Source organism: Lithobates pipiens, unplaced genomic scaffold (assembly GCF_037356315.1).
Source record: "Lithobates pipiens isolate NorthernLeopardFrog02 unplaced genomic scaffold, aLitPip1_a1.2 Scaffold_3, whole genome shotgun sequence".
Taxonomy (NCBI): domain Eukaryota; kingdom Metazoa; phylum Chordata; class Amphibia; order Anura; family Ranidae; genus Lithobates; species Lithobates pipiens.
Window position 1 is genome coordinate 59315424 of NW_027507790.1, and position 127722 is coordinate 59443145.

A 127722-nucleotide genomic window follows, 5' to 3' on the forward strand; every position below is an offset into this window, starting at 1 on the left:
TTATAGCTCCCCACACAATTCTAAGGGGTGACTTCAATATGGCGGCCCACCCTGCCCTGGATAGACGTAGAATAGTCCCTTCCTCTAATGCCATGTACACACGGCCGGTTTTCCCCGTCAGAATAAACGCTGAAAGTTTTTCCAACGGTATTCCGCTGAAACTGTCTTGCATACAAAACGATCACACCAAAGTCCGACAGTCAAGAACGCGGTGACGTACAACATGTACGACGGGACTAGAAAAAGGATGTTCAATAGCTAGTAGCCAATAGCTTTCATCTCGTACTTGCTTCATAGCATGCGTCATTTTTTGGTCCGTCGGAACAGCATACAGACGAGCGGTTTTCCCGATAGGAATTGGTTCAGTTGCAAAGATTTAGAACATGTTCTATTTCTAGTTCCGTCAGAATTTGACATAAAAAGTCAGATGGGGCACACACACAATCGGAATATACACAACAAAAAGCTCTCAGACTTTTTCTGTCAGACATTCTGCTCGTGTTACACAGAAGACCTTCTCTAAATCTATGAACCGGACTCTCAGCAAGATTCAATTGATAGATTTCTGGAGAGCCCATAAGATAGGTATTAAAGCTACCCACTATTCCCACCCACACAATTGCTATGCTCAGTTAGATTATATTTTTTTGTACACCAATTTTGCTTGCTAACTCAACCATGCCCATGGTCAGATCACAACATTGTCTCCTTTGACACATCCCATATAGGTCTGCCTCCAACTCCATTCAACTGGCGCTTAAACGATTCCCTTCTAAACAGATTATTCCAAAAAAAATCTACTCCTAGAAAATTATTTCACTGAAAATTCAATAGAAGATATACCTTCCACCTCACTTTGGTCAGCACACAAAGCTGTTTTGAGAGATCTAATCAGTATTGCAGCAGCCAAGAACAAGGGCAGGCTCACTGACATGAAATGCCTTACCAGAGACCTACACCGCCTATACAAAACAAACTGAATTACTCACCCTCACAAGAACCGAATCACCAGATACAAGCTAAATGTCAAGCTTTAGACGCAATTTCATCTACCAACACTGAAAAAAGCTCTCAGATTCTTTAAAGCTACATTTTTGCTACATGGAAACTCTACATCTACCATGTTTGCAAAAAAGCTCAAATCAAGAACAGAAACCACCCACTTATATAAATCACATGAAAAAACAATATTAAAAAGTTCCAAATAAATGTCCTCTTAAAATATCGTAGCAGCGCTTTCTGTCCACATTAAAGTGCAAACACAGAATCTCATATATGTAGCGCTGGCTCCTGAAGAGCAGACGCTATGGTTTTTTGAAAAGTTAATTTGCCTGAAACCACAGTTGGGTTTCAGGACTATTTCTCTAAATTTCTGGTTTCAGTACCAGTCCTGCTGGGTTGCACTGGGTTCTCCTTGACCGCAAGTGTCGCTGTCACCGGCAGCAAGAGTAGAAACGCAGTCTAGCTGGGTGCATTGAATGCCATTATTCTCTCGGAGCCAGCCCAGTGGGAGTGTCTTCCTGCTGTGCATTCTGGGAGGTGGTATTTAGTGTACCGATGCCACGTGGTTGGGGAACTTGTTATTTTTCTGTCTGTTCGGTTCTGATGGTCCTCCTGACCCTGCCCCATGGCCCTCCTGGCCTGGAGTGCACAACCATGCATCCCGAGTCTCGGGGCCGGCTGGCCCGAGGAGACGTAAATGCAGGGACAGGCCTGACTGGATTTCAGGGCCTACTGATCCAAGGGTGGTCCGGTGCCATTTCATCTGAAGGGAGAGGCCCAGTAACTGAAGAACACCAGGGGAGGACTCTTCAGAAGGCCGTGCGCAAGGCTGGCTTCTCTGAAGTAGCCTGGGAGGCTCAGTTGAAGGAGGCTACCTGGATCAACACACATACGGTATCGCCGGATCGGCTGAGAGAACCTGGTACCGTATGGGGGCTCTTTAAATTGATCTACATCCCTCAGTAATGCTCAAGTGTACATCACAAGTCTGTGGCAGAGACTTTGTCGAGCACCCTACCGGCTGCTAGGCCTAGTGAGAGGCGGTCTATCCAGGGGTTGTTAAATCCAGCTGTGAAACGATCTTTATTCTCTGGATTTTCTCTAAGGACTTCCGTTATGTTTGCAATCTAAGTACCTGAACTCATTCCTAACCCTCTACCCTTTATCGAAAGACTGTTTCTGTTCTAAATAAAATAACCCAAAAGAAGATTCAGTGTCAGTTTCCACATTCTTTGGGCCATCTACCACGGGAATCCCTAGACGGAGAAGCAAACAAGAAGGTAACGGTAAGCCCAAACAAAACCAGCAGCTCCTTCGGGGGTCAATGCTACATACATACACACATATATATTTTATATATATATATATATATATATATATATATATATATATATATATATATATATATATAAAATGTGTGGCAGGGGAGCTGTATATAAAAAGTCTTTGCTGTGATCTGTAGAAAGCTTCCACCAAAAATTCCCCTAGTGTGGAAAAAAAACTCCCCTATGGGGATGCACTCACCAGAAAACCAGCGATATTTTGCCTTTAGATATAACAAACTTCCCCACTGTACCACTTTTGCCATCCACTAGAGGTCAGTGTCATATACCGAGGGCTCCAGTATAATATGTGAAGGAAATGTAATGACCACATAGTGTAATCCTGTTTCACATATTTATTAATCTAAAAAGAAAAACCCAAGTACAAGTTATGCTTATTTCAGTCATTTGGTACGCATAAAATGCACTGTGCCTTACTGATGGTTCTGGCCGCCGGAAAAGATCAGAGCTTCCGCGGTGTACAGCAGCGGATAGCTTCCTGATTGTTCGGCTGGTGGAACGCAATCCTTGAGGCGCATACGTCACTTCCGGTAGGTTACGAATCCGACGCGTTTCATCATATCCTGGCTTAGTCTGAGAGCGCCACGATGTCACATGTCAGGGTCGTGACCTACCAGAAGTGACGTATGCGCCTCAAGGATTGCGTTCCACCAGCCAAACAATCAGGAAGCTATCCGCTCCTGTACACAGCGGATGCACTGATCTTTTCCAGCACCCGGAACTATCAATAAGGCACAGTGCATTTTACTTTATGCTTATTTCAATCATTTGGTACGCATAAATTGTACTTTTTTTTTAGATTAAAAAATACGTGAAACAGGATTACACTATGTGGTCATTACATTTCCTTCACATGCTATACTGGAGCCCTCGTTATATGACACTGACATGTAGTGGATGGTAAAAGTGGAGAAGTTTGTTATATCTAAAAGGCACAATATTGCTGGTTTTCTGGTGAGTGCATCCCCATAGGGGAGTTTTTTCCGCACAAGGTGACGTTTTGGTGGAAGCTTTCTACAGATTACAGCAAAGACTTTTTATATACTTCTCCCCTGGCAATTTTTTTCATTTATTGACTTTATACGAGATTCCGTGTTTGCACTTTAATGTGGACAGAAAGCGCTGCTACAATATTTTAAAAAAGAGGACATTTGGAACTTTTTAATATTGTTTTTTCATGTTGATTTTTTTTAAAAAGTGGCTGCTTGAAGGTATATCATTACCATTATATTTATAACCATAGGTGATAGTCCAAGTGGCGTGGAGTGGTGTTCAAGTGGTTGTAAACCCCTACAAACCACTTTGACCTACAGGTAAGCCTAGATTAAGGCTTACCTGTAGGTCCAAGAAATATCTCCTAAACCTATATGGTTTAGGAGATATTTGCCCGAAAACAGGCACCGCTGTTACATGACCAAAAGTGTAATCTGGATACGTACCCGCAAGAAGTCCTAGAAATATTCATATCCTTTTACAAAAACCTCCCCTCAGACCAAGAACCTCAAAATCAAACCTCATATTTTAATTGGTTAAATAACCTCCAACTTCCAAACCTTACCAATGAACAAATCAACTCCCTAAACGATCCCTGCACCGACATAGAAATAATAAACATAATCCAAAAAAATAAAAAATGTGCACCCCTTTTAGCACCCAAACTTACCAAATTATTCAGCCACATCCTACAAGGTAACCACTTTCCTGAAGAAATCCTTCTAGCCAACCTATCATTAATCCCAAAACCACTCAAAGACCACACCCTTCCACAAAACTTTCGACCCATCTCAGTACTAAATAACCTCAAAATCTTTGGCAGGATGTTGGCCGACAAACTCGTTGCACTGATTATTAATCTCAATCACACAGATCAAACTGGCTTCATCCCAGGCAAATAGTTAATATCAGACTAGTCTCAAACATCATTCAAGATGCCAACCTCCACTTGTGACCAGTTTCTCTTCTCAGCTTAGACATTCACAAGGCATTTGATAGCATCAGCAGGTCTAACCTCAATCATCTACCCCCTCAAATATGGTATTTCCGATAAATTCCTACATGGCTTTAATGCCCTTTACCATTCCCCACAAACTAGAGCTAAAATCCCAGGTATCAACTCAAAATGTTTCCCCTTGAGCAGGGGAAATAGGCAAGGCTGTCACCTATCCCCGCTTTTATTTGCCCCAGCAATTGAACCCCTGGCACTTGCATTGAGAAATAATAATATAAAAAGGTTACACTAAAGGCCCGATGAATTTAAATTAAGCTTTTATGCTGATGATGCTCTACTATTCTTATCTGACCCACACCCAACCTTCTCACTGAATTTAAAACTTTCCACAACCTCTCAGGCCTGGGTATTAATATTAACCACTTGCCAACCAGCCGCCGCAGTTTTACTACAGCAGAATGGCACCGCTGGGCGAATCTCTGAAGGAAAGGAAAAAGAAACACATACAAATCAATAGTATGGCAATGGTAATAAAGCTATCAGCAAGCGAGATAAGACAGAGGAGTTATAGACCGGAGGGGGGGGGGGGTCACAAAACTGTATTATAGTAGGTGAGGAAACCAAAATTTTAGGCCATTGTTTTTTGTATCAAAAAGTAGTATCATTCTTAGCGCAAATGTTTTCCTTTCCTCGATAGTTCTGAAATTCCCTTTAAAACTTAAAACATTGCAGTCTTCTAAAGTGTGGTCCGGTTGTGAGAAATGATGTCCCATGGGTGTGCAGAAACTGTCTTCCTTATGTTCCTTGATGGTATGTGTGTGCAAATTCATCCTCACTTGTAACTTCTGTCCTGTTTCACCAACATAAGATCCTTTGCTACACCTGTTGCATTGGATGAGGTACACCACATTACTGGAGGTGCAGATGTATGATCCCGTGATATTGAAGGCTCCATTTGTGTGTGTGACAGTTTTGGATGGATTGATCTGGTTGCACAGTTTGCTTCCATTATTTGTGACTTTATAATCAGCAAAGTTTCCTGCTGATTAGATTATGTCTGAGGCTGGGTGGTTGTCTGAAAGCCAATAATGGGGGTTGTTGGAATATTTTTTTTTCAGTTTCATCCTCTGTTATAATGGGTTTTTAAATCTTTGTATGCGTTTTTCTTTTTTCCTTTCCTTCAGAGATTTTTTTTTGTTTTGTTTTAACATTTTACCTTCTGCTAAAACTTTTGCGAATCAGTACTGCTTGGACCTTGAAGAAGGGGACACACCCCGAAAGCTCGTCCATGAAAAATGATATGTTAGTGCAAATAAAAATAAAAAAGTATCACGGACAGTACTCAATTTTCTCTGTCACAATTACACTAATACGGCTATAAGCATCTCCTGGTACAATACACACTGGACTGATTTTTCAACAGATAGCAATACCGATACTTCCAAATCTCAAGAGGTGATAATTCTCATGGTTTTTTTTTTTAATTGTATTTTTTATTAAATTTCAAAGCAAGTACAAAATAATCAAGCAATGAAATGATCAGTAAGCAGAAATAAACAGATTATAACGTAAACGTTAACCATAGAAGTCAGATAATTAATGTCCATAGATGCAGGCACAAAAGTGAACTGCATACCTGTTTCAGTTAAAATAAATAACATACAGTTTATGAAAAACAAAAGTCGGTGCGACAATAGGCCGGAGGCCATAGGTAGATAAAGCAACAAAACAACCATAAGAACATCATGACAATCCTCAGGGGAAGGAGAGAAAGATACCCGGACTGATACATATAGAAAGTTAATGGGAGGGGGAAAGGTGGGCGCGAAGGCCGAAAAGAAGGCACTACCATCGGCGACTGGAGCCGTTAAGGGTGTACAGACCAGGGGGACCCAAATTCCGACCGATCCCAGGGTTCCCAGACTTTATCAAACTGGGAAACCAAATCATGTACTGAGGTGGTCAGGTACTCCATTCTCCTTATTTCAATTCTCATGGTTTAAATAATCTCTGGATTGATTTACTTTCCTATATACGTTATTAAATCCTTTACCAACAACCTTATATGATTAATATTCTTCTACTGTATAATCCATACCACACTGTATTGTCCTATGAAACTTTTTATTGTATTGAAAATGTCTGTTCAAACTTTCAAATAAAAACCTTTTGTAAATGGAACTACCTCCAGAGTACTTCTGCCAACTGAGGATCAGAAAAGAAGGCAAGACATTGTCTCAATTCAAAAGAAAACTAGACATCATTCTAGGCAACAAAAATGGATTAGGACGCAACATCACCTTATGATGCGAGACCAAGAACAGCTCCTTGCATGAAAGAGCCGCCAACTCTGACACTCCACTTAATGAAGTGATAGCCACCAAAGAAGCCACTTTCCGAGGTAAAGGACCAACAGAATTTCCCGATTGGTTCACAAAGTGGCCTCTGCAAGGACAGTCAAGATCAAATTCAAGTCTGAAGGACAAGAATGTCCTGACAGGCGAGACTGTCTATTCATACTTCATACAGCATGTAACAAAGAAGTGAGAAACAGCCCCTGAAGAAAAAAAAAAATGTATAGGGACAAACCCTGACCCTTAATGGTATTTAAGGCCAATCTCCTTTATCCTACCAATTGAAGAAAGAAAAAAGAAAATCTCCCACTCACATTTCTGTGGGTGCCACTTCCTGGCTTCACTCCAGGCAAAAAAATATATTTCAAAACCCTGTAATTGAAGTTCACCTAAGCTGGCTTCCAGGGGCTCAACAGTGCTCAGATTCAAGACCATTAGGTCCTTCTGGATTGGAAGTGTCCCAGGAGCGACCCCCAAAAGACTCCCTATGTCAGTGTAACAAGCCCTTCTGGGCTAATCTGGCTAACCTCATCAGTGTTACCCCCTTCCGGATTCTTCACTAAAGATGTGGCAGAAGTCGACAGAGGGAAAAGCATCAAATAAGGGAGAACTGGTCCCTAAGGCATTACCATTGGGACCCTCGTCCCGGACACAACCTGTACCATACTTTTGGTAGAACTTTGAATCTAGGAGATTCACCTGCTGTCAGGAAAGGTTCCCTCCGCTGGTAATATCAATCATTTGGCATGCAGTACTGCGATCCAACAGCAGGTGTCTCCTGCTGGAATTATGTCATCTTTGGTCCGCAGTACTGGTGTCCACCAGCGGAGGGATCCTGGCAGTATGGAGCAGGTATTGCCCTCTGCAGTCAGGCGTCACATGACTGACAGCAGCCATTATAAATACCCGGCAGTTCATATACACTTCGCCTTGGTATTGTCCTTGAGCCCTGACCTGCAGCCTGTTTGATACCTGTTACCTGATCCCCGATCCCTGTTTCCTGTATCCTGCCTCTTGTACCTGTTCCCTCTCTCCTTGTCCCCCTATTCTGCTTACCTTCTATTTATGACCCCGGCCTGGCTTGACTACGATTCTGGTTCTCCCTTTTGTTACATTATACTGGTTTACTTGCTTATCTGCACTGTTTGGTTGTTAGTTTGTTCACTTAGTTTGTATTGGTGGTGTGTTCACATTTATATGCGTTTGCTTAATAAATTTACCTTCACTTATTTGTGTCTGGTTCACTTGTCGCAGTCACACAGTTCTGGTCACATCTGGTTCATGACAGAATACCAAGGCCATTCCTGACCAGAAGTGGCTGCACAGGGGAACCATTTGTTTCAGTTTGGTTGCAAACATGAATGCTGATGAGATCATTTATTTTTCTCTGCTGGCATCTGAGAGTGGTGATTATTGCCGCCAGGCTTTGAAAGGATGGTCTAGTGACCAGTTGTTTGCAGCTATGCGTTTGGCTCACTCCCTGGTCGATCAGGGTTATACATTGTTTGAGGAGGTGCAGCCTTTGATAAAGATCTGTACTGAGCTAGCCCTGCCCTGTATCCCAGATGGCCGTGATGATTTCACTCCTTTTGATATGAAACAGGTTGTATCTTTAGTATGGCTTTTTGAAGATGATCCTTCTGATTTTTGTGAACACTACTCAGCTTGTTCCCCACAGGTGATTGCTGAGTGCATTGTATCTGCTCAGTCTTTGGTTAGACAGGGAGGCTTAAAACTTCAGTTTGTACAACCCATACTTTCAGCATGGTCTGACATGGTGCAATCAGCCCCAGCCAAACAATCCACCTCTGCCATCAGGTATTAGCCTACCCAAAAGTATGTTTCCCCACCAGCCATGTCAGCCTCAGTTGCAGCCCAGTACACGCTGCTCCCAACCAAATACTCCTATCCAGTCTCTACTCCCTGTACTTATCCTGCATTCAACCCATCTGCTTCCTCTCCGCTGTCTACAAACCCACAAGTTCTTTCCCCAGCTACTGGTACCTCTTCTCTGCCATATCACAATCCTCCTTTCCAGTCTGCTGCACCCCTTATTTACAGTCCTGTAGTCACCTACAGAGCTTCAGTGGCTAAGCCAAAGAAAAAACGAAAGTTTTTCCCAACCAAAATGGTCTTACCATTAACCCAACCTGCCTCCACACCTACCAATCTGTCCCAGCCCGGAGTGCCAGAGCCAGAGCTCCAGCCCGGAGTGCCAGAGCCAGAGCTCCAGCCCGGAGTGCCAGAGCCAGAGCTCCAACCCGGAGTGCCAGAGCCAGAGCTCCAACCCGGAGTGCCAGAGCCAGAGCTCCAGCCCGGAGTGCCAGAGCCAGAGCTCCAGCCCGGAGTGCCAGAGCCAGAGTTCCAGCCTGACGCCTTCCAGCCTGATGTCCCAGCCTTCCAGCCTGACGCCTTCCAGCCTGATGTCCCGGCCTTCCAGCCTGATGTCCCGGCCTTCCAGCCTGACGCCTTCCAGCCTGATGTCCCGGCCTTCCAGCCTGACGCCTTCCAGCCTGATGTCCCGGCCTTCCAGCCTGACGCCTTCCAGCCTGATGTCCCGGCCTTCCAGCCTGACGCCTTCCAGCCTTATGTCCCGGCCTTGCAGCCAGACGCCTTCCAGCCTGATGTCCCGGCCTTGCAGCCAGACGCCTTCCAGCCTGATGTCCCGGCCTTGCAGCCAGACGCCTTCCAGCCTGATGTCCCGGCCTTCCAGCCTGATGTCCCGGCCTTCCAGCCAGACGCCTTCCAGCCAGACGCCTTCCAGCCTGATGTCCCGGCCTTCCAGCCAGACGCCTTCCAGCCTGATGTCCCGGCCTTCCAGCCAGACGCCTTCCAGCCTGATGTCCCGGCCTTCCAGCCAGACGCCTTCCAGCCTGATGTCCCGGCCTTCCAGCCAGACGCCTTCCAGCCTGATGTCCCGGCCTTCCAGCCAGACGCCTTCCAGCCTGATGTCCCGGCCTTCCAGCCAGACGCCTTCCAGCCTGACATCTTTCAGTCTGATGTCCCGGCCTTCCAGTCTGGCGTCTTGCAGTCCGATGTCCCGGCCTTCCAGTCTGACGTCTTGCAGTCTGATGTCTCGGCCTTCCAGTCTGACGTCTTGCAGTCTGATGTCTCGGCCTTCCAGTCTGACGTCTTGCAGTCCGATGTCTCGGCCTTCCAGTCTGATATCTTGCAGTCTGATGTCCCGGCCTTCCAGTCTGATGTCTTGCAGTCTGATGTCCCGGCCTTCCAGTCTGATGTCTTGCAGTCTGATGTCTTGCAGTCCGATGTCCCGGCCTTCCAGTCTGATGTCTTGCAGTCCGATGTCCCGGCCTTCCAGTCTGATGTCTTGCAGTCTGATGTCCCGGCCTTCCAGTCTGATGTCTTGCAGTCTGATGCCCCGGCCTTCCAGTCCGATGCCTTCCAGTCTGATGCCCCGGCCTTCCAGTCTGATGCCCCGGCCTTCCAGTCTGATGCCCCGGCCTTCCAGTCTGATGCCTTCCAGTCTGATGCCCCGGCCTTCCAGTCTGATGTCCCGGCCTTGCAGTCTGATGCCTTCCAGTCTGATGCCCCGGCCTTGCAGTCTGATGCCCCGGCCTTCCAGTCTGATGCCCCGGCCTTCCAGTCTGATGCCTTTGTCTGATGCCCCGGCCTTCCAGTCTGATGTCCCGGCCTTGCAGTCTGATGCCTTCCAGTCTGATGCCCCGGCCTTGCAGTCTGATGCCTTCCAGTCTGATGTTCCGGCCTTGCAGTCTGATGCCTTCCAGTCTGATGTTCCGGCCTCGCAGTCCGACGCCTTCCAGTCTGATGTCCCGGCCTCGCAGTCCGACGCCTTCCAGTCTGATGTCCCGGCCTCGCAGTCCGACGCCTTCCAGTCTGATGTCCCGGCCTTGCAGTCCGACGCCTTCCAGTCTGATGTCCCGGCCTTGCAGTCCGACGCCTTCCAGTCTGATGTCCCGGCCTTGCAGTCCAATGCCTTCCAGTCTGATGTGCCTGCCTTCCAGCCTGACGTGCCGCTGCCCGCCTTCCAGCCTGACGTGCCGCTTCCCGCCTTCCAGCCTGACGTGCCAGCTTCCCGGCCCGATGTGGTTCTGTCTGCTGCCCTGCTTGAAGTGTCTGTTACCCAACCTAATGTGACTTTGCCCATAGCCCAGCTTGACGCAGTGGACTTTCCCCAGCAACTGCTAGTTGGAGCGTCCGGAGGTCGCTCCTTTGAGGGGGGGTACTGTCAGGAAAGGTTCCCTCCGCTGGTAATATCAATCATTTGGCATGCAGTACTGCGATCCACCAGCAGGTGTCTCCTGCTGGAATTATGTCATCTTTGGTCCGCAGTACTGGTGTCCACCAGCGGAGGGATCCTGGCAGTATGGAGCAGGTATTGCCCTCTGCAGTCAGGCGTCACATGACTGACAGCAGCCATTATAAATACCCGGCAAGTTCATATACACTTCGCCTTGGTATTGTCCTTGAGCCCTGACCTGCAGCCTGTTTGATACCTGTTACCTGATCCCCGATCCCTGTTTCCTGTATCCTGCCTTCTGTACCTGTTCCCTCTCTCCTTGTCCCCCTATTCTGCTTACCTCCTATTTATGACCCCGGCCTGGCTTGACTACGATTCTGGTTCTCCCTTTTGTTACATTATACTGGTTTACTTGCTTATCTGCACTGTTTGGTTGTTAGTTTGTTCACTTAGTTTGTATTGGTGGTGTGTTCACATTTATATGCGTTTGCTTAATAAATTTACCTTCACTTATTTGGGTCTGGTTCACTTGTCGCAGTCACGCAGTTCTGGTCACATCTGGTTCATGACACCTGCAGAGTTCCCTCTGCCACTATTCTATACCTGGAATATGCATGGATGATAGAGACAGTCCTTGTGCTGTCCCAGACAGAATGTGGTTCACCTTCCTGAGCCGCATGACTCCTGGTGCCGCCCCGGTGGTTGATATATATATATGCCCCTGCAGAGGCTTTTCCAGATGGAACCTACAACTGGTTTGTACCATACTCCAGAGCAAGGCATACTGGCCAAAAGCTCCAAGATATTTATAGGCAGTATACTCTCCTGTGGAGACCAAGTCCACTGAACTGTAGCCACCCTCAAACCAAAACAGAGAAACTGGCATCAGTGGTTCTTATCTTCCAATACCTGAAAGGAAGAATTCAACCTTTATAGATTCTGATCCATCAAACACCAATCTTTAGCTGTCCAACCCCCCAGGGAACAGAGCCATTCGACAATCCAATGCCTGTATCTTCAATTTCCAGACAGAGAATGCTCCGCTACCAAGACCTAGAGTAGGACTGTAATTCAACATAGATACAGCTTCCTATTGCAAAATTTATCGAAGGAAAATCTGGACCAACTGTTTCCGGAGCAAAGGTTATTGAGGTATACTGAGATTGACAATCCCTGAATCTTTAGGAAGTCCAACACAAGCGCTAGAAGCTTTGTGAACCTCAGAAGCTGTGGCCAGCCTGAAAGATGGTCACAAAAAAGAAAACAGACGACCTTCCACTGCAATTACAGAAATCTTTGATGAGGCTGGAAACAAATCAGCACATGAAGCTGTGTGTTTCCTGATGATTATGGGCCCCGCAATCTACCTCTTTCAGAGAGGTCATCACTGAACAGACCGAGCCTATCTGAAACAGAAGGATGCCCTGTGGATTGAGATCTTACGATAGACCTCATGTCCCTATTCAATTTTATAGCCGCTACCATTTGTTTTACAATAATGAGCCCATAACTATTTTGTTTCAAGACCCAACACAAGGCCAAGACTGACCCGACTAAGGAAGGAGTGAACCCCCTCAGAGGCTGCTCTAAGATCTTATGGTCTGAGATACTCTCAAACACAGCAACTTCAGATGCCTCCCTCACTTAGGAAGAAACCTGGGCAGTCTCCCATTCAAGTACTAACCAGGCTTGATCTGAGATCAGGCACCACAGTGGCTCAGATCACCCTGGTGCCACTGATCCAACAGGAGACATGAACATTGCCAGACCACTGACTGAGGACAGTGTACCTGCCTCGTCCTTCTAATGCCCCGTACACACGATCGAATTGTCCGGCGGAAATTGGTCCGGCAAACAATCCGCCAGTCTTTATAACGAATGGACTTGGCCACACACGGACGCTCCGAAAGTCCGGCGATTTCTAACGTGATGATGTACAGCACGTACGACGGGACTAGAAAAAGGAAGTTCAATAGCCAGTAGCCAATAGCTTCCTTCTCGTACTTGCTTCAGAGCATGCGTCATTCTTAGTCTGCCAGACTAGCACACTGACAAACGGATTGTCTGCTGAAAGCGAAGTCCAGCGGACAAATTTTGAGTCAAATCTACTTTCTAAGTCCGCTGGACTTTACAATGAAAAAAAGTCAGCTGGAGCCCACACACGATCGAAATGTCCAGCGTACTGTGGTCCGGTCGGACCTAGTCTGCCGGACAATTCGATCGCATAAGTCATTTAGCTAGTCTAACAGATGCATAATAAAATGACTGTATTAGACAAACTGATATGTAGTTCCACAAGGATGCAGGCCTAGACAATATTGGTCTATCGCTATACAACCCCATAGGTATGCAAGTATGCAGGTGCACAGGTATGCAAACATGCAGGTATACAAGTATTCTTGACATTCATGCATCTAAGTATGCAGCTCAAGGCAATAAGCACATATGTATATATTCCTAGGCAAAAAGCGCATATGTGTACAATTTAATGTAAACACATTATATATATCTATACACACACACAGTTTAATGCAACTAAGCACATATGTATACAGTTTAATGCAACTAAGGGCATTTGTACTGTATACAGTTCAAACTAAGCATATATGTATGCAGTACAAATCAAAACATGCCAGCATGCATTTTACCAATATGCATTTCTGGAAGCATGTAGGTATGTGCTTAAGCAAATATGCGTTTAGGCAAAACATGAAAGCGCATGTCCATGAATGGAGACATGTATTTACGGAATAAGCAAGCATGCCTTAAGGAAACATGTTTATGCAACAATAACGTTAGGAAACACGAGTTAGAGTCAGGATTAACCAAGTACATCCAATGCAGCCTCTATGCTGCTTCAACAGCGTAAAGCCTAGTTAGTACACACGGTACTATTGTTGGCCAACCAAGCGTCTGATATTTGTCTTAAGGGCGTGTGCCAGGATCTTGTCTTGCATACTAATGGTACACAATTGTTGCGCAACAAACACGAACATAGTGACGTACTACAAGGAAGTTCAGCTCTTGAGGGCCACCCTTTGGGTCCCTTCTGCTAATTTCGTGTTTGGTGAGCATCGATTCTGAGCATGCGTGTTTGTACATTTTCGATTTGTGTACTGGCCATACAAAAATCTGACGTCAAACCGTTGCCTGCCAAAAATGTACGAGCCTGTCATCCAACATTTGTTGGCCAAAAGATGGACAACAATTGTCAACAGGAGCATACTAATGGTAAGATTTTAGGACAAGAGTCTGTCAACAGACAATTCCCTGCCAACAATTGTTACCATGTGTACAAGGCTTAAGGCTTCTTCCACACCTGTATGACCCATCCTGCCACTTGGGACTGCAACCTGACATGATTTCCAATGCGTTTCCTTCACATCCGTGCGTCTCCAAGGTGCAGTGACCTCAAAGCAGCCTCTGTACCACTCGGGCTCGCCTTGTTGTGACCTGAGGTCCATAGACCTCAAGATTACAAAGGCACTGCTTAACATCGCTGCAAAATCGCATCAAAGTTGCAGCCAAAATGCATGACTTTCAAGTTGCACAAGTGTGAAAAGGAAGCCCAAAACGAAGCTCCTGCAACCCCAATGCATGCTATTCTCGAGACACAAGTCCTTCAAGTGCACCGATGCCAATGTTTGCCAAGTATGCACCTGTTTAACTGCACCAAGCCCCATACTATTTTTGTGCCAAATGCACAGTTTTCTGGAGACCCAGCACTTTAAAGTGCACTGCTAGGGGTGTATCGACTTAGTTGTGCAGAATCCCTGGATTAAGCAATAGGTAAACAGTATATAATCATGACTTGGCTGGCCACACATTTCTCCCATAGTAAGTACTCACACTTCACTAGTATCCATGGGCTGGTGTTATGTCTCAAGAAGCCCTGCTGAAGCGGTCGACCGCATGGCAACATGGCTGCCCTTCCACTTCATGCCTATAAAAATGGGCTACACTGAGTGAGCCTGTGCCCTCTAGTGGCTGGAAGAGAAACAGCAGCCCACACTACTAAGTACACAGCATGATTAAACAGCACACTGCCCCAGTCAGATTTTTTTTTTACGAGAAACTGCAGGCTTACCATTCCTTCTGCAGGACTCTGAACAGAACAGTCCAATCTTCACCCATCACGGCGAGCTTTGTCATAAAAGACCTTCAGGGACTGGGTCTCCCTTTGTGGGGTCCACTCCCCTGGACCTGTATAGCTCCCTGCAGGAAAGCACCTTGTTCAGAACATACACTGCACAGGGTTCTATTACGCAGTGTCCATTGTCATAAGGCTGCATTACAGGCAAAACCTCAAGGAATCTTCTCTCCTTCCAATGAGGCTCGGGTACCATCCATTTTGGCTGATAGCTTTTTCAAGTGGATCCAAATGAAGTTCATGATTCTAAATAAAACCATTCAGACCTCCAAGTATGCTCCAAAAGCACATGTATCACATCAGTGACCATTCCACCTGGGGAAAAAACGGAGGTCCTTCCTTAGTAGTAGGAGAGGTTAAATAGGGGAGGACTACCTATTTAACCCTCCTGAGATGTGTGCAAACCTGATCAACTACAAGAAACATCTTACCTCTGTGCTTACCAACAAGGGTTTCTCAATAAACACTAAATCATGTTTTGCTTAGGGATGGAATACTTATTTTACTCACGGAACTGCAACTTCATTTATAGCATTTGTTTTAGGTGTTATTTTTTTTTCGGTTGATATTCTGTCTCTATAATTTAGAACACACCTATGATAATTACAGACCCTTCATTTCTTTGTAAGTTGGCAAACGTACAAAATCTACCAAATAATTTTCTCCACTGTATGTAACGTGATTTTTTTTTTTTTTAAGAAATTTGCAGAGATTTCAAACCTCTTTCACGTTGTCATTATAGGGTATTGTTTGTAGAATTTGAGGAAAATAATAAATTTAATCAATTTTGGAATAAGGCTGTACTGTAACATAAAATGTGGAAAAAGTAAAGCGATGTGAATACTTTCTGAATGAACTGTAGTTGACTTGTTTACCAATTGGAGAAAAGCATAAGCCCATAGCTATATTAGGTTAGGAGTAAGATTGTTGTAACTTTAAACAACTTTCCAGAAAATAATAAAAAACGTTTTTGTTTTTTTTAATGCAGCTTAGAAAAACAAAAGCATCCTACTTTACAAACATAGAATGATCTTTCACATGTATAATTTTCAAAAGTATACTTAACAGAATTAAACTGAAAAAAAAGTATCCATACCTTTGATACAAAACAAACAAAATTAAAAAGATCACAAAACTGAAAAAATATACAGATGTGTATCACCTAATGCCCTATATAAACAAGGCATGTCATGAACAATAAAACTGACAGATATAAACATGTGAGTATGTTTAACGCTTTATATAATCAAAGCATGCGGTTAACGAGTTTACAATAGTTTTGCAATTTACTTTGACCAGTTTTCAGATTCCAAGGACTTAATTATGTTCAAAGAAACTGACCAAACTACTCTATAAAAAGGCATAAGTAGCATGCATTCACCTTCCTTTGGGTCCCCTGCCGGCCTTCCCAAGATTCTTGTGCAATATTTAATTTGCTGAGAAAGCAACAGAGCTTGAGCCTACCAACTGGTCACTCAACTACCAGAGGATGCATTGTGGGAAGGCTGGGTAACAGTCACGTGTTTCCCTATACCTGAAGTACCAGGTATTTCTCAGGGGAGCCAGATGCAGACAGGACAGTCAGGGGAGAGTAGAAGGTATACATATGCAAGTTGTGCTCCACGGAGTAGAGTGAACCCGTAACTTTGCCTAGTGTGGGTTTACTATGAATGTCATGCATATTATGTAATAAAACATATTTGTTGAATATTTGTGAGTATACCTATCATACGGCAACATGATGCAGAATTATTTAAGAATGAATGCTCCTAATGAAGCACCTCAATCTCCTCATCTGACTCTGAGGACAGGTCAGGCCATACACCTTCTGCAATCCAAATCACTGGACTGCTCCCACCCACATCCACATCAGAAGATGGAGAGGGCATGTTCAGCATCTGCTCAAGGAGTTCTTCCAGCTGATTCATGTGTTCAACATTTTCACTGGCACTCGCAGTATCAGGATCTTTCACAATTTCCCAACTAGGGCCATTTTTAATTTTCCTTAGTTTAACCTTTTCTACTTCAAGAACTGAGGGAACCTTTGGGCAAGTCTGTATCTTCCCAGATTTGTCTGCAGTGCTACTAGGGAGACATTTCATGGTAGCTTCAGAATTACTAAAGCCAGCATGCCTCAATTCCACTCCTGCAATATTATCCTTGTGTACGTCTATCAGATCTGAATCTGCCCTGCTTAAATCTTCCAAATCTGAACATGTACGAGAATAACTTAAAGTAGAATCTGATATACCAACATATTCATCTTTATTGGCATCTTTGCTGTCCATCCCTATAAAGAAAACTGATCCCTCAGACTCTTCAGTTTCTTGTCCATTTTGAACTTTCTTATTCAACGGACTCCTTTTTAAATGCTTTGCAGATTGAGAATCATTGATATTTATTTGTATGCCCTTATCCATATGAGAGGCATCACATTGAACATTTGGCAATTCTGAGTTATTTAAACCGTCCTTTACCATAAATAGGCCTGTATTTGCACATGTGCGCTTTCCTGTATTCCCTGTATTTGATATATTAATCAAGTTGTCATTTAGCTTTCCACTGTGAGACATGGACACCGCACTTTCAGGTAAAACACCAAGTTTTTCTCCTCTGTTTAATTTTCTTCTTTTTGGATTCACATTTCCTGGTATTTCATGTATTTCTTGCTTTTCCTCCCCATACTCTTTGACCGGGTCTATAAAAATCTTAGGACTGCTTTTATTTTGTTCTGACACTGTGCTAAGATTGTTTTGGTTAGACAAAACATCAGGTGAATTATACAGCCTTTTCAGTCTGACTTTAATATGTGGTTCATCCTTTCCCAAACTGTCCTGCAAATTCTGCTTACTTGGTATGGTTTGTTCCAAACTCTGTCTGGAAGCTATGTTATCTGGTATATCAGGGCTAGGTGATTCATGGTTTACACTGCCCTGCACAAATGGTTTATCATCTTCATGTATACAAACTTCATCATTTATTAACCTTATTCCATTATGTTGCAAATCATTCTCAACCTGGTGAGTTTGTTTTCTGCTACTAAGGCAACCCCTATTTAGTTTTCTACCAGTCTCAGGTCTTACAATTCTACCCCCCTCCAACTTCAAGTTCTCCAGCACCGGTATCCTTAATTTTTGTGCTATTTTGAGAACGTCATAGGCATCGGCTGGAGCAACTTCCAATTCAGAAGTATACATGTAGCGTACAAGGGGAAGCAGGTAGTTGTTGGGGATTCCACTGAGATTTAGAATACGCCTATTGCATAATACTCGTCCCTCAGAATCAGCTATTGCAGCTGACATATCAACAGGACATCGGAGAAGTTTGGCTAGATATGGACTGCAGGCTGCAATTACACAAGAGTGGACAGGAAGACCGTCACCTACAGAAAACAAAAACAAAAAAACATTTTTTATTAAAACTCTTAAGAAAACACATCAATTTCATACAAATCAATCCTATTAAAATTACATTAAATTGTACATAAATCGAATAACTTTGTGATAATGCCCACATATACATAAAGCCCATGCAAAACCTGGTTTAGGAAAGAAAAAACCTCCATGGAGCCCAGCGGAGGTCTGAACACTTGGAACTCCTAGTCAAACTCCTATCCTTCCACTACTTGGACATCTTTTGCCTGACCAACCTGACTCACAAAGCAAATTTAATAGATCCAAGATTACTGGCGCATGAAAAAAAAAAAAAACGTGGATTTCCTTAAGCATCACCCATTCTTTAGAAAACTACTGGTGTCCAGCATACAGTGTCAAATTAGGCCCAGAGTAGAAAACCCATTTCATACTGTAGGTTTTCACAGAAGGGAAAACCGCTCCAAGTATCAGTATCTTGTCCAGCCTTTGGTCTAAAATAATTGATTGGTATGAGTGTCTTGCGTGGAGCTCCAGCTAATCAGCAGTGGGAGTTCTGAATAGACATAAAATTTAAAAGCAAAGAGGTTTTCTATCTCTTAAACATGTTATTTTAACTCTCAGAGGTTTCTGTAGCACTTGGTTCATCATATTTTCAACTTGGTACAGACATGGCTAATAATATCGAGTTAGCCCAAGACGTTCAACATTTTGGAAAGGATCACTTCATCTTTTGGAGCCTTAAAAAGAGCATCACCACCTCTTTAGATGCAGAAGCTCCAGAGATTGTTAGACAGCGAGTCTCGCATCTATCACATGATCTGGCTTACTTCCTTCAAGGTTGCATATCTCCCGTTGCTTCCATGGTGGTTAAAGTAGGCCACAGGAGGGACATTGTCTGACTGCACCCCGATTGAGTTTCCTTGCAGAAGGCGATTACAGTGTTGCAGAGCCATCTTTAATACTATGAGCTCCAGCATTTAAATGTTGTGCTTGGCTTCTGCCGATGACCAATGTGAGGTACTGGAACACTCATCCCCAGTTTAAAAGACTCATCTGGTATGAGTAACAATTTTGAATAGAATTCTTTGAACCTGTTTTGTGGCAGTACTGGCACAATTAATCCCTGGTACATAAGGTCCTTAACCAGTTGCCACCCGTCCACGATCAAATGACGGCGGGATGGGGCGACTCTTGTTCTGGATGACGGCGTCCCAGAACGGCCTCTCTTGCGAGCCCGCTAGGACACGGCGCCACCCCGATCTCTGTAAAGAACCATGCCGCGGCTGTTTAACTGTGTGATTGACTGTGTCCAGTCACAGCCAGTCACATGTAAACACGGAGATGCCAGTGATTGGTGCTCCTCGCCTCACACTGACAGAGTATGAGGTAAGGAGAGGCGATCAGCAGCATCTCCACGCAGGGGGATATCTAGGCATGTAATCAGGGCACTGATCAGTGCCCTGATTACTATATAATGTCAACAGTGTCACCAATCAGTGCGCATTAGTGATGCCAGTCAGTACTGGCTATCAGTGCTGCCCATAAATGCCCTTCACTGCTGTCCATCAATGCCCAGTGCGACCCATCAGTGCCACCTATCCATGCCCACCAGTGACGTCTATTAGTGCCCATTAGTGCAACCCAACAGTGCTATATCAGTGTCACCCATCAGTGTGGCATATTAGTGCCACCTAATCAGTGCCCATAAGTGCTACCTCATCAATGCCCACCTCATCGGCACACATCAGTGAAGGAGAAAAATTACTTTGTTTCGTTAAGTAAATTTTGTAACCAAGTAGAAAAAAAAAAAAAAATCTCAAAATGTATTTATTTTTTCAGCCCAGCAATGATTAACCGGTTCCGGATCAGCCACTGCCTGCACTGTGGCAGGTTGGTCCGGCTGAGCGAAATCACGTTACTATATGTGATGCACGCAGCTGGCTGGGAGGTGTGCGCGTGCCCCCCCCGCCGATCGGATTCAATCAGGAGCTGGGATGTGGCCTGGACCTGGTGATGGCTCCTGACGAATGATATCCTTCTCCTGTCATGTAACTGTAAAAAACACTGACAGGGAAAGTGAAGTCATCTCTCCTCGTTCAGTCTTTTCATTCCAGACCGAGAGGAGAGAGCATCAAACAGTGAGTTGCACCAAAACTATACTGACACTAGGTCACGTAGGCACACAATTCACCCTACCCCCAGTTAACCCCTTCACCGCCTGTAACTGTCACCCAGTACAGCAATCATATTTTTTTTTGATAGCTGTACTAGTGTCATTAGTGACAAAAATCTGTGTTAAGGTAATTAGTCTTAGGCCCAGATAGGTCTAAGGACCCCCCCAATAAAGGGTTAACCCCTTGATTATCCCGTCACCTGTGATCACAGTATAAGTGTCCTGGGTGACGCAGTTTAGCTAGCTTATTTTTTATAGTGTCAGGGCACCTGTCATATTTTACTCAATAAAGGTTTAACCCCCTGATCACCTGACCGGTGATATCAGTTAGGTTTTAGCACCAGATAGGGTCTGCGTTGCCCCAGGCAGCGTCAATTAGTGCCAGTACCGCTAACAGCCACGCACGCACCATATGCCCCCCTTAGTAGTATAGCGTCTGAACGAATCAATATCTGATCAGATCTATACTAGTGTCCCCATCAGTTTAGGGTTCCCAAAAATGCAGTCTTAGCAGGATCAGCCCAGATACCTGCTAGCACCTGTGTTTAGCCCCTCTGCCCAGCCCAGTCCACCCAAGTGCAGTATCATTCGATCAATGTCACTTACAAAACACATACAAACTGCAGAGTCCGGCCTGATCCCTGCAAACACTAACAGTTTTTTGGTAACGTTTGAAACAGTCACTAACAGTCAGGAGCTTTTTTTTTTTTTTACCTGTGAGTCTCACTAGTGTACCAGTAAAATTAGAGACCAAAATGTCAAATCGAAGGTGCACTAGTAAAGAGGCCTACACGTTTCTGAGCATGACAGATAGTGAAGAAGTCACTCGTCTGTCAGATTCAGGCTCAGAATACGATCCTGTAGATGACAGCGGCACCCTGACAGATAGCTCTGACGATGGAGTTGTGGTCCCTGTCAAGGTCAGGCGTACCAGATCCCGATCTTCTTCTGCTGTCGAGGTGCAAGAACCGCAAGTCCCTCATATGGAGCAGAGAACCAGTACTAGCGCAGTTATTCCTTCTGGTGACCTGGCAAGCACCAGCGGCCTAGTACATCCTGGTCCAGTGGCGGCTGGTGCTCCAAATTTTTGGGAGGGCGCAAACAAACAAAAAACAAAACAAAAAACGCATCCACTGTGCCATCAAACACTGCCAGGTGTCCACTGGTGACCAGGTCAGGGACTGTTTACTGTGACGTGCTGTGTATATAGTGGGGGAGGGGGTCTCTTAGCATGCAGTCAGCGTCCTCCCATGTCTCCGTGTAGCACACACAGGCAGACATGTACATCCCCCCCCCTCCTAAGGACTTGTTCACGGCCCCCTCACAGCCAGGTATGAATCTTCCAGCACAGACACACATTCCAAGCAGGGAGGTTGGGGGAGTGGAGAAAGTAAGACAGTAACACAGACACAGTGCACTTGTTCCCCGATCCCTTACTCTCAGAGTCTGGGGCTGGCCATTACACACTTACTGTGATCCATGACATCCGCTGCTGCTGGCCGTTCCATACACTCACTGTGATCGTGAGTGACATCCACTGCTGCTGGCTGCTCTAGGGGAATTCAGTCCCATGTTGTGAAGAGTCACCGATCCCCAGGGAGGTGAATAAGCTCTAGTCCGATTCTGCAAGATACCGACAACAGGCCCCCTTACTGTCTACAGCACACTAGCGCAGTGAGCGGGGAAACCGAAAGTGGTGAATCAAAAAGCACTGCCCACCATCCTCCATCCCTGCCAATAGGAATAATGCACTAGAGGACAGAGACAAATCACTGTAGAGTGGGGAGTGTTTAGGGTGCATCGAGTGCGCCCCACACACGCCCTGCACACGAGCAAATCGCCTTCCCAGCTTGCAATCAGCTGATTGCAGGCTGGGAAGCTTCCCATAGACCGTCGCATGTCCGGCGCCTGGTCACTCTTAAAGGGACTTTTTTATTTTTTTAACAGCTTGGGGGGGGGGGGGGGGGTGGCCACTGTCCTGGTCATACATCCAGCACTGTAGTAACACTTGGTGACGTGGCGAGTCCCATAAGTGCAGTTCAAGGAAGTGGCAAGCATGAGTAGTGTCCCGCTGCCACCAAGAAGAAAACACAGGCCCCTCAAGCTCATAGTGCCCTTCCTGCTGCATTCGCCAATCCTAATTGGGAACCCACCACTTATGCAGCACCCGTACTTGCTCCAGTCACTGGCCAACCCGGAATTCAGGTGAAAACAGTTGATTTTACGTCACTTGATTTTTATTCACTGTTTTTCAATGAAGATCTCTATAGATCTATTGTGGACCAAACCAATTTGTATGCTGGTCAATTCATCACCGCTAATCCCCAGTTGACCCTTGCCAGAGATTGGAGACTTTACGGTTTCCAAATTTAAGACCTTTCTGGGCCTATCCCTCCTCATGGGCATAACCAAGGATTGAGTTGTGGTCATATTGACTGACCCAATTCACCATACGCCCGTGTTCTCTGCCACCATGACCAGGACAGGATACGAGCAGATCTTACAGTTCATGCACTTCAGCAACAATGAATTCTGTCGTCCTCAGGGTGACCCTGGATTTGATCAGATGCTCTACAAAATTCGGCCCCTCGTAAACCACATCAACCAACGTTTTGCAGCCTTGTTTACTTCAGATCAAGTTGGCTGCATTGATGAGTCCCTGATTACATTTTCTGGCCGCTTGCCTATCAAACAGCATCTTCCCAGCAACGGTGCCAGATACGGGGTCAAGATATATAAGCTCTGTGACAGGGCCACAGGCTATACATATAGTTTTATGGTTTTACGAGGGAAGAGTCACGTAGAGCTGGAGAACTGCCCCGATTACATAGGGAGGGCTGGTAAGATAGTGTGGGACTTGGTGTCACCCTTATTCGGAAAGTGGTACCACTTGTATATGGACAATTATTACACGAGCGTGCCAGCTGTTTGATTATGGAATTGGCTCATGTGGCACCATGCGATCTAAGGGCTTCGCCCAAAGGCTTGTAGAATCCAGACTTAGACGGGGGGGGGGGGGGGAGAGAGAGCCTGCTTGAAGTGTAATAATTTGTTAGCAGTGAAGTGCAGGGATTCCTGAAATGTTTTTGTTCTGTCCTCGCTTTACGCAGACACAGCAGTCCAAATTCCTACGGCGACTGGTGTTGTGGAGAAACCCCTCTGTGTCCACAAATACAACCTTAAAATAGGAGGGGTGGACCTCAACGACCAGTTTTTGGCACTGTACCTAACTGCCCGTAAGGCAAGACGATTGGTACAAAAAAGTGTCTGTTAACTCGATTGGCTTCCTCAAATTCCAGGAAGAGATCATCAGAGCCCTTCTGTTTCCAGATGGTGCCTTGCCCAACTTCCCAATCCAAATGCAGTGAGCTGGCTCCATGAGAGGAATTTTCCTTTCGTCCTCCCTGATACCCCTACCCAAAGAAACACCCAAAAAAGATGTCGTGTCTGCAGCAAACGCGGATTTAGGCGTGACACGCGCTTTTATTGTCCCTCCTGTCTTGACCAACCTGATCTCTGCATTGGGGAATGTTTCAAATGCTACCACACACAGTGGAGTTTTAGAGTAGGGTACAGCACCACACAGTTCTAGGTACACTAACACAGGGTCTCGAAAGATGTGATGGCCATCACATTTTGAGAGACCCTAATCTGCAACGTTCAGCTTACAGTTTTTATAAAAAGTGAAACTTTTTTATATTATAATTATATATATATATATTAAAATAAAAATCCAAAAATAGTTGTGGTTGTATTTTTCTCCTCCTCTCGCCCTATCTCTTATGTTCGCTCACTATTGTTCTATATCTATCGTTCTCTATTTTTACTATGTTTTATTGTATTTGCTTTGCAGGTATGGTATGTTATACTGTAATGTTTGTTTTATTGTTAACCATCATTTGCTTAGCAGATACGCCATTCAGCTGCAACACGCTCAAATCTGCAAAATGCTCAACATGACTCTCAGCAGATAGCTTGGGGTGTCTACTTTCCAAAATCGGGTATTTTGTGGGGAGTTTTGTGCTAACTGGGCATTTCATGGCCTCCGAAACTGTGATAGGCAGTGAGGAGTGAAATCAAAAATGTACACCCTTAAAAGTCTGAAGGTGGTGATTGGTTTTCTGGGTCCTGTACTCGGTTAGACTGCCAAAATATTCCACACATGGTATCCCCGTAAGCAGAAGAAGCAGAATGTATTTTGGGGTGTAATTCCACTCATTTCATGGCCTCCGAAACTGTGATAGGTAGTGAGGAAGTGAAATCACCATTTTACGCTCTTAAAAAGCCTGAAGGCGGTGATTGGTTTCTGGGGTCCTGTACACGGCTAGTCTCCCAAAAAGTCTCATACATGTGGTATCCCTGTACTCAGGAGAAGCAGCAGAATGTATTTGCGGTGGAATTTCACATCTGCCCATGGCATGTTTGAGCAATAGATCATTTAGTGACAACTTTGTGCAAAAAAAAAACCAAAAAAAAAAACCAAATTTTAATATTCCCGCAACTTGTGACAAAATATAAAATATTCCATGGACTCACCATGCCTCTCATCAAATAGCTTGGGGTGTATACTTTCCAAAATGGGGTCATTTGGGGGGGCTTGTGCCATCTCTGCATTTTATGGCCTTCAAAACTGATCGGTAGTAAAGAGTGAAATCAGACATTTACACCCTTACAAATCCTGAAGGCAGTGATTGTTTTTTGGGGTCCTGTATGCAGCTAGGCTCCCAAAAAGTCTCACACGACGTATCCCCATACTCAGGAGAAGCAGAAGAATGTATTTTGGGGTGTAATGCCACATATGCCATGTGTGAGCAATATATCATTTAATGACAACTTTTTTTTTTTTCAATAAAATATTCAATGGGCTCAACATATCTCTCAGCAATTTTCTTGGGTGTCTACTTTCCAAAATTGGGTCCTTTTGTAGGGGGGGGGGGGTTGTACTGCCTTGGCATTTTAGCACCCAATTTGTAGACGCTATAACTTTTGCACAAACCAATAAAATATACGCCTATTGACTTTTTTACCAAAAATATGTGTTTGAATACATTTTGGCCTAAATGTATGACTAAAATTGAGGGTTTTTTTTTTACAAAAAGTAGAAAATATTTTTTATTTTTTTTCCATTTATGCCAAAAAAAAAAAATCTAAATCGCAGAGGCAATCAAATGCCATCAAAAGAAAGCTCTATTTGTGGGGAAAAAAGGACGCAAGTTTTGTTTGAGTATAACATTGCATGACCACGCAATTACCAGTTAAGTGGTTAACAACCAGCCCATAGCTGAATGCCGGCTACAGGGCGGTTGCTTAACTCAGGGAGGACGTACATTGACGTCCTCCCATAATTCCACTCTCACGTGCCCCCTGGGGCACGCACTCGAGAACATCGTGGCCGTTTACCATGTGATCGCTCCGTCAAATTGCCGGAACGATCACTTGTAAACAAACCGGCGTCATGTCATGACGCTGGTTCCTCCCTCCCCGATCGGTACAGTGGAGGGGAGAGATCGGTGTCAGCAGCACTGTGGGCTGGATCTGTAGTGCCCACAGCGCTGCTCACCGACAATTAACAGTGCAATGCCCAGCCAATACGCTGCAATACCCAGCCATACCCGGTGATACCCTGCAATATCCAGCCATACCCGGTGATACCCAGCAATACCCGGCCATGCTCAGCCATACCCTGCAATACCCAGCCATACTCGGCCTCTGTATGTGGCCAGGCTGTGGAAGTCTCACACATGAAGTATCGCCATACTCAGGAGTAGGAGAATCTATTTTGTTATGTACATGCTATGTGTTAGAAATATTGTATAAATGGACAACTTTTTTTTTTTTTTTAAACACAATCGCATTTTAACCACTTCCCGCCCGCTGGCCGTCATAGGACATCCTTGAGTTCGTGGGGGGATATCTGAATGATTCCTGCAGCTACAGGCATCATTCAGATATCAGCCGGTGATTCCCTACACAATAAGAAAGATCATAGCGGCTGTTCCGCTGCTTGATCGTTCTTACGGGAGGCAAGAGGGGACATCCCCCCCCCCCCCCCACTCCGGTGCTTCTACTGACTCACCGCTATGATCGAAGCCAGAAACTTTTTTTTTATTTATTTTTTTATTTCAGGCTTCCCAGTCTAGAGGTGAGATGTGGGGTCTTATTGATCCCATATCTCACTGTAAAGAGGACCAGGACCTGTCATGCCATATTCCTATTACAAGGGATGTTTACATTCCTTGTAATAGGAATAAAAGTGATCAAAAAATTTTTTTTTGGGGGAAAAAAAGTGTCAAACTAAAATAAAGTAAAATGAACAATAGAAAATAAATATATTTTTTTAATGCACCCCTGTTCCCGTGTGCTCGCATGCAGAAGCGAACACATACTTAAGTCCCGCTCACATATGAAAACGGTGTTCAAAGCATACACGTGAGGTATCGCTGCGAACATTAGAACAAGAGCAATAATTTTTGCCCTAGACCTGACCTCCTCTCTAACTCAAAACATGTAACCAGTAAAAAAATTTAAAGCGTTGCCTATGGGGATTTTAAGTAGCGAAGTTTGGCGCCTTTCCACGAGCGTGTGCAATTTTGAAGGGTGACATGTTATGGATCTATTTACTTGGCGTAACTTCATCTTTCACATTATGCAAAAACATTGGGCTAACGTTAACGTTTTGTTTTTTTAAAGCACAAATTATTATTTATTTTTTTAAACACGTTCGAAAAATTTCTGTACAAATACTGTGCGAGATAAAAAGTTGCAATGACCGCCATTGTATTCTCTAGGGTCTTTGCTAAATAAAACACACATATAATGTTTTGGGGTTCCATGTAATTTTCTAGCAAATAAATAATGATTTTTACATGTAGGAGAGAAATGCCAGAATTGGCCTGGGTGCTCCAGAACACCTGATGGCGCTCCCTGCATGTTGGGTCTCTCTGTATGTGGCCATGCTGTGTAAAAATCTCACACATGTGGTATCGCCATACTCGGGAGTAAGAGCAGAATGTGTTTTGAGGTGCAATTTGTGGTATGCATATGCTGTGTGTGAGAAATAACCTGATATGACAATTTTGTGGAAAAAAAAATAAATCTTGATTTTTCAAAGAATTGTGGGAAAAAAAATTACAACTTCTAAAAACTCACCATGTCTCTTACTAAATACCTTGGAATGTCTTCTTTTCAAAAAGGGGTCATTTGGGGGGTATTTGTACTTTTCTGGCATGTTAGGGTCTCAAGAAATGAGATAGGCTGTTAGTACTTCAGGTGTGATCAGTTTTCAGATATTGGCACCATAGCTTGTGGGCTCTATAACTTTCACAAAGACCAAATAATATACACCAATTTGTACTAATTTTTTACCAAAGATATGTAGTAGCATAAATTTTGCCCAAAATTTATGAAGGAAAAAAAATAGGATTTTTAAAACAGCTTACCTGTAAAATCCTTTTCTTGGAGTACATCATAGGACACAGAGTCTCAAGTAATTACTTGGTGGGTTATAGGCCTACCTTCAGGTGTTGACACTGGTATAACCAATACAGGAAGTTGACTCCCCTATATAACCCCTCCTCCTTCCAGGAGTTCCTCAGTTTTTGTAGCCAAGCAATATAAGCAATATACTCTCACTCCATAATACAGAGGGGTGGGAGCTCTGTGTCCTATGATGTACTCCAAGAAAAGGATTTTACAGGTAAGCAGTTTTAAAAATCCTATTTTCTTTATCATACATTATAGGACACAGAGTATCAAGTAATTACTTGGTGGGATGTCCCATAGCAATGCTACTTGAGGGGAGGGAGACACAACCCGTAGGGTAACCCCCAGACCTGAGGACTTATGCTGCTGTCTGCAGCACACTGCGCCCGAAGACGATATCCTCTTTCCATCTTACATCTACTTGATAACATTTTGCAAATGTATGTACTGAAGACCAAGTTGCGGCCTTGCAGATCTGAGACATGGAGGCCTGGTGACACACACTGCCCAAGAAGCACCAACCGCTCTGGTGGAGTGCGCCTTAACTTGAAAAGGGGGAATCTTTCCCTTTAAACCATAAGTTTGCATTATAACTTGCCGAATCCACTTGGAGATAGTGGATTTCGACGCTGCATGTCCCTTCTTAGTACCCTAGGCAGGACAATATCTTTATTCAGATGAAAGCCTGAAACTACCTTTGGCAAAAAGCCTGGACGAGGGCGTAACACCACTCTGTCCTCATGAATAACCAAATATGGCTCTTTACAAGAAAGAGCAGCCAATTCTGACACCCTCCTTGCTGACGATATAGCAACTAAAAATACCAGCTTCCTTGGACTAAAGGAATATGCTGTAATGGTTCAAATGGCTGTTTTTGTAACACCGACAAAACTAGATTAAAATCCCAAGAGCTTAAAAGGAGATCTAACGGGCGGATTTATCCGCAGCACTCCTTGCATAAAACCCCAGACTAAAGAATGCATAGCAAGCGGTCTTTGAAACAAAATTTATAACGCTGAGACTTGACCCTTAATAGTACTCGGGCCAGCTTCATCTCTACGCCTAACTGTAGAAAGGCAAGAATTCTGCCTATAATATATCTCCGAGGGTGCCAACCCTTGGATTCACACCAGGAAACATAAGATTTCCAGACTCTATAATATATAGCTCTAGAAGCTGGCTTCCTAGCATTAATCAAAGTAGAGATAATTGACCTGGAAATCCCACGTTTCTTCAGAATGTGGGTCTCAATAGCCAAGCCATTAAATTTAGCTTTTGTAAAGTAGGATGGAATATAGGCCCCTGCGATAGCAGGTCTGGCCTTAGTGGAAGGGGCCAAGGGCCCTCCACTGTCATCTTTTTACGATCTCTGCGAACCATGACCTTCAGGGCCATGCTGGTGCTATCAGAATTACCGACTTTCTTTCCAGCTTGACCCTGGAAAGAAGCCGAGGCAGCAACCAGTTCAGGGAAAAGCATAGATCAGTGAGAACTGATCCCAGGGGGTCACCAACGCATCTGTTCTGTACGCGAGTGGGTCCCTTTTCTTGGACACAAAGTTGATTAGCTTTGTGTTGAATCTGGACGCTAGAAGGTCTACGTCCGGAGTCCTCCAATTTTGGCAAACAGCTCGAAACACTTTGGGATGAAGAGACCATTCCCCCGGGAATAGCTGCTGGCGACTTAGATAGTCCGCCTGCCAATTTTCTACTCCTGGAATGAAAACTGCAGATGGGCGGAAGAGAATGTCCCCTGCCCAAGTTAGAATCTGGTTCACCTCTCTCTGAGCTGAGAGACTTTTGGTGCCCCCTTGGTGATTGATATATGCCACGGCCGCGGCATTGTCGGATTGAATCCTGACAGGAAAATCCTTTAACCTGGAGGTCCAGGTCTTTAGGGCCAGATATACTGCCCGAATCTCTAGGATGTTGATGGCTAAGGTACCTTCGGTTCCTGACCATAGTCCCTGGACAGTGGTTTTCTCAAGTACTGCTCCCCAACCTGAAAGGCTTGCATCTGTTGTCACTACCTTCCAGATAATTTGGTCTGAAGGTTTTTACCTTCAGCAAGTTCCGGGATAGTAACCACCAACTGAGGCTCTGGGACACTCTTGGGGACAGCCGCATTGGCAAATCCAAAGTTTGATTCGTCTTGTTCCAAGCAGACAGGATACTGCTTTGAAACAGTCTCGAATGGAATTGGGCATAGAGAACTGCTTCGAATGAAGCTACCATCTTCCCTAACAATCTCATGCAAAGACGAATTGAAGGATTTTTTTCTTGACCTGATCATCCTCACTAGCTCCTGTATGGAGCTGATCTTTGCCGGAGGGCAAGAACACCCTCTTCTGGGCTGTATCTATGATCATGCCTAGATACTCCAGCCTCTTTAGTGGCTTCAAGGACTTTTTTAGGTTGAGAATCCAACCCAAACTTTCCAGGTAACTGCTTGAAACGGCTACACCCCGTCTTAGGTGAGCCACTTACCGGTCCTATTAACAATAGATTGTCTAAGTAAGCCAGGACAGTTATGCCCTGTGCCCTTAACCTGGCTAGAGGTGGGGCAAGTACCTTTGTGAATACCCAAGGTGCTGTAGCAAGGCCGAAGGGCAAGGCTACAAACTGAAAATGCTTCTTTTCTACCCCGAAACGCAGAAACCTCTGGTAAGGAGGGAATATAAGGACATGCAGATATGCATCTCTGTTGTCGATGGATGCCAGAAGTTCCCCTCCTTGTAGGATAGATACGACTGACTTGATTGACTCCATGCGAAAGGAGCGGATCCTCAGGAACCGATTTAGATTCCGTAGATCTAGAATTGGTCTGATATCTCCATTAGGCTTTGGCACCGTAAATAGGTTTGAGTAAAAACCCAAACCCTGCTCTTTGGGAATCTGCATGATCACCCCTTGAGCCAATAATCGGTCCAACGCTTGCAACAGGGATTGCTTTTTGGCTGGATCCCTCGGAATGTTTCATCTGAGAAAACGGGCCGATGGAAACGCTTGAAATTCTAGCTTGTATCCTAGAGATACAGTGGAGAGGGTCCATCTGTCCTGAATTTCCCTCTGCCAGACTTCTGAGAACTTCAGAAGTCTTCCCCCCACCTTGGTGAGGGGGGGTGCCTCTTCATGATGAGGCCTTGGTATTCCGCTTTGCAGACTTGCGGCCCCAGGTCCTCCTCTGTGCCTGGGTCTGACCCCGAGATCTTCCCGTGGGCTCCGATGGCAAAGGCCGTCGCCCCTGCCTAGAGGAGGATGCCCTTGGCGCTGGGGAAAGTCTGTTTAAACGAAGGACGTTTATATTTTCTTTTGACTGGTAAAAGAGTACTCTTTCCGCTGGAAATAGTCTGAATGTATTTATCCAAGCCCATCTCCAAAAAGGCGTTCTCCCTTAAAGGGGAACCCAGTTAGAAGATTTTTACAAGGCGTTTCAGCTGACCAACCCTTTAACCAAAGGGTCCTTCGCATGCGTACAAGTACAAGCGCCAGACATGGTGAATAGAGTCTTTTATAGCATCTATGGCAAAGCATAATGTTTTAGGTAGCTCAGCCAACTCCTGAGTTTGTTGTACAGGGAGCTCTTTGAGGGCATCTGTAAACTGGTCCTTTAAAAGGACTGACAGATGCCTATGGCTGCTATTGCAGGCTGAGTTACGGTCCCTGCTAAGGAAAAATAGTTTTTTTTTTAAATCTGTTGGATCATTAACCACTTCAGCCCCGGACCAATAAACACCCTAAGGACCAGAGGTCTTTTTACAATTTCGCACTGCACTGTTTTAACTGGTAATTGCGCGGTCATGCAATGTTGTACCCAAACGAAATTTGCGTCCTTTTCTTCCCACAAATAGAGCTTTCTTTTGATGGTATTTGATTGCCTCTGCGATTTTTATTTTTTGCGATATAAATGGAAAAAGACCGAAAATTTTGAGAAAAAAATGATATTTTCTACTTTTTGTTATAAGAAAAATCGAATAAACTCAATTTTAGTCAAACATTTAGGGCAAAATTTATTCAGCCACATGTCTTTAGTAAAAAAAATGTCAATAAGTGTATATTTATTGGTTTGCGCAAAAGTTATAGCGTCTACAAACTAGAGTACATTTTCTGGAATTTACACAGCTTTTAATTTACGACTGCCTATCTCATTACTTGAGGTGCTAAAATAGCAGGGCAGTACAAACCCCCCCCCCCCCCAAATGACCCCATTTTGGAAAGTAGACACCCCAAGGAAGTTGTGGAGAGGCATGTTGAGCCCATTGAATATTTTTTTTTTGTCCCAAGTGATTGAATAATGACACAAAAAAAAAAAAAAAGTTTACAAAAAGTTGTCACTAAATGATATATTGCTCACACATGCCATAGTTATATGTGGAATTGCATCCCAAAATATATTCTGCTGCTTCTTCTGAGTACGGGGATACCACATATGTGGGACTTTTTGGGAGTCTAGCTGCGTACGACACCCCGAAAACCAATCACTGCCTTCAGAGTTTCTAAGGGTGCAAATTTTTGATTTCACTCCTCACTACCTATCACAGTTTCGAAGGCCATAAAATGCCAAAATAACACATACACCCCCCCCCCCCCCCATGACCCCATTTTGGAAAGTAGACACCCCAAGCTATTTACTGAGAGGCATGTTGAGTCCATGAAATATTTTATATTTTGCCACAAGTTGCAGGAATTTAAAAAAAAAAATATTTTTTTTTGCACAAAGTTGTCACTAAATGATATATTGCTCACACATGCTATGGGCATAAGTCAAATTACACCCCAAAATAAATTCTGCTGCTTCTCCCGAGTACGGGGATACCACATGTGGGGGACTTTTTGGGAGCCTAGCCACGTACGGGACCCCGAAAACCAAGCACTGCCTTCCGGATTTAAATATAAAATGCTACCAAAAAAACTTCTAGTGATTGCAGGGATCAGGCCTGACTCTGCGATCGCTGCAGTTATGTGTTTAGTGTTTTGTAAATGACAGTGATCGATCGATACTGCACTTGGGTGGGCTGGGCAGAGGGGAAAAACGCAGGTGCTAGCAGGTATCTGGGCTGATCCCGCTAACAATGCGTTTTTTTGGAACCCTAAACTGCTGGGGACGCTAGTATAGATCTGATCAGATCAGATATTGATCTGTTCAGATTCTATACCACTACGGGAGGTTTATGCTTTGCGTGTGGGTGTTAGCGGTACTGGCACTAACCTAGCGATGCCTGGGGCGACGCAGACCCTGACCCTAAAACCTAATTGATATCACCCGCCGGGTGATCAGGGGGTTAAACCTTTATTGGGTAATAAATGGTGGGTGCCCTGATGCTATAAAAAGCAAACTAACCAGAGTCACCCGTAACACTTATATGGTGATCACTGGTGAAAGGGTTAACTAGGGGCAATCAGGGGGTTCAAATTTTTATTAGGTAGTATATGGGGGTCCCTGGCGCTATATAAAAACCTGACTGGGAACCTAAATAACTAACTGGCTAACCAGCGTCACCAGTGACACTTATACTGTGATCGCTGGTGAAAGGGTTAACTAGGGGCAATCAGGGGGTTAAAACCATTATTGGGTAGTATATGGGGGTACCTAACGCTATAAAAACCTGGCGGTGAACCTAAAAAAATAACTAGCTACCTAACGACACTAGTGACACTAATGCAGCGATCAGAAAAACGATTGCTTAGTGACACTGGCAAAAGGGGGTGAAAGGGTTAACTAGGGGCAATCAGGGGGTTAAAACCATTATTGGGTAGTATATCGGGGTACCTAGCGCTATAAAAACCTGGCGGTGAACCTAAAAAAATAACTAGCTACCTAGCGACATCAGTGACACTAATGCAGCGATCAGAAAAATGATCGCTTAGTGACACTGGCAAAAGGGGGTGAAAGGGTTAACACTAGGGGCAATCAGGGGGTTAAACCTTTATTGGGGGGTGATAGGGGGCTACCCTGGACCTAACACTAACTGCCCTGACAGTTTTTACTTTTACAACCGACACTGAATGTAGTGATCAGTAAATAAATGATCACTGCCATCAGTGACACTGTGACTGGGGGGGGGGGGGGGGGTTGTGCGCCTGTGTGTACCTACATGTCAGTGTAGTGTTGGTGCACACTTACCTTTTGTCTTCTCCTCGTAGTCCGGTCAAAAAGACCGCCCCGAGGAGAATGACATCACTTCCTCCTTCCTGTGTATACAATACACAGTGGGAGGAAGCTTCTCATTGGCCAGGAGCGATCGAGAGGGGGTGGCCAGAAACCAACGGCCATCCCCTCATTACGGATCGCTCCTGCAGCGAACCGGACCGCCGTATCCAGCGGGAGGGGGTCCGATCGGACCCCCCCACCCGCTGGAAGGCAGGCACGTACATGTACGTGCTTGTGCCTGCCTGTGCCATTGCGATGACGTACAATGGCAATACGGCGGTCCTTAAGTGGTTAAGCATATGTGCATTGTCCACTGGACAAGTGAAATTTTTATTCACATTGGAAATCGCAGCGTCTACTGCTGGAATCTTCCACCTTTTAGTGAATTTTTGCTCCATAGGACAGAGATTAGAGAATCTTTTAGGAGGGGAGAAATGCTTATCCAGATGATCCCATTCGGAATAAATAAGCTTTTCAAGTATTGTGTGTACTGGAAATGCATGTAAAGGCTGAAAAGGTTTTAAGGATCCTAAAGAGTATACCGGACCTTCAGCTGCCTCCATTAGGGGTAACATGAAAGTAGAGCGAACCATCTCTGTAAGGCTCTGTACTTCAATTAGTGAAGGTGAATTTCCAAGTACTGTTTCCTCTGCAGAGGAATAACTGGCTTGTTTTTTTTCCCGATCATCTGTGAGAAAGACCTCGTTGTGTCCCCATAGTTCTTTAGGACCCTCCACTGACTGTAAACAGTCTAAGGTGGGGGAGGGGGATCTAGGATGCTTCCTATCCACCTGGATGGATGATGCAATAAAAGTCACTAATCTTCCTTCTAAGCCCTACAGGGCAGAGGAAAGTGCTTCTTCAGTCACATAACCAGGGGCTGAAGTGTGTGAAGCAGTTGCACCACCACTAGCGTCCAACGACTCACCCTGGCTTGCCATGTATGATCTCTCTGAAGAGGAAGACAGTATAGAGGCATGACTGGGGTTCCCAGCGCCTGAGGGTGACACCTTAGGTACCTTTACAGTAGGTCTGGAAGACATAATGCCAAGTATAAAAGCAGAGGTACACACAATATTATCTGCTAAAAAATTCTAGCCAAACAATGCATGCTAACAGTTCTTTTCCTGTACTGGAAATGCCTGCTTTACACCCTTACGTGCCCCATGCTAAATGTCTCTTAGTATAACAGACTCCTCTTAGTGAGCTCTGGCTGCGAAGGCTGAGTTTTCTTGTAGCAGAGAGTGCTTTAATGTGTGAGCCTCAGGTGGACCGATTGGCGTCCACACCACTTCCCCCTCAGTAATCAACGCTGTATGGATAGACACAGTGTCTCATACCTAGCGTCATGCGACCTATGGTCACGCCCCTCTGCATCCACCGGCAACCCCCCATTCAGCTTAAATATGCTTAGCTCGTGCGATATATACGGGTCTGTATTATGCAGACCTGAAGGGAGAGGGAACCCACGCTGCTTTGAAAACAACTGCCGGTTTATGCCGCTCCACAGCAGGCTAGGGTACCTACCATAACTGAGTAATATTAAAAAAAAAAAGGACGCCAAACAACTCCTAAAGGAGGAGAGGGGGAGGTAAGGGGGGGGGGGTTCTGTCAGCATGCTGCTAAACTCTGCAGAGTTTTAATGATTATGGGAACTTTTCCCCTTAGCTGCTAAGCAGCTGATAACCATTCAGCCTGCCAATTCCCTTAGGAAAGTAAGAGCCCCCTCTGCTGGACAACACATATACTGAGACAGCGCTGTTCTATGGCATTAAGGCATATAAAGGTTTTCTCTCTCTTTTTTTTTTTCCTTTAAAAAAATAAAAAAAATCAAAAAAAAAATCGCATAACTTTTTTTTTTTACCGTATCCTCGGTGCAGGATACTGCTGAAACAACAGATCCAAACTTCACCCATCACGGAGGGCTGCGTTAACATGCGCTCAAAGACTGGGGCCCTTTTAAAAGGGGTTCTGCTCCTTTGGGCCTTGTATAGCACCCCTCAAGACAGCTTTAGGAAATGTAGCAAGACCAAAAAGCGTCCTGGTTCCTAGGATCCAACTCTCAAAGAGAAGCATTACAGGCAAAACATAGTTCTTGCATCGAGGTACAGGTACCATCCTATGGCCTCAGTGGCGAGGATGGATCCGATTGTGGAGGTTTCTTTAAATCCAGCATGGATCCCTCCTGGAAGAAGGAGGGGTTATATAGGGGAGTCATATTCCTGTATTGGTTATACCAGTGTCAACACCTGAAGGTAAGCCTATAACCCACCAAGTAATTACTTAAGACTCTGTGTCCTATGATGTACGATAAAGAAATACTAATTTGCTAAATAAAGGCGATATCCTCATTCCTTCTTACACCCACTTGGTAAAGTTTTGTGAATGTATGGACCGAAGACCAAGTTGCGGCCTTGCAGATCTGAGCAAAGGAGGCCTGGTGACGCACTGCCCAAGAAGCACTAACCGCTCTGGTAGAGAGCACCTTAACTTCAGTAGGCAGAATCTTACCCCTTAAATCATAAGTTTAAATTATAAACTTGCCAAATCCACTTAGCAACAGTGTATTTTGACGCTGCCTGTCCTTTTTTAGGACCCTCTGGCAGAATAAATAAGACATCAGTCTTACGAATCTCCACAGTTTTCTTGAAATAGATTTTCACTGCTCTCACTACATCAAGACAATGTAGTGACTTTTCTTCCCTGGAACATGGTTTTGGGAAAAACAAAGAATTATCCCAAAGAATGACAAAGCAGTGGTAGTTGGAACAATCATTAATTCACGACTGGACTACGCAAACTCGCTTTACATAGGATTACCACAATATCAACTTGCACGATTACAACTGATCCAAAACACGGCGGCAAGGCTGATAACAGGAAAAAAACCCTGGGAATCCATTTCTCCTTCACTGAGGAGCTTACATTGGCTAACCGTAAAAAATCGGATCACGTTCAAGACCCTTTGCCTCACCCACAAATGCCTGCATAGAGAAGCTCCGCAATACCTAATGGAGAAAATAAATCATTACACACCAAACCGCAGTCTTCGATCAGCCAACAAAAACCTCCTCCTCGTGCCCAAAGCCCGGTATAAATCCAAGGGTGATCGGAGATTCGCTGTCCAAGGGCCTCGGCTATGGAATGCTCTACCAATCAACATCCGCCTGGAAGAAAATCACCTGGCTTTTAGGAAAAAACTCAAGACCTTCCTCTTTTAGCAGATGATCAAAGCTCGCCACAGCGCCTAGAGGCGATTCAGTTCGCATTGTGCGCTATACAAGTATTTCATTCATTCATTCAATGGCAGGACAATATCTTCATTCAGATGAAAGCCCTAAACCACTTTTGGCAAAAAGCCTGGATGAGGGCGTAACACCACTCTGTCCTCATGAATAATCAAATATGGCTCTTTACAAGAAAGAGCAGCCAATTCTGAAACCCTTCTTGCTGAGGATATAGCAACCAAAAATATCAGCTTCCTAAACAGAAGGACTAAGGGTACATGCTGTAATGGTTCAAATGGCATTTTTTTTTTTAACACTGACAAAACTAAAGTCCCAAGGGGTTAAAGGTGATTTAACTGGCGGATTAATCCGCATCACCCCTTGCATAAAACCCTGGACTAAATAATGTGTAGCAAGTGGTCTTTGAAATAAAACCAATAAGGCTGAGACTTGGCCCTTATTAGTACTTAGGGCCAACTTCATCTCTACGACTAATTGTAGAAAGGCAAGGATTCTGCCTATAATATTTCTCTGAGGGTGCCAACTCTTGGATTCACACCAGGAAACATCAGTTTCCAGAGCTGTATATTATAGAGTTTGGAAAGCTCGTTTCCTTGCATTGATTAAAGTTGAGATAACAGATCTGGAAAGCCCCCACTTCTTCAGAATGTGGGTTTCAATAGCCAAGCCGTTAAATTTAGCGTTCATAAAGTAGGATGGCATATCGGCCCCTGTGATAGCAGACCTGGCCTTAGTGGGAGAGGCCAAGGACCCTCCACTGCCATCTTTATGATCTCTGCGTACCATGACTTTCTGGGCCATGCTGGTGCTACCAGAAATACTGGCTCTCTTTCCAGCTTGAGCCTGCAAAGAAGTCGAGGCAGCAACTGAATCCGAGGGAAAAGCGTAGATCACTGAAAACTGATCCCACGGGGTTACCAGCGCATCTGTCCGTATGCGAGTGGATCCCTTGTTCTGGACACAAAGTTGACTAACTTCGTGTTGAATTTGGACGCTAGAAGATCTATGTCCGGAGTCCCCCATCTTTGATAAACAGCCCGAAACACTTCGGGGTGAAGAGACCATTTCCCTGGGAATAACTGCTGGTGACTTAGATCTTAGTCCGCCTGACAAATTTTCTACTCCCGGAATGAAAACTGCTGATAGGGATGGGACATTCCTTTCTTCCCAAGTTAGGATATGGTTCACCTCTCTCTGAGCTGAAAGACTCTTGGTGCCCCCTCGGTGATTGATATAGGCCACAGCTGTGGCATTGTCGGATTCAATCTGGACTGGACAATTCTTTAACCTGGAGGTCCAGGTTTTCATAGCCAGATACACTGCCCGAATCTCTAGGATGTTGATGGGTGCCCTGCGCCCTGTGGTTTGACCACTGTCCCTGGACAGTCATCTGCTCTAGTACTGCTCGCCAGCCTGAGGGGCTGGCATCTGTCATTACTACTTTCCAGATTATTGGTCTGAAGGATTTCCCCTTCAACAAATTCTGGCTTCGTAACCACCAACTAAGGCTTTGAGACACTCTTGGGGACAACCACATTGGCAAGTCCAAAGCTTGGATCATCTTGTTCCAAGCAGAGAGGATTCTGTTTTGCAACAGTCTTGAATGGAACTGGGCATAGGGGACTGCTTTGAATGAAGCTACCATCTTTCCTAACAACCTCATGCAAATGCGAATTGAAGGATTTGCTTTTAACCTGCCCATCCGTACTAGCTCTTGTATGGAGCTGATCTTTGCTGGAGGCAAGAACACCTTTTTCTGGGCTGTATCTATGATCAGGCCTAATACAGCCTTTTACTGGTTTTAAGGAAGACTTCTCTAGGTTTAGGATTCAACCGAGACTTTCCAGATAACTGGTTGTAATGCATACGCTTTCCCTTAAGTGAGTCACTGACTGGTCTATTAACAATAGATCTAGGTAAGCCAACACAGTTATGCCCTGTGCATTCAACCTGGCTAGAGGCGGGGCCAGTATTTCTGTGAATACCCGTGGTGCTGTGGCTAGCCCGAAGGGTCAGGCCGCAAACTGAAAGTGCAGTTCGATTTGCAGAAACCTTTGGTGAGCAGGAAATATAGGGACATGCAGATATGCATCCCTGATGTTGGACGCCAGAAGTTTTCCGCCTTGTAGGATGGAGACCACTGACCTGATCGACTCCATTCGAAATGAGCAAATTTCTAGGAACCGATTTAGATTTTTTTTAAGATCCAGATTGGGCCTGACATCTCCATTCGGTTTTGGTACCGTAAACAGGTTTGAATAGAAACCTAAACCTTGTTTTTCTGTGGGGATCTGTATGATTACCCCTTGACTCAATAATCAGTCTAATGCTTGAAACAGCGATGGTCTTTTCCCTGAATCCTTGGAAACATTTGATCTCAGAAAGTGAGATGGTGGAAACTCCCAAAACTCTAGTTTTTATCCTAGAGTCACTGTGGAGAGAGCCCATCTGTCCCGGGTTTCCCTCTGCCAGACTTCTGCGAAATGCAGAGGTCTTCCCCCCACCTTGGTGAGGGGAGATGCCTCTTCATGAAGAGGTCTTCATATTCTGCTTTGTAGTCTTGCAGCTCCAGGTCTTTCTTTGAGCCTGGGCCTGAACCTGCGATTTTCCTCTGGAATCTGACGGTGGAAAGCCGTCACCACTGCCTAGAGGCGGATGCGCTGGGCGCAAGAGAGAAAGTCTGTTTAAATGAAGGACGTTTATACTTTTTTTTTGGACTGTCAAAAGAGTACTCTTCCCACTGGAAATTGTTTTGATGTATTTATCCAAATCATTGCCAAATAGTTGCTCCCCATGAAAGGGAAACTAGACAGAAGGTTTTTGCAGGGTGCTTTGGCAGACCAACCCTTTAGCCAAAGGGTCCTACGCATGTGTACTAGCACAAGTGCAAGGCGAGACACCTGGTGAATGGAATCCTTCATAGCATCTATGGAAAAACATAATGCTTTTGATAAAATCGGCCAACTCACTGGCCTGTTGTGCAGGGAGCTCATCAAGGACCTCTGTGAACTGGTCTTTTAAGGACTGACAGATGCTTATAGCTGCATTTTCAGGCTGAGCAACAGTACCTGCTAAAGAAAAAGAGGATTTTAACAGGAATTCCAACTTTATATCTGTTGGTTTAGCATGTGTGCATTGTCCATTGGACAAGTTAAACTTTTATTCACACTGGAAATCACAGCATCTACTGCTTGAACTTTCAAATTTTGGTGAATTTTTCCTCCATGGGATAAAGAACTGAGAATCTATTTGGAGGGAGAAAATGCTTATCCGGATGATCTCATTCGGTATAAATAAGCTTCTAAGAATGTGTGGACTGGAAACGTATGCACTGGTTGTGAAGGTTTCAAGGAACGCAAAGAAGAAACCAGACTTTCAGCTGATTCCGTTAGGGGTAGCATGACAGTGGAGCGAACCACGTCTAAGAATTTGTACCTCAGATTGTGAAGCTGAAGCTGAAACTTCAACTGTTGTTTCCTCTGCAGAGGAGTAATCGGTTTGTTTTTCCTGATCGTTTGAGGGTAATACCTCATCCTGTCCCCACTGTTCCCCTGGAAAGGGGTTTGGAGTGGGAGAGAGGGATCTAGCACGCTTCATATCCCCTTTAATGAAGGATGCCACTAATCTTCCATCTAAGCCCTGCAGGGCAGAGGAAAATACATCTTCAGTCACATATACAGGGGCTGAAGTGTGAGAAGTAGTTGCACCACCAACTGCTTCCAATCACTCACCCTGGCTTGCCATGTCAGGTATCTCCGGAGAGGGTGACAATGTGGAGGCATGTCTGGAATTCCCAGCGCCTGGGGGTGGTTTTGGTGCCTTAGTAGTAAGCCTTGAAGCCATAGTGCAAAGCGCAAAAAGGTATTCTAAAAACTGTTCTATTTATTTCAATAGCAGGAAAAACAGTGGTAGCATAGAATGATCTAATGCTAAACAATAGAATTTTTTTGTACTCACCGTAAAATCCTTTTCTCTGTAATTCACCGTCCGACACAGCTCCTCTCTGTAACTACATGGGTTGTATAGCCTGCCATTAGGAGAAACTAGGCAAAATTGTTACACAATACACAGAACTTTAATCGCGCCCCATGCTATCAACCCTTTTCACTGCTCCTAGCAGCTTCAGTACATCAACAAGCAGTATGACGTAGAAAAAAGGAGGGGTGGGTGCTGTGTCGGTCGGTGAATTACAGAGAAAAGGATTTTACATTGGAGTACAAAAAAAATCCTATTTTCTCTTATATTCACCGACCTACACAGCTCCTCTCTGTAACTACATAGGATGTCCCCAAGCAGTGCCAAACGAGAGGTGGGAAAAACAGCATAAAAAAAAAAATAAAAAAAAAAATAAAAAAAACTTCATCCACCATGGCAAGTGGGAACTAGTGAAACTAAACCCACAAAAAAACAGCAGTGTGTGGAAAAACACCACCACATAACCGGGCATCCTCAACAGGAGTGATCCCCAAGACCGTAACATTGCGGAAGTAATGCAACAGTGCATTAACCAAAACAGTACTGTGTTTTTATCGAAAAACCAGGAAAAAATTTAATTGCAACTACACGGCCAACTGAAAAACTTTGCGGCCAAAACAGGCATCAGCCGACGCACTGACGTCTACCTTGTAGAACTTGGTAAACGTATGGACAGACGACCAGGTGGCCGCCTTACACACCTGAGCGACATACGCTTGGTGTCGGAAGGCCCAAGACGTTCCGATTGCTCTTGTAGAGTGGGCCGTGACTGGAAAGGGAGGCACCTGCCCCTTCAAGGCGTAGGCTTGGACTACAATCTGTCTGATCCACCTGGAAATGGTGGCCAACGAGACCGCCATGCCCTTCTTAGGACCAGCCACCGAAACAAACAGTGAGTCTGACTTCCGAAAGGAAGCTGTGGCAGACAAGTACACCTTCAGAGCCCTAACCACATCTAGAGCATGAAGGGCCACCTCCTCGGGGTGCTTTGGCTTAGGACACAATTATGGCAATACAATGTCCTCATTTATATGAAAGGCCGAGTCCACCTTAGGTAGAAAGAACGGTTGCGGACGCAACACCACCTTATCCCTGTGGATGACCAGAAAAGCTGTCAGTTCCAAAACCCTCCTGGCCGATGTGATGGCCACTAGAAAGATTACCTTCTGTGAAAGGATCAGCAGATAATTCTCCCTGATATTCTCAAACGGCGGGTTCTGAAGCGCCAACACCAGGTTGAAATGCCATGGAGGCAACGGAGGACGCACTGGAGGGACTACATTTCGCACCCCCTGCACAAAGATACTCACTAATGAGTGAGATGCCAGGGTTCTTTTAAAAAAATAAATAAAAAAAAAATAAAAAAAAGAGAGCCAGAGCTGAAATCTGCCCCTTGATGGTGCTCAACGCCAACCTTTGGTCTACACCTTGCTGAAGAAACAGCAGGATCCTGGATATAGAGAAGGAGCGCGGATGCCACCCTTTCTCCTCACACATGGAGATGTAGGCCTTCCAAGTACGATGGTATATCTTCCTGGAAGAAGATTTCCACGCCCTCAACATAGTTGGAATCACCAAGTCCGACAGACCCCGGTTCCTCCATACCTGGCTTTCAATAGCCAGGCCATTAAAGCCAGTGATGCTAAAGCAGGGTGAAGGATTGGACCTTGAGATAGGAGGTCCTCTCTCAACTGCAGTCGCCAGGGAGCGTCTGCCACCAGGTGCACATACCAGGCCCGCTGAGGCCATCAGGAGTACTGGAATCCCCTTGGCTTCCACTCTGCGAAGCAGACCTGGCAACAGTTTCAGCGGAAGAAATGCATAGATCAGCTGGTACTGATCCCACGGAGCCACCAGAGCATCTGACGCGTCTACCCACGGATCTCTTGTCCTGGACACGAATCTAAGCACCTTCTGATTGAGCCGGGAGGCCAATAGATCCACATCTGGTGTGCCCCATCTCAGGCACAGCAGCCTGAATATCTCCGGATGCAATGCCCATTCTCCTGGGTCCAGCATATGTCCACTCAGTCTGCCTGACAATTTTCCACCCCCGGGATGTAAATGGCCGACAGGGCCGGAACGTGTCGCTCTGCCCACCGAAGTATGTGAGCGACCTCCCGAGCAGCGGCGGAACTTCTTGTTCACCTTTGTGATTTATGTATGCCACAGCCGTGGCATTGTCGGACTGTATCCTGGTCGGATGCCCTTGAAGACACGTCGACCATGTGTGGAGGCACAGCCTGATCGCTCTCAATTCGAGCAGATTGATCGGCAACTTGGATTCTTCCGTCGACCAGAGGCCCTGAGCCAACTGAATCCCCATCACTCCACCCCAGCCGGACAGACTGGCGTCCATAGTGACCACCATCCATTTCAGAGGAAGGAACCATTTTCCGGACTGAATCACCGGGGACCTCGACCACCAGATCATGGAGTCCTTGACTGGCTGGCTCACCTGGATCTGCCGATCCAGGGACAACGGAGATTTGTCCCATTTTGTCAAGATCTCCTTCTGCAGGACTCTGGTGTGGAACTGGGAATAAGGTACTGCCTTGAAGAAGGCTACCATGAGCCCCAGCACCCGCATGCAAAAGCGGAGTGATGACCACTTGCGGTTCATCAGCAGTTTGACCGCAGATCTGAGAGTCAGCAATTTGTCTGAGGGGAGAAAAACCCTAGCTTCCCTGGAGTCCAATAGTAACCCCAGGTACTCCAGACGCTGAGTCGGTACAACTACCGACTTCTTTAGGTTCAACAGCCACCCAAATGCTTGCAGGGACTGCAAGGTGATTGCCACATCCTCCTTTAATTCTGAGGGGGAAGAAGCTCTCAGGAGGAGATCGTCTAGGTAACCCACGATCGCGATCCCGTGTTGTCTCAATAGCAGAGCCACAAACTGGTAGTGGGCTTCCCCGACTGCCAAACGCAGAAACTTTTGATGCCGAAGGCATATGGGCATGTGCAGGTAGGCATCCTGAACGTCCAAGGACGCCAGTAAGTCCCCTTGATGGAGTGCAGTGACTACTGAGCGAACTGATTCCATTCTGAACCTCTGCACTTTTACAAAGTGATTGAGGGCTTTTAGGTCCAATATTGGACATACCCCATCCTTCTTGGGAACCACAAACAGATTGGAGTAGAACGCCGGAAGCGTTCCGATTCCGGAACTGGTACAATCACCCCCTGATTCAGCAAGTCCCTCACCGCCCCTAACAGGGCCTCCCCGCGAACCGGGGACACGGGTATGCTGGAGGGAAAGAACCTGTTTGGCGGCCAAGAGAAAAACTATCTTGTAACCTGTGGAAATCAGAGCGCAGACCCATTGGTCTGATAACCGGGAGGTCCAACGGGCTGCAAACTCCCGAAGACGACCCCTTACCCGAGACATGGGTGGGGGCAAACCTTCATGAGGTAGCCCTTTTGTTCGCAGGCTTGTTAGGCTTGCGGTTCCAGGGACGCTTCTGAACGTCCTTGGGCCTCCTGTCGGGCTGGGGTCGCTTTGCCGAAGCACCGAAAAAGCCGCTTGTGAGCGGAAAGGAGGGCCCTTGCCTGCGGCGTGGCTCCTTAGCCTTCCTGGCCTGTGGCAGTAATGTACTCTTACCACCCGTGGCATTTTTAATAATGTCATCCAACGAGGCTCCAAAGAGCCGTTCGCCAACGAAGGGAAGATCCGTCAGGGCTTTCTTGGATGCCTGGTTAGCAGACCAGCATTTCAGCCAAATGAGGCGCCTCAGCACCCCGGCTGACACTGAGGCCCTGGATAGCAGAGGGAGACTATCCAGGGCCGTGTCACAAACGTACTTAAGGCCATGCACTAGTTGGTCTGCTAGTTCCACACAGACAGGGGAGGCATTCTGCTCTTTCAATTCACAGTGCAAAAGTTTTGCCCACTCAGTCAGTGTCTGCGACACCAGTGCGGACGTCAGTACAGGTCGCACGGCTGACCCCACAACCGTAAACAAGGAACGAGCCACTGCTTCGGCCTTCCTGTCCGTGGGATCCTTGAATGCAGGAATCCCCTCAACCGGGATCGTGGTTACCTTGTTTAACCTGGATACTGGGGGGGGGTCCACAACCGGAGGAGCCGACCATTTTTTAAGGTGGCTCTCCTCAAAGGGGTAGCACACCGCCATTCTTTTCGGTACCAAGAAGGTCCGTTGCAGGCTTCCCCATTTCTTGTATATGAACTTATCAAAATAAGTCAGATACGGAAAAACCTTTGGTGTACCGGCTGGCTTACGGGACCCAAAAAGGGCCGCTACTTCAGTAGAAGAAACTGCTTTATCCTGAATTTTCAGGGTGTCACGCACAGCTGTGATAAGCGCTCCAACTAGCAATTTGTCCTGCGCGGACCCGGACAGGGAATCCTCCTCACTGTCCGATTGTGGTCCTGGTCAGCATCATCTGAAACAGAGTAGGGGCCGCGGGTCTCTGCGGGGCCTGAGTCTGCATCAGAGCTCTCCACGGAGGACGGGGGGCCCACTTTTTACCACCTTTGCTCTACCAATTCGCAGTGCAAAAGTTTTGCCCACTCAGTGTCTGCTACCCCACAACCGCAAACAAGGAAGGAGCCACTGCTTCGGCCTTCCTGTCCGTGGGATCCTTGAATGCAGGAGTCCCCTCAACCAGGATCGTGGTTACTTTATTTAACCTAGAAACTGGGGGGGTCCACGATCGGAGGAGTCGACCACTTTTTGAGAAGGCTTTCCTCAAAGGGGTAACGCACCGCAAAATTTTTGGGGACCAAAAAGGTCTGTTGCGGGCGACCCCATTCCCTGTAGATGAATTTGTCAAAATAAGTCAAATACGGGAACACCTTAGGTGAACGTGCTGGCTTGCGGGACCCAAAAGGGACCGGTAGATCAGCAGAGGAATCCGCTGGTTCCTGAATCTTCAGCTGTGATAAGTGCTCCAACAAGAGTTGTCGCGCCTGGACGGGGAATCATCCTCACTATCCGAACAGTCCTGGTCAGCCACGTCTGATAGGTCAGAGCAGGGGTCTCCAGCCACAGCAGGACCAGAGTCTGCATCAGAGCTCTCCCCAGAGGACGGGGGGGGGGGGGCCTCTTATGTGCACCTTTCCTGCCACGTGCCGCCTCTATCTTAGCAACATAGGAGTCAAGGACCGCTGTCAGGGTGTCCAAGCACACCGCGCTAACTGCAGGTGACCCGGTTGCTATAGCCTGGATTTCGGGGGAAGAAACACCAGTTTCTGAAGCCATGCGGACCCTAGCCTGTCTGCCATCTGCAAGGGGACTTAAGACAGTGAAGGTCCCACCCTCCTGCTAGGTTGCTATGATTGCAGCACCGCCCCCAATAGTAACATTATACATGGCGCCATTCCGGAAGCGATGCGACTACGGACATTTAATATCATTTCTGTGGTGAAGAACAAATTCTTGGATTGAATTGATATATTCATTTATATTAACAATGGCCTGATTTCACTTACTTCTATAATAAATTACTAATTTGACACATGTTGTATTGGTAACACACCAGAAAGGAAATACAGGTGGAACGCAGTATCATTGCACAGATTAGAGGCGTGGAATGCACGCCAAGTGGCCATCTTTTACAAACCGGAAGTGAACACCTGAGACACAGAGGGGTGGATTCCGATTGATTTTGATTGTTTTATGGTATGCATCTTATATAAGGTAGTACAGCAGTAGTGGTAGTACACCCCAGATGATGTCCTAGCGGACGTAACGCGTCAGGAAGACTCCACTTATTTTTTATTGACATGCGTTTGAATGACTACTTAAACGTGAGTTCATTACTTTATTTTTATTAAACTTTTATTTTAAACGGTATTATGCTATTTTGGCTTTATCCTTCCATTTCATGCTAAATTTGGTTGCGGTCGGAGATGTCTCTTCAAGTTACATAGTTAGCCAGGTTGAAAAAAGACACAAGTCCATCCAGTTCAACCTTAAAAACAAATAAATAAAATAAAAAATAATCGTACAATCCAGATACCCAATTTTATGCCCACAATTGATCCAGAGGAAGGCGAAAAAAAAACCCAGCAGAGCATGCTCCAATTTACTACAGCAGGGGAAAAAAAAATTCCTTCCTGATCCCCCAATAGGCGATCGGATTTTCCCTGGATCAACTTTACCTATGTTAGTACCTAGTTATATTATGTACCATCAGGAAAGTATCCAAGCCTTTCTTAAAGCAATCTACTGAACTGGCCAGAACCACCTCTGGTGGGAGTCTATTCCACATTTTCACTGCTCTAACTGTGAAGAAACCTTTCCGTACTTGAAGCTGAAATCTCTTTTCCTCTAGACGTAAAGAGTGCCCCCGTGTCCTCTGGGTTGACCGTACAGAGAACAACTCAACACCAAGTTCACTATATGGACCCCTAATATATTTGAACATGTTAATCATATCCCCCCTTAATCTCCTCTTCTCAAGAGTGAATAAATTTAGTTCCTCTAATCTCTCCTCATAGCTGAGTTCCTCCATGCCTCTTATCAGTTTGGTTGCCCTTCTCTGCACTTTCTCCAGTTCCCCGATATCCTTTTTGAGAACTGGTGCCCAAAACTGAACGGCATATTCCAGGTGAGGTCTTACTAATGATTTGAACAGGGGCAAAATGATATCTCTTTCTCTGGAGTCCATACCTCTCTTAATACAAGAAAGGACTTTGCTCGCTTTGCAAACAGCAGCTTGGCATTGCATGTTGTTATTGAGCTTATGGTCTACCAAAACCCCCAGATCCTTCTCCACTATGGATTCCCCCAGTTGTACTCCCCCTAGCATGTATGATGCATGCATATTCTTAGGCCCCAAGTGCATAACTTTACATTTATCAACATTAAACCTCATCTGCCACATAGTCGCCCAATTAGACAGTGTATTGAGGTCGGCTTGTAAATTGGAGACATCCTGTAAAGACGTTATTCCACTGCATATCTTGGTGTCATCTGCAAAGACAGAAATATTACTTTTTATGCCAGACCCAATGTCATTTATAAAGATGTTAAAAAGTAAGGGTCCCAACACTGAACCTTGGGGTACACCACTGATAACCTTAGACCATTCAGAGTAAGAGTCATTAACCACGACTCTTTGAATTCTGTCTTCTAGCCAATTTTCTATCCATTTACAAACTGATATTTCCAAACCTGTAGACTTTACCTTACACATGAGCCGTGTGTGCGGAACTGTATCGAATGCTTTTGCAAAATCCAAGTATACCACGTCCACCACCACCCCTCTATCCAAGGTTTTACTTACCTCCTCATAAAAAGAAATCAGATTTGTCTGACAACTTCTGTCTTTCATGAATCCATGCTGTCTGTTGCTTAAAGTGTTATTGTTCAGCAAGAACTCGTCAATGTGGTCTTTTATTAAACGCTCCAGTATCTTCCCAGCTATAGAAGTTAAGCTAACAGGTCTATTAGTTACTTGGTAAAGACTTTGATCCCTTTTTAAATATAGGCACCACGTTCGCCCTGCGCCAATCCAGTGGGACTATTCCCGTCATTAATGAGTCCCTAAAAATTAGATACAATGGCTCTGAAATTACAGAGCTCAATTCTTTTAGGATCCGTGGGTGGATGCCATCAGGTCCAGGTGCTTTATCAACCTTTATTCTGTCTAAGTATTTCTGGACCATATCCCTTTTGAGCCATTGTGGATCATTTGGGGCTGTGTCACTACCACCCCCATTATGGACATGAGCTCCCCCATGCTCTTTTGTGTACACAGAGCTGAAGAAAGTGTTTAATAAATTAGCCTTCTCTTTGTCCCCAGTCACCAACTCTAGATTAACAATAAATAATAAATAAATTGCGGCGCTCACCATAAAAGAATAACTAATCAATAGTAAACTGAAAAATATATATAGAAAGTGCAATGAGTGTGAATCACCTCACAAAGTGCAAATAGTGCAATTAAATAAATGCAATTAAATAAATACAATTCAGGTAATTGCTGCAATAATCAATGTGCTCATATAATATATATATGCCCAAAAAGAAAAATGCAAAATCAGAGGGCATAAACAATGTGCAAAAAACAATATTAAAAGACACAGTGAATCTGTAAATCATAAATGTTCATAAATTCCCGTTCGTGCAGATGCTTTGTGAGCTATAAACAAAGTCCATGCATAAAAGTGCCTTCCGCAGTGTATACTAATCCAGTGATTCAATTCAGTGCCAAGCCAGTGCACCACCTGTTTCCCCAGCCTCTCACCTCCAATACTTGATACAGAAGCACAATTTAAAAGCCAGAGCTATTTCCTCCACAATCATCCAGTGGTTAGTATCCAGCTGACTTTTTCTTTCCCTGGTTCTCCACCTCTCACATAAGTAAAGAACAGAAGGACAAGGGGGCTCTCATGTGTAGTATCCAAATAAAGCGATTTTAATAACAAACAATAGTAACTTACAGTTCAGTAAATGACAACGAGTAGATATAGCAACAATCCGAACTTCCGGTCTCGGCCGCGACCGGAAGTAACAAGTGCAATACCACAGCTCCTTCCCTGACGCGTTGCGTCACGATCACATGACTTTTTCAAAGTCATTAAAAAGTCATGTGATCGTGACGCAACGCGTCAGGGAAGGAGCTGTGGTATTGCACTTGTTACTTCCGGTCGCGGCCGAGACCGGAAGTTCGGATTGTTGCTATATCTACTCGTTGTCATTTACTGAACTGTAAGTTACTATTGTTTGTTATTAAAATCGCTTTATTTGGATACTACACATGAGAGCCCCCTTGTCCTTCTGTTCTTTACTTATGTGAGAGGTGGAGAACCAGGGAAAGAAAAAGTCAGCTGGATACTAACCACTGGATGATTGTGGAGGAAATAGCTCTGGCTTTTAAATTGTGCTTCTGTATCAAGTATTGGAGGTGAGAGGCTGGGGAAACAGGTGGTGCACTGGCTTGGCACTGAATTGAATCACTGGATTAGTATACACTGCGGAAGGCACTTTTATGCATGGACTTTGTTTATAGCTCACAAAGCATCTGCACGAACGGGAATTTATGAACATTTATGATTTACAGATTCACTGTGTCTTTTAATATTGTGTTTTGCACATTGTTTATGCCCTCTGATTTTGCATTTTTCTTTTTGGGCATATATATATTATATGAGCACATTGATTATTGCAGCAATTACCTGAATTGTATTTATTTAATTGCATTTATTTAATTGCACTATTTGCACTTTGTGAGGTGATTCACACTCATTGCACTTTCTATATATATTTTTCAGTTTACTATTGATTAGTTATTCTTTTATGGTGAGCGCCGCAATTTATTTATTATTTATTGTTTCACTAGTAGTGTGGAGATCACTATTCTTGCAGGCTGCTTCCACACTTTAATATGATTTAAAATTTTTTTTTCTTTTTGGTTTGTTACACTTAGATTAGTAAGGTGAAGCGCACTAGTACCCTCTAATTATATACCAACTCTAGATTGTTTTGTAAAGGGCCTACATGCTCAGACTTGTAGTATTATGACCATACATGTCCAAGAATTGGAGAAGGGCTATCCCCATAGTGTGATTCAGTAGACCAGTGATTGCAAAGCCAGTGCCCCAGAATTGGAGCAATAAGCGTTTTGGGACCCCTCGAACATATGTTTAATTGGGTCATTATTATCTGGTAAGCTTACATCTTTTACGGTGATGGTATCAGCACAGTGATGAATCCTTTGGATAAATCTCTTTTGGATGTTCTTCAGATCACTCATTTCTTTTGGGATTTCACTCCACACACAATGGACTTGTGATATGGACTTTATTTAACCACTTTATTTTTTTTACATAAAGAATAGAGGGCAGCAGGGAGGGTTGTTAGCACAGGGTCCGCCCCCAGGGCGGGACTAAAGTTCTGTTACAATTTTTGCCTAGTTCTCCTAATGGCAGGCTAACAAACCCATTTAGTTACAGAGAGGAGCTGTGTCGGTCGGTGAATATAAGAGAAACAATTAATTCCCCTCTGGCTGATCTATGTACATTGCAAGGACTATAACCACCTTTGTGGCAGATTCCTACCTTTTGTTATTCTGAAGAAATTCATGCATGTTTTTGCCTTTGGGCTGAGTGGGGTCTAACGGGAGTGGTTTCATAATTATCAGTCAGCTATTGCAGCTGCAGGGCACTGAGGAAATCTGCTGGGCCTGCATCCCTTTAAACATGTTTCTATTGGAAATGTCTCACAAAAAATGACAATTCTTGTTGCAGGGGATGCCTGAAATCTATTTGTATCTTAGGCAGACTTCTGGGAAAATTGGTAAAACAAACGCACAAGCAGAAATTATGTTTCTGGGGAGTGGTCGGTACACAGTTTGTGTACAGAACACCTCCATGTAGCCATATTGCTTTGCATTGATAAAAAATTACAGCGGCTGCAGATTGAAAAGGAAAGGTCACTTTTAATAACATTCAGTTACAATATGACTTTTATTGCAATTGTACACACTATATTATTTTTTCCTTATTTGCCATTTTTTCCACCACGAAAGTGGGGTTACCATTTGATCATATAATACGGGACACAGTATTCATTAACTGTGGGATATCCAAAAGCAGTCCCAACTGAGTAAGCGCCACAACCAAACACCAATGGGCTCAAGAAGAGCATCAAAGGCTCAGAGAGCAACTAGAAACCCTCATTCCTGGACAGGTAGAGCGTTGATGTGACAGCTGGGAGTGAAAAGCAGTTTATCCCACATCTAGACAAGGAAGGGAATCTCTACAGGATGTACTGGAGCAAAATAGAAAAATATAAAAGTAAAGCAAAGTACTGTTAAAAAGGTGATTGAAATAATATCCTAGGAAGAAAAGGGAGGTCCTGACCTCAAAACAACCTTGTCCATAATGAGAAAGTACATTACAGTGAAGGTGACCAACTCCAAAAATTTGCCACACAGAAGCAAGGATAATGAGAAAGTAACCATGCGTGTAAGGTCAATACATTGACCATTCTGAGAAAAGTCAAGCCCACAGAGTCACTGGAAACAGCCAAGGGAAGAGGGTAAAACGTACCCAAAGGGAACTGTTGCGTCAGAGACTAGACCCGAGAAGATCCCCAAGGCCCACTGCAGATTCAGACTAGGCTGCAGAGAACAGTATACACACGCACCAATATACATAGTATATTTTTTATACCACGTGAGCAACTATTATGTTAAAAGCTATTAAAGGAGGCAGGCCACTCAAATTAAGCGTTTGTAGAAAAAAAAAAAAAAAAAAAACGCAAGTTGGTGAGTGGTCTGCCTCCTCTAAAGCTTTCCATTGAAAATGAAATCCCCATAATTGGCGAGATATGCAAGTGCAAAACAAGTGGAGTATGCTGATCCCTGCTAAAGAACCATTACATGAAAAGAAGGTAAAGGAGTGTGTATATAGAGCCATTTTAATTGAAGATTTTAAAGCTGCAAGTTGACCTTCAAAAGAGCCAAGATTATTTGAAAGTGTTAGTTCTTATGTGGAAGAACCCTGAGGTGTATAACTACACTACAATTGACCCATTTTGATCTATACGCCATAACTGACGATGAGAGTATACTGTGGAAGGTGGGTGTGCATGGATGGTTCACCTATACACTTGTTCACATGAGATAGATACACACACACACACACACACACACACACACACACACACACACGGTTATTTACTAAAGGCAAATCCACTTTGCACTGAAAGTGCTGTAGATCTGAGGGGGACATGCAAGGGAAAAAAAAAAAAAACAGCAGCATTTTAGCTTGCACATGATTGGATGGTAAAATCAGCAGAGCTTCCCCTCATTTCAGATCTTCCCCTCAGATCTACAGCGACTGCACTTCCAAGTTCACTTGTAGTGCAAAGTGGATTTGCCTTTAGTAAATAAACCCCACAGTATCTCACAAAAGCGAGTACACCCCTCACATTTTTGTAAATATTTTATTATATAGCTTTTCATGCGACAACACTAAATAAATTACACTTTGCTACAGTGTAGTAGTGAGTGTACAGCTTGTATAACAGTGTCAATCTGCTGTCCCCTCAAAATAATGCCACATTAATGTCTAAACCGCTAACAAAAGTGGGTACACCCCTAAGTGAAAATGTCCAAATTGGGCCCAAATTGTCAATATTTTGTGTGGCCACCATTATTGTCCAGCACTGTCTTAACCCTTTTGGGCATGGAGTTCATCAGAGCTTCACAGGTTGCCACCGGAGTCCTCTACCACTCCTTGGAGACATGCTTGGCCAGTCCATCACCTTTACCCTCAGCTTCTTTAGCAAAGCAGTGGTCGTCTTGGAGGTGTGTTTGGGATCGTTATGTTGGAATACTGCCCTGCAGCCCAGTCTCAGAAGAGAGGTTAATCATGCTCTGCTTCAGTAAGTCATAGTACATGTTGGCATTCATGGTTCCCTCAATGAACTGTAGCTCCCCCCAGTGCATGCAGACCCAGACCATGACACTCCCACCACCATGCTTGACTTTTATGCAAGACACACTTGTCTTTGTACTCCTCACCTGGTTGCTGTCACACACGCTTGACACCATTTGAACCAAATACGTTTATCTTGGTCTCATCAGACCACAGGACATGGTTCCAGTAATCCATGTCCTTAGTTTGCTTGTCAAACTGTTTGTGGGCTTTGTGCAACATTAGAAGAGGCTTCCTTCTAGGACAACAGCCATGCAGACCAATTTAATGTGTCGTATGGTCTGAGCATCGACAGGCTAACCCCCTCACCCCTTCAACCTCTGCAGCAATGCAAGCAGCACTCATACACCTATTTCCGAAAGACAATCTCTGGATATGACGCTGAGCACGTGCACTCACATTCTTTGGTCAACCATGGCAAGGCCTGTTCTGAGTGGAACTTGTCCTGTTAAATCGCTGTATGGTCTTGGCCACTATGCTGCAGCTCAGTTTCAGGGTCTTCTTATAGCCTAGGCCATCTTTATGTAGAGCAACAATTTTTTTTTTCAGATCCTCAGAGTTCTTTGCCATGAGGTGCCATGTTGAACTTCCAGTCACCAGCATGAGAGAGTGAGATTGATAACACCAAATTTAACACACCTGCTCCCATTCACACCTGAGACCTTGTAACACTCACGAGTCACATAACACCAGGGAGGGAAAATGGCTAATTGGGCCCAATTTGGAGTGTCAAGTTATTTTGAGGGGACAGCAAATTGACACTTAATGTGAATAGATTATCCTCGCGCTACAATATTTATAAACCAAAGGAAAGTACAGCAATTTACAATAAGTGAAACAATTAATATCAAACAAATAAAAAAAAGAAAATTGCGGCTGCAGCAAAACACCGACAGGGGTTCAAACCCTCCCCAGAATATGTGAACTCTAAATGTATAAAATGGTGTTGCGCTCCTAAATATAATAAACCTAACTAAATAAATAAAGGTGTCAATACACAATGTGTAAATAATTATAAGTGAATATTTCTACAAAAGACTTAAACTTACACGTATAATAACATCCATCTAGCATAAGAGTGCATTAAAATGAAGAAACACTAAAGTGCATTTAAGTGCAAAATATTGCAGATGATATATACAGTATGTATCAATCCATAGTGCACAGATTTCAGTGATACCAAGATCTGGAGCGTGACCGAAAACACTAAATGCTTCAATGTCCAAAAGTGCAACAGAAAAAATGTAGGTGACAACAAATGTCTAATTTGATAAATAAAGAAAAACAGAAACACTATATAAGTTGAAAAAAATATAGAAAGAAAGAAAAAATTCCGCAGTCCGTATCAGAACATGCACTGATAATATCCACTCTGTGTTGCGAGTATCTGATAATCCCGTGAGTGAATGGTCATTCCACTGGTGATAGCGTGCAAGGTGTCCACACACTGGGTGCAATGGCTACCTTACCTTACTGCTGTAAGGTAAACAGCATATATCCCTTTAAGCAGGTAGTTGATGTAAACAGCAATGGGTGGCCCCCTCTAGGTCCTCAATCCCAGACAATATATACATCCATAGGAAAGAGAAAACTCCAATAGTGAAGTATGTAATGTAATTCAAACTTTATTTTTTAAAAAGGACTAAGTCCTGGGTACTCACATTTAAGCATAAGACATGAACGCAGAAAAAAACTATACACAAGGCAGCAGCATCAAACGAACGAACAGGATGTTCGTACTACGGGCGTCACTTCCGGTATCCTCCTAGTCCAATCCTACGCGTATCGTCACTTGGACATGTGACTTCATCAGGGAATAAACTATAGGAGGAGACTGACCCTTCAATACCGGGTACCAATCGCGGCCATTTTCTTGCAGCCCGCTAACTACTATAGATGATAAAACACCTTCGGACATCTTGTTGTGGTCTCAATATATTGGGGAAGGTGCGAACGTTTTAGTGGCCATTTTCCCGAGACCCAGTACCTCTTACTATACAAAGTCGCAGACATCTTCGTATGGCTTAAAACTCTATGTAGTCCGCATATTGCGGAAGACACGAGCGTTTTAGTGGCCATTTTCCCGAAGCCCGCTACATCTCGCTATGAGTAGCGGCGGCCATCTTCTTATGGCTCAAAGGACAGCAGCTACATTCATTACTTATGTTCGTAAACAGCGGTCACGCTCACGAAAAACCTATTCATTATCATGTTATCGGTCGTGAGCCTCACCTACTAACATTTAAATAGCCTAAATAAATCAATTATGTAGCTACGAACACATCTATATGGCTACAGTGATATAGCCCGACCATACAAATCAACTGATGGTCATTGAACACCTGTGGCTATTTCCCAAAACTTATGCCTAAAAGCAAACAGAGGGAAAAAACATTTTCCCAACACTTATATCTAACATACACTATAGACAAGAAGGAACATAATACATTGAACGGACATCCTGCCAGAAATAGTGGTATTATGTTGGACTTAAATTATTAATATTTATCAGATTACATTGGCGGCGGATTTTACATAAAAAGGCTCATCCAGACATATAGAGCCATTGAGATCACCCTTATTAAAGGGGAAACATAATGGCATTAAAAAAAATATATACTAAAATTTTAAAAACATTCATTTAGTCATAAGACCTACCAGAGATTTTAAAATAACCCAAAAAAGACCATATCTAAAAAATGTATCACCCATCAGTAATCGAGGATTACCAGGCCTACAGTAGATTAAATTATTAAACTCTAATTCCAGATGATAATATCAATGCTCTCAATATCCCAAAAAAAAAAAAAAAGAGATAGAATGCATAGGTAATTACAAAAAGGGGAGGTAGTCCAAAAAACGGGAATAATAAGATGTTCTAACTCAAAAGAAGGGGGGGAGGGGTTTGAGAAATGAGGAGATAAAATCATGCGATAATTTTGTGGCAGATACCGGAAAGGAAGTCCGCAGTACCCACTATGACATTCATTAATATACACAGCTAAAAAAATTAATAATAATACATATATTAAAAAGCATCTAAAAGGACCACTAAGGATTATTAAAATTCTAAAAATCACTAATAAAACAATTAAGATCGAAGTCCACATTCAAGCCCTGAGGTACAAAAGTATCTAGTGTAAATATCCACTTGGATTCTAATTGGCTGAGTGTTCTAACCTTATGACCTCCCCGCCAGTGCTTCTTGTAGGGCTCAATTCCCCAGAAGGTGAGGTGGGTGGGGTCTTTATTGTGATGTGCACAGAAATGTCTTGATACACTGTGTTTGTCGAACCCATTAATAATATTTTTAACATGTTCTTTTATACGCACTCTTAAGGGTCTCTTAGTGCGGCCTATGTACTGTAGGCCACAACTGCATTGTAAAGCATACACAGCTCCTTCTGTATTACAGCATATAAAGTCTTTCACCTTATAAGAACTCCCAGTGCTTGTAGACTGGAAACTGAATTTATTTTCAGGTGGACATTTCATTTTCCTACATGCATAACAGCGTTTACAGGGAAAAAAACCTTTTCCCGTAAAGAAGGTCAGCCCATTGAATGGTGGATCAGGGACGTTTTTGACTACCTTATCTCTTAAGGTTGGTGCCCTCTTATACACAAATTTAGGGCATCGTGGTAGCAAATTCTTTAAATGCACATCTAAACATAAGATGTGCCAGTGTTTCCTAACGATCTTTTCAAACTTCCTATGTTGTGCATTATAATTCAAAACCAGGGGCACCTTTTTTATCTTCTGTCTTCAAAATTTGTTTATCTCTAATGAGGTCTATCCTATTCAATCTTTCAACTTCCGTAATCTTTGTTTCGATCTCTTCCTTTATAGCCTTTATTCATAAACCTCTCTCCCAACCTTCCAGCTTGTGTCAAATAGTCTTCAGTATCTGTACAGTTTCTTCTCAATCGCATAAATTGTCCTTTGGGTATGTTACATAGCCAATTGCGATGATGACAACTTTCTACTGGTAAATAACTATTCTTATCCACATTTTTAAAATGCGTCTTCGTACGTAGTCTGTCATTCTCTTGTGCAATCTCTAAATCCAGAAAAGATATAGACTTACTACTGACTTCCCATGATAGGCTAATATTCCTATTGTTTAAATTCAAATTTTCCAGAAACATAACTAGACTATTGGTATCTCCCTTCCAGAATATGATAATATCATCAATATACCTCTTAAATAATATCAATTCTTCGGGTCCATCATGGTATATAGCTTCCTCTTCCCATTGGGAAGAAAGTACAGCACCTTACCATGTTCCCAACGGAAATATATTGTCAAGTGTCTAGATTTTTGCCTGAAAAATAGCTATTTCTGGTACGATAGAGAGTATTATCAAATTACTGGAGTAGCGATGGGCGCCAAGTTTGCGCCAAGTGTGGCATGTTTGTTTATGGCCCAATGGGAAGAGGAAGCTATATACCATGATGGACCTGAAGAATTGATATTATTTAAGAGGTATATTGATGATATTATCATATTCTGGAAGGGAGATACCAATAGTCTAGTTATGTTTCTGGAAAATTTGAATTTAAACAATAGGAATATTAGCCTATCATGGGAAGTCAGTAGTAAGTCTATATCTTTTCTGGATTTAGAGATTGCACAAGAGAATGACAGACTACGTACGAAGACGCATTTTAAAAATGTGGATAAGAATAGTTATTTACCAGTAGAAAGTTGTCATCATCGCAATTGGCTATGTAACATACCCAAAGGACAATTTATGCGATTGAGAAGAAACTGTACAGATACTGAAGACTATTTGACACAAGCTGGAAGGTTGGGAGAGAGGTTTATGAATAAAGGCTATAAAGGAAGAGATCGAAACAAAGATTACGGAAGTTGAAAGATTGAATAGGATAGACCTCATTAGAGATAAACAAATTTTGAAGACAGAAGATAAAAAAGGTGCCCCTGGTTTTGAATTATAATGCACAACATAGGAAGTTTGAAAAGATCGTTAGGAAACACTGGCACATCTTATGTTTAGATGTGCATTTAAAGAATTTGCTACCACGATGCCCTAAATTTGTGTATAAGAGGGCACCAACCTTAAGAGATAAGGTAGTCAAAAACGTCCCTGATCCACCATTCAATGGGCTGACCTTCTTTACGGGAAAAGGTTTTTTTCCCTGTAAACGCTGTTATGCATGTAGGAAAACGAAATGTCCACCTGAAAATAAATTCAGTTTCCAGTCTACAAGCACTGGGAGTTCTTATAAGGTGAAAGACTTTATATGCTGTAATACAGAAGGAGCTGTGTATGCTTTACAATGCAGTTGTGGCCTACAGTACATAGGCCGCACTAAGAGACCCTTAAGAGTGCGTATAAAAGAACATGTTAAAAATATTATTAATGGGTTCGACAAACACAGTGTATCAAGACATTTCTGTGCACATCACAATAAAGACCCCACCCACCTCACCTTCTGGGGAATTGAGCCCTACAAGAAGCACTGGCGGGGAGGTCATAAGGTTAGAACACTCAGCCAATTAGAATCCAAGTGGATATTTACACTAGATACTTTTGTACCTCAGGGCTTGAATGTGGACTTCGATCTTAATTGTTTTATTAGTGATTTTTAGAATTTTAATAATCCTTAGTGGTCCTTTTAGATGCTTTTTAATATATGTATTATTATTATTAATTTTTTTAGCTGTGTATATTAATGAATGTCATAGTGGGTACTGCGGACTTCCTTTCCGGTATCTGCCACGATATTATCGCATGATTTTATCTCCTCATTTCTCAAACCCCTCCCCCCCTTCTTTTGAGTTAGAACATCTTATTATTCCCGTTTTTTGGACTACCTCCCCTTTTTGTAATTACCTATGCATTCTATCTCTTTTTTTTTTTTTGGGATATTGAGAGCATTGATATTATCATCTGGAATTAGAGTTTAATAATTTAATCTACTGTAGGCCTGGTAATCCTCGATTGGGTGATACATTTTTTAGATATGGTCTTTTTTGGGTTATTTTAAAATCTCTGGTAGGTCTTATGACTAAATGAATGTTTTTAAAATTTTAGTATATATTTTTTTTAATGCCATTATGTTTCCCCTTTAATAAGGGTGATCTCAATGGCTCTATATGTCTGGATGAGCCTTTTTATGTAAAATCCGCCGCCAATGTAATCTGATAAATATTAATAATTTAAGTCCAACATAATACCACTATTTCTGGCAGGATGTCCGTTCAATGTATTATGTTCCTTCTTGTCTATAGTGTATGTTAGATATAAGTGTTGGGAAAATGTTTTTTCCCTCTGTTTGCTTTTAGGCATAAGTTTTGGGAAATAGCCACAGGTGTTCAATGACCATCAGTTGATTTGTATGGTCGGGCTATATCACTGTAGCCATATAGATGTGTTCGTAGCTACATAATTGATTTATTTAGGCTATTTAAATGTTAGTAGGTGAGGCTCACGACCGATAACATGATAATGAATAGGTTTTTCGTGAGCGTGACCGCTGTTTACGAACATAAGTAATGAATGTAGCTGCTGTCCTTTGAGCCATAAGAAGATGGCCGCCGCTACTCATAGCGAGATGTAGCGGGCTTCGGGAAAATGGCCACTAAAACGCTCATGTCTTCCGCAATATGCGGACTACATAGAGTTTTAAGCCATACGAAGATGTCTGCGACTTTGTATAGTAAGAGGTACTGGGTCTCGGGAAAATGGCCACTAAAACGTTCGCACCTTCCCCAATATATTGAGACCACAACAAGATGTCCGAAGGTGTTTTATCATCTATAGTAGTTAGCGGGCTGCAAGAAAATGGCCGCGATTGGTACCCGGTATTGAAGGGTCAGTCTCCTCCTATAGTTTATTCCCTGATGAAGTCACATGTCCAAGTGACGATACGCGTAGGATTGGACTAGGAGGATACCGGAAGTGACGCCCGTAGTACGAACATCCTGTTCGTTCGTTTGATGCTGCTGCCTCGTGTATAGTTTTTTTCTGCGTTCATGTCTTATGCTTAAATGTGAGTACCCAGGACTTAGTCCTTTTTTAAAAATAAAGTTTGAATTACATTACATACTTCACTATTGGAGTTTTCTCTTTCCTATGGATGTATATATTGTCTGGGATTGAGGACCTAGAGGGGGCCACCCATTGCTGTTTACATCAACTACCTGCTTAAAGGGATATATGCTGTTTACCTTACAGCAGTAAGGTAAGGTAGCCATTGCACCCAGTGTGTGGACACCTTGCACGCTATCACCAGTGGAATGACCATTCACTCACGGGATTATCAGATACTCGCAACACAGAGTGGATATTATCAGTGCATGTTCTGATACGGACTGCGGAATTTTTTCTTTCTTTCTATATTTTTTTCAACTTATATAGTGTTTCTGTTTTTCTTTATTTATCAAATTAGACATTTGTTGTCACCTACATTTTTTCTGTTGGACTTTTGGACATTGAAGCATTTAGTGTTTTCGGTCACGCTCCAGATCTTGGTATCACTGAAATCTGTGCACTATGGATTGATACATACTGTATATATCATCTGCAATATTTTGCACTTAAATGCACTTTAGTGTTTCTTCATTTTAATGCACTCTTATGCTAGATGGATGTTATTATACGTGTAAGTTTAAGTCTTTTGTAGAAATATTCACTTATAATTATTTACACATTGTGTATTGACACCTTTATTTATTTAGTTAGGTTTATTATATTTAGGAGCGCAACACCATTTTATACACTTAGAGCAAATTGACACTGTTTTACAAGCTGTACACTCACTACTTTACATTGTAGCAAAGTGTCATTTCATCAGTGTGATCACATGAAAAGATATAATAAAATGGTTACAAAAATGTGAGGGGTGTACATATAGGTACACACATATACAGGGAGGGAAAAAAGTATTTGATCTACTGCTGATTTTGTAAGTTTTCCCACTGACAAATAAATGATCAGTCTATAATATTAATGGTAGGTTTATTTTAACAGCGAAAGACAGAACAAAAATATCCAGAAAAACGCATTTCAAAAACGTTATAATCTGATCAGCATTTGAATGAGTGAAAATAGGATTTTTGTACTCACTGTAAAATCTTTCTCTGAAGTTCATTGACGGACACAGCTCCAGTAATCTTGACCATAGGGTTATTACGCCACCTTCAGGAGAGGACTAGGCAGAACATATAATACATGTGAAAAACAACAGAACTTTACAGTTCCGCCCAGGAGGCAGTCCCTCTGGTAATACCCAGTCAGCCTGCTTCCTGTAGCTCAGTACGTCAACAAGCAGTATAACGTAAACCAATAGGAGGGGAGGGTGCTGTGTCCGTTAATGAACTTCAGAGAAAAGGATTTTACAGTGAGTACAAAAATCCTATTTTCTCTTTCGTTCATTGATGGACAAAGCTCCAGTAATCTTGACTGTAGGGACGTCCCCAAGCAGTGTCATAACGAGGGGTGGGAACAGCAATAAAGCTTCACCCACAACCAGCGGTGCTCCCTAACAGGGGAGTCAGCATCTTAATTAACCGCATCAGAACTTGCGGCCAACAAATGCAACAGTGCATTAATACTCAAAATTAACTGTTTTTTTTTTTTAAAACAGAAGAAAGAGTGCAGAATTGCAACATTACACGGCTGCCTGCAAAACTTTGCAGCCAAAAGCAGGCATCAGAAGATGCGCTTTCATCCACTTTGTAGAATTTGGTAAAGGTGTGAACGGAAGACCAAGTCGCCACCTTACACACTTGAGGGACTGAGGCTTGACGGCGGAAAGCCCAAGAGGTCCCAATTGCCCTGGTGGAATAGGCAGTGACAGGAAAGGGGGGAACCTGCCCCTTCAAGGCATAGGCCTGAACAAAAATCTGTCTGATCCACCTGGAAATGGTGGCCGAGACCGCCATTCCTTTTTTCGGACAAGCTACCGAAACAGTCTGACTTCCAAAAGGGAGACGTGGATGACAAATATACCCTTACAGCCCAAACCCTGTCCAGGGAATGAAGGGCCACCTCTTTAGGATGTGTCGTCTTCATTGATGTGAAAAGCCAAAACCACCTTCGGCAGAAAAGAAGGCTGCGGATGCAACACCACCTTATCCTTGTGGATAACCAGATAGGGCGACTTGTAAGACAAGGCCGCCAGTTCCGAAACCCTCCTGGCCGATGTAATGGCCACTAGGAAGACCACTTTCTGAGAAAGAGTCAAGGGAATTTCCCTGATGTTCTTAAACTGCGGTTTCTGCAGCGCCAATAGCACCAGGTTCAGATCCCATGGGGGCAAGGGTGGACGCACCGGAGAGACTACATGCCGGACCCCTTGTATAAAAGTGCTCACTAGAGAGTGAGATGGCAGGGGTCGTTGGGGGGGGGGGGGGGGGGGGAACACAGCCAAGGCTGATATTTGTCCCTTAATGGTGCTTAAGTCCAATTTCTGGTCTACTCCTCACTGTAGGAACAGCAAGATCCTGGAAACAGAATAGGTGCGAGGACACACCCCATCTCCTCAAACATGGAGATGTAAGCCTTCCAGGTACAATGGTACATCTTCCAATAAGATGATTTTCGTACCCTCAACATAGTTGAGAGCCAGGTGCTAAGGAACGGGGGCCCGTCGGACTTGGTGATTTCAACAGCCATGCCATTAAAACCAGCAATGGTAAATCAGGATGGAGAATCAGACCTTGAGACAAAAGGTCTTCTCGCATCAGTAGAACATCCGAAACCAGGCGTACTAGGTCAGCGTAACCAGGGACGCCGAGGCCAATCAGTATCACTGGAAATTCCTCAGCCCCAAACTCTGCGGAGCAGACGGGGTAACAGTTTTAGCAGAGGAAAAGCGTAGATCAGTCAGTACTGATCCCATGGAGCCACCAACGCGGCTGACGCGTCCGCCCAAAGATCTCTTGTCCTGGATACGAATCTCAGCACCTTCCGATTGAGATGGGAGGCCAGGAGATCCACGTCTGGTGTGCCCCGCCGCAGGCACAGAAGCCTGAACACCTCCGGATGCAGCGCCCATTATCCTGGGTCCAGCATCTGGCGCCTTAAGATAGTCCGCCTGCCAGTTTTCTACTCCCGGGATGTATATGGCCGACAGGGCCGGTACATGTCCCTTTGCCCACTGAAGGATGTGAGCGACCTCTCGTGCTGCAGCCGAGCTTCTCGTTCCCCCTTGATGGTTGATATATGCCCCCTCTGTGGCGTTGTCTGACTGGATCCTGATCGGACACCCTCTTAGTCTCATCGACCATGTGGAGAAGCATAGCCTGATCACTCGGAGCTCGAGCATGTCGATCGGCAAATTGGATTCCTCCCACGACCAAAAGCCCTGGGTCGACTGTACTCCCAGTACTCCACCCCAGCTGGTCAGGCTGGCGTCCGTTGTGATCACTGTCCAATGTAGAGGTAGGAACGACTTCCTGGACCGAAGTGCCGGGGATCTCAGCCACCAGAGTAGGGAGTCCCTGACTGACTGGCTCACCTGAATCTGCTGATCCAGGGATAAACGGAGATTTGTCCCATTTTGTCAATATCTCCTTCTGCAAGACTCTGGTGTGAAACTGGGCGTACGGTATCTCCTCGAAGGAAGCCACGAGGCACAGGACTCGCATGCAGAAGTGCAGCGGCGACCACCTGAGGTTCATCAACAGCTTCACTGTGGCTGAGAGTCTGCAGCTTGTCTGAAGGGAGAAACACTCACTTCTACAGAGTCCAGCAGTAAGCCTAGGTACTCCAGGTGCTGAGTCGGTATAAGCACCGACTTCTTGAGGTTAAAACAGTCACCCAAATTCCTGCAGGGTTTGTTTGCATGGTGATCACCATATCCTCCTTTAATTCTGAGCGGAAGCTGCTCTCAGTAGATCGTCTAGGTAACCTACAATCGCGATCCCGCGTTGTCACAACAAACGCCAAAATTGGAGCCAATACCTTGGTAAAGACTCGGGGTACTGATGCCAAGCCAAAAGGGAGAGCCACAAACTGGTGGTGGGCTTCCCCTACTGCAAAAATCGCAGAAACCTCTGATGCCTGAGGCATATGGGTATGTGCAGGTACGCATCTTGAATGTCCAAAGACTCCAGAGAGTCCCCTTGATGGAGTGCAGCGACAACTGAGCGAACTGATTCCATTCTGAACTTCTGTAGTTGTACAAAGCAATTGAGGGCTTTTAGGTCCAAGATTGGACATACCCCTTCCTTTTTGGGGAAGCATCGAGCAGAAAATGAGGGCCCTTGCCTGCGGAGTGGTTCCTTAGTCTTCCTGGCCTGTGGGAGCAAAGTACTCTTCCCACCTGTGACTTTCTTAATGTCATCCGAGGCTCCAAAGAGCCGCTCACCAAGGAAGGGTAGAGTCGTCAAGGCTTTCTTAGATGCCTGGTCCGCAGACCAGCATTTTAGCCAAACCATGCGCTACAGCACCAATGCGGACACTGAAGCCCTGGAGAGCAAAGGAAGCATATCAAGGGCCACGTCACAAACGTACTTGGGGCCGTGCACCAACTGGTCTGCTAGTTCCACGCAGACAGGAGTAGCCTGCTGCTTCTCCAATTTACAGTGCAAAAGTTTTGCCCATTCAGTAAGTGTCTGCGACACTAGTGCTGTGGCCAGTACTGATCGTATTGCTGACCCCACAACCGTAAACAAGGAACGGGCCACTGTCTCTGCCTTCCTGTCGGTAGGGTCCTTAAATGCAGGAGTCCCCTCTACCGGGATCGTAGTTACTTTGTTTAACCTGGATACTGGGGGGGTCCACGACCGGAGGAGCCGACCATTTTTTAAGAAGGCTCTCCTCAAAGGGGTAGCGCACCGCCATTCTTTTCGGTGTCAAGAAGGTCCGTTGTGGGCTTCCCCATTCCTTGTATATGAACTTATCAAAATAAGTCAGATACGGAAAGACCTTTGGTGTATGGGCTGGCTTACGGGACCCAAAAGGGGCCACTACTTCAGTAGAAGAAACTGCTTTATCCTGAATTTTCAGGGTATCACGCACAGCTGTGATAAGCGCTCTAACTAGCGATTTGTCCTGCGCGGACCCTGACAGGGAATCCTCCTCACTGTCCGATTGTGGTCCTGGTCAGCATCATCTGAAACAGAGCAGGGGCCGCCAGTCTCAGTGGGGCCCGAATCTGCGTCAGAGCTCTCCACGGAGGATGGGGGGGGGGGCAGGGGCCACTTTTTACCACCTTTGTGCCCGCACACCACCTCCACCCTGGCAAACATTTCAAGGACCACCGACAAAGCGTCCAAAGGCACTGCACTGTTAGCAGACGAGCCGGTTGCAATTGCAGGGAGATCTGAGGAAGAAACACCAGTTTCTGAAGCCATGCTGACCCACCCTGTGCCACCCTTGGGGACTTGGGGATGTTGTGACTGTGCACCTTGAGGACAGGTGCACAATCACAACATCCTAGCTGCTGCAGACTGAGGGGCCCCCACCGCAGAACTCACCACCCTGACCGAGTGCTGCGCCATTCAGTTACAGGTGTCTGCGTCCAGCATCAGCTCCCAGGTGTCCGGAGCAAAAAAAAAACGCGTCGTTCTGAGCAGCAGGGACCAGCGCGGAGGATAAAAACTAAACAAAATGGCCGCCGACCGCCCTGTATAAGGGACATAATCACAAGGAAAATGGCCACCGAGCTACAGCAAAATGGCCCCCGACCAGGCTTTCTACTGAGGCACACAGAAAATTGCCCGACAAACAACTGTACACAGTGAATGAACAGAGATAATGGCGGCAGAACAGCGCTATGGCAATCAGCACATGCAGACCTCCGGACACCCAACGGGAAGACCACAGACACCCAGCGCAGCGCCCAATCTAAGGTCAGAGCACCCCAGAGGACCCCTGGCTCAGGTACACACACCGCTCAGCAGCTTGTCATGCAGCATCCCCCACCGAGGGGGGGGGAAGGGACGGGGAGAGAAGAGAAGGAGAGGGACCCCCTAATCGACCTCCTAGGGAATGCCCAGCTGCTCAATCCTACCGAGGCAGGAAGAGCTGTACTTACCATCAGGAAGAGCTGGGCACATCCCATCACAGACCCACTCCTGAGCAGTACGGGGTGGCTGCTGGCCATGGCACACTGTGACAAGGACATTGGTAGTCCGGTCATGTGTGCCCCAGAGCGTTGCAATCACCGGCTGCCCCTGGAGCCTGAGGGGCATGTCGTGGCTGACCCAGTGTGTAACTAGGGTCTGCACACGCTCGATGGCCAGGCTGGGGAGACTACAAGGATCTAGATTATCCAGCCTGTCACCCAGCCGGCTGTTGATAGCAGATCACAGGTTCTTAAAATCTTGCGCAAAAGGCAAAAATTCTGAAAAAAATCCCAGGACCAATGGTCCTGCAGGGAGCGTAGGTCCTTCTTCACTAGGCAGAAAAAAAAAGCTGCAGGAAGCAAGCTGAGGGGTTATTACCAGAGGGACCACCCCCTGGGCAGAACTATGAAGTTGTTTTCACATGTATTACATGTTCTGCCTAGTCCTCTCCTGAAGGTGGCGTAATAACCCTATGGTCAAGATTACTGGAGCTGTGTCCGTCAATGAACGAAAGAGAAATAAGTATTTGGCTCCCAAGTGTCTTCTATACAGGTAAGAGCTGAGATTAGGAGCACTCAAAGGGAGTGCTCCTAATCTCAGCCTGTTACCTGTATAAAAGACACCTGTCCACAGAAGCAACCAAATTACAATCTCTCCATGTCCAAGACCAAAGAGCTGTCCAAGGATGTCAGGGACAATATTATAGACCTACACAAGGCTGGAATGGGCTACAAGACCATCGCCAAGTAGCCTGGTGAGAGGGTGAAAGGTGGTGCGATTATTCGCGCATGGAAGAAACACAAAATAACTGTCAATCTCCCTCGGTCTGGGGCTCCATGCAAGATCTCACCTCATGGAGTTTCAATGATGAGAACGGTGAGGAATCAGCCCAGAACTACACAGGAGAATCGTGTCAATGATCTCAAAGCAGCTGGGACCACAGTCAACAAGAACACAATTAGTAACACTATCCCCTGAAGCATATTGGTAATGATCAAGCACAGGTTGGATGTGTGAACGCATCAACGTGACTTAATCTTTGGTGCCCTTGGCGTATCCTGGTGATTTTTAATAAAAGCAACTTTGTTTGGAACCTTCAGATGTGCAGCCTTCCTTTTTTTGTTTTTAAGTATTCCACAGAGGCAGGGCTATCACTCCTACTTGGTTCCATTTGGGTCATCATACACACCTGGAGCAGCGGATTCCTTCTTCCTTGACTATGCTGTGAGGGACTGAAATCCTGCAGAGTTTGCATGGTCCTCCTGCTCAAGAAAGCACTTGTACAGGCCCGTCTGAAGTTTGTTAATGAACATCTGAATGATTCAGAGGAGAACTGGGTGAAAGTGTTGTGGTCAGAAGAGACCAAAAAACAAAGCTCTTTAGCATCAACTCAACTCGCCGTGTTTGGAGAAGTAGGAATGCTGCCTATGACTCCAAGAGCATCATCCCCACCATTAAATGTGGAGGTGGAAACATTAGGCTTTGGGGGTGTTTTCGTGCTAATGGGACAGGAAACCTCCACTGCATTAAAAGGGCAAGATGGACGGGGCCATGTACTATTACATCCTGGGTGAGAACCTCCTTACCTCAGCCAGGGCATTGAAAATGGGTCGTGGATGGGTATTCCAGCATGACAATGACCCAAAACACAGTCAAGAGAACAAGCGCATTAAGGTCCTGGAGTGGCCTAGCCAGTCTCCAGACCCTAATCCCATAGAAAATACGTGGAGGGAGCTGAAGGTTCGAGTTACCAAATGTCAGCTTCAAAGCCTTAATGACTGGCGAGGATCTGCATAGAGGAACGGGACAAAATCCCTCCTGAGATGTGTGCTAATCTGGTGGCCAACTACAAGAAAAGTCTGATCTCCGATTGCCAACAAGTGTTTTGCCACCAAGTACTAAAAATGTGTGTTCTGCGAAGGGGTCAAATACTTATTTCACTCATTAAAATGCTAAATTCATTTATTTATATTAAAAAAAATTTGGGGGAAAATGCGTTTTTTTTGTTATTCTATCTCTCGCTGTTAAAATAAACCTACAGTTAAAATTATAGACTGATCATTTCTTTGTCAGTGAGCAAACGTACAAAATCAGCAAGGGATCAAATTTTTTATTAATAAAAAATATAATATAATTTTCCCCCCTCAGTGTATGTAGCACTACTCCCTTAGGAGTTGCAGATGACAGGTGAAGAACAGCCAGGCCACAAGTAAATTCCACACTTTTTCCAGAGACAAGGAACAGTCTTTAAAGCTTTGTTTTGCTTTAAATTGGATGGGGAATAGGAATTATGGGATGCCCAACTTGATAATGATAAAACCAGGGACAACTTCCTCTCTATGTACAACTCCAATTGATTCTTCTCCTTTGCTCTGTACAACGGATTGCTTCCTCTACCCCAATCTGTACAGCTCTGACTGATCCCCTTTTGGAAATGAACAGTCTCTGTTAATAAAGCAAAAGCCCCTTAAGGACTAGGAACGCTCAGTCCCTTTAGAAAGTAGCACAATGTGTTGTAAACTGCATCCTGGAGTACAACTCCCTTGTATACACTGGTCTCAGCTCTAACGACTGCAGGAAAATGTTAGCCCACCTGGCTGCTTCTCCAGCAGCCAAAAAATAAATAAAAAATTGGGCTAACGTTTATTTCTTTTTTAATTCATTGAAGTATGCGTTTTCCTAAAAAAAATGCTTTTGAAAGACCGATGCGCGAATACAGCCCGAACATAAAATATTGCAACTATCTCCATTTTATTCTCTAGGGTCTCTGCTGAAAAAAATAAAAATATAATGTTTGGGGTTCTAAGCAATTGTCTAGTGAAAAAAATAGGATTTTTTGTAAAAATCCTTTTCTCTGTAGTTCACTGACTGACACAGCTCCTTTACTTAGACCATCGGGTTGTTAAGCCACCTTCAGGAGAGGACTAGGCAGAACATGTTAACATGTACAATAAAACCAGAACCTTATAGTTCCGCCCAAGGGGCAAGCCCTTCAGTAACAACCCCCCAGCTTGCATACTGCAGCCTCAGTACAACCCCCCCAGCTTGCATACTGCAGCCTCAGTACAACAACAAGCAGTATAAACGTAAAAATATATTTTATATATATATATATATATATATATATATATATATATATATATATATATATATATATATATATATATATATATATATATATATATATATATATATATATATATATATATATAGGAGGGGAGGGTGCTTTGTCAGTCAGTGAACTACAGAGAAAATGATTTTACGGCGAGTACAAAAAATCCTATTTTCTCTTCCATTCACTGACAGCTCCTTTACTTAGATCGGGACGTCCCCAAGCGGTGCCAAAACGAGAGGTGGGAAACGGCATAAAAACTTTACCCACAAGGTATGTGGGAAACAGCATATAGCTTCACCCACAAAAACAGAATGTGGGAAACACACAAAAAGTTTACCCACAAAAACAGAGTGCGCCTTAATCTGGGAGTCACCGCCTTATCTAACCGCCTCGGAACATGCGGTAACAATGCAACAGAGCATTTACTTAAAAGGTAACCGTTTCTTGTCAAAAAAAATAAAATAAAAATTTGTGCAATTGCAAATTACACGGCCACCTGCAAAAACTTTGCAGCCAAAACAGGTATCAGCCAATGCACTGACATCTACCTTGTAGAATTTTGCAAGGAACGGGCTACTGCCTCGGCCTTCCTGTCTGTGGGGTTCTTAAAGGCAGGAGTCCCCTCTACTGGGATCGTGGTTACTTTGTTTAAACCTGGATACTAGGGGCGTCCATGACCGGAGGAGCCGACCATTTTTTGAGAAGGCTCTCCTGAAAGGGGTAAGCACCGTCATGTATTTGGGGACCAAAAAGGTCTGTTGCGGTCGACCCCATTCCTTGTATATGAACTTATGGAAATATGTCAGATACGGAAACACCTTAGGTGTACGGGCTGGCTTACAGGACTCAAAAGGGGACCACTACATCAGCAGAGGGATCTGATATATCCTGAATTTTCAGGGTATCACACACAGCTGTGATAAGTGCTCTAACAAGCGATTTGTCACGCGTGGACCCGGACGGGGACTCATCCTCACTTTCCGATCGGTCCTGGTCAGGGTCATCTGAAACAGAGCAGGAGTCACCAGTCTCAGCGGGGCCCAAGTCTGCTTCAGAGCTCTCCCCAGAGGGGGGGGGGGCAGGGGCTGCATTTTACCACCTTTGCGCCCACGCACCGCCTCCATCTTGGCAACGAATGTATTAAGGACCGCCGACAAAGCATCCAGGGGCACTGCACTGTCTGCAGGCAAACTGGTTGCAATTGCCTGGATTTCGGGGGAAGAAACTCCAGTTTCTGAAGCCATGCTGACCCTACCCTGTCTGCTACCTGTTGGGGACTTAGGACAGTGATGGTCCCACCCTCCTAACTGCTGCAGGTTGAGGGGCAGATACCACAAGACTCACCACCCTGACCGAGTTCTGCGCTGTCCAGCTAGGTGTGCCTGTGTCAGCTCCCAGATGCCTGTGAGAAAACCACTCTGTGCCGAGTCTCAGAACAGCGCTGAGCATGGAAAATGCGTTTAGGCTTCAACAAAATGGCCGCCAAGCGCCCAGTACAAAGGACATAATCACAGGGAAATTTGCCGCCGGACTACAGAAAAATGGAGTCTGACCATGCTTCTCTCTGGTCACACCAAAAATGGCCACCGAGCACTGTATACATGAGAGACAGTGAAAAAACAGGCAGAGGAAATGGCAGCAAACATCACTGCAGCGATCAGCAGACACAGACCTCCAGGGGAGAGAGAGACATTACAGACATCCAGGGCACAGCCACTCAGCGCAGCCCCCACTCAAGGTGGGAGCCCCCCAGGGGCCCCTGTCTATGTGGCACACACACCACTCAGCAGCCCATGCAGCATCCCCCACAAGGGGGAGGGAAAATAGGGACAGGGAGAGAAGAGAGGGAGGTGAGGGACCCCTGAATCGACCATCCAGGGAATGCCCAGCTGCTGAGCCCCACCAAGGCAGGGAGAGCTGTACTTACCAGTCCTGACAAACTGGGGGAACATTCCATCACAGACCCACTCTCCGATCAGTACGAGGTGGCTGCTGGCCCAGCACATTGACGCAAACATCAGTAACGCGGTCATGCGTGTGCCTCTGAGTATTACACTCACCGGACGCCCCTGGAGCCTGGGGGGCATGTCGTGGCCGACCCAGTGCAGAGCTCTGGTCTGCAAACGCTCACTGGCCAGGCTGGGGAGACTACAAGGATAAGGGTATCCAGCCTGTCACCCAGCCGGCTGTTGATAGCAGATCACAGGATCCAAATCTTGTGCAAAAGGCAAACTTCTGCAGAAAAAAAAAAGCAGTGTTCCAAGGTCCTTCTCCTTCACTAGGCAGAAAAAAACTGAGTCTGCAGTATGCAGACTGGGGGTCTGTTACTGAGGGGACCGCCCCTTGGGCGGAACTAGAAAGTTCTGGTTTTGTTGTACATGTTATGCCTAGTTCTCTCCTGAAGGTGGCATAACAACCCGATGGTCTAAGTAAAGGAGCTGTGTCAGTCAGTGAACATAACAGAAATACTGATTTTAACTTGTAAACAAGTGTCAAAAAAGGTTTAGTCTTTAAGTGGTTAAACTGACCTCATTTACAGGCCTAATTTCTTGGCTCAGTCAGGTTGAATGGCCATTTTCAGGTCTCTCCAGATATATTCAATAGGGTTCAAGTTAGGATCTGGCTAGATCACTCTAGGACATTCACATAGTTGTCCCTAAGCCACTCTTGTCTTGGCTGTGTGCTTAGGATGATTGTCATGTGCTGTGGAAAAAGGTTTTCATTGAGGATATCTCAGCAGTTTGTTCTGTTCAGCTCCCCCCCCCCCCCCACCTTGACTGGTCTCCCAGTCCCTGCTGCTGAAAAACACCCTCCCAGTATGATGCCACCACCATGCTTCACTGTTGGGATGGTACTGGACAGGTGATGAGCGGTGCCTGGTCTCCTCAGACATAATGTATAGAATTGAGTCCAAATAGTTCAATCTTTGTTTCACCAGACCAGAGAATCTTGTTCCTCACAGTCTGAGGGTCCTCCCGGTGCTTTTTTTTGCAAACTCCAAGTGAGCTTTTGTGTGTTTTGCACTGAGGAGAATCTTCTGTCTCGGCCAGATCAGTGGAAGGCTGCAGTGATGGCTATCCTTTGGGAACTTTGTCCCATCTCCACACAGGATATCAGACTTCAGTCAGAGTGACTATTGGGTTCTTGGTCACGTTTCCTTTCTCCCCCGATTGCTTAGTTTGGCTGTGCTAGGAATAGTGTGCGCATGTGTGTTGTCGGCATATCTGTAATACTCCACAGGGAGTATTCAATAACGCTGCTGCTCCGCTTTTCTTGTGGTAATCCCTCGTTAATGCATGAAAATTTGCAACACTTTTGGTTCTGACAGCGACTCGTGCACCAAATTGAGACCATTCTAAAATGTGCCACTTTTACATCATGACATTTGACCTGGGCACATATAACTGCAGTGTTTTCTTACCTCTCTCCAAAGTCCCATGTGTTTCTGCTGTTTCGTTCCTCTGTTATCAAAATGAGAACTTTTAATAAAGCTCTCGAAGACAAGCGATAAAAGCAGCTGAACATGTGAGGGAGGTTGCTATAAATAGATTAGCAGAAAGCTTGTCTTGTCACAGCACAGCTCTGAAAGTACCTTTGTTCTACTACCTATGTGGAGGGGGGTGAGCCTTTCCTCCAATCAGCTGTCTCCCAGTGTAAGCAAAGAATCCACACCCTGTGCTGAATGAGGTACTGAAAAGTCTAACCCGATGTAAGAATTCTAAAGAATATAGAAAGAAAAAGACGGAAGATATACATGCAAAACTTATGTAGGGAGATTTATTTAATCTCTGTGTATCATCTGAGGCTGTTCACTTCACTGGGTATATGAGGGTTTACATCCACGTTACTTAAGGCAAACTCTTTTGGTGTACAGTAGAGCTGCACGATTCTGGGAAAAATGAAGATCACGATTCTCAATAAACTGTTTTATTTGAAAAATTTACAATCTCTGAGAACATTAGGTTATCAAACCAAATGGCAACAAAATAAGCCATACAGAAAAGGGAGATCATCACTATAACACTGGATAACACATGAATTTGATTTTGCATGTAGTGGCCACTGGCCACATCCCTGGATTGTATAGAACAAACAAAGGACTGTTCCTCCCCCTTGGATGGGACTTTAAGGCTGCTTTCACACTGGGGCGGGAGCAGCGTCGGCGGTAAAGCGCCGCTATTTTTAGCGGCGCTTTACCGTCGTTTTAGCGGCGGTGTGCGGGCGCTAGCAGGGTGGTTTTAACCCCCGCGAGCGGCCGAAAAGGGGTTAAACCCGCCCGCAAAGCGCCGCTGCAGCGCCGGCGGTATTGCCGCGGTGTCCCATTGATTTCAATGGGTACGGGTACGATGGGTATAGGAATACACCGCTCCTTCACCGCTCCAAAGATGCGGCTAGCAGGACTTTTTTCACCGTCCTGCCAGCGCATCGCTCCAGTGTGAAAGCCCTCCGGCTTTCACACTGGAGTTAAAGGGGCCGGTTTTTTTCAGGCGTTACACAGGCGCTATTTTTAGCGCTGTAACGCCTGAATACCGCCCCAGTGTGAAAGCAGCCTTAAGGCCACAAACACTGAAGTGCATTAGAAATGTGATTTATTTCACATAAGATAGATCATATAATGGTCAATGGTTAAAAGGCATAATTTGTTTTGCTTGTCACATGTATTATACCACATCTAGTAGTTTATGCCTTTAAAAATTGATCATTGTTGTATGATCTATCTTTTTATATAAAAATAATTTGGGATTTGGGAACAGTCCTTTGTTCTAAAATAACTTAAGCCATAATACTCTGGCTTCAATCAAACAAAATGTGAAATAAAGAAATTACAATTACTTAAAAAAAACATTCAGGTAACAGTTACTAACAGATCATCTTCACTGTCAGTGTTGCCTAAGAACAGATAAGAGTGTAAATCCAAGGACAAGCATTCGGATTGTTGTTGCTGTGAGCCTGAAGCTGGAACTGGTGCCCCTTCACTTTGTGCAGTTTTGAAAAAGCTACCCAAGGTTCAGGTTGTGAATGTAGTGGCCACATCCCTGGATTGTATAGAACAAAGGACTGTTCCTTCCCCCTTGGCCTGGATAGGACCTTTTAAGGCCACACACACTGAAGTGCATTAGAAATTTGGATCATTCACATAATTTGTTTTGCTTTGTTTGTCACATGTATTATACCACATCTAGTGTTTATGCCTTTATGCATTGATCATTGTGTGATGATGTGATCTATCTTTATATAAAAATAAATCAATTGCTAACGCACTTTGGTGTTTGTGGCCTTAAAAGTCCCATCCCAGGGGGATTGGGGAACAGTCCTTTGTTCTAAAATAAGCCATAGAAGTACTCTGGCTTCAAACAAATTTTAAAGAAATGACAATGAATGTAATGAAAAACAATGCGAAAGAAAGAAATTACAATTACATTCAAAAAATATTCAGGTAGGTAGTATCATCATGATACTACCTGAATGTTTTTGAATGTAATTGTAATGTCAGATAAAGATAACAGACTTAAAGATTTTTAGCTAGAAACACAAGCCTATCCACATTTTGTGGCTTCAGTGCCGAACAGCGGCAAGTGACAATGTTGCCCCCTGTGCTAAAAACCCTTTCAGAAGGGGAACTGGTTGCAGGAATGCAAAGGTATTTTCTGGCCAATGCAGACAATCTCGGATACTGCTCCTTGTAAGTCTTCCACCAGACTAACGGATCATCTTCATTGTCGCCTAAGAACAGATAAAAGAGTGTAGCTCTAGGAGGATCTGGTGCCCCTGGATCTGGTGCCCCTTCACTTGCTGATTTGAAAAAGCTACCCAAGCTCTTTTGAGCCTTCTTTGCATGACATTGACCACTAGGAGTTGTAGGGGGGGCTTTCCTTAACTGTTGTTAAGTTTGACATATCCTCTTTTAGTCTGTCCTGGACAGCAGTTTTGTTATCTTCATTAACGTAAGTCATCTTAAACCTGGGATCAAGGGTTGTGTCGAGAAGGTCTTGTGTTTTTTGGTCCTGATATTTTTCCTCCAGATACCCCATTATCTTTGATTTTATTGTGCAAATAAGATCAGAGTCATCTTCCTTAACAGCCAAAACATAAGACTGAAATAGGTGTAGAGCAGGTTTCACAGAAGAGACACTGACATAATGCTCTCCTGAAAGAGCATCTGTGAAGTCTGCCAGTGGGGTGAAAGTCTTGTCCACAGCCTCCAGGATCTCTAGGTCTTGCCATGTTGGCAAGAGGTGCCTAGTTTTGTGGTCAGAAGAGAGGACATGGGTGATGGCAGCTTGCTGCTCAAGTATCCTCCTCACCATAGCCTGCCTAGATCCCCACCTTGTTGGGCACTCTGTCTTTAGCTTTTGGTCTGGTAAACAGAGTTGTTTTTGTGCCTCAGAAAGCTCCCTCTTCCTCCCCCAACTATAGCTAAAACACCCGACAAGCTTTTTGCACAAACCCATAGCATGCTCAATTCGTGGGTAACTCATTGCATTCTCTATTGCTAAATGAAGCCTATGGCCAAAACACTGCAATCGTGTCCAGTGATTTATGGATATGGCCTTTAAAATGTTACTTCCGTTGTCTGTAGTGATGCACACAAGATTCTTCTCCTCCAATTTCCAGTTGATGAGAGCATCCTTTAATCCCTGCGCCAAAGCTTCGCCAGTGTGGTCCTCAGGGAAAAACCCAGTTTGTAGGCACCGACTTGTCATCTCAAAATCATCATTAAGGAAATGGATTGTTAAACTCATGTATGGTTCCATTGCTCTGCTGGACCATAAATCTGAAGTTGCTGCAAAATTAAGTACATCTTGCAATTCCGTTGCAACTCTTTCACAACATTTGACGTACAGACCAGGGATTGCAACACGTGAAAAAGAAGTATGAGAGGGCACTTGAAAGCGCTTATCAAGGGTTTGAATTCGTTTTTTTAAACCCCTCTTTCAACAGTGGTCACGGGAGTCATGTCTTTAGCCAGGTGAAATGTGATTGCTTCTGTTATTTCTTTGCGTCTGAGAGAGTTTGTCGGGTACGGCGTTGCATTAAATAACGTTCCTTTAATTGACGTTTGTTTCGTATGCTTGCAGGTACTTTGTGATTGAGCAGTATTCTTTTTTCCCTACCGTCTCATATTCTTGTATGTGATTACGTTTCAGGTGATTAAACAGATTGGTGGTGTTACCCTTTGGTGCACAAACAACGGCTAAACATTGCTTGCAGTAGATGGTTTGCTGAGTGTCATTATCTGGTTTGAATCCGAAATAAGCCCACACTTGGGAATAAGCTCCTCTTTTTGGAACAAAAACATCTGGGTTTTTAATTTTATCAGACTCACTTGTGCATTGCTCTACCTCTGAGTCTGTGCCTGCGGCAGCCTCTGCACTGTCTGCACCGGCCTCTGCCTCACTCATTTTTCTACAGCCAGGCACCACCAGTGATTGTGCTGATACAGAAGACCTCATCTGGGCTAAAGAGTCCTGTGTATATTCTCCAAATTGCTAAGGTGCTGCTGCAGTTCTCTCTCTTTCCGTTATATTCAACTGGGTGTGGTGGATGGAAGCAGACAGATCTGTTGACAATGTTCTTGTTGTATGTACCTAGAGAAAACAAAATTGAGAGAGCACACCGTCATTTTCCTTAGTTTGAAAACACTGTCTTAAGTTGCAGCTAGCTATATGCACATTGCACATGCATGCACTATTGCACTGACATTTAAAAAGCAACAAACAGTGTTTTTTTGTTTTGTTTTTTTAAGTCACACAACCTGGTGCTGTCATGGCTGGGCCCCAAACCGCTTGCAGATGACAGTCGGACAGGCTAGGCAATTAAAGAGGGGCATGTGAGGAGTGGACTTAAAATACTGGCAACAACCACTGTACCTTAATATATTATGAATATCACCACAGTCTGAGTCAGCTAGCCTAGTAGAACCCATATTATGGGTATTACCACAGTCAGTCACAGTGACAGTCTGAGTCAGCTACTGTACCCATATTATAAATATTAGCATAGTCAGTTAGCTACCCCCAGAGGCCCAGACTGAGACTCTCTAGGTTGCACTAGCTGACTGTGGTAATATTCATAATATGGGGGTAGCTAAGCTGACTCAGTCAGAGTCAGACTGTCACTGTGGTAATATTCATAATATGGGGTAGCATAGCTGACTCAGAATGTCATTGTTACCGTGTGTGTGCTGTGCTGTGGTAATATTCATAATATGGGCATTGGGTAGCGTAGCTGACTCAGAATGTGACAGTGAGTGTGGCTGTGCTTCTGTGGTAATATTATTATTATTATTATTATTATTATTAATAATAATAATAATAAGGGACAGTGGTCCACTCCTCGCTCGGCTCAATCACTCACACACAGGCTCACAATACATGAATATACAATATACATGTGGTAGAAGGAAGGAGGAAGCTCACTCACATGTTTGAATTGGAAATCAGATCCGTGGCGTGCACACACAGTGCGCACTCACTGCTGTGCTGTGTTTGTTTCCCGGGCCACAGTGTACCGCCCACGTCCAGGCATCACGACTTCCACTCCAGCGGTGTGTGCACTCACTGCTCCACATCTTGCTCTCCAATGACTGACATCAGTTCCGGTTGCTGACGTCAGTGTTACACGGCGCCGCTGGTTACGTGGAACTGGCGGGAATATCAAAATGGCAGGAATATCAAAATGGCGGGTCATCCAGCCTGGAGATCGCGGGGGGGGGGGGGGGGGGTGAATCGAGATTGCGATCTTATTACAATTAATCGTGCAGCTCTAGTGTACAGTGAGAAAATTTAACTCTTTTGCAAAAGTGTCTCACGTGCATTCTAAAATGTGGGGCAGCATGAGCCAAATTCAAGCACAAATTCTAGACAGATACATACATTTGGTGCATTCTGCAACACTTTTAGAAAATATGAAAAACAGCGTTTTAGGGGACACATCTTTTAACCACTTCGGACCCAGGCCAATTCTGACATTTCTCTCCTACATGTAAAAATCCTAATTTTTTTGCTAGAAAATTACATAGAACCCCCAAACATTATATATGTTTTTTTAGCAAAGACCCTAGAGAATACAATGGCGGTCATTGCAACTTTTTATCTCGCACGGTATTTGCGCAGCAATTTTTTCGAACATGTTTTTTTCAGAAAAAGAACTGTTTCATGCTTAAAAAAAAAAAAAAAAAACAGTAAAGGTAGCCCAATTTTTTTGCATAATGTGAAAGGAGGATACGCCGAGTAAATAGATACCCAACATGTCACGCTTCAAAATTGCACGCGCTCGTGGAATGGCGCCAAACTTTGGTATTTAAAAATCCCCATAGGCGACGCTTTAATTTTTTTTACTGGTTACATATTTTGGGTTACAGAGGAGCTCTAGGGCTAGAATTATTGCTCTCGCTCTAACGTTCGCGGCGATACCTCACATGTGTGGTTTGAACACCGTTTTCATGTGTGGGCGGGACTTACGTATGCGTTCGCTTCTGTGTGCGAGCTCACGGGGACAGGGGCGCTTTAAATTTTTTTTTTTTATTGTTAATTTTATTTTTATTTTTTTAGTTTTACACTTAAAAAAATTGATGACTTTTATTCCTATTACAAGGAATGTAAACATCCCTTGTAATAGGAATATGACACGATCGGACCTATTTACAGTGAAATATGGGGTCAATAAGACCCCATATCTCACCTCTAGGCTGGGAAGAATAAAACAAAAAAAAAACGATCATGGCTTCCTAGCCAGATCGGCGCCGTTAATTTGAATACCGAGGCCGGGCATGACGTCATAACATCGCGCCCGGCCTCCGAACGATCATAGAGACTCCGGGGACAATCTAGTCCGCCGGAAATCTCTATAATTACTTGCTGGGGCCGGCGGATCCTGTGACCGACTCACCGATGGAAACGATGAGTCGGTAGAAGCACCGGAGGGCGGCGGGAGGGGGGGGGGCGTCCCCTCCCGCAAGAACGATCAAGCGGCGGAATAGCCACTATGATCGTTCTTATGGTGTAGGGAATCGCCGGCGGAAAACGTCAATATCTGAATGATGTCTGTGGCCTCAGGCATCATTTAGATATAACCACCGGAACCCCATGATGTCAATAGACGTAGTGTGGGAACCAAGTGGTTAAGTATAGTTCCTCTAACCCAGCTTCTGCTTCCACCAGCAATTACGGTCTGTCAAAATTCAGTCATTCTTATGCAAAACAAAAACTTTCAAATAGTCAATGAATCAATATACCACCTCATGGTATTTACCATTTTATTTATAGGTATTGACCTTTGCTGAGTACTTGCTACTTGTAACATAAGCCATAAACTTGTGGATGTATACATCGCTTAAGGCTTATTCACACCACAGCATGCGCATTAGCATGCACGTAAGGCATATGCACTGGCAAGTGGTTTTCAACATATGTTGCAGTGTATTTCCTAAATCCTTTATAAAAAAATATTTCTAGACTACTTTATTAGCATGCACCGCAGAGCTTTGCAACCAGTTATCGCTCAGAACACAGGAAAATGCTACACATCCAATTTTGTTTGCAGTTCACATCAACTATTAGGACATTAAAGCTGAAATCCAAGAATTCAGCAGCTTTGCAAAAAGTGTAGGCACACTATGTATATCACCTCTGGGACTTATCTCTATTACTTATATGTGAAAGGTTTATTGCACTCCCAGAGGACACACTCCGGCTGTGAGAGGAGAGAAGCACACAAAGCACCGGCACATAATACAAAGGCTTCTGTGAATGGGCAGAAGGAGGGGAGGAGCAGGAATAGCAGTTCCAGCGACTCTACACTTGAAGGAACTGAAACTACAGTTAACAGCCGTCAGAGCTCCGAAGGTTATCTTCCTGGAGCACAATACACCTGTCAAATGGGAATAATTAAAGTGTACGTAGCAGCAGGCACCTCCTTAAGACTTAAATCATGGTATATCTGCAGTTTTATAAAGTAGCTGAATTCCTGGAATTCATCTTTAAGCAAATTGCCTTTCCTAATGCTGCAGCTGCGAAAGAGCTCTTGCAAGAAAAAATAAATAAATAAAAACGTACAAGTTAAACTTTTTACCCAATTCCTAAAAGGGGCAGCTTCCCTGGGCTCTGTCATTGTTGTGGGGCCCAAAGCAGCTGCCTCATACTTGCCAACTATCCCAGTTTAAATTCCCTTGAGGTTTTAGTCCTGTGCTGTGTCCTGATATCTCAGATATCAGGACACAGATATTCTGTTACTATTGCTGCCCAGCTCTGCACTATTGTTGTGTACAGATGACTTACCTGCAGATCCTGTGTTTACATGTAAATACTGGCATGCATATGTAAATAGTGGCAGACCAGCAGCATTCATATGTAAATATAGGCTGTATTCATATGTGTATCATGCCCCCCTGAGGTCAAATCCACCATCACCTATACTGAATGCTGCCCAGTGGGGAGATAAAGGGGCGTGCTTGAAAGTCCTGCCTACAACTGTGGTCTTTAAGCCTACCCTCAACCTGTTCTGCAAAAGGTAAGCAAATTAGTGAGATGGACAGTCGTGTGGGGAGTGCAGAGGTAGGCAGAGAAGAAATTACAATTTGGGGTGCACAGGTGAGCAAGGAGGGTATGTATGAAGGTAAGAAAGGTGGGTGCAAAGATGAGCAGAGGAGGCGGGTAGAGTTAAAGGGGAGGAGAATTGGAGTGGAGAGGGTGGGGGTGGTTTGGGGTGCAGAGGTTAGCATGGGTTTAAGGATGCAAATGTGTAATGAAAGAGTGGATAACGATGTAGGTCACGAGTAAGGCAGCCAATTCATTTCAATTAATTTCACTACAAATGCGGAAAAGAAAGTCCCAAACCCTTTCAAAATCACACAAAAACAATTAATGGCACCGATGTGTATCTGCTAAAGGTCAGCACGTTTCTGTGGCTTCAGGAAAGCGATTTTGAATGCGTTCCCAACACACACAAATATGAACGCAGGCTAAATGTCTCAGTTACATTGGTGGTCAATGTAAATCATCTCATTACATTGGTGCTTGGTGTAGAATCCTTACATTCACACTAGTGGCCAGTGTGAACGTCCCCCTTCATTGGTGGTCAGTGTAAATCCCTCCTTACATTGGTGGTTACTGTGAATGCTTCTATTACATTAGTGGTCAGTGTAAGCCCCTATTACATTAGTGGTCAGTGTAAACCTCTATTACATTGGTGGCCAGTGTCGAAACATCTCTTTATATTGGTAGTCAGTTAAAAAAAAAAAAAAATAATTATTGCCATTGATCACACCCTCCCCTCCCCCCCAGCACTGCCACTAATCCTAGGAGTCCTAGGATCCCTAGGAGTTTTCTGTCGATTAATGAGTCCCTTCACCTCCACAGTCCATGGTGTGCAGGCAGTGAGGAGATTATGCGCTGTAACCTCTAGCAACCAATCAGTAAGCAGAAATCATGTGATGTAACCTCTAGCAACTAATCAGTGAGCGGTGATTATACACGGTAACCTCTGGCAACCAATCGCTGCCTGATCTGATCCAGTAAACAGATTTTTAGTCTAGCTGCTATTTATTGTATGTCTCAGAACAGGCAGAGAATGAAACGGAGAGAGTGAGCCCCCCCAAGAAAAATTTTGCCCGGGGTCCAATCAATATTAAAGACGGCCCTGCTTTCAACCCAGCCAATGCACGTAAATGGCCGGCCGGGTGCCTTGTTGTATCCAGGACATACCTCCTCCCAGAAGCACAGACACAGTCGATAACCAATTACAGTACTGGGCTGCAGTGAGCAGCCCTGGTACCATGTGATCGCTGTGACTGATCTGTCAGTCATGATGCCCTGCTTACTACTGTGATGATCTCTGTAATTGCTCACAACGATCACATGGGACCAGGACCAATCATAAGCCCTGTACCATGTATGTGATAACTGTGATCAGAGCATCACAGTAGTAATCAAGGTTTCAAGACTGAAACCTTTAAAGACTGTTACAGATTGCTTATTCTTATGTCACTGTAATAAGCAGAGTATAAATTAAATAAAAAAAGAATTCCTGATAAGATAAAACAGTGAATAGGTTGCCCTATGCGAAAAGCAGAATCACGTACAAATCGCAATGTCAAAATCACAGTATAGGGGGCGTGGCTTGGACATGGCCGCGCGAGGAAGCAGGATCCCGGAGCTCCTCACACACCGCAGCTTAATTAGCCTGATCTGGCGGCCACATCGCCCCACAGCAAGCCTCACTGGCATGTCCCAGCACCGGAGGGCCTCCTCCAGACATGGGGGCACCTCACAGCCTGGAAGCGGCTCAATAGGAGCATATTTCGGCAGCAAAGGGCGGCAGCATGAGACATCCAAGATGGCGGCTGGAAAGGGCCGCGGGATGGACGCTATGGTGGAGGCCTGTATACAGAGCCACAGTCAGCCCGGTCGCCTATACAGACGCCGCAGCTGGTAAGAGACACTGCTTCCCCTGACTCCCCTGGCTCTTCAGCCTCTCTAGACCAGGGCTCTGATGCCTCAGCGCTGATGGGTGACAGGGACTTGAAGCAGCATATCTGGTCTCTCCCAACAAGAGAGGACCTGGACCGCTTTGCCACTAGAGTTGAGAAGGCCTTTAAGCAGGATATAGAGCAGCTGAAGGAGGACACAACTCAGTTGGGGAACAGGCTGGAAACACTTGAACAGACAGTGGAAGAAGCGTTGCCAGTGATTACACAGTTAAGGGACAAGTGCGCAGCTCAGGCCCAACAGATAGAAGCACTAATCTCACAAATTGATTATGAGAACCATAGCCGCAGGTCCAACATCCGCATAAGGGGGTTGCCAGAGGCAACGGGAGCTAAGGACATTGTCCCTACCTTGCAAGGCATCTTTAAAGAGCTCCTGGGCCTCCCCCCTCCGCGAAAGTGGAAATGGATAGGGCGCACAGGGCCCGTCGCCCCCCGTCACAAGATGTTGATAACTCCCGGGATATCATCTGCAAATTGCATAATTACACGGTGAAGATCCAAATCATGCAACTCATGCGCAAACGTCCCTACTTTGACTTTGACGGCACACGTCTGTTCTTTTATCAAGACCTGTCCCAGGGCACTTTGATGCAGCGCAGGGCACTGCACCCTCTCTTGGACTCCCTACGCACAGCAGGCATTACTTATAGATGGGGGTTCCCGTTTAGCCTCCACGCGGAAAGGGATGGGAAGTCTGCCCCTTTGCGTACTAAGGATGACCTTCAGCGTTTCCTGTTTCAACTAAATCTAGATCCCGTGGACTTTCCTGATTGGAGGCTCTTCGCGAATATAGAGACGGTGCAAGCTCCTCCACTATGGCAGCAGGCCTGACCCAACCGAAACCCATGGAATCGCAAGTGCTCATCCTCAACGACTGCGGGACAGGGGCTCATGGCAAGGACTTAACAGTGCCTCGCTCACCGCTACCTTCAAGATGCCCCTCTGATGGCCTTAGACCAAATGCCCACAGCATGCAGTGGAGCTACCAAAAGTACTCACACAGGCGACGTATGACTTAATTGCCTTGCCTGCAGCTCCTCTACTTTTCACTTTTTCTTTTTCCTTTTTGGGGTGCCAATAGCACTTTTTTGCAGAGTCTGCATGGCAAATGGCCGAAGAAACTGCTATGAGAGATCGCAGCTTTCCTGTGCACTAATGTATCTTGGCACATCAGCGACTCAGGGGCCCATTACTCCCCGGACACTTACTGCATCTACTGTAGTGAGGGGTGGGAACTTCCAAGGTGTCCATGTCCAATTACGTTCCCCACGTAGGACTACCCGTTTTGGGTGTTAGCCCAGGTTTGGGTGCTTTGCCGGGCTCCAGCTGCTCCCCTATATTGGGGGGACGGCAGGCGCCTGGCAAACAATTTTGGGTACACCTGCGCTGCAACTTTGTGGCATTGGTGGGCCTAAACCACATGTTATCTTGTTTTCTATGATGTGCTAACGTTTTTTTTCTGTTTTTTGTTTTCGTGTCTCCATCCTCCTTCCTGCCCCCCCCCCCCCCTTCTTGCCACCCCACATCCCAGCCTATCTTGCTGTCTCCTAACAGGCTGGAGATACTGGAACCTTGTCTCACCGGACACCACAGCACTGGGAAGGTCGCCTGGACGGACCCCACAGACACAACATGGCTACGATTAATGTAGTGTCCTATAATGTGCGGGGTATGTGCTCCCCTAACAACCGAAATAGGCTATGGGTCGAGCTAAAACGCCTGGGGATGCAAGTGGTGTTTTTACAGGAGACTTCACAGATACCTCTCTCCCTAAATTGCCCACACACCTATTCTCGCAATGGTTTCTGTGTAACTCACCTAAGCCCAAATCCAGGGGCACGGCCATAGCTATCCACAAAAATTGCCAGTTCCAACCACTGGAACACAGGGTGGACCCCCAGGGCCGCAATGTGTTCCTGAAAGGCATGCTCCTAGGACAGACGTATACATTTGCTACGATTTATGCCCCTAATACCCAACAACTTGCATTTATAGACCAAACCCTCTCTAAACTGGCAGACTTTAGGGAAGGTAGATTAATCCTGGGAGGGGACTTCAACATCAGCCCAGACCCCACACTTGACACCTCCGCAAATAGATCGTCACACTCCCATGCCTTCCTGAGACATTTCCTTACATCCTTCCAGGGATATGCTCTGGTGGACTGTTGGAGAGCATTACTTCTGAAACTTCTGAAAGGGACTATAGCTACTACTCTGGAGTGCACAAGGTGTACACTAGAATAGATCTATTGCTAGTAGACTAGGGCTGCAACTAACGATTATTTTCATAATCGATTATTGTTTCGATTAATCGATTAATCGGTTAAAAACCTTAAAGAAAAAAAAAGGAAATTTTGCTGCGATTTGTATTTTTAATTTTTTTTTGGCCAATTTGTTGTTGGGCAGATTCAAAAAACACAAATTGCCGCAAAAACGTATTATTACATGCTTTTCTGCAGCTTCTCCATTGAAGTATATTGAACCAAAAAAACAAAATAGCACTGTTTTGTGTTAAAAAAAAAAAAAAAGTACTTGTCTTTTCCAAATACAGCTGAAAAAAATCATGGATATGAACGTGTCCCATAGGAAACAATGTAAATGAACTGTAGTGTGTTTCTGCAAATAGCACCAAAAACACAGAGGTGTGACCCAGGCCTGAGATGTTTAGTAACATAATGGGGTTAAAAAAAATAAAATTAGTACAAAAAGAGCAAATAATTACTACTCTAAGGGGTTAATTTTTTAATACGAGACAGTGAAAGTAATATTTACAGTAGCGATTTGCTCTTTTTGTACTATAAAGGGCTAATTTTAGTTTTTTTTAACCCCATTATGTTAGTGGGCGATTAATCGATTATGAAAATAATCGATTAATTTCATAATCGATTCGTTGTCGATTAATCGATTAGTTGTTTCAGCCCTATAGTAGACCAAGACACCATGGATTTTATTCTGGGAGCAACCATAGACCACATAACGATCTCGGATCATGCCCCGGTGACACTTACGCTCTCACTGGCCCAGGCCTCGACCAAAGCAAGGACATGGAGACTGAATGAGAACCTGTTAGATGACCTGGGAGTGGTGACGGGGGTGCAGGAGACTGACATTACTTGCGGAGAATAATACTGGGGAGGTGAGCGAGGGCATTCTCTGGGAGGGCCATAAAGCCGTGGTGTGGGGCACCTTTATTGTGCTGGGAGCTAAACTTAACAAGGAGAGGCGGGCGGACTTCCTGAGGGTGTTGCAGGAGTTACAACGCACAGGGCTTGCACATAAAAGAACGTCGGGCTCTGCAGAGCTCCGGCACCTGACCGAACTCAGACAACTGTTTTCTAAACTGCTGGACCGGAAAATAAACGGGAAATTGCGCTATCTGGGTCACACTTACTATGAGCACGGTAACAAGTGCGGCAGGCTACTGGCCCGAGCACTCCGCAAAAAGAAACTCTTGGCCCATGTGCATAAATTATGCTCTCCCACTGGGGAACCCGCACAACACACATCCAAGATAGCTACCATGTTTCGCGATTACTATGCGAAATATTGTACAACTTAGACCTCGCCTCCTCTTCGGCTGACATAGCCCTCAAGAGGACATGCATATACTCATATCTCTCTTCCATAGGGCTCCCCACCCTTACCCCGGATCAGGCGACTGACCTAGAATGCCCAATTACCTCGGCCGAAATACTAGCAACAATTAAATCCATGCCTACGGGCAAGAGCCCTGGTCCCGACGGCTTCACTAGGGCCTACTATTTAAAGTTTTTTGATAAGCTGCATTCCCCTTTATGTGCCCTCCTCAATTCCCTGGCTTCGGGTGGGGCCCTGCCACAAGAGACCTCGTTGGCACATATTACCGTACTCCCGAAAGAGGGGAAAGACCTCACCCAACCGCAAAGCTATCGCCCAATCTCCCTCCTGAACACAGACCTTAAAATATTTTCTAAAATTATTGCCAACCGCCTGAAACTGCTGCTACCAGAGTTGATCCACGCAGACCAGACAGGCTATATTACAGGGCGAGAAGCCAGAGACAACTCCAATAGAGCTCTCGAGCTTGTCCATTGGGCACGTGCACGCGGTCGGATGCCTCCATACCTGATTCTGTCTACGGATGCGGAGAAGGCGTTCGACCACGTGGATTGGGATTTTCTGAACGCAGTGCTTCGGGGAACGGAGCTGGGCCCATGCATGCTACAATGGATCTCGGCCCTTTATGTGTCTCCCACTGCCCGGGTCAAGGTGAATGGTGGCCTCTCCTCACCGTTCCCTATTCGCAAAGGCACGAGACAAGGGTGCCCACTCTCGCCCCTCTTATTTGCCCTGGTATTGGAACCATTATTGCAGAGGGTCAGAGACAATCCAAACGTCAAGAGGGTGCTAGCGGGTTCCCTAGAACACAAACTTTCTGCTTATACAGACGATATACTGTTTCATGTAGTGGACCCTCAGGTCTCATTGCTGAATCTAATGGGAGAACTACAGGCTTATGGAGAGGTGTCCAATTTTCGGATAAATTATTCCAAATCTGAGATATTGCCGATTGCCATCCCTCTGGCTCTGGGGGATTCCCTGAAGGGCTCATTTCCGTTTACATGGACCAGCCCCTCCATGAAATATCTGGGTGTCCAACTTACAGATAGTCCTGATTCCCTGTATGCGCACAACTACCTGCCCTTACTTATAAAAGATCTCGATGGACTTATCCACATGGGACAACTCCCTCTTTACCTGGGTGGGACGAATGAACATTTTGAAAATGACAATACTGCCCCGCATTCCGTTTCTCCTGCAAATGATACCGATACACCTACCACAATGTTTTTTCTCAGATCTCTGTAGCCTTTTTATTAAGTTCGTGTGGGGTGGAAAGAAGCCACGCTTGGCCATAGCAACACTCCAATGCTCTAAGCTGAAAGGGGGCCTAGGCGTACCCAACATACTCCAATACTACCAAGCGATCGCATTGCAACGCATTTTAAATTGGAGGTTCCATACGTCCCTTAAGTTATGGGTCCCCCTGGAAAAAACTATAGCGAGCAGAGACTTGGCCTATGCACCCTGGGTCCCTGCAGGAGACAGGGGGCTCTCTAGGTGGGTTTCCACCCATTAACAGTTCACTCCCTGGAAACGCGGGATAGGGTGAACACACGGCTTGCACTGGCACCAGTTATCCCCTTTGACACCAGTGAGTGGGTACCCGTGGTTCCCCCCGCGGGAACAGATGGCCGCGTTCGGCCCGTGGACAAGGGATGGGAAAGGTTAGCCTGGAAAGATTTGTAGAAGGGGGGGGGGGGGGGCGGTGATACCGCTTTCTACCCTGAGGGAGCGACATGGTAGCTTCTCCTTTGATTTCTGGAGACACCGCCAACTGGAGGCCTTCATAGCTAAGTGCCGTAGACAAACACCACTCAGGACGACGCTGACAGACTTTGAGAACACGTGGGCATCCACAGAGCCACTGACACATGTGATCTCAGCGATGTATGGACTGTTAAGAGTCCACCACACCCAATCCCAAGCCACACTACATTACAGACTGGGAAAAAGATCTCCAACATGATTTCACAGGTGACGAGCTACATCAGTTATACCGCCTGACACATACCAGCTCGATAGACTCTAAGGCCCAAGAAAATAATTATAAGATTCTGTCAAGGTAGTACAGGGTGCCCGTCACCTTGGCCAGAATTTTCCCAAACACTTCAGATGTATGCTGGAGGGAATCTGAAATGAAAGGCACCTTTCTACATATCTACATATTTGGTGGGAGTGCCCTGTGTTAGTGCCATTCTGGACTATGGTCCGCAGACATGTCTCAGATAGTCTGGGTATAGACATCCCGGCCCTGCCTAAGCACTTCTTGCTCCACATCCCCCCTATGCCTATATCACGGTATAAAAGGAGTGCACTCCCCCACCTCCTCAATGCAGCCAAACGTTTAATACCACTATATTGGAAAAGCTTGCAGATTCCAAACAAGCAGGACTGGTTGGGGAAGGTGGGAGAGATTATGGAGAGTTGGCTGGCCACCTGTAGGGATACCAGGGAGAAATTCGAGCTCACATGGGCAGCTTGGAAAACTCATGTCCAGACCGCAAATACGGCTCCGTCCAGTCTAGATGTTGCGCTTCTTGCTCTAGCGGATCCAGAATTTGGGAGACTTGTCCAGGCGAACCTTCCTCCACCAACTACAGCTTCTGCCCGTGAGTAGATTAGTGAATCCGGTGAGACACAATGATTACACTTCCTCCTCCCCCCCCCCCCCCCCCAACTTTCTTCTCTCTTTGTTCCCCCTTTACTCTACTGGTTAATCTTTTTTTTTTTTTTGTTATTCTCCCTCCTATACGCTTTAAGTATCACCTGAGTGGTCGGTGGTTTCTTGACCATTCTGGGTACTTCGAGTCCATCTTTGTTATATATAAGGCAGGAGTCATTTGTAAAAGCCTTTTAAACTGCGACAGAGGGGCACCCCACCCTCCTCCAGTATGGGAGAAGGGCCTGCCCATGTGGACCGAATGTCTGGGGCAGGAGGGGTGTTGTTCTGGGTATCTTATATGGAAAAGACTCTGTCGCCATGTATGTTCACCTGTACCTGGACCACGTTGTATGTATTCCCCCCCCCCCCCCCCTTATTTCATTCATGTATGTTGATTTCCTGTGATGTTCCTTTTTTTTTTTTTTTCAAAACTTGAAAATGAAAATAAAAATTATACAAAAAAAATAAAAAGAATCACAGTATAGCAGGAATGTTCTCTAACACGAAACAATAAATGTGAACGGGGCCTTACAGTGTCCCTAATCACCGCAGTCCACTCACAAAGTCCATGATCACCTCCGTGCCAGTCCCAGAGTCCATGATCAATCATCACCAAATAAACAGGCCCATATGGGAATTGTAAAAATTGTTCTAGCTCGTAAGGGCTCATGCACACAAGGCATTTGTTTTTCTGCTCTGAACTCTTGGCAGGAGGAAAAAAAAAAAAAAAAAAAAGGTGCCAAAAGCCACATATTACATAAGCATTTAAGTGCGTTAAGGCACATCAAGCCTGTGAGTGTTAATGGATTCCATTGGTTAAAATATTAATTTATTCTGCCCAATGGAATGTATTAATGCTCGATCGTAAACATTTTTTCTTCCTAAAAGTCCTCCTCTCCTGAATGTGCTTGTGATAGTTTTTTTCAGCCTGTAAACACTCCTCTTGTAGTACACCTGTAAACGCTTATGTGTTTGTGGACAAACGGCTAACACAGAAGTGCTTTTACATGCTGAACGCTAAATGCCTATAAAAGCACCGTTTTTAAACCCAGTCTGCCTGAGCCCTAAATGGCAAATGTATAAGAACTGAAGCCATGTCTAATAAATCAACTCACCATCACCCTGTAAAACAACATCACAGAACAGACCACCTTCTTGTTGTTGCTGCAGTTGCAGAAACACTGTCCGCAAAAGACGTGGGTTCCAATAAGACAGCCGCCGACCTGTTGCCATTTCCTAGAATAGAGGGCAAAAGTAATAAGTTACATGCCATAATTGTACATATTAGCATAAATGCATACTATTTCAAGGAAGATACTATCAACAGAGTTGCAATACAGCTTTTGAAAAATATATTTATTCAGGGTTCAGCATTTTTGTTTTAGCTAATCCAAAGCTAGCTACTTAGGAGCAGGAGCGTTTTGGATCTATAGGGCTGTAAATCACACCTTAGCGTTTCGTGAGCACTTATGGTGTCACTCCAAGACTTGCGTTTAAAAACATATGAAACTCAAGACCCAAAAAAGTATACAAGCTAGTTTGGCACATTCGACACGTATAGGGCAGCCCACTGAAATAAAAGAAAGCCACATTCACAAAATGCTACGTATGAACCTAGCTTAACCACTTCAGTCCCCGAGGGATTTACCCCCTTCCTGACCAGAGCACTTTTTGCGATTCGGCACTGCGTTGCTTTAACTGACAATTGCGCGGTCGTGCGACGTGGCTCCCAAACAATATTGACGTCCTTTTTTTCTCACATAGAGCTTTCTTTTGGTGGTATTTGATCACCCCTGCGGTTTTTATTTTTTGTGCTTTAAAACAAAAAAAGAGCAACAATTTTGAAAAAAAAAAAAAAGCATTATTTTTTACTTTTTGCTATAATAAATATCCCCTAAATATATAAAAAAAAAAAAAACATTTTTTTCCTCAGTTTAGGCCGATACATATTCTTCTACATATTTTTGGTACAAAAAAAAAAAAAATTAAATCATAATAATAGGTTATAGCGTCTACAAAATATTGGATAGTTTTATGGCATTTTTATAAATTTTTTTACTAGTAATGGCGGTGATCAGCGATTTTATATCGTGACTGCGACATTATGGTGACCATTGGGATTAATACAGCGATCAATGCTACAAAATTGCATTGATTACTGTAAAAAAGTCACTGGTAGTGAAGGGGGTAACCACTAGGGGGCAAGGAGGGGTTAAGTGTGTCCTAGGGGAGTGTTTCTAACTGTCTGGGAGATGGGCCGTGTGTAACGCGACACTGATCGCTGCTCCCAATGACAGGGAGCAGACGATCAGTGTCCTGTCATTAGGCAGAACGGGGAGATGCTGTTTGTGTCGGCATCTCCCTGTTCTTGATCTCCGTGACACGATCACTGGTATCCCCACGGCGATCGAGTCCGCGGGAACGGACACAGAGCTCGCAGCAGGCGCTCACTCACGGCAGGAAAATTAGAGTTACGCTTACCGGTAACGTCTTTTCCAGTAGTCTTTCAGGACAGTCACTATGAGAGATAGACTCCTCCTCTTCCTCTGGAAACACTGCGCCAGCCCATAAATTCTTACTTCCCCTGCCGGACCTCAGTTTATATCGAGAATACCTCCGGCCAGCTGGGGAGACACAAGAACACATTAATAACATATTTATCAAATACCATTATCTTGCTGCGCTCTGGTCTTTTGTAAGACTCCCCCCAATTTTCGGGTGGGAACTAGGGCTGTCCTGAAAGACTACTGGAAAAGACGTTACCGGTAAGCGTAACTCTAATTTTCCCTAATCGTCTTTCAGGACAGCCACTATGAGAGGATAAGCGAGCACTTACCAGTTAGGGTGGGACTACAGCTTGCAAGACCTTTCGCCCAAAGGTCTGCTCACCTGCCGACACCAGATCCACTCTGTAGTGTTTTACAAAAGTGGAATAGCTGGACCATGTTGCTGCTCTGCAAATCTGCTCTGGCGTTGCTCCCGCTCTTTCTGCCTGGGAGGCTGCCATAGCTCTAGTGGAGTGTGCTTTAATACCCACTGGGATTTCTTTCCCTGCAACTAAATAAGCCTGCTCGATGGCTACTCTGAGCCACCTAGCAATAGTGCGCCGGGACGCCTTACAACCTTTCCTGGCCCCGGAAAACAAAACAAATAAGGAATCTGACCTTCTAAATGACTTGGTCAGTTCCAGATAGTGTAGGATACATCTCCTAACATCCAAATAATGGAATTTTAGTTCCTTCTCACCGGAGGGATTGGGACAAAAAGAGGGCAAAACAATTTCCTGGCTTCTATGAAAGCTGGATGCCACTTTCGGCAAAAAGGCTGGATCGGTCTTCAAAACTATCCGATCCGGAAAAATAACGCAAAAGGGAGCCCTGACTGATAAGGCCTCCATCTCACTGACCCTCCTAGCAGTTGTCACTGATACCAGAAACACTGTCTTCAGAGTAAGCTCTCTCAGAAGACACTCCTTTAAAGGCTCAAAGGGGGGTCCAGTTAAGCTCTGCAAAACTAAAGATAAATCCCATCTGGGAAAGGACAGACCCTGGACCGGTCTCTGTCTGGACAGGGCTCTAAAGAACCTGACTACCCATGGGTTGGCAGCCAAATGATCCTCTAAATAAACACTGAGGGCTGATACTTGACCCCTAAGGGTACTAATGGATAAGCCCTTATCTGCCCCACATTGTAAAAATTCCAACACTGCGGAGGAGCTCCGTACTGGGAAAGAGTTCTCTGCGCACCACTTGTTGAAACGCAACCAGACCTTTTCATAGATCTGGCGAGTTTCCTTTTTCCTACTGTCCAGGAGGGTAGAAACTAGTCTCTGTGAAAATCCCTTAGATTTTAATAAACCCTCCTCAGTAGCCAGGCCGCTAACTTCCACTGGCGTACCTGTGGGCAGAGGACTGGCCCCTGAGAGAGGAGATCGTCCCGAGGGGGCAAGAGTAAGGGAGGTTCTACCGCCAACTGCTTTAGCATTGAGAACCATGCTCTCTTGGGCCAATGTGGAGCCACCAGAATCAGAGATGTGCTTTCCATCTGAAACTTTATCAGAACTGCTGGCAACAACGCTGGAGGTGGGAAGGCATAGCAAGTTCTGAAGTGCCAATTCTGTCTCAAAGCGTCCACCCCTAAGGCTCCTTCTCCCCTTTTTAGGGAGAAAAAACAGGGGGTTTTTGCATTGTTTCTGGACGCGAACAGGTCCACCTCCGGAGACCCCCATCTCCTTATTATGAGATTGAAGACCTCCTGGTTGAGAACCCAATCGCCCTCCCTCAGCCTCTTTCGGCTGAGAAAGTCTGCTACCACGTTTTTCTCTCCCCTCAGAAAAACTGCTGAGAGCGAAAGGGTGTAGGTTTCGGCCCAGGACAGAATCTCTGTCGCTAAAGACAACAGGGTTCCGCTTCTCGTGCCACCCTGTTTGTTCAAATAGGCCACTACGGAAGAGTTGTCCGACCGCACCTGAATGTGGTGACCCCGGAGCTCTTTTTTGAAGAATTTGAGGGCTAGTCCCACTGCCCTTAGTTCTTTCCAGTTGGACGATCGAGTCAACTCGCCGTCCCCCCAAGTGCCCTGGGCTAGAAGGGAACCCAAATGTGCCCCCCAACCTTTTCCACTTGCGTCTGTGGTTACTACCCGAGAAATCGGGATGAGCCAGACGACCTTGCGACAGATTTGTCACTTTCCTCCACCACCAGAGGGATCTCTTTACCTGGTGTGGAATATGAACTAGGGTGTCTAGGGCCTCCTGACTGTGGTCCCATACCCCTAGGATGAAGGACTGTAGGGGACGAAAGTGTAGCCCTGCCCACTGCACTGCTGGAAGGGTGGATGTAAGGAGACCCAGTACTGACATCAGAACCCTTATGGAAACCAGCTGGTTGCTCTGAAGAGAGGCCACCGCACTGTCCAGTTTTTGTACCTTTTCTCTTGGTAGAAAAACTCTCAACAGTGTCGAGTCCAACAGGAAACCTAGATAGGAGATCTGTTGTGAGGGGATCAGGCTGGACTTTTCCAAGTTCAGAAGCCACCCCAGGTCTGTAAGGACCCCTTTGGTTAGATCGAGATCCCTGACCAACTGTGTTGGGGATGCTGCAAATAAAAGCAGGTCGTCCAGGTAGGCAATTATACATATCCCCTGGAGCCGAAGAAAGGCCATGGCTTCTGCCAGGACTTTGGTAAATATGCGGGGTGCAGAGGATAGCCCGAATGGCAGGGCCTGAAATTGAAAGTGTATTGTTTCTCCGCCCAGATCTATGGCAAGGCGTAGAAACCTCTGCGAGGCTTCCGCTATAGGGATGTGTAAATACGCGTCCCGTAGATCCAGGGATACCATGAAACAGTTGTGGGGCAGAAGCGCCTTTACTGAAAAGATCGATTCCATGCGGAATCTTTTGTATGTCACTGAAGCGTTCAGGGGCTTTAAGTTCAGAATCAACCTGAACTTCCCTGAGGGTTTTTTCACTATGAAGATGTGAGAATAAAACCCCCCTTCCCTCTTCTGCTTTTGGGACCCTGAGAATAACATCCTGATTCTCCAATTCCCTCAGAGCTTCTAGCAAGGCCTCGGCCTTTACCATGCACCTGGGTAGATGCGTGACAAGGAGCCTTTGAGGGGGTGGTCTTAGGAATTCCAAGAGGTACCCCCTTCTTATTACCCCTAAAATAAATTGATTGGGGGATATTGTCTCCCACTGTGGAAGAAAGGCCCCCAGTCTTCCTCCCACTGTAGCTGGAAAGTCACTGGGTTTTACGGGGCTGGATAGGAGGGCGAAAAATCGCCCCTCCTCTGCCCCTGCCTTTTTGGGGCCAGGTTTTCTTTTTCCCCCCTGGTTTAGAGGTTTCCCTACGCCCCTGCGGGCGAAACCCCTTTTTTGTTGGTACGGGGGTTTTCCGTTTGAGAGGAAAGGACTTTTTCCTGTCCGCTGTCCGGTCTAGAACCGTCTCTAGCCCTGGGCCAAACAGGAGGTCCCCCGTCAGGGGTATCCCACATAGCTTTATCTTGGAGGCATTATCCCCTGGCCCTGTTTTTAACCAGAGGGCCCTTCTGGCCGAATTGGCTAGAGCCGCCGTTCTGCCCGACATGCGGACGGACTCAGCAGAGGCATCAGCTATGTAAGTGATCCCTCGCAGCATAGTAGGGAAGGATGACAGAATGGTTTCCTTATCTGTGCCTGCCTCAATATGTTGTTGGATCTGTGAGAGTCAGTGCTCTAAATTGCGAGCCACAACTGTAACTGCCATTTCAGGCTTTAAATTGCCGATAGCCGAGTCCCACGTCTCTTTTAAGCAGGGAGTCAATCCTTTTGTCCATGACATCTGCCAAGGCCCCCATGTCTTCAAACGCCAAATCTGTGTGTCTGGAGACCTGGGACAACGCGGCATCCAATTTGGGACTTTTATTCCAAAGGCATGCCGGGTCCTCTGAAAATGGGAACCTTCTTTTGAGGGATCTAGATAAAAAGGGTTTTCTCTCCGGATCCTGCCACTCTTTTTTAACTGTTTCCATTAAAACTTTGTGTACTGGAAACACCCTTCTTTTTGGCTCCCCTAAACCTGAATACATTTGGTCATGCAGGGTTAGGGGCTTTTTATCCGTCTGGATACCGAGGGTTGCATAAATTGCCTTTAAGAGGTCCTCTACCTCATCAAGGGATAACTTATATCTGGAGGCTTTCCTGGACCCGTCCTGGTCCTCCCCCTCGGAACCCTCCTGGGAATCGGAAGAGGAACTGTCTGGAAGTTCCCTACCCGTCCCTGAAGGGCCTGCAACCTCTGTCCCCCCTGTACTAGCAGGTTGGACTGGAGCAGAACTCTGTGCTAGAGGTGGGGTTGTATCCTGGGGAGATGGACCCGTGGGAAGCTGAAATTTTTCAAAAAGGGACCTAAAAGAAGAGAAGGTGGACGAGAGCTCCTTGACTGAAGCTGCTAGTCCTGACTCCTGTTCAGATTCCCTTTCCCTAACGAGGGAGTCAATACAGCCTTTGCACAACACTTTGGTCCAAGATTCCCCTAAAATGTCCCTACAGGAGGCACACTTCTTTTTAGAGCTATGCGTAGACCTAGTTTTTTCCGTAGCTTTCTAAAAAAAAAGGAAAAAATAAAAAAACAGAAAAAGACAAAGTCAATCAAAAGCTCGGGATACAACCCTGGGAGTGCACTAGACCCTTTTTTAAAAACGAAGGGATCTGAGCCTCCCCTCCCCCCTGGCCACCCAGGGGGTCTGCCCCCCCCACCCATGATAGAACCATACATTGGGGTGGGGGGATCCTAGATAGAGAGTACCCCTCCCCAGGGCGCTCTTACCTTAGGAATGCTGGAGATAGAGTCTGTCGTTTGAGCCTCAGCTTCCGACATGACTGCAGGTGGCTGCTTACTACAGAGTTCCACGTTGCCTGTGCACGTTCTGAACTCATCTCCAGCTTGTGCCCGGCCCTCCTATCAGCTCCACGACCCGGAACCGGAAGTCGATCGTATTTCGAGGTCAAGCCTTCGTTTCCGCCGGATACGACGTCGCCCGTCGTTCGGCCCGCTCGGTTCAAAGAAAAAAAGGGGCGGACTGTACCCATGTACAGGGAAATCTTCCGAACGGCTTGCCAGCTGCGTCCCTGTAGACGCGATAGGAGTCTTCCACGACCTGAAGCCGCGCTGGACTCGGATGGGGTGGCAGTACCTGGTGAGGTAAGTAAACCGTTCGACCCGTCCGACACGCGGACGTTGGTTTCGAACGGTTTGAATCCAGCTTTCTCCAAACGAAGCCCCTGCTTCTTTCAACCGGGTTCTTTTAACGACAAAACGGCCACAGCCTCCCCAGCTGATCGGCCTGGTTCCTTGCACAGTGTCTCCCCGCCGGAGGAAACACTAATAACTGAGGTCCGGCAGGGGAAGTAAGAATTTATGGGCTGGCGCAGTGTTTCCAGAGGAAGAGGAGGAGTCTATCTCTCATAGTGGCTGTCCTGAAAGACGATTAGGGAAATTCAAAGTAACGTACGGGTACGTTACTTTGCCCAGCTGTGCCATTCTGCCGACGTATATTTGCCGTCGGCAAGTGGTTAACCACTTAAGCCCGGACCAATTTGCAGCCAAAGGACCAGGCCCCTTTTTGCGATTTGGCACTGCGCCGCGTTAAATGACAATTGCGCGGTCATGCAATGTGGCTCCCAAACAAAATCGGCATTCTTTTTTTTCCCCCACAAATAGAGCCCACTTCTGATACCAATCTGAAAGGTGGTTCCTATCTCAGACCCTCTTTCCTGTGCTCGAGCTGGACTTTGATGGTCAATGGAAAAACTCTCTGATTGATCATACACAAGGTGTGGATGATCAAGAATACAAAAGGTTTATTCCGGCTTCACAGAATAATATGCAACAAACAAAAAGGGGTCGTATAGGGGGAAGGCCCCATGAACAACCAATCACATTCAAGCATTAGGTTATACAATTAATATTATTAACCTAAAAGATATTCATAGTATTTCTGCCTAGAGACAGACTCAACGTTCAACAATGTTTGACCTCATCACCTTGGCTTGAGACCAATGTTCTCAACACACAATATATGTTCTTAACGTCCAGCAACTAAATGTCAACTCATACCGCAGACGCAACCTGCTTCACACTTCGCCTTAGCACAAGCTAGTGTGAGATGGAAAACATCTTATAAAAAACATTTATAGACCTAAAGAGTAACTCTACATTTCCTTACAGTGTGATTTTAAAACAGTTTACATATGCGGGCGCAACATGCGTATGGGTTTGCTTCTGCGTGCGGTTGGTGGCAGTTACAAAAGGTTTTTTTTTCATTTTTTAATCACTAGTATTCCTATTACAAGCAATGTAAATATCCCTTGTAATAGGAATAATGCATGACAAAGTCCTCTATACAGAGCGATTTGAGGTCCATAAGACCCCACATCTCTCCCCTAGGCTGAAAAGCATGAGATCAAAAAAAAAATAAAAAATCTTAGCCTTTCCAGCTAGAAACACAGCAGTGTTTACATTTGCCAAGGCCTTCGAAGGTCAAAGAGGTGGCCAGGGACCATCTGGTCCTTGGCCAGCACTATGTTAAATGGCCGCCGCCAGCCAAATCATTCTCTGTCTCACTGATCGCACAGGTGAGCCAGTAGAAGCACCGGAGGGGGATTGTTGGCAGAAAAAAAAAAAGGATGCAGCTGCAGGCATCTTTGAGATATTGCGACTAAAAGTCCAGAACGTCATGTGGACGGCCTATGGGCCGGATGTGGGTAAGTTTCAAGGTACAAAATCCTCAGTCTAAAAAAGTACAAAACCCAATTTTGGCACACCATCACAGGAAGGTGCATTAGACTTCACTGACAGGCTTAAAGGTTATTTGTGCAGGGGGACAAAGAGAAATCTAAGTACAGGTGTACATATAAATAACTGCTGCATCACATTTTTTTTGTTGTTTGTTTTTAGGAGGCCATATGTCTACTTTAAGGCCTCGTTCACATAGGCACTGTCAGTTTAGCCACGTTAAAAATGTATCAGTTCTTATCAGTTGCTTCATCCGTCATATGTTCCATTAATCTCAGTTTTCCATTCACATTTGTTTATTTACCGGTTTACATCCATTTTTCACATCCGTTTACAGCAGTTTCTGTGGCTTTGAGGACATTACCTAGAAAGCATTGTTCCACCCATGCTGCATTGCAGTTTTCAGTGAGTGGCCTGCCCGTGCCGTGTAGTGCGATGGACTCCAACAATTTTTGGAACAGCGTGACATTGTTTGTCATATGTGCCTATATGTGTATTTGCTGACATGTTGAGTCCCACAAAGCCTGGCCTTTCATGCACATAGTTTATTAGCTGCTCCTGGGAGACCTCTCTGGCCATGTTTCAGTTACTAGATGTACTTCCAATGTACTTCCTATTGTCCAACTACTGCCTGGGTCATAGGTTGAATTCACATATTAAAAAAAAAAAAAAAAAAAAAAAAAAAAAAAATGTATTCCTTCAAAAACGGAGCTTAACTGATTGGACATTGTCAGTTAATATCCGTTTTCACAGATATCGACATAGCCTTGTACGTTAAAAAACAAAAAACGGACACGATCGGAAGTGGAGGTTACCTATGGTCATCCGTATGCCCATAGGAATGCATTGTCATCCGATTATGGATGAAAAATTGATAGACTGTCCGATCCTGTGAAAGGGGCCTAAAGGAGAAGTTCACCTTTGGAAAATGTTACATGTTCCACCTGTTATTAAAAATTGGAACATGTAACATGTTTCAGTATCTGCATCAAGCTGTAGGTCATAATCTAGGAAAAGGAAAAAAGGCAGCCAAGTGACTGGTAGATCACGGTCAGGGCTTGCTAACCCACCATTCCAGAGCATTAAACAGAGTGCAATGCAGCGGGATTACTTGTAAAGTTGGAGCTATAGTAGGGAGCAAGAGCTGCATAAGTCACATGTGGCATGATACCAACTGCAATCCACCTCTTATACCGCCTAGTAGTCTCCGGAGTGGTGCAAGCAGCAGGATAAAAAAAAAAAAAATAGATCTTTAGGTCAGTGTGAAGCAATACACTGGGCATAATAGTACAGGGCTGCTTTCCCACTGATGTGTTGCAGTTTACCCATGGGTGCAGTGCAGTTTTTCTACAGATTTGCTCGCTTAGCCATAGACTATTATATCCGGAAGGTTTTGGTGCACATTCTGAAAGCGCACTAAAGCAGACAGCATTTTAACCCCTTGGACCCCACAGAAGCATGCAGTTGCAGAGCGACCCCATTTACTTTAATCTGCAAATGGCAAGCGGTAGCACCCACCAAAACCAAGGGGATGGGAGGTATCCAGAAGTAGAGATAGTCAGCGCGGAACATATTCCAGAGGGTAGTATTGGGGGGCATTAGTGGTAGGTTGACCAAAGCACATAAACCCAAGGTAAGTATAGTAGCAAGTCCTAGTTGCAATCTCGAAACACCTAATAAGAGGATAATATGCGACCGGTCTAAACTACATGGCATGTTCACCAATGCCAGGAGCCTGGCGGACAAGATGGGTGAAATAGAGATACTGTGGTACGAGGAGGATTTAGATGTTTTGGGAATTTCAGAGACCTGGTTCAACAGCTCTCGTGATTGGCTGGCAACCATTCAAGGGTATACCCTTTATCGCAAGGATAGAGAGGGTAAAAAAAAGGGGGAGGGGTATGCCTATATATCAAGAACAATGTACAAGTGAATGTGAGAGATGACACCACTAAGGGAGCTAGGGAGGAGGTGGAATCCTTATGGGTAGAGCTCCAAAGGGATGACGCTAAGGGGAAAATAATGGGAGTATGCTTTAGGCTCCCTAACACCTGAGGGAGGAAGGGGAGACAGATCTATCAAAATTTAGATTAGCAGTAAGGATGGGAAGTATTAACATAATGGGGGATTTTAATTATCCAGACATAGACTGGGCGGAGGGAACCACACATTCACCTAAGGCTCGCCAGTTCCTAAATGTCTTGCAGGACAATTTTATGGGTCAGATGGTAGATGCAGCCAACTAGAAATAAAGCGTTACTGGATCTACTGATTACCAACAATACAGACCTGATCACGGATGTGGAAAAGCGGGGCAACTTAGGTAACAGCGATCACAGGTCAATTGGCTTCAGCATAAATCACACAAATAGGAAACATAAGGGGAATACAAAGACATTGAATTTCAAGAGAGCCAACTTCCCTAAACTACAAACCTTGCTAGAAGGCATAAACTGGGATAAAATCTTAGGAACAAAACACGGAGGAGAGATTGGTTTGCTTTAAGAGCATTAGCCAATGCATCCCATTGGGTAATACATTTAAAAGAGCGAACAAAAGTCCTGGATGGCTTAACTCCAATGTAAAAATGCATATAAAAGCAAAGGAGAAGGCCTTCAAAAAATACAAGGTTCAGGGATCATCATCAGCATTTAGACTTTATAAAGAAGGCAACAAGAAATGTAAGGGTGCAATAAAGATGGCTAAGATAGAACATGAAAGACATATAGCGGGAGGAGAGCAAAAAAAAAAAAAAAAAAAAAAATCAAGAAATTCTTTACATATGTAAATAGTACAAAAGGAAGACAGACCATATTGGCCCCATAAAGAATAAGGAAGGACATCTGGTTACAAAGGAAGGGGAAATAGTGAAGGTATTTAATTTATTCTACTCCTCAGTCTTCACGAGGGAATCGAGGGGCTTCAGTAACCAAAACTGCAGTGTTTAGCCTCATGACATCATAGGAAGCACCTCCATGGTAAACAGAGGACAGAATTAAAATTGGACTTGGGAAACTTAACATTAATAAATCATCGGGACCAGATGGCTTGCACCGGAGGTTACTTAGGGAACTCAGTCAAGTAAGGCCCCTTTCACACGGGGCGGATCAGTAAAGATCCGCCCCGTGATGATCCGCTCGCTCAGCGGGGATCGCTCCGTTGTCCCCGCTGAGCTGGCTGCGGACAGGGCGGTCTCCGCACACTGTGCGGGGACCGCCCTGTCAGCTCTCCGCTCTCCTCTATGGGGATCGGACGAGCACGGACCGTGTGTCCGTGTTCATCCGATCCGCTCTGCAGACGGACAGAAAAATAGGATTTTCCTCCGTCTGCAGAATCGGACATTTGCGGAGGCGGACAATAGCGGGTGTCTGCGGATGCTCATCCGCAGACACCCGCTATCCCATAGGGATGAATGGATGTCCGTATTTCATCCGCAAACGGATGGATGAAATACGGACACATCATCCGCATGTGTGAAAGGGGCCTAATTGCTAGACCATTGTCCCTAATTTTTACTGACTGGAATGGTACCAGATGATTGGAGAAAAGCCAATAGCACCAATGTAACACCAATATTTAAAAAGGGCCCAGAATACATCCCTGGGAATTACAGACAAGTTAGCCTAACATCAATAGTATGTAAACTCTTGGAGGGGATGATAAGGGACTATATACACACACACACGCACACACGCACACACGCACACACGCACACACGCACACACGCACACACGATTTTAGTAATGAGAACGGTATACTTAGCAGTAATCCGCATGGATTCATGAAGAATTGTTCTTGCCTAACCAATCTATTAACCTTCCATGAGTAGGTGAGCTGCCATCTAGAAAAAGGAAGGCCCGTAGACGTGGTGTATCTGGATTTTGGAAAAGCATTTGACACAGTTCCCCATAAAGGTTTACTGCACAAAAAAAAGGTTCGTTGGCATGGACTATAGGGTGAGTACATGGATTGAAAACTGGCTACAAGGGTGAGTTCAGAGGGTGGTGATAAATGGGGAGTACTCGGAACAGTCAGGGGTGGGGAGTGGGGTCCCCCAGGGTTCTGTGCTGGGACCAATCCTATTTAAAATTTGTTCCTAAATGACCTAGAGGATGGGATAAACAGTTCAATCTCTGTATTTGCGGACGATACCAAGCTAAGCAGGGCAATAACTTCTCTGCAGGATGTGGAAACCTTGCAAAAAGATCTGACCAAATTAATGGGGTGGGCAACTACATGGCAAATGAGGTTCAACGTAGAAAAAATTTAAAATAATACATTTGGGTGGTAAAAATATGAATGCAATCTATACAGTGGGGGGGGGGACCTCTGGGGGAATCTAGGATGGAAAAGGACCCGGGGGTCCTGGTAGATGATAGGCTCAGCAATGTCATGCAATGCCAAGCTGCTGCTAACAAAGCAAACAGAATATTGGCATGCATTAAAAAGGGGATTAATTCCAGAGATAAAAAGATAATTCTCCCGTTCTACAAGACTCTGGTCCAGCTGCACCTAGAGTATGCCGTTCAGTTCTGGGCAACAGAACTCAGGAAGTATGTACTAGAAGTACAAAGAAGTGCAACAAAGCTAATAAAAGGGTATGGAGGATATGTCAGGAGATTCTGTAACTGGCTCTCAATGGAGCCAAATCACAAATGTCCGCTGCGCCTCCAGTGCGATTTGCACAGAAGTCCTGTGCATCTTTTGATCTATTTCAGATCTGAATTCAGCCAAAAATCTGACCTGAAACTGCGAATGGGGAGGCACCAAACCCTTGCTGTGAGCGGCTCCATGCTTCAATGTGAATCCAGTCTGAAGGTTGCCTACAGGTACCATCAGTCATTGCGGCTGATGGCTTGAGGGAGCTGGTGAGCGCTCTGGCAGTTAATGGATTCTTCATTCTCTCAGGTAACTGAGCTGTACAAGCTACAGGCAGACCGCTAGCATGAGTGCCTGCAGGAGCCTGAGATTGCACCCACAATCTGCTGATCGTGGGTGCAATGCTCTGCAGGTGCCTTTGAAAAAAAAAAAATGCAATTTGTATAACTTAAAAAAAAAAAAAAAAAAAAAAAAACGAAGTTACTTACTGGTAACATTCTTTCCCGAAGTCTTTCAGGACAGTCACTTGAGAGACCTTGGCCCCTCCCCTCTGTAGAAAACACCTGCGCCAGCCTTCCATAAATTTCCTCCTCCTCTGCTGGCTCCTCAGTTCTTTAACCACTTCCCGACCAGCGCACGACGATGTACGTCGACAGAATGGCACGGGCAGGCATATTGGCGTACAGGTAGTCCAATATTCGATGCCACCGTGCCATCGTGAGCGCGCCGCCGGCGGCGCGCTCCCGCGCTGGTCGGGACCCCCGCGAGTCCGGTCGCGGGACCCGCGGACTCGATCGCCGCGGGCATCCCCGCGATCGTCTCACGGAGCGGCCGAATGGAGGAAATGCTGTATAAACAACATTTCTCCATTCTGCCTAGCAACTAGTGACGCTGATCTCTGCTCCATGTGATTGGAGCAGAGATCAGTGTACACTAAATGAAAGTCCAACCCCCCCCACAGTTAGTAACACACCCCTAGGAACACTTAACCCCTACACTGCCACCCACTGGTTAACCCTTTCACTGCCAGTGTCATTTACACAGGAATCACTGCATTTATATAGCAGTGATTACTGTATAAATGACAATGGTCCCAAAAATGTGTCAAAAATGTCCGATGGGTCCCCCACAATGTCGCAGTCACAATAAAAAATAAAAAAATAAAAATAAAAAAAAAAATCGCAGATCGCCGCCATTACTAGTAAAAAAAAAAAAAATAATAAAAAATTATTAATAAAAATGCTATAAAACTATCCCTATTTTGTAAACGCTATAACTTTTGCGCAAACCAATCAATAATCGCTTATTGCGATTTTTTTTACCAAAAATATGTAGAAGAAGAATACGTATCGGCCTAAACTGAGGGAAAAAATATTTTTTTATATATTTTTGGGGGATATTTATTATAACAAAAAGTAAAAAATAATGCGTTTTTTTTCAAAATTGTCGCTCTATTTTTGTTTATAGCGCAAAAAATAAAAACCGCAGGGGTGATCAAATACCACCAAAAGAAAGCTATATTTGTGAGAAAAAAAAAGGATGTCAATTTTGTTTGGGAGCCACGTCGCACGACCGTGCAATTGTCAGTTAAAGCGACGCAGTGCCGAATCGTAAAAAGTGGTCTGGTCTTTGACCAGCAAAATGGTCCGGTCTGCAAGTGGTTAAAGAGCACCTACAGTCCACTGGGGAGACATAAGAACATATGATACACATAATTATATCACATTTCCTGTAAGGAAATCTTTATGTTTTGATATACATCTGGGTGGGTACCCGGCTGTCCCGAAAGACTCCGGGAAAGAACGTTACCAGTAAATAACTTTGTTTTTCCCCTAATCGTCTTTCAGGACAGCCATCTGAGAGGATAACTAAGCACTTACCCCTAGGGCGGGACCACAGCTTGCAAGACCTTGCGTCCAAAGGTCTGATCTTTAGCTGAACATAGGTCCATTCTATAGCGTTTTACAAAAGTGGTAAAGCTGGACCATGTTGCCGCTTTACAATTTTGCTCCGGCGTTGCTCCAGCTCTTTCCGCCTGTGACGCTGCCACTGACCTCGTGGAGTGTGCCCCGATTCCCTCCGGGATCTGCATGCCTCCTACCTTGTAAGCCTGTTTTATGGTTTCTCTTAGCCATCAGGCTATTGTGCCTCTTGAAGCTTTATGCCCTTGCCTAGCTCCAGAAAAAAAAAAAACCTGTCTAATTGAAAATGAGGCTACTTTCGGCAGAAATCCCAGGTCCATTTTAACCAGTTAAGGATCGCCGCATGTAAATATACGTCGGCACAATGGCACCAACAGGCACAAGCACGTACCGGTTTCCCTCCCGCTGGCTGCAGCAGTCCGTTTCGCTTCAGGAGCGATCCGGGGTGAGGGGATGGCCGTTGGTTTCTGGCCATCCCCTCTCGATCGCTCCTGGCGAATGAGAAGCTTCCGGGAGGAAGTGATGTCACTCTCCTCGTGGCGGTCTTTTTGACCGGACGGCGATGAGAGAAGACATCCAAGTAAGTGCACCAACAGTCCGCTGACACATAGGTACACTTTTCACCGCAGTCACAGTGTCACTGATTGCAGTGATCATTTATTTACTGATCACTGCATTTAGTGTCAGTTTTGACTGTAAAAAGTGTCAGGGCAGTTAGTGTTAGGCCCCTTTAGGTCCAGGGTAGCCCCCTACCCCCCCTAATAAAGATTTAACCCCTTGATTGTGCCCCAGTTAACCCTTTCACCCCCTTTTACCAGTGTCACTAAGCAATCGTTTTTCTGATCGCTGCATTAGTGTCACTGGTGCCGCTAGGAAGCTAGTTATTTTTTAGGTTCACCGCCAGCTTTTTATAGTGTTGGGTACCCCCATATATAACCTAATAAAGGTTTTAACCCCCTGATTGCCCCTAGAGTTAACCCTTTCACCAGCGATCACTGTATAAGTGTCACTGGTGATGCTGGTTAGCCAGTTAGTTATTTAGGTTCCCCGTCAGGTTTTTATATAGCGTCAGGTACCCCCATATAATACCTAATAAAGGTTTTAACCCCCTGATTGCCCCTAGTTAACCCTTTCACCAATGATCACCGTACAAGTGTTACGGGTGACGCTGGTTAGGTAGTTCGCTTTTTATAGCATCAGGGCACCCGCCATTTATTACCCAATAAAGGTTTAACCCCCTGATCACCCGGCGGGTGATATCAATTAGGTTTTAGGGTCTGCGTCGCCCCAGGCAGCACTAGGTTAGTGCCAGTACCGCTAACACCAACGCACAAAGCATACACCTCCCTTAGTGGTATAGAATTTGAACAGATCAATATCAATAGCGTCCCCAGCATTTTAGGGTTCCAAAAAAACGCATTGTTAGCGGGATCAATCCAGATACCTGCTAGCACCTGCGTTTTGCCCCTCCACCCAGCCCAGCCCACCCAAGTCCAGTATCGATCGATCACTGTCACTTACAAAACACAACACACATAGCTGCAGCGTTCGCAGAGTCAGGCCTGATGCCTGCGATCGCTAACAGTTTTTTTTTGGTAGCGTTTTATACAGTCACTGACAGCCTAGGTGCTTTTTTACCTGTGAGTCTCACTAGTGTACCCCTAAATTTAGAGACCAAAATGGCAAAGCGAAGGTACACTAGTGAAGAGGCCTACACGTTTCTGAGCATGACAGATAGTGAAGAGGAAGTCACCGATATGTCAGATTCAGGCTCAGAATACGATCCTGTAGAGGACAGTGGCTCCATGACAGATAGCAGGGACCTCCTCTTCGTCGTCAGAGCTAACGTCAGGTGTACCAGACCCCGATCTTCTGATGTTGTTGAGGTGCAAGAAACGCAAGTCCCTCGTATGGAGCAGAGAAGTACTAGAGCCGCTCATCCTTCTGGTGAACTGGCAAGCACCAGTGGCCTAGTACACCTTGGACGTACATCCAGCACTGCAGTATCACGTGGTGACGTGGCGAGTCCCATAAGTGCAGTTTGAGCTGGCGAGGTGGCAAGCACAAGTAGTGTCCCGCTGCCACCAAGAAGACGACAAAGGCAGTTCCCATAGTGCCCTTCCTACAGAATTTGCCAATCTTGATTGGGTGCCCACCACTTCTGCAGCACCAGTACTTTCCCCATTCACTGGCCAACCCGGTATTCAGGTGGATACAGCTGATTTTACGCCACTTGATTTTTATTCGCTCTATTTCACAGAAGATCTCTATAGATATATCGTGGACCAAACTAATTTATATGCTGGTCAACACATTGCCGCTAATCGCCAGTTGCCTTCCCTTGCCAGAGATTGGAAACCAGTTACGGTTTCCGAATTTAAGACCTTTCTGGGCCTTTCCCTCAACATGGGCACACAAATTCATGACGTTGCAGGCTTATTGGTCCACGCATCCGACTGACCACATGCCCGTGTTCTCTAACTCCATGTCCAGGAAACTATACGAGCAGATCTTGCGGTTCATGCACTTCAGTGACAATGAACTTTGTCGTCCTCGTGAAGACCCTGAATATGATCGCCTCTACAAAATTCGGCCCCTCATAAACCACTTCAACCAACGTTTTGCAGACTTGTTTACTCCCCATCAAGTTGTCTGCATTGATGAGTCCCTGATTAAGTTTTCTGGTTGCTTGTCATTCAAACAATACCTTCCCAACAAGCGTACCAGATACGGGGTCAAGCTCTATAAGTTCTGTGACAGGGCCACAGGCTATACATGGAGCTTTATGGTTTATGAGGGTAAAGATAGTTACGTAGAGCCAGAGAACTGCCCTGACTACATAGGAAGCGCTGGCAAGATAGTGTGGAACTTGGTGTCACCCTTGTTCGGAAAGGGGTACCACTTGTACGTGGACAATTATTACACGAGCGTGCCACTGTTTAGTCATTTGTTTGATCATCAGTTGGAGCATGTGGCACCGTGCGACCTAATCGCCGGGGCTTTCCCCAGCGGCTTGTAGTTTCCCATCTTAGGCTGGGGGAGAGAGCCTGCTTGCGGTGTAATAATTTGCTCGCTGTGGAGGGATAATAAGAATGTTTTCGCTCTTACCTCCCTTCATGCAGACACAACGGTCCAAATTCATACGGCGACTGGTATTGTGGAGAAACCCCTGTGTCCACTAATATAGCAAAAATATGGGAGGGGTGGACCTCAATGACCAGTTGCTGGTGCCGTATCTAGATGCCCGTAAGGCCAGACGCTGGTACAAAAAAGTGTCTGTTTACTTATTTCAATTGGCTTTGCTGAATGCTTATGTGCTATACAAAGCTTCAGGCGGGACTTTAACCTTTCTTTTTTTCCAGAGAGAGGTTGTCACAGACCTTCTGTATCCAGACGGTTCTGCACCTCACCATTCCCAACCAAATGCAGTAAGCCGGCTGCAGGAGAGGCATTTTCCTTATGCCCTCCCGAGTACCCCTACCCAACGAAGATGTCGTGTCTGTACCAAGCGCAGATATAGGAGTGACACCCGTTGTTATTGTCCACGCTGTCCTGGTAATCCTGGTCTTTGCCTTGGTGAATGTTTTGAAAGCTACCATTCACTAGTGAAGTATTAGCGTAGGGTACAGCATTTCACAGGCTAGGCACACTAACACAGGGTCTCCCAAGATGCCCGAACCGTTACAGTTAAAAAAAAATGATATAGATAGATATCTATTTTTTATTATAAAAACCAAAAAAGATATAAAAACCAAAAATAGTTGTCTTATTGTTCTCTCTCTCTTCTCTCTAATTTTTTATACTTTACTGTTTACTGTGTTTTATTGTTAACCTTTTTTTTTTTTTTGTTTCCAGGTACGCCATTCAGCTGCAGCACGGATTTATTTACCTTGACAGCAATAGCGTTTGCTCCCACGATACATAAAGCCGTGACTCCAGTGCTGTAGGAGGTGATTTCATCAGCACAGTTAAAAAAAAAAAAAAAAAAAAAAAAAAAGAGCATATGTGCCAAAGCATGGGGCAGCAGGGAAGGAGGAGCGATTTTGCTCCTAATGCCGCGTATATACAGTCGAAATTCCGACGGAGGGCTTGCCTGTGGAGAAGTTCGACCATGTGTACGCGGCATAACTTTATTGCGGGAGGATGCCCCCATGCTTTGGCATATATAATATATTTTAGGCACAGGTTGTGCTAAAAAATGATTTATTTTTTACTGTTTTTTTTTTTTTATTTGCTTTGCAGGTATGGTAATGTTTTACTGTTATACTGTAATGTTACTTTGTTTTAACGTTAACCATAATTTGCTTAGCAGGTACGCCATTCAGTTGCAGCGCAGATTTATTTATCTTGACAGCAACAGCGTTTGCCCCCACGATACATAAAGCTGTGACTCCAACACTGTAGGAGGTGATTTCACCACTACAGTTAAAAAAAAGAGCATATATGCTGAAGCATGGGGCAGAGGAGCAATTTGGCTCCTAATGCCGCGTACATACAGTCGAAATTCCGACGGAGGGCTTGCCCATGGAAAAGTTCGACCGTGTGTACATGGCATAACTTTTTTGTGGGAGGATGCCTCCATGCTTCAGCATATATAAATGGTGCATGTATGCCCATCATTAGAAGTGGGTGGATGAAGGGAGGTATTCTAATGGTGGGCATACCCACCGATCAATCTCTTTTTTTCGTTCAGCCAACATGACTCTCAGCAAATAGCTTGGGGTGTCTACTTTCCAAAATGGGGTCATTTGGGTGGGGTTTGTGCTATTTTGGCATTTTATGGCCTTTAAAACTGATAGGTAGTGAGGAGTGAAATAAAAAATGAATGCCCTTAGAAATCCTGAAGGCGGTGCTTGGATTTCGGGGTCCCGTACGTGGCTAGGCTCCCAAAAAGTCCCACATATGTGGTATCCCTGTACTCAGGAGAAGCAGCAGAATGTATTTTGGGGTGCAATTTCACATATAACCATGGCATGTGTACAGCAATGTATAATTTAGTGACAACTTTGAGCAAAAAAATAAATAAAGTTTGTAATATTCCCGTAACTTGTGGCAAAATATAAAATATTCAATGGGCTCAACATGCCCCTCAGCAAATAGCTTGGGGTGTCTACTTTACAAAATGGGGTCATTTGGGGGGGGGTTTTGTGCCATCTTGGCATTTTATTGCCTTCAAAACTGCGATAGGTAGTGAGGAGTGAAATAAAAAAATGAATGCCCTTAGAAATCCTGAAGGCGGTGCTTGGATTTCGGGGTCCCGTACGTGGCTAGGCTCCCAAAAAGTCCCACACATGTGGTATCCCCGTACTCAGGAGAAGCAGCAGAATGTATTTTGGGGTGTAATTTCACATATGCTCATAGGATGTGTGAGCAATATTTCATTTAGTGACAACTTTGAGCAAAAAAAAAAAAAGTTTGTAATATTCCCGCAACTTGTGGCAAAATATAGAATATTCCATGGACTAAACATGCCTCTCAGCAAATAGCTTGGGGTGTCTACTTTCCAAAATGGGGTAATTTTGGGGGTTTTGTGCCATTTTGGCATTTTATGGCCTTCGAAACTGTGATAGGTAGTGAGGCATGAAATTAAAAATTTTCACCCTTAGAAATCCTGAAGGTGGTGATTGGTTTTCGGGGTGCCGTACGTGGCTAGGCTCCCAAAAAGTCCCACACATGTGGTAGCCCCGTACTCGGGAGAAGTAGCAGAATATATTTTGGGGTGCAATTCCACATATAACCATGGCATGTGTGAGCAATATATCATTTAGTGACAACTTATTGTACATTTTTTATTTTTTTGTCATTATTCAATCCCTTGGGACAAAAAAAATATTCAATGGGCTCAACATGCCCCTCAGCAATTTCCTTGGGGTGTCTACTTTCCAAAATGGGGTCATTTGGGGGGGGGGGGGGGGTTGTACTGCCCAGCCATTTTAGCACTTCAAGAAATGAGATAGGCAGTCAAATTAAAAGCTGTGTAAATTCCAGAAAATGTACTCTAGTTTGTAGACGCTATAACTTTTGCGCAAACCAATAAATATACGCTTATTGACATTTTTTTTTACTAAAGACATGTGGCTGAATACATTTTGCCCTAAATGTATGACTAAAATTGAGTTTATTAGATTTTTCTTATAACAAAAAGTAGAAAATATATTTTTTTCCCTCAAAATTTTCGGTCTTTTTCCATTTATATCGCAAAGGCAATCAAATACCATCAAAAGAAAGCTCTATTTGTGGGAAGAAAAGGACGCAAATTTTGTTTGGGTACAACATTGCATGACCGCGCAATTACCACTTAAAGCAGTGCAAAATTGTAAAAAGACCTCTGTCTGGTCCGGGGCTTAATTGGTTAAAGACTATGCGGTCCGGGAAAATCTGGCAAAAGGGGTGATTGATAGAGCTTCTATCTCGCAGACCCTTTTGGCTTTAGTAATTGCTACCAAAAAGATTGCTTTAAGCGTCAGCATCTTCAGGCTGCAATCCTTTAATGGTTCAAAGGGGTCTGCTGTCATAGTTTGCAACACTAACGACAGGTCCCACTTTGGAAAGGCTGTACTCTGTGTTGGCCTCTGTCTGCTCACAGATTTAAAGAGTCCGATTATCCATGGATTTGAAGCTAAACTTCTTTCATGGTAAACCGACAGTGCTGACACTTGACTCTTTAAAGTATTGAGACTTAGTCCTTTGTCTACACCACTCTGTGCACAATCTGCTAAAACATTTCCATACTCTTTGGTAGATATTAAGTGTCTCAACCTTCCTGCTTTTCAGCAGTGTATCTATTAAATGGCTTGAGAACCCTTTTGCTTTTAGCAGCTGCTCCTCAGATACCAGTCGGCTAATTTCCACCTTTCTAGCTGGGGACAGTAGATCCTCCTGAACTGGTAGCAACCAAGGGGGCTCTATGGCAAATTCTTTGAGCATAGAGAACCACGGTCTCCTGGGCTAGTGAGGTGATATGAGAATTAGTGATGTGTTCTCTGTATGCAATTTTCTTATTACTGCTGGAAGTAGCACTGGTGGGGGAAAGGCATACAATCTGCTGAATTCCCACTTCTGTGCTAACACATCTACTCCGAGCGCTCCATCCTCTCTTCTCAGACAGAAGAATGCTCAAACTTTCCTGCTTTCCTTCGAAGCAAATAATGCTACCTGAGGTATTCCCCATTTTTGTGTAATCTGGTCAAATAACTCTTTTTAGAATCCAATCTTCTCTTAATTTCTTCCTGCTGAGGAAATCTGCCACTTTGTTTAAATCCCCTTTTAAGTGGACTGCCGAAAAGGAGAGTATGTTTTTCTCTCCCCCATTTCAAGATTTATTCTGCTAAAGACCACAGAGCTCCGCTTCTGGTTCCCCCGTTTGCTTATATAGGCGATTACCAAGGAGTTGTCTGATCTGATCTGTACATGTCCTCTCAACTCTTTCTGGAAGGTCTGAAGCGTAAAACATACTGCCTTCAACTCCTTCCAGTTGGACAACCTCGTCCTCTTCCTCCTCTTCCCTTCCGCCCCCCCCCCCCCAGTCCCTTGTACTATCAGGGAGTCTAAATGTGCTCCCCACCCTATGCCACTTTCGTCTGTGGTTAGGATTCGGGAAATGGGTAGGATCCATAGCTGTCCTTTGTTTATATTTTCTGCTCTTCACCACCATAGGGTCTTTTTATTACCTTTTCTGGTATTAATACCTGCGTTTCCAGCCACTCCTACTGTGATCCCATATTTTTAATAGGAACATCTGCAGTGGCCGGAAATGCAAGTTGCTAATGCAGTTGGCTAGTGCCAAGGATCTGGCTGCCATGCGTACCAGCTCTGCCGATGCATCTGCGATGTACGCAATGCCTCGTAGCAGAGTGGGGAAAAAGAGGATAAAATCTGCTCCTGTGCAGTTCCTTCCTCGATATGCGCTTGAAATCTGGTTCAACCAACACTCTACATTTCTGGCCACCACCATGACCACCATTGCTGGCTTTAGGCTTCCCACTGTGGAGTCCCATGACTTTAATAGAGTCCATCCTCTTATCCATTGCTTCAGATAAGACCCCCCATATCCTCAAAAGCTAGATCCGTGTGCCTAGAAACTTGTGAGAAGGCCGCATCTAGTTTTGGGGTTTTGTTCCATACCGATGATTCATCATCTGAAAATCGGGAAACCGTCTCTTTAAAGCTTTAGAAAAGAATGCTTTTCTTTCTGGTTCCTGACATTCCTTTTTAATTGCCTCTATTAGGACCTCATGAACAGGAAAATTCTTCTCTTCCTGTTCCCCTAGAACCTCATACATTTGATCATGTAGGGATAAAGTGAGAGTTCGTATTAGGGATAGTTTTCTGGAACCCCTTTCCAGTGCCTCACCCTCCGATTCCTGGGAGCCAGACGCTGTGCTGTCAGGCTCATCTTCTGCCTCCTCCCTAGGGGCTACTGAAGAATTTGCACTAGTGGAGGGAGTGCTTGTATCTTTGGTAGTGCTGGTTGTACGGAAGGAGGAGCAGTCTGCAGCTGTGGGATCTGAAACCCTTCAAAGAAGGTTTTAAATGATTCAAAAGGTACTGGATAGTTCTTTGACAGATGCTGCTAAATCACTGCCCTGCTCAGTGAAATGTTCTTGCACTAGTTTATTAATACATTCCTTACACCCCCCAGGAACCTTTAAGTGTGTTTTTACAAGAAGGGCACCTCCTTTTTGAGTTGTGAGAGGGCCTGGTTTTATCCGTTTTCTCAAATACAAAGAAAACCCCACATTAACCCTACCATAACCTTCCCTGCAAAATTGCAGATGCACAGCGCCTTTCATGTGGGCTTACCTCACCAGGGGCCCCATGAACCACCCTCTGACACCGGAGGGACCTTTCCCACCCCCCCGCCCCCTTAAGGGTACATGGAGAAAAGGGGGGGTGGGTTAGGCCAGTGGAGTTCCACCCTAGGTTCCCCTTACCTTAATATGGCTGGAGCTGGTCTCTGCTGGAGCAGTCTGGTCCCTTCCTTCTGCATCCAACATGCTGGTGTCACCACCGGAGCCTCCGCTGTCTCTACAGCATATGCGGCTCCTCTCCAGCCCAGGCCTGACTCCTCTTCATGATTCGTGCCTGGAAACCCGGAAGTATACGCCCCCTTCGCCGTTCCCAATACCCAGCGTGGTTTGCACTGTGAGTGCTACACGCTGCTGGGGGTATGAGACGGCCGGACATGTACCTCCTAGCTCCACACTCGGAGCTGAATAGGAGCCCCCGACCTCCATCTGCACTCAGGGATGCGGGGGTGACATTTCTTACAGGTCAGTCTTTTTTTTCTGGTTTGCCCAATAAGCCTCTGCTACTTTTTAAGGACATTTTGCCTGAGCCTCCTGACTCTCCTGGCTTGGTTCCCTGGTGTCTCCCCTCCTGGAGGAAACACAAATAACTGAGGAGCCAGCAGGGGAGGAGGAAATTCATGGAAGGCTGGCGCAGGTGTTTCCTACAGAGGGCAGGAGCCAAGGTCTCAGGTGGCTGTCCTGAAAGACGATTGGGGGGGGGGGGGGGGGGGGTATTAGAATCAACCATGATATCAGCGTTTTGTAATCCCAATAACTGCAGGACTCTGGTGGGAACAGGTAAAGCACTAACAGCCACTTAGGCTCTGCTGCATTGCACAATTAACCCCATGTAAAACTGACAGGAGGAAAGAGCAGAGTAATGATCTTGTTACTGTACTGCTGCTCTCTTCACTGTTTAATGATAAGCTGGTGCAGGTCCTAGACCGCACCTTCATGGTTCACCAACAGTGAAGTGAAGTCTGCAGACAGGTTTTCCAGGGTGCAGGATCTGTCTATGCTGTCTTGCATGAGAGCCTGGATCACATGACGGTTCAACAAGATATGGAGTGGAACTTTAAATAAGAAGAAGATTAACCACTTTCAGACCGGACCATTTTGCTGGCTTAAGACCAGACCACTTTTTGCGATTCGGCACTGCGCTGCTTTAACTGACAATTGCGCAGTTGTGCAACGTGGCTCCCAAACAAAATTGACGTCCTTTTTTTCCCCCACAAATAGAGCTTTCTTTTGGTGGTATTTGACAACCCCTGCAGTTTTTATTTTTGACTTGTTATAATAAATATCCCCCAAAAATATATTAAAAAAAATAATAATTTTCCCCGAGTTTAGGCTGATACGTATTCTTCTACATATTTTTGATTGGTTTGCGCAAAAGTTATAGCATTTACAAAATAGGGGATCGTTTTATGGCATTTTTATACTTTTTTTTTATTTTATGTTATTTTATTTTTTTTACTAGTAATGGCGGCAATCAGCGATTTTTATTGTGACTGCGACATTATGGCAGACACATCGGACATTTTTGACACATTTTTGGGACCATTGTCATTTATACAGCAATCAGTGCTATACAAATGCATTGATTCCTGTGTAAATGACACTGGCAGTGAAGGGGGTTAACCAGGGGGTGGCAGTGTAGGGGTTAAGTGTTCCTAGGGGCGTGTTACTAACTGTGGGGGGCTGGGCTATGTGTTAGTGAACACTGATCTCTGCTCCAATCACAGGGAGCAGAGATCAGCGTCACTTGTTGCTAGGCAGAACGGGGAGATGCTGTTTACAACAGCATCTCCCCGTTCAGCCTCCCCGTGAGACGATCGCGGGTATCCCCGTGGCGATCGAGTCCGCGGGACCCGCGACCGGACTCGCGGGGGTCCCGACTGGAACGCGAGCACGCCGCCGGCAGCGTTTACGCAATGGCAGGGCGGCATATAAAAATGGACGTAACTGTACGCCAATATGCCTGCCCGTGCCATTCTGCCGACGTACATCGGCGTGCGCCAGTCGGGAACTAGTTAAATAAGATTAAACAATGGTTGTATGTATAGTACTTGCATCACCTCCTTGCATAAATGTGCAGCAGCAAAAGGGTGGGTTTTACTTTTGTGTTGCTGGGCAGTTGCTTATGTGCCAAGAGCAGTCTCAGCACAAAGACCAAACTGTCAATCCAGGCTGCAGATCAGTAGCCAGCAGGACCGGCATCCAAAATATGCAAACTAATTTTCAGAGGGCAGGAAGCTTACAGCAAATGTGAACAAAGCTTTCTTGTCTTAAGGTGGTTACAGTCACTTACTCCACTGTAGTCTATGGAAGCTCTCATCCATGGACAGGGCTATAAACCTCTCTTCCTCTCCATTACACTGGGGCAGGGGGGATTTAGTAGTTTACAGTAAGGAGGAAACAACTAATAGATTAACTATTTTCATAAACGATTAATCAGCCAGCCGATTAGTTGGCCCACTTACAGAATGCATTATTCTGGGCAATCTACTGAGCGGGGTATAGGACGGAGGAAAGTGATCTAAAGCGATCTGATACACCGACTTATGTTACACGGGGACTAGGGGTGGTGAGATCACTGATAGTTCATCGCACACCCTGGGTCCGCCGTGACCGAATTCGAGTGCTTTACTAAGGTTTGGTTTGCTGTGACAAAGAGGTTCATTGGCGTCGTTTGCTATTTGGCACATGTGAGTGTAACATTTGGAGTGCTGTTTTTAATAAAGTGTATGAGATGTTATCACACTATTGGAGCATCTCTTTGTTTTCACATGTGGGGCAAACTGATTTAAGACATCTAGGACAGGGTGTCACGCATAATGGATCTCGGTTAAGATCATCTGGCATCATATCCGTGAGTGGATGAATGCGCATTTGGCCGAACACAACAGTGGGAGACTAATTTATTTGGCGAGTGTGCTGGAATAAGGGGAGTGGAGACACGAGCACAGCGGTGTGGTGAAAGATCATCTAAGTGGAATTTATGTTGGACTTTACACCATTCATCGGATTGATATTTTATTTTCACTAACAATTTTGTTACAATTGTGACACTTTTTTTTTTTATGTATGCACTGAAAAAAATTATTTAATTCGTTTGCACAGTCATTTATGCTCCAAATTATATGTCAAACCTTTTTTAGGGGAAATTTAGAGGATTCACTATTTAGGTTATTGTATTTTCACAATCCTTTTTGTGATTTTATGAGCGCTGTACACCTTGATTTTTTACTTTTATTTTGAATTTGTGTTTGATTTTATTTAATAAGGTGTATTTATTCCAGAATGAATTATTTGTTTGCATATCAGGAAATACAGTGCATCACACATACAGCTCAGTACACCATCCATACGTCAGTAAGTGCCTGAGAAATTGTGATTGTGAGAGGAGCAATGCCTCATGGCACACGTAGTCCTGGCAGGAAGTGAGTGGTTTTAACCACTTAAAGTGGGGTGCCCCCTAAAAAAATAAATAAAATAAAAGTCAGCAGCTACAAATACTGCAGCTGCTGACTTTTAATAATCAGACATGTACTTGTCCCAGGGTCCAGCGATGCGGGGAGAACAAAGCCCCCCTCGTTCCCCACTCCGCTCACGGCGTAATCTTTCTTACTGTGGGCACTCGGCTGTGGCTTCATAGCCGGGCAACCACTGCGCATGCGCAAGTGGCCCAGGGCGCGTGATATGCCGCACAGTCATCGGGGACACGCGACATGTGCGGCGCGAGGGGAAGTGATGTCACCAGCCCGGACAATGAAGAAGGCAGATTATGAGGGACCCCCTAGCAACAGGCATTTAGAGGTGAGTAAAAAAACATTTTTTTTCCAATTATTATTTTTTTTTTTAAAGAATTTTGAACTATTTTTTTTTTCTGGTGTCAATACCAATTTAAGGCTCACCTATGCATTCGCTTCTCGGCGGGACGGGGCACATTGAAAAATAAAAAAAAATTGAGTCACTTTTATTCCTATTACAAGGAATGCAAACATCCCCTGTAATCGGGAAAAAAAAAATTAAAAAAAAAATAAAAAAAATGAATGACAGGACCTCTTAAATGTCAAAAAAAAACTCAGATCTCATATTTACACTAAAATACGATAAAAATTAAAAGTTGCTTTAAGAGCTATGGGCGGAAGTGCCGTTTCGACGTCGCTTCCGCCCTGCAATGGTATGAAGACAGATGGGGATCTTCCCCTCACTCACCTCCATACCAAGCCATGGAGAGGACCTGATCGCCTCTGACGCTACCGATGGCTCTGGTAAGTGGTGGGAGGGCGGCCTACTGCCACCACTGATAAAAATGATCTTGCGGTGAATCTGCCCCAGAGACCACTTTTATCTGAAACTGGACCGCTCACTGAAGAGGATACTGGGGTTATGGTATCTAGCTGCTGCCATAACAACGATATCCCACTTCAAAGTGCCGATGTATATCGGCGTGAGCCGGTCCGGAAGTGGTTAAAAGGCAAAAGTTTTTACCTTGCTATAGGGCCACTCTATACTATAATTTGCAGCTTGCTATTGGGGCAATCTGAAGGCAGGAGAAGGACCCCAGAAAAGTTCAATCAGGTCCACTCTGTGCAAACCATTGCAAAGAGCAGGTAAGTAACTTTTTTGTTTTCGTTTTTTTAAAAACAAACCAAACACTTCCCACCCAAAGACGTCATATGACGTCCTGGATTTTCAGTGGGAATAGCTGAATGATGCCAGCAGCTAGATTCAGATATTTTTGTTTTCCGCCGGCGATTCTGTGCACCATAAGAACGATCATAGCAGCAGTTCCGCCGCTTAATCATTCTTACAGGCAACGGGAGGGGACATCCCCCGCCTCCTACTGCCATCCGGTGCTTCTCCAGGCTCTCCCGTGCCATCGGGGACCCAGAAGAAAGAAAGAATCGACCACCGCCGCCGGATGATAAGCATAGAGATTTCTGGTGACCGTCAGAGGCCCGGTCGCAACGTTATGACATCACGTCTGGACCGTTGTGATTATGGTTTAAAAAGAGTAAACACAGTTGATTGATAATAAATGGCTTCAGCCAAACACTAACTATGAGTGACAGAAAAGTTTTTATATTATTCATATTCTCTAAAAAATGGCCAAGAAATCATACATTCTGACATATACAGTGGTGTGAAAAAGTGTTTGCCCCCTTCCTCATTTCCTGTTCCTTTGCATGTTTGTCACACTTAAGTGTTTCGGAACATCAAACCAATTTAAACAATAGTCAAGGACAACACAAGTAAACACAAAATGCAATTTGTAAATGAAGGTGTTTATTATTAAAGGTGAAAAAAAATCCAAACCATCATGGCCCTGTGTGAAAAAGTGATTGCCCCCTTGTTAAAACATACTATAACTGTGGTTGTCCACACCTGAGTTCAATTTCTCTAGCCACACCCAGGCCTGATTATTGCCACACCTGTTCACAATCAAGGCATCACTTAAATAGGAGCTGCTTGACACAGTAAGGTCCACCAGAAGATCCTTAAAAGCTACACATCATGCCGAGACCCAAAGAAATTCAGGAACAATTGAGAAAGAAAGTAATTTTAGATCTATCAGTCTGGAAAGGGTTATAAAGCCATTTCCAAAGCTTTGGGAATCCAGCGAACCACAGTGAGAGCCATTATCCACAAATGGCGAAGACATGGAACAGTGGTGAACCTTCCCAGGAGTGGCCGGCCGCCCAAAATTACCCCAAGAGCGCAGCGACGACTCATCCAAGAGGTCACAAAAGACCCCACAACAACGTCCAAGGAACTGCAGGCCTCACTTGCCTCAGTTAAGGTCAGCGTTCATGCCTCCACCATCAGAAAAAGACTGGGCAAAAATGGCCTGCATGGCAGAGTTCCAAGGAGAAAACCACTGCTGAGCAAAAAGAACATCAAAGCTCATCTCAATTTCTCCACAACACATCTTGATGATCCCCAAGACTTTTGGGACAACATTCTGTGGACCGATGAGACAAAAGTGGAACTCTTTGGAAGGTGTGTCCAAGTATATCTGGCGTAGAAGGAACACTGCACTGTATAAAAAGAACATTATACCAACAGTAAAATATGGTGGTGGTAGTGTGATGGTCTGGGGCTGTTTTGCTGCTTCAGGACCTGGAAGACTTGCCGTGATAAAAGGAACTATGAATTCTGCTGTCTACCAAGAGATCCTGAAGGAGAATGTCCGACCATCTGTTCGTGTACTCAAGCTGAAACGAACTTGGGTTCTGCAGCAGGACAATGATCCTAAACACACCAGCAAGTCCACCACCGAATGGCTGAAGAAAAACAAAATGAAGACTTTGGAGTGGCCTAGCCAAAGTCCTGACCTGAATCCTATTGAGATGTTGTGGTATGACCTTAAAAAGGCCGTTCATGCTCGAAAACCCTCTAATGTAACTGAATTAGGACAATTCTGCAAAGATGAGTGGGCCAAAATTCCTCCAGGACGCTGTAAAAGCCTCATTGCACGTTATCGCAAACGCTTGGTTGCAGTTGTTGCTGCTAAGGGTGGCCCAACCAGTTATTAGGTTTAGGGGGCAATCACTTTTTTACACAGGGCCATGATGGTTTGGATTTTTTTTTCACCTTTAATAATAAACACCTTCATTTACAAATTGCATTTTGTGTTTACTTGTGTTGTCCTTGACTATTGTTTAAATTGGTTTGATGTTCTGAAACACTTAAGTGTGACAAACATGCAAAGGAACAGGAAATGAGGAAGGGGGCAAACACTTTTTCACACCACTGTACTTATGTAAACGTATGAGCACAGCTGTAATAAAAGGCATTACAATTACAGCAAACTTTTACCAGTAATGTGCAAATAAATATATATATATATATATATATATAATATATATATATATATATATATATATATATATATATATATATATATATATATATATATATATATATATATATATATATATATATATATATATATATATATATATATATATATACACACACACACACATACATACATACATACATACATACATACACACACACACACACACAAACATACATACATACATACATACATACACACACACCAAGAAAAAAAAAAAGAAAGAAGAAGGAGCAGATAATAGCTTTACACACCTGCATCCCTGTTCTCCCTCTCGTGCCCACGATCACTCGTGGCCGGCGGTCATCGGTCATGAGCATTGGCACCCCCGCAGTGCGGCAGAGCGCGGAAGCCTGCTATTCCGCTTAAAGGAGCCGACGTACGGCTATGGCAGCTTGCGGAGTTCGTGCCGACCTGCCGCCATATAACGATGGTGGCTGGTCGGCAAGTTAAGATGCAATTTAGTTTATTCTGCATGAAATGGAGCTTAGTTATGTAGCATGAAGCTGTATATACTGCAATATTTACAATTTTTGCAAGCTGAGATAACATGCACTGCATTGATGCATTGATGCATTTACACAATTAAACATGAGATAAAACAAAGTTCAGGAATATTCCTTTATCCCATTGCTTTGAAAATCTATGTACACTTCAAACTGTATGATTGAATTGGTTCTGTTCTGTATTGCTGTTTTGCTAACCTGACAGCTTATTATTCTAAAAAGGAAACCTTCATTTTTTTTGTAAATGTTAAAGATTCCAACTACCAGCAAGAACAAGTCCTTTAAAAGAGCACCTGTCATTTCAAATCCGTCATGGCAGTGCCTGTTAGTGGGCATCAACTCACCTGCTTCTGCCACATCCCTCACCTTGTTGTGTCACTGCCGCATCACCAGCCCTCCCAGTAAAGTGAATGGGACTGTCGGTGAGTCAACAGCAGGTCTTTAAAAACTGATTAAAATCAAGCCTTTTTACTAGTGATTTAAATTGACTTGATTTAAATCAAATCCCCCCTACTCATATGTGGCTTGTGCAGAGTAGTAATCTCCATTGTCTCCTATGTGGCTGGTACACAGTAGTAATCCCCATTCTCTCTTATGTGGCTGGTACACAGTAGTAATCCCCATTCTCTCTTATGTGGCTGGTACACAGTAGTAATCCCCATTCTCTCTTATGTGGCTGGTACACAGTAGTAATCCCCATTCTCTCTTATGTGGCTGGTACACAGTAGTAATCCCCATTCTCTCCTATGTGGCTGGTACACAGTAGTAATCCCCATTATATCCTATGTGGCTGGTACACAGTAGTAATCCCCATTATATCCTATGTGGCTGGTACACAGTAGTAATCCCCATTATATCCTATGTGGCTGGTACACAGTAGTAATCCCCATTATCTCCTATGCTGCAGTGGTTTAGTGTGTTTTAGTGGTATAAGTTTATTTACAGCAGCCTGTCTGCATTACCACGTGCACTGTGAACACACAAATGTGTATCACTCATTGTATATGTATGCAACATTCATTGTACTCAATCAGCAGACTACACCTGCAGCACAATGCAGGATACATGATACATGTTCATATGGATAGCAGAATTTAATTTGCACAATGAGACACATTATTCTGGTCACATCCCTTGTGTCCAGTAAATTGTTACAACACACATTTCAGTTGCAAAGTGTGACTGAATTATTATGTTAATAGTTGCTGATTCCTGCAGGATTCTGTTGCTGAGAAAAGCTAGTGCAAGATGGCACCAAGCAAAGCTTATTGATGCACAGCTCATGTGACCAGCATGCTGCTGGCAATCATTTGGTGCAGCTCGGGGTGGCAGAGGGTGAACAGAGGTGTCTCGGGAGTCTTTTGAATGGCTTGCTCCTTAACTGTGGAATCAGAGATGTGTCAGGCCGGCCTTTGATATGTTGTCTGTGTATGGCGATCTAGCGCAGGACATGAGCTTTGAGAGCACGGAGGGGACTCCCATTTCAATGGAAGATCGGGGCATGAACATGAATAAAGGGAGATCAGAGAGCATGGAGAGGGGATTGAGTTGTAAGGAGCCATTCTCTCCATAACATTAACATAAAAGTGCCATTACAAAATTGGTCTCCATCACTTATCACATCTGCGAAAGATCTGTCACTATTTTCTGCCACAATCTAACTCACAGCACATGTGACTAATGTGTGAAAGAGGGCAATCATTTGCTGTTTGCACTGAGGCGCTATTCATTAACTGTCACAGTGATCTCAAATGATCTGCCAAAGACTCAAATAACACTTGCAGTTAAAATGGCACACATCCCTATGCCGTGACAGCTTGAAAACGAATGCAGCGGTGATAAATATCCCCGAATATATGTAAAGCCTTTCCTGTGAATGACACACAAACAAGTAAGTGTCTTTGGAAAGTGTTTCAAAATGTTTTCACTTCCCATGCAGGCCAATTCTGACATTTCTCTCCTACATGTAAAATTCATAATTTTTTTACTAGAAAATTACTCAGAACCCCCAAACATTATATTTTTCTTTTTTTAGCAAAGACCCTAGAGAATACAATGGCGGTCATTGCAACTTTTTATCTCACACAGTATTTGCGCAGGAATATTTCGAACACTTTTCCCCAAAAAGTTTCATGCCTAAAAAAAAAAAAAAAAAAAAAGACTCAGTTAGACTTACCGGTGACGCTATTTCTAAGAGCCTTTCAGGACAACCCCGGAGAGAGTGTAGCTCCACCTTGTAATTAGGAAACACATGCCCACTTTAAAAACACCTCCTCTTCCTCCATGGCTTCAGTTATTGTGGCCTTCCGACGCTGGAAAACAAAGCACAGAAAGCACAACACCATGGTAGAACTTAATACATTTACTAAGCATAACCTAGGGAGGGAAGTAACGGTTGTCCTGAAAGGCTCTTAGAAATACCGTCACCGGTAAGTCTAACTGAGTCTTTCTCAAATCGCCTTTCAGGACAACCCCGGAGAGGATAACCGAGAAACTTACCCTAGGGCGGGACTACTGCCTGCAGTACCTTCCTGCCGAAGGCCTGATCTGCTGCAGACAGTAGATCTAACCGGTAGTGCCGGAGAAATGTCGAATAACTGGACCAAGTGGCAGCCTTGCAGATTTGTTCAGGCGTTGCACCGGCCCTTTCAGCCCAGGAAACTGCCGTGGATCTAGTAGAGTGGGCAGCAATACCTGAGGGAGGTATTTCTCCTTTTGCTTTATAGGCTTCTGTTATAGCCAACTTAAGCCACCTACCCAGCGTACTTTTAGAAGCTTTCTCCCCCTTGCGTGATCCAGAAAATATCACGAAGAGGGCGTTTGATTTTCTAAAATCTTTAGTAACTTTCAGAAACTGTAATAGACACCTTCTCACATCCAATGTGTGAAAAACTTCCTCTCCTGCATTTGCTGGGGTTGCAGAGAATGTAGGTAACACTATTTCCTGTGATCGATGGAAAGTTGAGGATACTTTCGGTAGGAATGCTGGATCCGTCCTCAGTACCACCCTGTCCTGATAAATTCTAAGGAAGGGTTCTGTAATAGCTAGAGCTTGGAGCTCGCTGACTTCTCTGGCCGAGGTGATGGCCACCAAAAAAATTGTTTTTAAAACCACCTTCTGTAAAGAAGCTTCCTGTAAGGGTTCAAACGGTGCTCCCGAGAGACCCTGTAAAACTGTAGACAAATCCCAACTGGGAAAGTCTTTAAGGGCTACTGGTCTATTTCGAGCAAGAGCCCTAAAAAATCTAGAAATTAAAGTTTCTTTAGATAAAGTCTTTTCAAAGAAAACTGATAAGGCAGCCACCTGAGTCTTCAGGGTACTGGCTGCAAAACCCTTCTCCATTCCCTCATGGAGAAACTCCAAGACGGACACCGTGCTCTTGACCTTGAGTTCTCTAGAACTGCACCAGGAGTTGAACTTTTTCCCGACCTTCATGTAAATTGCCTGTGTAACTGCCTTCCTACTAGACAGCAGGGTCTTTATTACTTTATCTGAGAGACCTTTGGCTTTTAATAGGTCCTCCTCAGAAACCAGGCGGTTAGCTGTAGGAGTTCCACTTCTGGATGACTTACTGTCCCTTGGGATAACAGATCTTTTCTGAGTGGTAACCTCCATGGGGGCTTCGAGGCTAGGTTTCGAAGACCCGCGAACCAGGGCCTTTTTGGCCAAAAAGGAGTGACTAGTATTAAGTCTGTCCTTTCTTCCCTGAATTTCCTCAGTACTAGTGGAATTAGAGGAAAGGGGGGAAAGGCATAGCACAGCTGGTAATGCCAGGGGTGAGCGAATGCATCCAACCCTATTGCTGCATCTCCTCGGTGAAGAGAAAAGAATCTGTCCACCTTTGAGTTCTGCTGGCTGGCAAAAAGGTCTACCTGTGGAACCCCCCAGGCCTCGGAGATCATCAGGAACACTTCCTGATTCAGACTCCATTCTGCCTCTAGCAATTTGCGCCTGCTTAGGAGGTCCGCAAACAAATTCTGAGAGCCCTTCAGATGCACTGCCGATAGTGAGGCTGTGTTCTGTTCTGCCCAGGCTAACAACAGATTGGCCAGCTCCATCAAGCTCCTGCTTCTGGTTCCCCCTTGCTTCATAATGTAGGTAACCGCTGTTGTGTTGTCTGACAACACCTGGACATGGTGGCCTCTCAAACTCTGCTGAAATGCCACTAAACCCAGAAAGATCGCCTTCAACTCCCTCCAGTTGGATGATCTTTGAGCTTCCTGTTTGGACCATACCCCCTGAGATGTCTGACCATCCAAATGGGCTCCCCAGCCCCAGGCACTTGCGTCTGTAGTAAGGCGCTTGTCCACAGGAAAGGTCCACACCAGGCCCCTTGAGAGGTTTGCCTGGTCTCTCCACCACCAAAGAGCCCTTTTCGTCCTTGACGAAATTTTTAGCTGTTTTTCCAAAGGATCCTGATGGGACCAGCTTGACAGAACCTCCCTCTGAAGGGGTCTGGAATGGAACCTGGCCCACTGAAAAGCCGGGATTGCTGCCGTAAGCAGGCCCAGAACTGCCATAGCCGTCCTGACTGAGACTGTCTGGTTGCTCTGTATCCGCTGTACAGCTAGCTGCAACTTTTCCTGTTTTTCCAACGGCAGGAAAACTTTCTGGAGAATCGAATTTAACGTATACCCCAGAAATTTCATTTCCTGTGAGGGGGTCAGGATTGACTTCTCTAGATTTAGAAGCCATCCCAGGCCCTCGAGGTGAGACTGGGCCCTCTGGAGATTGACTAGGACCTGCTCCCTGGAGTCTGCAAAAAACAAAAGGTCGTCCAGGTAAGGGACGACTGGAATCCCCTTCAATTTCAGGGGCTCCAAAGCCTCTGCCATAATCTTCGTAAAGACCCTGGGAGAGGACGAGAGTCCGAACGGCAGAGCCCTGAATTGGAGGTGCCATACCGAACTCCCCACCTTCAATGCCAGGCGCAGGAACTGCTGCGATGCCTGATGAATTGGTATATGAAGGTAGGCATCCCTCAGATCCAGGGATGCCATGAAGCAATCTGGGGTCAACAGCTTTGTGATGGAGAAAATTGTATCCATCCTGAAATGTTTGTACCGAATGAACCTGTTCAGAAATTTCAGATTCAGGATTAGACGGTACTTCCCTGAGGGTTTTTTCACCAGAAAAATATGTGAGTAAAAACCCCCGCCCTGCTGATTTACTGGGACTTGAATCAGAACCTCTTGCTGTATCAGCTCCTGTAACAACAGCTTCATTGCAGAGGCCTTCTCCTGATCCCTTGGCAATGTTGTCACGTAAAACCTGCTCGGGGGTAGTTCTGAAAACTCCAACCTGTACCCCTGATTGACAACGCTCTTCACGAACAGATTTGGAGACAGCCTGTCCCATTGTTCGCGAAAAGCTGACAGTCTCCCCCCCACTGGGGAGATATTGTCACTTGCTCTTAGGGGACTGCTCTGGGGGAGATCTAAAGAGGACTCCACCCTTGCCTTTGCCCTTCTGTGAACCCCATCTGCTCTTGCGCTCCTGGTCTTTTTTATGGGACTGCTGAAAAGCACGAAAATTCTTTTTGGCAATCTGCTTTTTCTTAACTGGAAAAGCCTTCTTTTTATCGGCTGTTCTATCCAGCACAGACTCTAACTCGGGACCAAAGAGTAAGTCACCCGAGAAGGGAAGACCACACAGCTTGACCTTAGAAGCAGTGTCCCCAGACCATGTTTTCAGCCAAACTGCTCTCCTGGCTGAATTTACAAGAGCCGAAGACCTAGCGGCCAGTTTAACCGATTCTGCTGATGCATCCGCCATGTATTTGACTGCATTCAGGATCAGTGGAAAGGACTCTAAGAGATCCTTGCGGGGTGTCCCCGCCTCAATATGGCTCTTCAGCTTCTCTACCCAACATTCCAGATTCCTGGCCACCACCGTAGCTGCCATTGCTGGTTTTAGACTGACTGACGCAGCATCCCAAGCCTTTTTAAGGATGGAGTCAGCTTTTTTGTCCATTGGGTCTTTAAGGATCCCCATATCCTCAAAGGC

The 127722-nt window shown here is 44.9% G+C and overlaps 1 protein-coding gene across 1 annotated transcript; it reads right to left on the reverse strand.

The window, feature by feature from the left end:
• Positions 1 to 15971: 15971 nt before the first annotated feature.
• BTBD18 (BTB domain containing 18) lies at positions 15972 to 114545 on the reverse strand. Its single transcript, XM_077463281.1, has 3 exons — positions 114483 to 114545; positions 90865 to 90985; positions 15972 to 18398 (listed from the first exon to the last, which is right to left on the reverse strand). The coding sequence occupies exons 1-3, from the start codon at positions 114543 to 114545 to the stop codon at positions 16786 to 16788; spliced, it is 1797 nt and encodes a 598-aa protein (XP_077319407.1). The 3' UTR covers positions 15972 to 16785.
• Positions 114546 to 127722: the final 13177 nt, after the last annotated feature.

Excerpts from the sequence above, each read along its gene's own strand:
- BTBD18 (XM_077463281.1), bottom strand. The coding sequence starts at position 114,545 with ATGTTGGATGCAGAAGGAAGGGACCAGACTGCTCCAGCAGAGACCAGC. Across the intron at positions 90,986-114,482 it reads CCAGCTCCAGCCATATTAAG|GAAATGGCAACAGGTCGGCG; the intron begins GTAAGGGGAACC and ends CCTCTATTCTAG. Across the intron at positions 18,399-90,864 it reads TGTTGTTTTACAGGGTGATG|GTGACGGTCTTCCTGTCCAC; the intron begins GTGAGTTGATTT and ends TGTTTTCTGTAG.